This window comes from Equus quagga, chromosome 7, assembly GCF_021613505.1.
Source record: "Equus quagga isolate Etosha38 chromosome 7, UCLA_HA_Equagga_1.0, whole genome shotgun sequence".
Classification (NCBI taxonomy): domain Eukaryota; kingdom Metazoa; phylum Chordata; class Mammalia; order Perissodactyla; family Equidae; genus Equus; species Equus quagga.
The window spans coordinates 35,807,512-35,916,315 of NC_060273.1; the positions used below are offsets into that span (position 1 = coordinate 35,807,512).

The window sequence follows — 108,804 nt, forward strand, 5'->3', positions numbered from 1 at the left end:
TGTTAAAATTTAAATGAGTGAAAATAAGATAAAAAATTGATAAATGCTTTCATTTTCTCTTGTTTTTCACAAACTTGGGTTGCAGTTGCCTAAGATGTCACATAACGTGATCATCTGCGTGACTAGTATGCAGCTCACACCATCCAAATTTTGACAACACCTGTATGGGTCTGGACCTTGTTCAAGTTCATTCTCAGCTGTAGTTTTCATCAAGGTGGGTTCTCCATTTGTCAACATTTCTTAGCTAGTGGAAATGAACAAGAGGGGAAATTGGGTGCAAGCAGGTATAAAGCAAAAACACTACTTGAAGTTCTAAAGTGAATTTTAAAGTAGAAATGGATGACTTACTGGCAAAATTATGTTTCAGGTAAGTTCTTTGATTTTTTAAATTAAATTGGTGGCTAATTATCTGTGTCGCCGTGGTAAAGGGATGGTTTTCCCACTTGGATTTCAAAGTGCATACTGCTAATATATGTGAATCAGTACTGATGTCGTTATTCTGAAGTAATTTCCAATTTACAGCAAGTTACAAAAGTAATACAGGAAACTCTACACCGTCTACCCAGATGCACCACATTTAACATTTTGCCACCTCTCTGTCGGATTACTTTATAGCGGTTTGGATAAACTGGATCTATATGCATAAACATAAATCAATCTAAAAATGGGAAATCTGATTCCAAGATGACATTTGGAGTATAATATGCTCTGCATAAAATTTAAAACCTGCAACAGGACGTGTATTGTTTATGGATGCAAGACCTTGTCAGTAAAGTATAAAATGGAGAAAAGAAGGATACATAATTTCAGGGTTGTTATTCCTTCTGATGGGAGAGAGAAAGGAAGGTGATTAGAGAGCGCGCATGAGGGTCCTTAACAGCACGTAACGTTTTATTTCTTTAAAAAGGATCTGAAACAAACACGACATGTTAAGAATTGATAAATCTGTATGGTGCAAACATGAATGTTCTTTCAAATCTTTCTCTATTTTCTCTACTTGTCTGTATGTTAGCAATATTTCATAATAAACTTGTTCATGCTTATTGTGAAATAGTATAATTCAAATGTATATGAAGATATGTGACAGTGAATAATAATAATAAAAAGAACACCCATGCATCCTCATCCTGGTTCAGAATCACAAAAACCCCTAAATCCTCTCCAACCTCATCTCCTTAATTCTTCAGCAAAGGTTAACGAATACTGAGTTTTATGTTAATCATTCCATTGAATTATCTATACATACCACCTATCTGTTTATGTCTTGACAATATATTACTTAGTTTCGCTTTTTCTGGAATTTTACAAACATGGAGTCATACTCTTGTTCTTTCATTGCACCTGTGATTTGAGACTCATCCATATTTCTGTGTAGCTGTGGTTCAGTCATATTCACCGACACTGAGAATTCCATGGCAGAAGTGTGCCACACTTGATGAATCTGTTCTTTTGTTGATGGGCTTTTGGGATGTTTCCAGTTTGGGGCTATTATAAAACATGTCAACATGCCTCTTAGTTCCCCGTGGAAGGACCTAGAAATAAGATAGATACATTTTCAACTTTAAGAAGTAATGCCCAACTGCTTTCCCTAATAAATGTAACAATTTACACACCCAGCAGCAATAGATGAGAGTTCCCACTGCTCTATATCTTTGTCAATATTTGGTACTGACAGATTTTTAAAGATCTGATAATCTGTAAGGTGTGAAATAGTATCTAATTGTGGCTTAATTTGCATTTCTCTTATTACTAATGTAATTGAGCATCTTTTCATCTTCATGGGCTGTGTTTCCTGTTTCATTTGTCTTTTCCTAATCTTAATGTAGTTGAATTTATCAGTCTTTTATAGTTAGTACTTTCTAAGTCTTGTTGAAGATTGCTACCTGTTTATCAAAAGTTTGTTTTGTCTTCTTCCTGGACACACAGCTAGATTACATTTCACAGCTGCTATTATTAAATGTGGCCAGGTGACTGAGTTCCAACCAATGGAGTGAGTAGAGATGATGTGTCCCACTTCTTAGCTTGGCCTATCAAAGCCCTCTCACATCTCCAGGCTCTTTTGTCCCTTCCATTTGACGAGGTTAGAAAACCCCCAGGGGATCTTGGAAGCCATGTATCGAAGATGGTGGGGCTGCCATCACATTGATGGCTTGTAGGAGAACCACCCTGCCAGTCATGTATATCAGCCTTAAACTGTTCACAGGAGTGAAAAATAAACTTCTATTGTGTTTAAGCAACTATACCTTTTTGATTCTATTTGTTAGAGCTGTTATCATTAAGCTAACAGTACGTTTGAGATTTTTTCATTGATCTGAGATCAGAACAATACCTCCTACGTTTTTTCCCAAAACATGAAGCATTTTGGTAAAGAATTGAATAAATTATTGGACAAATAACTCAACTTCTGCAGCTCCCATCTGTTGTGGGCTGAGTTTTATCTCCTCCTCAAATTCATATGTTGAAATCCTAACACCCACTATCTCAGAATGTGGCTCTATTTGGAGACAGGGCCTTTACAGAGGGAATTAAGTTAAAATGAGGTCATTAAGGTGGGCCCCAGTCCAATGTGACTGGTGTCCCTATAAAACGAGGAAATTTGGACACAGCTCTGTATAGAAGGAAGACCATGTGGAGACAGAGGGAGAAGACAGCCATCTAGAAGCCAAGGAGAGAGGCCTCAGGAGGAGCCAACCCTGCCAACACCTTGATCTTGAATCTCTAGCCTACAGAACTGTGAGAAAATCAATTTCTGTTCTGACTGATTGGGTTTCTGGTGAGGACTCTACCTGGCTTACAGACAGCTGCTCTGTCCTCACATGGCCTTTCCTTGGTGAATGCAGATAGAGAGCGAGCAAGCTTTCTGATGTCTCTTCTTATAAAAACACTAATCCTATTGGATCAGGGCCCCACCCTCATGACCTCATTTAACTTTACTTCTTTAGAGGCCCCATCTCCAAATACAGCCACACAGGGTGTTAGGGTTCCAATGTATGAATTTTAGGGGGACACAAATCTTCAGGCCATAACAAATATCTACAATTACATGCAACAATATGGATAGGGGCTGACCTGGTGGTATAGTGGTTAAGTTCACATGCTCTGCTTTAGCAGCCTGGGGTTCGCTGGTTCGGATCCTGGGCATGGACCTACACACCACTCATCAAGCCATGCTGTGGGGGCATCCACATACAAAATAGAGGAAGATTGGCACAGATGTTAGCTCAGTGACAATCTTCCTCAAGCAAAAAGAAGAAGATTGGCAACACATGTTAGCTCAGGGCCATCTTCCTCACCAAAAAAAACCCCAAAACCCCACCAATATGGATAAATTTCAGAAGTATAAGTGAAATAAACCAGACACAGAAGAATACATACTGGATGATTCCAATTATGTAAAGTACAAAAATCAGTAAAACTAATCTATGTTGCTGGAAGACAAGTTAATGCTCTGGGTTGGGAAATAGTGATTGGAATGGAGCACAAGGTGGAGGGACTTATGAGGGCTGGTAATGTTTATTGATCTGCATGCTAGTTAAATCGGTATGTTTAATTCGTGAAAACTCATCTAATTTGTTTATATTGTAAATTGTACTTTATTAAAAGGTTTTTAAAAAATCTGAGGGGTCCAGTGATACAATGAAAGAGGCACTTTCAATTATCAAGGGCTTTAAAATGCCCATCCCCTTTAACTTTAGTTATGCTGCGGAATTAGGGAAACAGCTTTTGCTGGGTAAGGAAGGACTCACTGTCCTTACAGTTTAGCCTTTTTTGTTTCTAGATATCCATCTAAAATTTTAGGTAGACAGATATAGATACGTATAAATTTATATTTATAAATATACATATATAAATGTCCAGGGCCTATATATATGTGTATCTAAATGTCTACAATTCCTTTTTTTTCCCCAATTCTAAAGTCCAAAAACTTCTGAGGGTAAAAATGTTTTCTCATAATCCATTTGGTTACCAAAGCTGAGCTGACCTGAACTTATCTGGTGGTGAAATAAAGACTAATTTGTAATCTTTACCTGAATTGGCATGCATATTCATATATTTTGTTCCAGAAATATTAATGTGGTAGATTATGGAGTACTGGCCCCAGTCCCTACATGGTGTTATGTAAATACATTATCCTTCTAAAAGCTGAAAAACTCTGATTTTTGAAAACACATATGGCCCCAAGCCTTTAGAGCAAGGATTTTGGACCTACGTGTAGTGGAGATTTTAGAGCTCAGAGTAACATTAACCTTCTCACTCCCCTCCACAAGAAAGACCTTGAGGGGGCATGTGTCGCATCAATGAAGAACAGCAGCTGTACTGCTGGACTGACAATAAGCCCTCCCAAGGACTTTCTTTCCCCCATGGAAGTGGAAGCCATAAAACCCCTCGATAAAGCGAAAAATGGCAGCTTGGTTTCCTGATGGCAGCTCTGGGTTGTATGGATGAGAACTATCTGAAGATCAGCATTCTGGCCTGACAGAAGACTGAATTATGGGCAGTACACTTAGCTAGAAGAGAACTGGAGAGATGCCCTAAAGGCTGTTTTTGTGGCCAACAGGTAATCATACAATCCAGCAAGTGGGCCTTGGATAATTGCAAATAATCAAAATGAGGAGCCCAATTATGAGAAGCCCTTGGTTCACCAAAAGAATCCACAGTGGGTTCTGAAGGGGACAGGAATGCCAAGACAGATGCCCTGGTCTAATCATTTGAAGTGGCAGTGTGGCTATCTGGGCACCCAAGATGTATGGCTACGGAGGCCCCCAAGCCATGCTGTGATCTCCGATGACCCCACATTCCATTGGGACATCTGCTGGGGCAACAGCGGCTGCCAAAGACTGTTCAGAATCCTGCCAGAAGGTAAGCAGGGGCTCACCTGCTCAGCCTCGCCCGCCTCACTGCACTGCCTTGTAGACAGCCCCGCCCTACATCCATCCCCTCTAGGAGCTGCAGATGCTTTGCCACCCTCTGGTTCCTCACTGTTGTTGGGCTAGTGAGAGGGAACAGATCCCACCCTTGCGGTTCCCACCTTGGGCCCCGGGAGCTTCCCTTTTAACTTGTGCCACTGCCCTGGAGACCTCGAAGTCCCAAGCTGGGCACAGGACCTTCCAGAAGAATAGACCTTGGAAATGTTTGAAACAAAGACGTGTTAAGACAATAAGTTTAAATAACTTTGTAACTCCTCTCGCAGCTCCAATCAGGTCTTCTATCACTTTGTTAACAAAAACCTAGATTTACCATTTTTCAAGATGCTGTGCTAGGTGCTATGGGGGAATACGAGTAACAAGATTGTTCCTCACTGTTACGGATTGAATTGTGTCCTCTGCAAAATTCATGTGTTGAAGCCTTAACCCCAGTGTGACTATATTTGGAGACATGGCCTTTAAGGAGATAATTAGGGTTAAACGAGGTCATAATTGTGGCACCCTCACTGATAGGACTGATGTCCTTATAAGAGGAAGAGACACCAGAGATCTCCCTCTGTGCACTACACAGAGGAAAGGGCATGTGAGGACACAATAAGGCAGCTGTGTACAAGCCAAGAAGAGGCGTCAAAAGAAACCAACCCTGACGGCGCCTCAATCTTGGACTTCCAGCCTCCAAACTGGGAGAAAAGAAACATCTGGTGTTTAAGCCGCCCAGTCTGTGGTATTCTGTTCTAGCACCACAGCAGACCCATACGCTGACCCTCTGCAATCCTGCGATCAGAGATGGCATGTACACATTAACTTACTGTATATAGCAGTTTGCCTGGTAAGTGACAAAACCTACGGATGGTGTTAGTTCAGTAGAGGAAGTATTTTGGGGTAGGATAACTGAGATTTGACATTTTAAAATTGTTTTACAGGAGTGGAGTTTTTCTTGTGTTAATTTGGTGGTTTAGGGACTGGGGGAAGGGAGCTGGGAGTAAAAGCTAAGGAGGTATTTTGACCAAAGTCTTAAATGTGGGAAATTCAAGTAGTATGTAGACAACAGTAGATGTCTATAGAAGGGAGAAGAGAAAAGAATAGAGGAAAAACTAAAAGTGCAGAGAGGCCAGTACAGTCTAAGTTCACAGAGTTCCCACAGTAAAAAGAACACTAGGATCAGAACCTGTACCAGGTTGTGTACGTGACTACTGCTTACTAGTTCTATGAACTTGGGCAAATAACTTGGATAAGCTTGGGGGAAACACTAGTCTGATACAGCTCATGTTCTGCTTCAACGGATACCATGAGCCCAGAACTCTTGATACTAAAACTCATTTAAATAGGTTAAATTCTCTGCATGACACCCTAAAAACCGAAGGCACCTAGGCCAGCCCTCTCACAATCTCTCCTGTTGGTTATAAGGAAGGTCAAAGGAGAAAGCTTGCAGTACTATTCCACCATGTTCAAGGCCAAAGAGGTGAATCGTGAAAGACAATTAAGTTGGTTTTGACTTTTGTACATTTAGGGAAAAAAACACAAGGTAAGGTGGCAATGCTAAAGTAGACCTCTCGTAATAGATTGTAATTTGGCACTCTCTTTGGGGGAAAGAAATTGGAAGGTGTATTAAAAGCCATAAAATAGCTCACACACTCATCAAGGAATTCTGGGAACTTAGCCTTAGATTCTAAAGAACAGTCTAAATTATGCTAAAATTATATTGATATTCACTGCAGCATTGCTTGCAACAATAAAAAAATAAAAATGCCTGAAATGTCCAATAAAAGGAAAATGGCCCAATCGTTACATCTGCTTGATGGAAAATGATGCAGCCATTAAGCATAAAGGTTATAAAAACCATGTAAAATCATTAAGACATAAGATTAAAGATACCAAATATAAACACTGATTTTTTATTATATAAAAAATAAGCACAGCAAGAAGTCAGAAATACACCGAAATGCCAGACACAGGTGGATGATGGTGGTGGCTTTATGGGTAATTTTTTTCCCCTACTGTTTTCCCAAATATCCAAAAATGTGCTTATATTCCCTTAGTTAAAAAAAAAGGTTCAAAAATAATTTGGATGCAATGCACGTCATCAGTGTGTAGAACTAGAGAGTAAGACAGATCTAGGCTCTAACCCAAGTTCTTAGTTGTGTGCCTACAGTTTAACCCAACAGGGAAAGAGTAGGAAAGAACAGGGGTTCTGCAAGAGACCTTTTTAAAAAGGCCAAAAATACAGAGTGCCTCTTGTATGCACTGAACTTTACAAGGTGTTCTGGATTAGAAAGTATTGGAAATCCTCTCTACCATCTAAGTAGACGACAATTCTAGGTGACTAAAATTAATTCCTGGGGAAGTAACTGGAGTGGGGAAGATTGCAGAGGTCCAATGCAGAGGTAGGAAGAGTGAAGAGACAAGGACAGAACTCTGTCGCGTGTCAGGCTGCTCTCGTCAGAAGGCTCTTCCATGGAACCCTCTTAGGAGGGGCTCCTGACTTCTGCATTCCTCCCTCCCAGCCACGCTCTATCCAGGTTTGTATCGAGACGAGTCAGACTGAATCTGTCCTGGGTGTGATGCCCAAGGAACTATGATCCACAAGTGACTGAAATACTCCAAAAGCCAAAGAATGTAATTTGTGGGCAATGAAATAAAAACAAGAAAGAAACACCACGGCTCATGCAGAGGGACGTTAAAACGATGGGACTTTATTTCTATGGATTCTTTGGTGTCGGATAAGGTGTGGACTCTGTCTAAAGCTCTCCCCACATTCAAGACATTTGTAAGGCTTTTCCCCAGTGTGAGTCCTCTGGTGTGTAATGAGGGTCGCGCTCTGACTGAAGCGCTTCCCACACACAGAACAGCCATAAGGCTTCTCCCCAGTGTGGATTCTCTGATGCTTTGAGAGGTCAGAGCACCGTTTGAAGCTCTTCTCACATTCTTCACACGTGTAGGGTCTCTCCCCTCTATGGATTCTCTGATGTCTAAAACGGCTGGAAATAGGGCAGGTTTCCCCACACTCGTTACACTGATAGCGCCTCTCTGCTATGTGGATTCTCTGGTGCCGGTTGAGATGTGAGCTCTGCCTGAAGCTATCCCCACATTTGGGACACGTGTACGGCTTTTCCCCGGTATGTGTCCTCTGGTGTTTAATCAGGGCAGCACTCTGACGGAAGCTCTTCCCACAGTCCTGGCATTTGTAGGGTTTCTCCCCAGTGTGGATCCTCTGGTGTTTAAAGAGGTCCGAACGCTGTTTGAAACTCTTCCCGCAGTTATCACACTGATAAGGTCTTTCTTCCCGGAACCACCTCTGGGTCTTAAAAAGGCCCGAACTATGGAAATTTTTCTCACTGTCAGTAGACTTGTGAGGTCTCCCTACTCTATGTTTCACACTGTCTAAACTCTGTCTGCAGCTGTTCCCACGTTTGTCCCCATTAACAGGCCTCTCTGCTGCCTGGACACGCGGACAACGAACAAAGTCTGATCTTGCGGCACTCTTCCCAAATTCATTCAATCTGGAGTCTCCCTCTTCTGTGGGACCATTCTTGAGATCTGAGGTGCTGGTGAGTCCTTGCTCTTCGGGAGAGTTTTCGAGTTTCAGCGATGAGGGGTCTCCTGACTGCTTTCCTACCCTGTCCTCGGGGGTGTCACCACACTCGGAAAGCAGGGGAGCCTTCTCCTGGGAACCTCGTGGTTTCCCCTGTGGCTCTACTTCTTCTAGAATTTCTTGCTTTGGAATCAACTCTTTGTTCTCAGGTCTAGTTTCCAAACCTGAAACATTGAAAAAGAACTGCTGACATTTCATCCCTGTGCAAGAGTGAAATAAGCAAGTGCTAGCAGAAAAACAACCTACAAGAAACCTTTTTAATATTCTCCTTGAAACCAAGCCAAAAGTTAAATTATTTCCATTAACCTGTCAGATGTGCTCACATTTACCTGCACAAACTGTGTTTCTTTCCTTTTACGCTTGTGCCTACAGCCACCAGCCCCTCTCTTCTCCCCGGCCCGACTCCTCTGTTGTATGAGTCACCGTATCATAAGAGGCAGCTCTGGAGGGGGTGTTGAGAGGACATACAGCCTTTACCCCATGAACGAAGGGTGATTTAACAAGAGAAACGCTATCCACGTGATGAGTTAGAGTAACAAACATAGCAGGTGCCACCAATGTCTGAGGGCAGGGTCTGGGTTGGAGACCCATCTAAGACTGATGGGAAGTCTATAAAAGAACAGTCAAGCCACCAGATTCCAGCCCCCAATCCGGAACTTCTGCAGTTTACCCTCTGGAAAGGCTCAATCAGATAAATTCTATATCAGGGACATGAGGCATGGCTGAGAACATGGGATGGGTACCAGTTTCACATCAGGAGAGTCACTAATTCGTAAACCTCAGTGCACTGTCCTTTGCTCAGGCCCAAACTGTTGGTTTCCAAGTTTACATCCTCCAGGCAGAAGGGCTTCATTTCATAGGCTTCAGTCCCCATTGTACCCTCAGCACCTACAACAGCACCTAGCTTACTGCAGAAACTCAATAAAATATCTGTTGAATGCCTCTCTGTGGTACAACTTACCAGCCCTGGCCAAAAGACCTAGAGACACCGGCAAACAGGAAATCCCTAGTAAATCAGCACCTGGTGACCGACCCTACCGTGAAGATCACCAGTTTACAAGTCCTACCCCAACACACAGTTTCCAGGCAGAATTCTTGAGTTTGACTACTAAATACGCATGGAAAGTGAAAGGTTACCAACATTTCAGGAAAACTTCTGATATAAATGCCGATAAAACATGGAAGGCATGAAACAAGAAAATTTAATAACCCATAATTAATATTCTTAAATAGGATATTGCATCCAGGAAACAAGGAGGCCATAAGAAAAGGAATATTTAAAGAACAGGAAAAAGCTCTTGAAAATATTAATGAAAGCAGAAATATTTTAGCATTAAGAGTTGGAAAATAAAGCTAAGGAGAGCTCCTAGAAAGTGAAACAAAAGATAAAGAAAAAGGAAGGGGTTGGGAAGAACCTTACAGGATCAGTCCATGAGTTTCAACATCCAACTGAAAGAAATCCCAGAAATAAAACAGAAAAAATTAGATAAAAATAAATAACTCAAAGACATGGCTGTCTAAATTATAAGGGCCCACCAGCTACTGAGAACAATGAATAAAAATAAATAAAACCAAACCTCACACTAAAGCCAAGCCATTGTGAAATTTCATACAAGCAGGAATAAAGAAAAGATTCTAAAGGCTTCTATACAGAACAAATGGATCACACACAATGGATAAAATATCACAGTGGCCTCAGATTTCTCAACAGCAACATGGCAAGCTAGCTAGATTCACTATCTTCAAAATTCAAAGGTAAAATAATTTCTAACGTGGAATGCTGTATCTAGCTGTACTATAATCCAAATGTGAGAGAGGAAAAAAGATATTTTCAGACATGCAAATTTTCAAAAAATGTAGCTCCCAAGTATATGTTCTCTGGAAGACACTGGAGGATGTTCCCCATCAAATCAAGGAAGTAAACCAAGGAAGAAAATGGTATGGGATCCATGAAAGAGAAAAGGAATTCCAAGGTGATAGTGAGGGAAAGTTCTAGAACAACAGCTGTGTAACAGGCCTGGAGAAAAAGCCCGTTCACACTGCAGCAGAAGGTCCAGGAAGATCTCGCCAAGGGGGAGATGAAAGTGATGGCGTATCTGATACACCTGAACACGCTGAGAGGAATTTTACATTTTCAACAGAAAGCGTGTGCATGAACTAGTGTTCAGTAGTTAGAAAAGTAGGCACACGCAAAACAAAGCACTATTAATTCCAGGGAAAACTAAAACCTGTAAAATAAAAGAACATACAATCGTATATATGATGTGGGTGAATACAGATAACATCTACATAAGCAGAATATTGAAACATTATATTAATGAACAAAAAGACTGATTTAACTATGAGAGAATTACAGACTGCTAAATGTGTACACATTGTGGGGACAGAATTCTTGTCTTCCTCCATAGGCAGTCAGGAGATAGGAACTGAAATTGGGGGAAAAAAACAGCAGAATAAGCATCTTATTTAGAAATATGAAAATAAATACCACTGGAAAGAGTTAAAAGATTTTAAAGTTGTTCTCTCTGCAAAGATGAAAACAGGATTGAGAAGGCCTGATATTTTCCTAAGAAGATTTGAAAAACATAAACCATAAAGTAAAAGATTGAAAAAACCTGACTATATTAAATTTAAAAATTCTATATAACAAAAGATGCCATGGTGAAAAGACAAGCCACCTATATAACCAATAAATAACAAAGGATTAGCATCAAAAATATAAAGAGCAGCCACAAAGCAATTAAGAAAAAGATAACGGAGGAAAGGAGAGGAGATAAGGGTATTAACAGGCAATTCACAGCAGAGGAAACCAGGATGTCCCAAAGGTATCTGGGAAGATATTTAACCCAGTAGAGATCAGGGGAAGGCGACAGGATACCTACCCTTCACTCATCAATCCAAATATTATCTACTGAGCACCTACTCTGTGCCAGGCACTGCTCTAGGCACGTGGGAGACATTAATGAACAAAACACACAAAATCCTTCCCCTTGGGAAGTTTATATTCCAGAAGTGGCAGTCAGACAATAAACATACATAAAGTAAATTACACAGGATGTTAGAGGGTGACAAATGCCATGGATCAAGTGGAGCAAGTAAGAGATGGGTCAGCAGCGTGGGAGGAGGAGACAGGTAGGCAAAGTGCAGCATTAAACCGGATGCTCGGGTCAGGCCTCAGTGAAAGGTGAGATCTGAGCGAAGACTTGAAACAGGTCAGGGAGTGTGCTTCATGGAGATCCAGAGGAAGAATATTCCAGGCAAAGGGATCAATCAGAGGAAAGACCATGAGGCAGGATGCCCGCCATGTTCCAGGAGCTGCAAGGTCAGTGGGGCTGGAGCAGAGTGAGTGAGGGAGAGAGTAGGAGGTAGGTGGGTGAGGTAACGGGGCCATGTCACATTAGGGATCCTAGACTTTTACTCTGTGTGAAATGGGGAGCCACTGCAGGTTCTGAGGAGAGGTGTGACATAACCTAACATTTTAAAGGGAGCAGTTGGGCTACTGTATTAAGACATCATGCCATCAGCTGGACACCCACTGTTGACAAGGATGTGGAGAGAGAAGATTTCTCATATACTGCTGGTAGGCATACAAATTGGGTACAATCCTTTGGACAGCAAGATGGGCATATATCCCTAAGTATATTCTCTTCAGAAACCCGTACATATGAACACAGGGAGAAAAATACAAGAATGTTCGATATAATAGTGTTTGGAACGGTGAAAAATTGGAAGGCTTAATGTCCATTGACAGGACAATGGATAAATGAATTTTAGAATGTTCATATAATGAAATATACAAGTGATAAAATGAATAAACTAGAGTTATATGTATCAACATGGATAAATCTCAAAAATGTAATGTTGAGAAAGAAGGCAAGGTACAAAAGAATTATACAGTAATATCATTTATATACCATAAAAACGAATAATATGTTCACATGTTTATATATTTACAAGTTTATACACATGCTTATAGCGAGAGAGAGACAGTGTGTGTGTATGTTGCTACATGTACGCAAAGAAAGAATATAAAACACACACAGAAATGATCAATACCACAATCAGGATATTCGTTGCCTCTGGAGAAGGAGCAAGGGGAACGGCTTCAGGGAGGGCACACAGGGCTTCACTTATAGCTGTTACATATTGTTTCTTTGAAAAAAAATATAAAGCCAATATGGCCAAATATTAAAATTTGATAAACTAGGTGGTAAATACACAGATGCCCATTATACATTTTATATTTTTCTGTATGTATTTTATTAAAAATGAACCAAAATAAAAAGCTGACTCTATCACTTAACAGTACAGAACAGAAAGATCCTTCTTGGGTCACGAAAGAGACTCCAGCCGAGGCTCTCAACCTGTGTCTGTGAGTGGCAGGCTGGCTCAGGGATCTACTGAAGCAGGCCCTTCACAAATCACACACGGCTGGACAGTCACGGCACTTACTCGGCGAGACCGTGTCCCCATAATCCTTCGGTGCGCTCTCCCTGTGGAAGTCCCTCTGAGCTGGGTCTAGACGCTCCCATTCCTCCCAGGTTAGAGACACAGCCACATCCTCGACCGTCACCAACCCCTGAAACAACACGAGACCTGCCCTCAGCACCTGCTGTCCCAGGATAGTTACCATTAGTCTCAGGATGAGGCCAGACTCCAGAGAGGAGTCCGCAAGCACTGAGAATCAATTGGCAACCAGGGCTGTTGAGTCTCTCCCAGTGAGTCTTGCATTGATGGGGGACTTTCAAAGTGACCAGACAGAGGGTAACATTCTCCTGCAGTCCTGAGAAGGCTTCTGTGGACTGTCTACGCTAATTTGGGGTAAGAGCAAAATAGTCATTTGAGTTATATCACTGTGACTTATCAAAATGGAAAGCTGATATGGTTTGAGAACATACAGATAACCAGCAAGTCTGGAGCTCCAGTGCTGGCTCTGAGACAGTTTCCTAAAGTGTGAAAAGGTACGAAGATGAAGGTACCCCACGGACAGCAGGTGCTCCGTAAGATTTCCTTTCCCTTCCCTTGACCACTGTGTCATGAGATAATTATCCAACAAGATGCTCTTTTGAGATGGCTTATTTAAATGTAAGTTGACCATTCTCTGAAGGGAAAGCCACAGTTCTTGGGGAAAGTTCTCAAACTGGTGCAGGGAGACGGTTGTGTAGGTTCCAGTGATGGGTCACAAACTGACTCCAAGCCTCTCTCTCGCTCAATGATGGGAAGGGAATGTATTTTTTAAATTTTCTGTTAAGTTTTGTAATATTTTATGTTATCTTCTGACATCTTTAAACAAAAAGCTTTTTGGCCGGGGAGACTGCCCCTGGGAGGGGGAGCCAATTAGAGAGCAAAGGGCTCAGTGGAGACTGGTTAATCCAGAGCCAGACGTCTTCTATCTGAGCCATACACCCCAAGAGGCATCAATCCTCTGCCTTAATCGTCCCAGGGCCAGGTACCAGGCAACCCGGGACCACTGCTATAATTGAGAGCCCACTGAAATTATTCAAACGAGCCAACCCTAAACTGTTCACCCAGCCATCTTGCCCTTCCCTCCAATACTGCAAAATAGGCTCTGGCCTAAACTTCCCCCTAGCTCCTGTCATCCGCCTCCTGACCACACTGGTCTCTTTCCCATGAGGCTGTGTGGCATGCGATGCCTCTTAACTCTAACACCTGAGTGTAATAAATTTTGGTTTTTTCCTGAACCTCTCTTCTGTCTCCTTGTAAAGGAAAAACACACTCCTGTCTCTTCTACTCTCAACACTGAATACTCTACTTACAACACTACTTCACTTCTGACGCCAGATGTGTGTGTTTCCACATGTCAAGCAATTCTGTGACACCAGCTGAATGTCCTACAGTTTAACTCAATTCTGACATTACCTACCTGGAGACAGAGTCAGATCCCACAGGTTAAAGGCTCAGTCCTACGAGACTGCGCCCTCTCCAACTTCAAATGCCAATCACAAGTCCAGTTCTTACCTACCGACCTGCTTCTGACCAACCGGCTATAGAGCAGAGGTTCTTCCAACCCCCTTTGGGTTCAACTAATTTGCTAGAGCAGCTCCGGAACTCAGGAAAACAGTTTACTTACTAGATTACCAGTTTATTATAAAAATATATAACTCAGGAACAGCCAGATGGAAGAGATGCATAGGGCAAGTTCTGGGAGGGTGCCAAGCTCAGGAACTTCTGTCCCCCTGGAGTTGGGGTGCCTCAACCTCCCGCTAAGTGGATACCTTCACCAACCTGGAAGCTCTCCGAACCCCATACTATTGGGATTTCACGGAGCCTTAGTTATGTAGGCATGATCAATTATTATGTCCATTTCCAGGCCCTCTCCCTTCTTCAGAGTACTATTATCAATTGTGGGAGGAGGGGGTCCCCAAACCGTTAAAAACTAAAAACGGATCCTCACATTCAAAGTGGTGGGGAATTGCTGTTCTGGCATAAGCAGTTCAATGACATGAGTCCACTTTCCATCCTGACATCTTTCCTTCCCAAATAGTCTAGTCAGACAAGAGGGTCTCTTACAATGGGCAAACAATACTCCCCTGTTGTTTTGGGCTGAGAGGTCTATACGTGCTGGATGGATTGTCACTGTTTCCTACGGAAAGGGAAGAGTTTCATGCACATCCTGAAGTTCACAGAAAATGTAATAACGCAGAAAAGAACTTCGGAGACTCACAGCACCCCATCCACCTCCATTCCCCACACTCCAGCCCGAGAACGCGTTCACTCCTCACCTGGGGTGAGGTCCCATCAAGCGCTCCCTGCAGGGCCCGCACGGCGGCCGCCGCCTCCTCCCCGCTCTCCGGGCACTGCTTCCGCACCCACGCCTGGAGCTCCGGGGGCAGGATGGTCAGGAACTGCTCCAGCACCAGCAGCTCCAGGATCTGCTCCTTCGAGCGCATCTCAGGCCTCAGCCACCGACGACAAAGGTCCCTGAGCCGGTTCAGCGCCTCTTCGGGTCCGGCCGCCTCCTGGTAACGGAACTGCCTAAAACGCTGTCGAGAAGTTTCGGGATGCTGACAGTCCCTGGACGGGGCGGACTCCCCGAGCGAGTCTTCCTCCACTTTCACTACCAAAAGCCCATCACGCGGGGGCGGCGCGGCGCCCCCGGCCCTCGCGGCCACCGTCCGGGCCCCGGCCTCAGTGTCACAGCTCGAACTCATCCTCCCCTCTCACGTGCTGACTGTGCCGGAGTTTTGCCTCCAGGTGAGAAGACAGCGAACCCTGCGAGACGCCCCGGAGCTCACCGCCCCGCCCCAGAAGCAGGGGTGCACGGCTGTCCGGTCCCCAGCAGGGTTCCACCCCGCCCGGGGCCCCGAGAGACTCCTCCCACCCGCAGTTCTTGCACCCAGAACCCTCCCCGGCCGGTGACCGCAAATATGAACCCAGGCCGGAAGTGCGTCACCGACTCCCTGCGGTGCCCACCCATCTCGGGCTTTTCTGGGCCTCTCTAGGCGCCCCGGAGGACTGAGATGCATCTTGGTGGTTTGCCGTCCTCGCGGTTTCCGGAGGTACACTCCTTGTGTATCTTGCCTTGTGGAGCTTATAGGCCTTAAGGTGAGGGAACTGAAGGATAGTCTTCTTTTAAAGCTTAGGTATCATTCTTTAACACACTGTCCGTGAATAACGTTTTGTAAATTTTGTTTTAGGAAAAGTTAGAGGTCCAGCTGTACAATGAGGGCTAAGCAGTCATTCATCCACGTGGGTATTCACTGAGGCAAGACAGGTTGGTAGAGTATCTTCTACATGCCAAGACGCCGTGCTTGACACCATAGATACAACACTGGGGGAGACATGGTCCCTGTCCTCAGGTTGCTGACAGTCTCCTCAGAGAGACAGACACAAACAAATCCTTTCTGAGCGGTGTGGTAAATGCACACTTTAAGGTGTACACAGTGTTCATTTGTATAAACAGAGGTGGAAATAATCACTCATGGTTGATGGGGAGGATACAGTGAAAGACTTCACAGGGGAAATTAAAGCTTAAAGAGTCCATGTGGACTGAAGACTTCTTTTTTTTTTTGGTGGGGAAGATTGGCCCTGAGCTAACGTCTGTTGCCAGTCTTCCTCTTTTTGCTTGAGGAAGATTGTTGCTGAGCTGCCATCTGTGCGTCTCCTTCTATTTTGTATATGGGACGCCACCACAGCATGGCTTGATGAGTGGTGTGTAGGTCCTCGCCCAGGATCCCAAACTACAAACCCCAGGCCACCAAAGGAGAGCACACGAACTTAACCACTATGTCACCAAGTCCTCCCATGGGGTGCTGAACATGTGAACCTGGGGCTGCCCAAGCAGAGTGGGCCACTATGCCACGTGAAGACATATTTTAATTCAAAAATGGTTTAGATAAATTCATAGGTAATAAATCCACAAAAGATTGTGTCATCCTCTCTGACATTGTTTTCTATGCCCAGCTCTCGTAATGCCTCACACTCGGTATCAAAGTTGCCAAGGATTTTGTCCTATGCTAAGCCCAACTCTTCTGTTCTGTCATTTTCTCCCTCTCTCCCACTTTTAAATGTTGACATGGACCCTGCCATCTCTCCTCTTCTTTTCTCTGCTACTCTGGTTTCTATTACGTATATCTGTTTTCTGGTCTTACATTGAATATACAAATCAATCACTTCCTAAAGAACTAGGAGTTAAAAAGCAGATAGAAGGACATCCAGATTGTTTTGTGTTATAACATGTTGTTTCAACCAAAGGTTGTTTTTTAAAAAAATGCATCCTTCATGTACTAGAACTTTAAAAAACAAAGCCAAGAGGCCAAACTCTTTGCAATTCATAAGAAAAAGTATTTTTCACTGAGAAAGAAAAGGCGATGGGCACAGTCTATGCTTGTGTGCCTATTTCCTCCTCGTGGGTCCAGGATCTTTGTGTTGTTTTCTTTTAACTGCTAGTTTAAAAACTGATGAGTTTGACATCTTTAAGACGAGTATAACTGACGATAAATGAAGAAGGATAGATATTTTTTGAGGTCGGGGCAGAAGAGATATAAAGAGTGCAGCTTGCTGCCTACCTTGAGTTCAAGCAGCACACATTCAAATTAATTTACTCTTGTTATTGCTACAAGGACAAAGAACAAAGAAAACAGCTATTATAGATGGTTATTCATTGTAAACAGACTAATCAAGCACTGTTAATGTAGGCTGAGTTGTGGAATGCAAAAACAGTTTTGTTGAACAGAGCTTGTCCTTATGAATGGAATTCCCTGTAAGGAACTTCACTTGTGATCTGCATCATTAAAAATATCAATGTTCACTTCTAATGAAACTTCACCTTCTTTCTTAGTCATGAAGAAATTCCACAAAGCACTTTTGTATCAGGAATTGGGCAGCGGATGATTTAATCTTCATCTCATCCAGGGAAAGGTTTTTTTAAAAATCTTTGTCTTCTGCTGTGGCACTAGTCCAAGGTGTACACACAGCCACAGGTGACAGGGCTACATGAGGCCTTGGCTTCTCAAAAACAGACAGCATTGCCATTTCCTGAGAGCCTGTTAGAAATGCAGAACTTCCAGCCTTGCTCCAGACCTGCTGAATCAGAATCTGCATTTTAAAGAGATCCCCAGGTGATTCGTCTACACACTTAATCTTGAGAAGCAGTGATCAGAGGAAACTTTCTGAGCAGTACAAGACAGTTAACTATTGTGTACATAGAGATAAGCTGGAGCATACATAAGCCGCATCCACTATTCTTTGTTATCTGTAGTGCAGTTCTCTGCTACTCATACACATTAAGTATTTTGTGAGAGAAGATGATGTGAAGAAGAGCTGTCTCCCAGGGGAAATCCTGGAAGGACTGACGCTCCACTGGCAGGCGTCTTACCTCCAAGCATTTGAAACTAAGCTTTCATTCAGTTTGCAATAGGAGTAAATGACAAATTGTAATTTGGGTTATTTTTTAAAACTTCATTTTAAAATATTTTGTGCTGATTTGATTTTGACCCTAGGACTCTACACGACTGTAACTTTTAATCATAAGATGTTGGAAAATATAAGATACCAAAGACTTATTTAAGTATCATAGAAACCTTTGCACCCCATGTACTCAGAAAAGTCAAAAGCAGATAATAATCTAGTGTTTAATGGTGGAAGATTTTTTCCTAGTGTTTTTTTTCTTGCTTCAAGAAACAGAATATATAATAAAAATACAATAACCATCTTTTACATGTTTCATATCCATTCATATTTCAATGTTCAGAAAAGCAAATCATGCAATGAAATGAAGGATACTATATGGTAGTTTAACATTTAGATTAAATCATCTGCATTATTTAACAAGTGAGGAATTATCCAAGTTATGTTATAGGTAAATTCATTTTTAAAATTCATTTGTTTAAATGAGTACAATTAATGTCCTGGTTTATGAATACAGAGTCCCAGGCAGGGTCAGAATTCCATATGACATCTCTATGGACTAAAGTTTAAATTATAAACTAATACTTTATCTGAAAGTTGTGCAAAAGCAAAGGTAGTCCACCTCTACTTTAGGCTTCAGTAGCTAAGTGGTTGTAGCATTCTGTCATGATTTGTTTTGTTTAAACATTAATAGGACATGAAACATGCGAAGACAGATTTTTCAGGATTAGTTTTTATGACAAATCCACTTCTAGAGAAACAAATTCACTACTCTCAAGGCTCAGATTTGTCATTCTAGACATTTGGAGCAATATGTCATAATTTAATGACATTACTTGTCACATGTTTAGATCTGATCTCTCCAAACGGTTTGAAAGTCCCTGGAGGGCAGAAACTGCACAAGTCTACTTATTCATCTGTGTGGGAACACTATCATCATCTGGCAGGAAGGCAAAAGCTCTCTTCCCAGTATTGCAGGACAAGGTTCTACTAGGGTTGGGTAGCCAAGGATGGGGGAGAGAATTAAGAGCAGAATGCAAATTCATAAATAAGAGAACCCTTTATAGTACAGGCAAACCTAGCTCCAGAAAATACCCACCTATACTAAGTATGGAATCTCGAAGAGAATATCAAGTACTCTGAGGACAGTAAAAGTACATTTCATCTCCTCCCAGCAAGGAGAGATGTAAGTTTGGTCTGCTTACCAGTCTGCCTCCACCAGCTTCTGTCTCTTGGTTGTGTGACTATGGACTCTGATCATGATATACTAGTTTGCTTAGCTCTTTTCTCCCTTTCTTCTGTGATGTAACGTTTGCCTTCATCTGCAGAATGTCAAGTGCTTTCATTTGCTCTCAGTGATATCCCTGAATGGAATATTTCTGTGTTCCCAATGCCTTCTTTGGTGATTTGTACACAGAAGTTAACCGAAAAATGTGAGCTGCCTCGCCTTTAAAACAGAATTAAGTGAGGGAATAATTAAGTGAGAAAAGGAAAATAGGGCAGGGATAAGTAAGATAAAGCCAGGGATAAGATGGGATTACAAATTGCCTAGTGTAAACTCCGGTGTACTGGCAAAAGATAGCTCACAGTTTGGCTCTGAAAAGCCCCAGCAGCCAATTCAAGAAGAAAACAAGATCAGTTACACAATTTGCAGTGTATCTTGGGTAAAAGCAAACTAAAATTAGTGACTTAGGAGAAATCCAGCTATTCTTGGTACCAAGAGAGAAGAGAAATTTCCTATGAGTGCTCAGAAAAAAGATACTATGTGACACAGTGGACAGTGTCTTAACAAGATCTCTGTGGTAAATAAGATTAATGGATTTTAATGCCCCTTCAATGTTAGCTGATGGCAGGTGTCAAAGCACAGTTCAAAAAAGCTTATTCTGTGAAGCAAGAAACGAATGAAGTTTAAGGATTCAGCTCTCTTAAGGTCTAGTTTAATATAAGGACAAAATTCAAAGTGCCTAGACAGCACTTTCCAGAACTTTTACGATGAAATGAAGGCTGACAGTTATGTGCAAAATCCATTCCCAGCACTGGATCATCACCCATTTCTCTCCTCTTAAGATGGAACATCTTATTGTGGTAAAGGTAAAACAAAAAAGAGAAAATACTAGGTATTTCTCCCAAAGGTAAAACAAAAAAGAGAAAATACTAGGAATACACTTCATGGTTCCTCCTGTCAAGAAGTAGAGTCTACTTCCCCATCTTCTGAATTTGGCTGGCCTGGTAGCTTGCTTTGACCAACAGAATGTGGCAGAAGCCACACTGTGTGAGTTTCAAGCCTATGTATCAAGAACTCTCACAACCTCTGTTCTCTTGCTCCTGGAGCCTGCCACCAACAAGAGAACAAGTCCAAGCTAGCCTGCTGGATGATGGAGACATGTAGCCCAGTCGCCTCCTGCCACTCCAGCTGACAACCAACCAATCCCCAGAAGGAGAACTGCTTAGCTTACCAGCAGCTGACTGAAGACAGAAGGAGCCCAGCGGAAGAGCCACCTAGATAAGCCCAGACCAAATTGCCAGCCCACCGAGTCAGAAGCTAAACAAATGGTTACTTTTTCAGGTCACTAAGTGTGGGGGTGGTTTGTTATGCAACAAAAGGTAACAGACATACTTTCATGTCTTTTTAGTTTTAAAAAAACTAGACCAACCCAATTCACAATATTAACAAAAAAAGATAAAACACTTAGGAATCAACATAACAAGATATGTGCATAAACCTATATGAGAAAAACTTTTAAAACACTCCTGAAGTATCCAAAAGGAGGCCTTTTTCCACAAATGGAAGGACACATCATGTTCTTGGATAGGAAAACCAACTTTGTGGCAACGTCGATTCTCCCTAAGTTAACATAAATTAAAAATGATCTCAATACAGATTTCTTCCTGGAAATAGAAAAATTGAGTCTAAAGTTAATTTGGAGAAAATAAAGAATAATACTTTGAAAAAGAATACAATTGGGGTCAGTCACCTTAAGAGATATTAAAACCAGTTATTAATCCTCAGTAAATTAAAACAGCACGGTATTATCACATGCGTAGACAAATAGAACAATGCAACAACAGAAAATCTAGAAATAGACCACAGAACATATGCGAATTTATTACACGACAAAGGCAACGGGGGATAAAGACATACTTTTTCGTAAATGTTGGGACAACTGGGTAGCGATTTGGAACAAGATAATGTTGGATCCAGACTTAATATCATACATCGAGATTATTTTGAACGGATAAAGACCCAATGTTTAAAAGTGAAACTATGCAAAATTCTAAGTGTAAAAGGAGAAACCAAAAAATAGTACAATGCACCAAACATACCGCAGTGTCAGTTTAAGTGTGTCCAGCTAAAGCTCTCTTTGGAAACAGTAGGGGATTTTCTGAATTTCTTCATTTCCATAAGGTAGACCACAGAGCTAGCAAGACATTCTCAAAACGCCATCCCTGATTTGAGTGAAATTTATCCTGTACACTAAAACATAACCCGCGGAGTATCCAAGGATCTGCGCATTTTGATTCAGAGCGGAGTCGGCGAGCCTCATTTTCGCGATGTGTAAAAGAGTGGCGATAGTGACTTTTGTCCTGCCTGTCGAACAGCTTTGTAAACGGATACAAAAATGAGAGATTATTAAAGATGGGCTCTCTTGGCTAGAGAAGGCTTGCACAGACGACGCCCCTCTCTTCCCAGGAACACGAGGCCTCCGCCCCGACCCTCACCAGCCTGGAATACAACCGACCCGGACGTTCACAGCCTCCCAGGCGGAGGCACTAGAGGAAACGCCTTCCTGCCTTTCCGCATTCTGATAGGCCCGCGAGCCCGAGGCTGCGAAGAGAGCCGCGGCCCTATTGGCTAGCGGCCGTGTCCCGCGCGGGGCTTCCTGGGAGATATAGTTTCGGGAGTTGCAGGCTCCGGGGACTCGCGGGTGTGACGTCAAATGTGTTGGCCCTGTGAGCTGACCGCGGCGGTGGAGAGGCGGGTGTGTCCGGAGACGGGGTTCAGGGAGTGGGGAGGATTCAGGTGAAGAAACCGAAGGGTCCCAAATTAAAGAAAAGTGAGGGTTGCGGGTTCGCAGAAAGGTACGGACCCACTTCGAATTGGGGCGCAGAGCGTTGGGGGTGGGGAAGCGCAAGTTCCGCGGCCAATCAGAGGCTAGCGACTGTTGCCTTAACAACCGCTCCAGACACCTGAGGCCCCGCCCCTGCCCCCCCCCCCAAGGAAAGGGGCGGAGCTCGGGCTGTTTAAATGACTTTGGGGTGGGGCGGGGAAGAGCGGAGCTCCGTTTTCTCCTCGGCTCTAGTGACACTGACCCTGCGGCTCTGAGGGCTGGGAACGGCCCAGTTGCTGGAGGTGGATCCAGGGCCGGCTCCCCACCCCCCCGCCGATTGGCCCACAGCCTCGGGGGCGGGCCCGGGGGCGGGGCCTGGGGCGGGCCGCTCCCGCCCGCTGCGAGGCGAGGACCTCCGGGATTCCTAGAGAGGCCTCGGAAGTGCTCTCGGGGGTGGGATTTATGGCCCAATCGGGTTGGACGGGGAAAGCTTGGACTTGCTTACTTCCGGCGAGGAAGTGTTGCGAAGTGTGGGCTTTGGTTTTCTCTCGGTTGTAAGAAGAAACCCATCTTCGCAGCCTTGGCTGCAGGAGCTTGGTCTTCCAGGAGAGCTTCCCGGGACTGGGGCTTTGAGGAAAGGCAGTGGGCTTTGTGTCCGGACGAGGGTCCTGTCTCTAACCTTGACCGGGCCGGTCCCGTGTCTCGGGGTCAGGGGCGATTTCGAGGTATCCAGGTCCAAATCTGTAGTTATAACTCTGTTTCTCTTCTGGGCCAATGAAGTCTCCCGTTGGTCTGTCAGGGTCTTATGGCTTGAAGGACAGGACCAATTTTGACCATTGTACTGTTTTGACCCCTGTTTTGACTTGCGTTTGGCTTGTGGTAAAGAGAAGGAGCGGCTGCGTCTGGAGTAGTTAGTAAGTCTTGTCCTATTTTGTATATGACATTTAGTGTTCTTCATCACTAAAATTGTGTTTGGTTGGGCCTCATGTCAGATTTTTATGGCTCTCCTTTACATTTTTTAAATGTTGGAAATATTCTCTATTAGTAGTTGTTTTATGGGTGGAGTGATGGCTGTCTTGTAATCCATATTTTCAAGTAAATTACTCTGTTGAGTGGTCGTTTTTAATATAGATGACCCCTTTATCATATCTTTGCTAATAATGATTTTCAATATATCAGTAGGTTGCACACTAATGAAAGCGTCCTTCAGTAGATCTTAAAGAGCAGAAAACAGATTCGATAAGTGTAACACAGCTAACCTGGAGAGACATCTCTCTGAGTTGGAATGATAATGACAGAATCTGGGGAAGGTATAGACTTAGACCCTCCAGCTGAGACTTCACAAGAGCAAGACCTTCTGATAGTGAAGGTGGAGGAAGAAGACTGCACTTGGATGCAGGAGTACAATCCACCAATGTTTGAGACTTTTTACCAGCGCTTCAAGCACTTCCAGTACCATGAGGCATCGGGGCCCCGGGATGCGCTGAGCCAACTGCGGGTGCTCTGCTGTGAATGGCTGAGGCCCGAGCTGCACACCAAGGAGCAGATCCTGGAGCTGCTGGTGCTGGAGCAGTTCCTTACCATCCTGCCTGAAGAGTTCCAGACCTGGGTGAGAGAACATCACCCGGAAAGCGGAGAAGAGGCTGTGGCTGTGGTAGAAAACATCCAGAGAGAACTAGAGGAACGCAGACAACAGGTGAGTGGGTGAGGAGACATTAGAGCAAAGAGGAAGGAGAGGAAGAGAGTTAAGGAGCTGCTGAGCAGGGGCGAGATCCTTAGTGGTCTGGTGCTTCATTCATATTCTTTTGTTCCCCTGGGATTAGGTACACTGTGGAGATTTCCTGCCACTCCAGCAAAGAGAAGCAGTATCCAGTGTGTTAACCTGGAGAAGACAGTCTGCGATTTTATTTGTTTTAGAATTACTGTATTTATTTTTTGAATGACATGATACAAAATTCAAAAGGTACATAAGATTGTAATGAAAAGTAAGTTTCCCTCCCATCCTTAACTCCCCAGCTGCCTAGATCTCCTCACCAGAGGCAACCATTGTGACAGGATGCTTGTATATCCTTACTGAGGTATCCTGTATTCTGTATACGTAAGCCTATATGTGTAGGCCACGCTTTAAAAAAACAAATGTTTTTAAATCACTGTGCACTTCTGCCTCTTGCTCTTTTCTTATGTCTTGGTTTGTTCCCTGTTGGTGCAAATAGAGCTGCGTCACTCTTTGAAACTGCATTATATTCCGTTGTATGGCTGCCCATGATTTATTTAACTCCGCTTGAAGGCCATTTAAATTGTTCCTTTAGATTGTTTCTGAATTTTTACTGTAACAAACTTTGCTGCAATGAATATCCTTTACATACATTATTAATTGTAGGAGTCAAATTGTTGGTTCAGAGACCATATGCATTTGTACTTTTAACAACTGTTGAGGGCTGGGTTGGTGGCACAGCGGTTAAGTGCCCACGTTCAGCTTCTCAGAGGCCCAGGGTTTGCCACTTTGGATCCCGGGTGCAGACATGGCACCGCTTGGCAAGCCATGCTGTGATAGGTGTCCCACGTATAAAGTAGAGGAAGATGGGCACGGATGTTAGCTCAGGGCCCGTCTTCTCAGCAAAAAGAGGAGGACTGGCAGATGTTAGCACAGAGCTAATTTTCCTCAAAAAAGGAAAAAAAAACAACTTTTGACAGATTGCCCTCTGTAGAGGTTATAGCAATTTATGTTCCCAACAGCAATGTGTGAGAGAAATTTTTTACCTACAGCCTGTTAACATAATGTTATCAAACTTCTTGATTATTGCCAGTCCGAAAGATACAATATTTCATTTCTCTGCCATTTTAATATTCATTTCTCTTATTATGAGTGTTTGACCACAGCATATATTTTAAAGAGCTATGTGTATACCTTTTTTTGTGAATTACCTGTTTATACTGTTAACTATTAGAAAAAATAAGCACTATGTCTGTCATCTGAGTTGCAAGTGGTATTTTTCCAGTTTCTTGTCTGTCTTTGCTTATGGAGATTTTAGCTTTGCAGGTTTTAAAAAATTTTTATGCAATCTGTTTAAAATCTTTTATGGTTTCTGGGTTTTGTGCCATACTTAGAAAGGCCTTCTCTGCTACAATATTATGAGAAACTTTTCTCATAGTTTCTTCTCCATTGTGGGTATTTTTTTTTAACACTTTGAAATGATTGCTCCATCTAGAATTTATTTTGATGTAGGGTGTTTGGTATGGTTACAATTTTATTTTTTTCCAGTTATCTATCTAGTTGCCCCAGCAACTTCTGTAGTAATCCCTTTTTCTTAACTCTCTGATTAAAATACCATCTCTATTACATAGCAAATTTCTGCATGTATTTGGGTCCCTTTCTGGCCTTTTTATTCATCTTACTGTCTCTGTATCAGTATTTTAATTATTTGAGCTCTGTAAAATGTTTTGGTATTTGGTAGGACTACCCTTCTTCCTTCTAAATTTTTTTTTTGATGTTTTCTTTTTTCTTTATAAACTTTAGAATTACTTGTTTAGTTTCTACCACCTCAAAAATCCTATTTGGTATTTTTGTTGAGATTGCTTTAAATTGTGTATTAATTTAGGGAGGATTGGTACTTTTGTGTTGTTACGTCTTCTTGTCCTTTCTTACTCATTTATAACCTGACCTGCTACTTTCTGCTTGTTGTAGGCTCACAGTCTGTTAAACTTTAATTTTTTTTTTTATAGCAAAGAAACAAAAATGATGGTTTCTTAGGTCCACGAGAGTTTGAAGCTAGTAGAGAATTTCCTTCATTCTTTAGAGCCATTGCACTTCCGCGGAAGGCACCACAGCCTCCTTATTCTTCACCTCTGGGTAAGAGGTCCTTGAACATTGCAGAATACTCTCAGGCTCTTCAGCTGGTTTAGCTCACTCCGGGATGCAGGTGGGCAGCAGAGGGACCCTGCAGCTGTGCTGAATGCTTGTCCTGCAGACGGGAATGTTTGAACCTTTTTGTCACTTCTGTCAGGACAGGAAGTAAAGATTCATGGTGACATCGGGTTATTCCTTTTCTTAACCTAACTTGAGACACTAATGGACAAACTCGTCCGTACTGTTTTATAGTAATAAATATCCAAAAGCATAGCTGAAAACAACAGACGTATTTAAAATAGAGGATTTACAGCAGATATTACAAATTTACTTCTCTCATTGTAATGTGCAGCCCATTTTTGGAAGGGACACAGAGAAAAATATTTCTTAGTGGTAGTCAGGGATTTGAGGCCCATAGAGGGAATTTTCTCAGGGGCCTCCACAGCTTACCGTGTTTCCTTTCTCTCTGCCTGCCTTCTGTATCCCCAGCATTGTTCCTCAACTTATCTCCAGGCAGTTCTTGTCTCCGGCAAGGCCTGTTCCCAGGCTTTATCCTTTACCCCTCGTCCTTGGTTTCTCTGTCCCAAGGGCTGCTCTGCTTCTTTGGCGCCCAGGTGCCCTTTGACATACTTGGCCTCCTCTTAACTCTTGTTCTGAGCTGGTCCACAAGGACACACAAACTTCCATGCAGAGTGATATTTGCCACAACTGTTTTGCAGCTGCCTCCTAATGTGACTCCTGTACCATGTTTTGCCAGTACTAGGAGGGTTAAAATTTAAAGTGCTTTGAAACATGAGGGAGGGGGAGAGGGGGAATGGCAATTCTGTCTCAGTGCAGGATCTTATTACCTGCTAGGATGCCGCTGAGCTAGTGCCTTCCAGAACAGGCAGGTTGTAGAGTGGTTGTGGCAGAGTATTTGTGTGTACCCTAGGGTTGAGCAAGAGCCAGGAACAGAATGATGAAGGACTGTACATGCCGGACATGAACTGGCTCAGGTCTTGGTGTTGGTCTGTCCTGCTTGAACCTGGTTTGCCAGGGAACCGAGTGTGGCTTCCTGAGTCCTGTATTGACCTTTCCAGCCTGCTTTCTGGCCTCTCTCCCCTCTTTGCTAAACTTGACCTACATTAACCTTCTTATGGTTCCTTGACTGTGCCAAACACCCACTTTCTATCTGAGGATCTTTGCTTATGTCGTTCTCTCTGCCTGGGACACTCCTTACTTTTCTCCTGGCTGGCTTCTTTCATCCTCTAGTTTTACTTAAGTGAAACTTCCTCTGAGAAGCCTTCTTGGCCAGCCAATCTAAAGTAAGTCCCATCTGTTCTGTTTCTTGGCACCACTTTCTTCTCCTAACATATGACATGGTTTGTAGTTATGTATTTATTTTTGTGTTGATATATTTAATGGAAGTCTTCTCCAACTAGATGTAAACCATGTTTATCAAGCCACTGTTTAATAGTGCCTGGCTCATTGTAGACACACGTTAAATATTTGGCAAAGGAATGAATGAAGGTTTAACGTGAATTTACTGGATTCTTTCATAGCCTTCTAACTATGCTGATCCGTGTGGTTGTGCTTATTAGATTGTGGCATGTCCTGAAGTCCTTCCTCAGAAGATGGTGCCACCTGGAGCTGTGCAGGAGTCCTTCAGTCACCAGCTCCTGTCTGTGGACCCCCAGCCTGAACAAGAGCCACAGAAGCCTCATCTTCTGGAGGAAAATGGTGAGGACCTGTGATTCAGTGGAGCAGATATGGCTCAAGAGTGGGTACCCTGACCATGTGGGTAAGCAGTGTCTGTAAGGGAGAGACTTGGGCCCGGCAGTCTCTCTGCGGTCAGCAGCATCTGGAGGTTGGGAAGGGCTGGGGACTTGGAATTGAGTCCCTGTTGTTAAGAGAAGGGTCCACTTACAGGATGGCTTGGAACTGTACCACAGTTGTATTCAGAAGCCATAATGCAAATGATGGCAACTCTAAGTACAGGGACTGTTAAAAGATCTACAAAAATCTTTTACTGTTAAAAAATCCACAAAAATCACAATTGTTTTGCAACAGTTTTCCAACTCTACCTCATAGATTTTGGTATATTAATGCTTATGTAAGAAAAAGCTCTCCAGTTCCTAATTGCATTCGTTTCTGGCTACTCAGTCATTCACCTTGAAATCTTATTTGAAGCAGTGCTTCAATGACCTTGAGAACATTTGCTCTCTCTTTCCTTCCCTCCCTCCCTCTCGTAATTTTATTAACTTGTATTAGCTACATCAAGGAAAAAAGTGAACAGCTGAGTATCTTAGTTATGATATATGTCCACAAGTCTATAATCCCCAGTCAGAAGCTCTTGCTATCAGAGAATTGAGATTTTTTTCTGAAATTTGTCTATATTTTAGAATTTGGAATTTTTTAGGTTTAGTAAGATAAACATGATTTATAGTCCATACATTTCACGACCAGCAGGATTTGAGGTGGTACCCCATAATCACACATGATACTATGTCGGCAGAGAAATGTATGCATATTTTCAGTAAGTGGATTTCAATGGAAATTTTAAATACCTTCATATCAGGTCAGGTCAGGTTTTGCTGTCAGATTAGGTCAGTGTCTAACTTAATGACAAAACCCCTTTGGTGTTGAGACCTTTGGGATTTCAGAACTGTGGATAAGGAGTGGGGAACCTGCCTTTCCTGTTTGTCTGCAGGCTTTCTTTGAGGCTCCCCTCAGTGGTCAGGTCTTTCACCTGACATGCCCCACGGCTGTCACCTTTCCCAGCTTTCCCTTCACTGCGGTGATAACAAAAGCAGAGGCAGCAGCAGCAACTATTACTTATGTGATGCTTACTGTGTGTCAGGAGCTGTTCTCAGGCTTTACCTGTGTGAACTCATTTAACCCTCATCTTTTACCATCTGGGGCCAATGGGTCCTTGTAAAATTTTTTTTTTATATTGGGGCCGGCCCCATGGCCGAGTGGTTAAGTTCGCGCGCTCTGCTGTGGTGACCCAGGGTTTTGCTGGTTCGGATCCTGGGCGCGGACATGACACCGCTCGTCAGGCCACGTTGAGACGGCGTCCCATATGCCACAACTAGAAGGACCTGCAACTAAGATATACAACTATGTACCAGTGGGGATTTGGGGAGATAAAGCAGAAAAAAAAAAAAAATCAGCCACAGTTGTTAGCTCAGGTGCCAATCTTTAAGAAAAGAAAAAAAAATTTTTTTTAATATTTTTAAGTCAGTTTGTGAATAATTTGCAGAAGAATCAAAGGATAGTGAAAATTAATTAAGGCTCTATCAGTTACATTTTGATAATATAAACATAAAAGAGGACAGAATACTGTCACACAATACTGTCCCTTTAACAAAACCAATACTTTCCTTTTAGCAAAATGGGATGGTCCAGAATCTTGTTGCAAAATATTGCGTGATGAAGTCCTTCCTATTGAATGACTCACTGGATGAAAATGTCTTATTTCCTTTTGGAAATAAGAAATACAGTATTCACCATTGATTCTTGCGTTTGAGAGAATTCATCTAGGATATGGTCATTTGTAGATTCATCCCAAGGTTTCCCTTAGACTTTCAGTTTCATCATCATCATTAGAGAGTGTGTTACTCTCGTCTCTACATCATCTTCTCATTCATCTGATGATAGTGAAACATCTTCCACTGCAGATTTTCTTCTATTTGCTGATATGAAAATTCTGAATTTTCAACTAAGCTTCAACAAAGGTAACAGGAGATGTCAGCAGTCCTATACCATCTTGAAAATGAGGCAGTACGCTGGGTAGTTCATTTAATACTTTGAGAATAGTGAAGAATGGTGATTTATTTCACTAGTGTATGATCCTATTTCCTTTATTCTCCCATTTTCTTATTTTTTTAGTCTTTTGTAGTATCATTGGTAATAATCTTTGAATACTGATTAGTATAAATGAAATAATTCCTGGGATGATGAAAGAAAAAAATGATTCAAGATAGAGGGAAAAAATAAGATCACTCAGATCCCACAGTCTAACCTAGATTTGTAAAAGGGTCCAGTGGATCCATATAGAAATTGAAGATAGAATGAATTTTATTCTACTTTTTAGTAATACTAAAATGTTTTCTTTTTGTTCTTCAGAAGATTGCTAAAAGAATAAAAGTCATGTAATACCATTAAAACTAAAAAAGAAACCCCAAATCCAAAATTGTCTCTCATAGACCTGGCTGGCTTACCACGAGTTAATGCTCACACTAAGCCACTGGAATGGATACTATTGTTATCCTGTTGATATCAGGATAATTTCTAATATTACAAAATGTCAGAAATTAAAAAGCTTAGACCTAGGAAAGTTAAGTAATTTGTCCAGGATCACAGAGCTAGTAAGTGGCACAGCTGGGATTTTAACCCGAGGAGTCCAGCTCTAAATCTACACTTTTACCCCAATTTGAGCTGTCCTAGCTTTGCTTTCCCACCACGTTCTCCCAAGCACAGAATCCTGCCCTCCTTAAATCACTGTCGTCTTTCCTTCGCTCTCAGAGTCTCCTCAGATCAAGCTGCTCTTTTCTTCTCTTCCTACATACCGCTTCTCTTCTCTGCCATGTTAGCCAGACCCTAGCAAGTTTCTTTATTCCAACAAAATTACCATTTGCTCAGAGACTGCATCCATCCCTTTCTTCAAGTCCTATTTTGACTCTTAGGCACACTTCTGGTTTCAGATCCTGTCTCTGTGGCTTTCATCTCTAACCATTGTCTCCTCTTTTTTGTGTCCTTGCTCATTACTTCCTAGTCCTTGGAAACAAGCAGGCTACACAGGCGCATATGTCTCCAGGACTGGGGAAACCATAGCAAGGTCTAAACCATCAGGTTAAAGGTTAGTACCAGGTGGATCAATCCAAGTCAGGGCACACATAGACAGTGAGATCTGGATGCACCATGAATCATGGACAAAGAACAAGCAGAGGTGACAGAGGAAGGTCAGATGGTCACCAGCATCTGGAGATCAGACCCTCCAGGTGTTGCACACTCGGTGCACTCTGCCTGGAGAGCATCCTCATCCTGCCCCACCCCGCCCCTACTTCCCAGAGTCTCTGCCTGTGGAAAGGCTTTCATGATTCTCTTCCTGCCCTTCTTCCTTCTGTGGGTGCCCTGGCCTCTGTGTTCCCACAAGAACTTGGGTGAACTTCAATTATAGTACTCTTTACCCTGTTCTGGAAGTAGGAAAGGCTTACATGTCTGCCCTCCCTATTAGACAGTGAAGTTTTTGAAGGCAAGAATTGTTTTATCTGCCTATTCCTAGAACACACAGAATAGACATAATACATGCTAATTGGCTGACTATAAAGCAACCATCGTAGTTCCTTGAAGGGAGAGAATGTGGACTAAGGCCTTGCTAATCAAAGTGTGATCCCAGAAGCAGCAGTACCAGCAGCACCTGGGAGCTTGTTAGAAATGCAAAATATGGGAGCCACCCCAGAACTGCTGAGCCAGAATCTGCCCTGTACCAAGACCTCCAGGTGATTTGTTTGCACATTAAAGCTTGAGAAGCCCTGGGCTCTAGGCAGCACTTCAGCTTCCTGGAAGATGTGGGACTTTTGGTCATTCTTTGAGATAACTGGATTTGATCTTGGCAGAGCAGAGTGCATCCTTTATAGGGAACAGCACAATCTGAGGTCAGCGGCAGGGATGAGCCTGACCAAAGCAGGGAGTCTGGGTTTTTTGGGGGGAAGGATGAATATAGCGAGGTTTGGAGTGGCCAGATTGTAGAGGGTCTTGAGAGCCAAACAATTTGGCCTTGATGCGGCAGGGCACCATTGTGCATTCTTGAGCAAAAGCAGAGTGTGATGACAGGCGGAACTGGGCAAAGATATTCTCACTGACACCTCTTTTTCTCCCCCCTCAGCCCTTCCTGCTCTCCAACTTCCTTCCCTTCCCCTGAAGGACAGCCAGGAGCTGACAGCCTCACTTCTCTCAGCTGGGTCGCAGGTGAGCTGAGGTCCCTGTGCCCGCAGTGAGGAGCCATGTCTCTTCTTGGACAAGTAGTTGCCTTAATCCTGAATCTTTGTCAGGTGTTCTCTTTCACCGGAGACCAGGCCCATCCTGGGTTCTACTAGAATGTCTTTCTCCATTGTATGCAGTACCCCCCGCCCCATCCTCTTTGAAGCATAGTCTCTCCCGTTTCCTTTCTTAACGCTCCCAGTTCTTCCCCTGACTCTGAATGTAAACATAGGGAATGGGAATTTAGTGGAGATCTCATGTTTCAGAAGTTGGTGAAAATTGAAGATGTGGCTGATGTGGCTGTATCCTTCATCCTGGAGGAATGGGGACATTTGGACCAGACCCAGAAGTCCCTCTATAGGGACGACAGAAAGGAGAATTATGGGAGTATTACTTCTATGGGTAAGAATATTTCATCTGCATGGATTAGGATATCTTAATTTTGCTTTAAAGAGTATTTCTAGCACAGCCTATAAAAGCATGTGTGTTTTAATTGCTATGACTTTGCTTATTTTTTTCTGTGAAAGAGTAAGTTAGCCTTCTTTTTTTTTCTTATTCAGCTTATTCTGATTATTTCTATCATAATAAGGGTGTGATTGAAAACTGATCATGCTTGGGGGATAGTATTCAAAATCCAGCATATGTTCTCTGTATACCACTTTAAAAGCACTTAAAACTAACTGGTTTGGATTTTAATAAATTCATCATATTCATAGACTTCTATTCCTTGACAAATTGAGTAATTCTTAACGGAGTAATTCTCATTTGTGAAAGCATCTCAGACTTTGCTGAATAACTTTGTTATAGTAGTTATCACAATATCTCAATAGCATTAATTCTTTTCCTTTCTTCTAGTGCACGGATGGCTAGTTGTTCACTCCATTATCGTTCTTAGATTGTGATTTTATGATGTTTGTCTTGCCACCATATTTTGCATGTCACATCCCTTCTTAAATTTTGTGCCCCAAATGAGGTTTTGAACCTATTGGTAACTAAGTTATGATCCTGGAAACTAATATGTATTTGGTCCTGTTGCCTGGAACAATTATTAAAATCTCAGCACTGTGGCAAACATTTTGGAGCTTATGGCTTTCAGCTTCTTTTGAGTGAATTCTTTCAGAAGAAGCACTATCTGTCAAGCGCACTGGTAGACTTTAGATGAAATACATGTGTAATGCCACATTTCTTTTTAAAAGCATTATACCACTTTACATGTCTAAGGGTTTTGGTTCCCTCACAGGTTCTTATTTAAAAAGTAAAATTGACTGCTGCTCTTTTAGATTTTCCGTTTCTTTTATTAATGTTGGTATACGTTTGTATTTCCTTTTCTTTGATTTATTTGTACCTGCCCTGTGCTTGTTTATCTATTGGGATCTTAGTGGTGGCCTTTCATCTCAAGGAATTATTTATATAGTATAAATATCATATTTCATGCAAATTTTTTATCTTTTTAAATTAATTTCAAATACCTCACTTATCTATTTTGAGTCTATTAGTATTGTTTTATCTCGTTCAGTTATTTTACAGGTATTTAATGGGTTTCAGAGTTAGAGGTTATTGGCACAGTTTATTTTTTAATTGAGGTAACATTGGTTTATAACATTATATAGATTTCAGGTGTACATCATTATATTTCAACTTCTGTATACACTATATTGTGTTCACCACCAAAAGTCTAATTTCCGTCCGTCACTGTACAGATGTCCCCCTTTACCCCTTTTGCCCTCTCCCCACCCCCTGTTTCCCTCTGGTAACCACCAATCTGTTCTCTGTGTCTGTGTGTTTGTTTGCTGTTGTTGTTGTTTTTATCTTCCACTTATGAGTGAAATCATATAGTATTATCTTTCTCCATCTTGACTTATCACTTAGCAAAATACCCTCAAAATCTGTCCATGTTGTTGCAAATGGCAAAATTCCATCCTTTTTGTGGCTGAGTAGTATTCCATTGATGGCCACTTGGGTTGTTTCCATATCTTGGCTATTGTATATAATGGTGCAATGAACATAGGGGTGTGTATATCTTTTTGAATTAGTGCTTTTGTATTCTGTGGATAAATACCCAGAAGTGGAATAGCTAGATCTGGTGGATCTATTCTTAATTTTTAAGGAATCTCCATACTATTTTCCATAGTGGCTGCACCAATTTACTTTCCCACCAACAGTGTATGAGGTTTCCCTTTTCTCCATATCTTCTCCAACACTTGTTATTTCTTGTCTTTTTAATAATGGCCATTCTGATGGGTATGAGGTGATATCTCATTGTAGTTTTGATTTGCATTTCCCTAATAGTTAGTGATGATGAACATCTTTTCATGTGCCTGTTGGCCGTTGGCACAGTTCTTTTCTATACCATTCTCTAAGCAGTTTTAAATTCCTTCTTTCTGATTTTTTTTCTCATTACTCATCTCTTTACATCATCTTCAATATACTCTTCTATATATGTTCAGTGGTTACTGCCTTCTTAACTTCTCTGGGAAGGCCACATTAGATTATTTTCATGCCTTTGGGTTCCTCACAGCATCAGAAAAGGTCAAGATTTAAAAAATATCCTTCAAATTTAGAAATGAGAAATAAAAAAAGGAATCTTGGAGACAGCTGTTTGTTTGGCGTGACTGGGACGTTTGGATACAAGAGACAGTTTCATTGAAGGTTGCAAAGGAGAGCATCTTCTCTTTGAATTTGAGAAAGCTCTTATAGTAAACTTTCAAGAACCTTACCTGTGAAGGGTTAGAGAAAGAGGGCTGGTCACTGAAAGAGTGCATGGCTTAGAAGGATGGATTATTTCAGTATGTTCTTTTTTTTAGTGGGAGAAATTTTAAGCATACTTAAATGCTGCTGGAAATGAGCTAGTAGAGAGTGAGTTTGAAATGTTAGGGCAAGGAAGAGCGGATAATTTTTGTAAGGAGGTCCCTGGAAAACAGGATGGTGTGGTGACATCCAGGGTCCAGGAGGAAGGATTCACCTTGATTAGGGAGATTGCCCTCTTCCACTGTGAGACGAGGGGAGGATGAAAGAATAAGGCTGCCAGCAAGTTTATAGTTGTGGTTTTCAGATGTTCAAGTTCTTGTCTGAATAGCTTTGACTTTTCCTGAAATAGGAGACAAGTCGCCTGTTGAGAGTGAGCAGGTAATGGAGCAGGTGGTGGAGTAGAGGTTGGGTGCAGTGGAGAACTTTGGTTTTAAAAAGGTCACGTGTGCACATGGTAAAAAATACTCAAACAGTGTAAATGGGTATAAGGTGAAAAGTGAGTCACCTGTGCCTGGTCCTCAGTCTCCTAGTCCCTCCCAGAGGCAGTGACTGTTACCAGTTTCTTGATTGTATCACTAGACATATTTTGCGTATATAGAAGTTCGTGCAAAAATAGCATGCTATACACAGTATTGCATTTTTAAATACAGTGGTATGTCTTGGAGATCATGATGGACATGTTTTGATGTAGCCGCTGGGAAAAATGAGTGGGAAAACTCGCCAACCTTACAAACATAGAATGCTGCTGTGAGGTTGAAGAGCATGAATTTGTGAAACACCAAATCTGCCTGATTGGGTGTTTTTGTAACCCCCTCCCCCCACCCCACTGTATTACTAAGCAGCTGGGCACTGTATTGAGCAAGGAGCACAGTTCTCTGTCAAATATACAAATTAACCAGGAGAATCAACAGAAAGCTTGTTATGTACATGGTGAAGGGGCGGGGAAAGAGGGACAAAGCGAATCTGTATGCCAACTAGTGACAACCTGTGTCATCCCCTTCTCTGGAGAAGGTTAGTTGTCTGTAGTCCCAACAAGGTGCACTGGGCTAATCTGATTTTTTTCAAGTTCACCCCCAGAAAAAGAAAGCCATGAGCTTGTTTGACTTGTCAAATGGAGATTTCTAATAAGAATAAAATGTGTGAGTATAAGTAGATGTGAATAGCAGAGAAAGTACTGTGGTGGCTGGGATTACCTGCCTACTTAAATGGGGGAGGAAAAAACAGGTAACAAGTCTCATTTTATGAGGTGATTTTTTTGTTTCCACTGTTACAGTGTCTTTTTAGGAAGAGAATTAAGTAGAAATAGTTATAAATTAAAATTAGAGTAGTCTTCATGGTACACAAATTTTAACTTCTCAAAAAAGGATAGTAATAGTATCTGCCTCAAAGGGTCATTGTAAGGATTAAATGCCGTGAAATCGTAAAGCGCTTCCAGGCGTAGAGCCTGGTCCATAGTACACACTCAGCAAATGTTAGCTCTTATTATCAGTATTATGTAATATTTGAAAACAACTTTGCTTTTTACAAAAAGATCTTATTAGAAAGTTCTCAATAGGCCGTGATCTATCTGTCTAGCATTTAAAAAGTAATATTCCCTATTTTTTTTAACTTGAAGATTTGTCTCTACAAACCATATTAAGTGTCGGTGTTTTGAGTGAAATATATCTTGCTGATCCAGTTACAAGGGAACTGAATGCAGTCTCTTAAACCTCTGTATTCATCAGTGACTGTTGAGTGTTAGGCCAGCTCTTGACAGTAGTAGCCTCTTGTCTGGGTTTAGAGAGAATGCCTTTTTTTCCTTTAGACTAATTCGTACCAAAACGAGATTCTTTGAGGATTTAAAAAGCTAGAAAGATCCTCTTTCTTCTCCAGGCTCTGAATAAACAGGAAGAGGGGGCAAAAACTGGGTTAACTGCATAACCCATTAACAAATTTTATTAAGAATAGTGAATATTGCACAGGTATTCACAAAAAGGTACCATATGTAAGTACCATACCAAGAGGATATCATCTTCATTAAGCATAGTGACTGCTCTCCCAGTCTCATCCCTTTGAAGCATTCTTGCCAGCTCTTTCTTCCCTAACCTGTCTCAGTTCCCTGCTTAAATATTCTTTCTCCCGTCCTGTATTGTGAATTCTTTTTGCAAATGATTTTCCAGCGTCATGCATTGCTAGCACATGTTGGTTTGATTTAATCATCCTGTATCCCTCAGTCATTTTCTTTCTTCTAGTCCAGGGAGTAGCTAATTTTTCTCTTTCCCTTCTATTATTTCAGATTATGAGTCCAGGAGTGACAATATGGAACTCATAGTAAAGCAGATTTCTGATGAAGCCGAATCGCACTGGATGACATCAGGCGGCACTGAAAGAAATGTTCCCCAGAGTCAGGAGTTTGGAGAAGTTAGTGACCTTCACGACGTGGTAGAAAGGTGGCAGGTAAACCCCACTGTGGGGAAGTCAAGGCAGAACCCTTCCCAGAAAAGAGATCTTGGTGCCATCACAGACATTAATCGTAAGCAAAACACAAATGGCGAAAGAGGCCACAAATGTAATGATTGTGGTAAATTTTTCCTTCAAGCCTCAAACTTCATTCAACATCGGCGAATCCACACCGGAGAAAAACCATTTAAGTGTGGTGAATGCGGGAAAAGCTATAATCAGCGTGTGCACCTTACTCAGCATCAGCGGGTCCATACTGGTGAGAAACCCTATAAATGTCAGGTGTGTGGAAAAGCCTTCCGTGTGAGCTCCCACCTCGTCCAGCATCATAGTGTGCACAGCGGAGAGAGACCCTACGGATGTACCGAATGCGGGAAAAACTTCAGTCGGCACTCCCATCTGATTGAGCACCTGAAGCGCCACTTCCGAGAGAAATCCCAAAGATGTATGTGTCAGGAGTTTGTATTTGGAGAATCAGTGGAGGCAGACATTATTTTATTAGCTTAGAACAATAGGACAGATGGGTTGTGATATTGGAGCAGTAGGGAGGGGCAAAGATGACAGTCTATTTTATTATTATTTATACTTTAATTAATTTTCAAATTAGTAGGCAAAACCCTATGCTCTCTCCACCATCCCCACAGCTTCCCTTTCCCCAGAGGTACCTGCTTTCAGTTCTTACTTGTTTCTTCTGGTAATTCTATATTTTTAAATAATACTGCTATTGCTTGACTCATCAATTTTAGACATTACTGATTGACTTTCTGTTGTAATAAATGAGGATTTTGGTTCTCTTACATGGTTCTTTCCCTCTTCCCCCTTCTCCCAATTTAGTTATTTCACTTATTTTAAAATGATAAAATAGTAGTACAGGAAGTTTGGAGGAAAGAAAGTGGGAGAAAAAAATCACTCATACTCCTACCATCCCAACTAATAAATTATTATTTGGTGTATTTCTTTCTATCTTCATAAGCCTATTTTTATATAGGTATACTCATAGGGTACAATTAAATATTAGACGTATACATTTTCCGGTGTTGCTTGGACCTCCTATTTTTTGTTTTTGACCACCTGCCATTGTATGGAGACATCATAATTTACTCAGCTGTTTCCCAGTTGAACTTCTCATTTTTTCTCTTTTGTCCTGATAACTGCGCTTATGCCTTTTTCTGTATGTATTTAGGATTATTTCCTTATAATAGATGCCCAGAAGTGGGATTAGTGGATGATAAAGCCAAAAGCATTTTTATGGCTCTTGATACACGTTGTCAAATTGCTTTTTAAAACAATCATACCACATGTGAGAGTATCAGTTGTACTAAATTTCTTCCAGGGTCATCAAAAGTTTTTTATAACAAATTGAGTAAGCAAAAGAGAATTCTTTGCTATATCCATTTTCAGTAAGTTGGTTATGAATAAGGTTGAGTCATTTTCCTGTTTGTTTGCTTATTTTTTTATCCATCAAGTGACTTGTATAAGGATAAGATCACCATAAACTGCTGTGAACTTAGAGGCTGTCATTCATAGTCTTCAGAAAACTCTAAGCCTGGCCAAAGTTTTTATTTTTAAATTATGCCTTTGATGTCCCCAAACCCAGCTACTTGTCATTCACATTAACAGCCACTGTCACCTCTTACATCATAGCATAGAAGTTTATGAAGTGCATAGTGCCCTTAAATCTGGGTTGAGCTGAGCTATCTCCTCACCAGGTCTGCCCCATTCTACTTGGTGGCTGCCTCATTAGGGAAATCCATCTGCTAGCACTCTTGATTTGGAAAGCAACTGCTTTAAAATAGTACCTTTTCTTTTATATCTTCCCGGCAATTGTTCTTATGACTAGGTTATTGACTGATTGTTCTTATGACCTACCTCCCCCCATATTTCTGGGTCAAAGGAGGCGTACGTTGTGTGCTCATCCAGCTGTATTTATTGAGAGCCTCTAGTGCGAGGTGCTTGGGATAGAGCAGCAAACAGAACAGATACAGTTCATGCCCTCATGGAGCTGGGTCTGCTGGGAGTAGCAGATACTGAAGGTGATGTGCATTCCCAAAGGGGAAGTACCCAGTGCTGTGGGCGGGAAACGGAAGCTAGAGTGTCCACTAAGGGCGAAGAGAGTGGGGGTTGAGACATCACCCACCCTCTTGACATTATATTTTACTGGCTCATTTCTCTTTTTCCCACCTCCTAATCGGGTATTCTTCTGACTTCATAGCCCCTTCATAATCCTTTGCTTCCCATTCTTCCACTTTATGTCAGTTCTCACCACCCAGTTGTGTATTTCTGGTCGGTCTCATTCTGTCTGTCTAACTCATGTTGGGGTAACGCTCCCCGCCACATATCCTACATCCTCTCCCACATCAGAACTCCTTTCTCTCCTTCGTATATAATAAAAGTGTTTTGCTTCTCCCTGTGACTGCCTAGCCTCAGTCATTCTCACCACCCTTCTGATCAAGCCTCTTCTTTGTCTTGTTCTTTTCACTGGACACAAATACCTAAAGCTTCTTTTTGTTCATGCTGGCATCAAGTACATACATGCAGCCCCCTTTGTTACTCCTATTGCATCATAGTTTCCTCTGATTATCCTCTTTTTCCTGACAGTTTATTTTTCTTCTGTAAAAGAACTGATGATATTTGCATTTCCTCTTTATTTTTTCAGGCAGTGACAAAAGAAGTAAGAATACGAAATTGAATGTTAAGAAGAAAATTTTAGAATTTTCAGAAGCAGACATGGAACTCTCAGGAAAAATCCAAAGAAATGTGTCTCAAGGTCAAGATTTTGGAGAAGGCTGTGAACAGCAAGGCAAGTTGGATAGAAAGCAGGGAATGCCCATGAAAGAGATACTAGGACAACCTTCTTCAAAGAGGACAAATTTCGGTGATGTCACATATGTCCACAAAAAATCTTCTGCAGGAGAGAGACCGCATAAATGTAATGAATGTGGAAAAAGCTTTATTCAGAGTGCACATCTTATTCAACATCAACGAATACACACTGGAGAGAAACCCTTTAGGTGTGATGAATGTGGGAAAAGCTACAATCAACGTGTGCACCTAACTCAGCATCAGCGAGTCCACACTGGTGAAAAACCCTATACTTGTCATTTATGTGGGAAAGCATTTAGAGTGAGGTCCCATCTTGTTCAGCATCAGAGTGTGCACAGTGGGGAGAGACCCTTTAAGTGTAACGAGTGTGGGAAAGGCTTTGGGAGGCGTTCACACCTGGCCGGGCATCTGAGACTCCATTCTAGAGAGAAATCCCATCAGTGCCATGAATGTGGAGAAATCTTTTTTCAGTATGTTAGCCTAATTGAACATCAGGTGCTCCACATGGGTCAGAAAAATGAAAAAAATGGCATTTGTGAGGAAGCATATAGTTGGAACTTAACAGTGATTGAAGATAAGAAGATTGAGTTACAAGAGCAGCCTTATAAGTGTGATATATGTGGCAAAGCCTTTGGTTATAGTTCAGACCTTATTCAGCATTACAGAACTCATACTGCAGAGAAAACCTATAAATGCGATCTATGTAGAGAAAATGTTGGCCAGTGTTCCCACGTAAAACAATATCAAAAAACCTATTCCAACATGAAATCCCATCAATGTAATGAATGTGGCCGAGGCTTCACTCTGAAGTCACATCTTAATCAACATCAGAGAATCCATACCGGTGAGAAACCCTTTCAATGTAAAGAATGTGGGATGAGTTTCAGTTGGAGTTGTAGCCTCTTTAAACATCTGAGAAGTCATGAGAGGACAGATCCCATAAATACCTTAAGTGTATAGATGTTTATATTGTAGGATATCTCTTACGCAATTTTAGAGAAACCTTCCTGAAGAGAAACCCTACTCCTGTTATGAATGTAATACCAACTTCAGGCTTTTCTCCACCTTAACCATCAAACCTACAGATGTGTTGAAGTCCTTCCATTAGAACTTAGGAACACTGGAGAATCCACAATAGATAGATATCTGTTTGCTTTTCCCATCAAGAAATGCTTTCATTAGCATCTTCATGCTTGAGAATCTAGATAAAAAGACAACCTACGGATATGGAGGATGAAGGAAAGCCTTCAGATGGCACTTATTCTTCCTTTGAATCTCAGAACATTAATACTGGGAAAAGCCTCATAAATGCAGTAGAGATCAACTTGATTTGGGGTTTCTGCCTTGTTTGATGGCCTATCTATTCAGGGAAGAGCACAGAGAAAGAGAGAACTCTTTGGCATGATATCTGTTTTGGTACCTCAGCAATGAACATTTTCTAGAAATGATTACCCCAGCCACTAGAATGTTCCAGTCATTGTTCCCATCTTGAGTATTAAACCCTTTGAAAAGAAATGGACTTAAGGTATTTATGTTTTGGCAAAATTGGCATTCAGAGGCTGGATGGTATGCGTTCCTGCTGCCTTATTCAATCTACAACTTCTCCAGGAAACCGTCTCTGCCTTTTTGTTTCATTTTGTTTTGATTCTACTAGCACCAAGGTTAGCTGGTAGAAAGAGGAGTCAAGTTTGTAAATTCGGGAGAAGCGGTGTTGGTCAGTGGCATCTTGAGTTGAGGGGATAGGGGCCTTAGGGGAACAGAGAAGAGAAGACAGGCCAAACTACTGTGGACCCACAAGAATGAGCGCAGCTACGTCCAGAGAAGGAATTGGACTAATTGTGGTCCAAGCAGTGTGAGTTCCAGTTTGCAGTGCCTGGAGATAGAGCCCCCCCTAGGATAATGGCTCATAGAATGAATTTCAGTTTGAGTTGCAGCTGGATTTGAGGGTAAACAGTAATTCGGAGCAGGGAAGACATGGTCTGGTTCGGCCTGGCTTGTGCGAAGGTCTGGGTAGGATTTGTGGGGGAAAGAAGATGACATGGAAAAGAGGGTTAACTTGGTTTGCTAGAGAGAAGGAAAGAGTGCTTTTGGGCTCTGCTGAAGTCCTGCTTCTGTTGACTGCCTGACTTAAATAAACACCCAATAAATACTTGTTGATTGTGTGTGTTGTACACTGGTATGCTGTCCAGATCCTCGTTACTACGCTGGCACATCTGTCCCCCAGTTGCTCTGAGTTTTGTCTGCTAAGAGCTCAGAGCTCTCCCTCTTCTCCAGAGACTGGGGAATTGCCCACAGATGATGGGAAGTGCTTCACCTAGGAGTTACCTGTCCTCCTCACCCCCCAGCGAATGACTGATTGATATGAGGTACAAAAGGCTGATTCACTCGTCTCAAGGCCGGGGGGCGGGGGGCGGAACTGGTACACTTTATGCTCCAGAACCCTCCCTTTGTGCATCAGGCTGAGGCTAGACTTTACCAGACTACATGTCTTCTCGGCTATGACCTTCTCTATCTTGCTTCATTTCCTCCTGTAATGACGTTTCCTAAAGTGCATGCCTTCAGCAAGTCTCATGGCTTTGAATCCCTGTCTCAGGCTCTGCTTTAGGGAACCCAATCTAAGACATTTGGTGCCATCACTGATCCTAGCAGGCTGACTGTAAGAATGGATTGTGGAGTTGGCCACTCTCCACGAGGCAGTGAGGACCCTGTCACTGATGGTGGGTGGAGTATTGGTAGTCCCTGGCTTGTGGTGGCTGTTCAATTGTGACACATTCACTGTGGTGAACTGGGATGGGATACAGGTGGATATACTGACTTCGGTATGGTTTGGGGAAAAAATGGAAATAATATAAGGATTCGGAATTGGGTGGCTCTTGCTGAAAGCTATCGATTGCTTGAAGAGAGAAAAATGACACAGGACGGATAACCACCAACTTAATGCAAAATGTGTGTGTCAGAGGCCCTCCTTGTTGGCATTTATGGAGACTCTTGTCTCCTGCAAACAGAATCACAGAGCTAAAGGTCAGGTGTAAGACTTAGTTGAGAATGACAACTTCAATAAAGCCTGGTGGTAATGTTTATTGAGCATTTACCATGTTCTAAACATCATGCTAAGCACTTTATGTAGATCATCTCACTTAATCCTCACTGCATTATGAGCTGGTTTCAAGTATTAGCACCCTCATCTTACAGTTGGGAAAAACTGAGGTTCAGATTAGTTCATTCATTTGCTCAAAGTCACATAGCCCATATGTGGCAGAACCAGCATCTGAACTCAGATCACTGCCTCCAAAAGCTGAGCTCTTAAAACTATGTCTTATATTATTAAACATCAAACATTATAAAGCGGTGAAACTCTGTTCTTGTCATCTGTGTGAAAAACAGTTTTGATCCAAGATGTGATAAAATCATTCAATTAGAGAATCTTTGAATTGTAATGGGTCCTGTGGGATTATCAAACCCAACCTCCCACTCAATGGAGGAATCCCCTTTCAGTCTATAGGCCGGTGCATGTAACAAGTGCTTAATTGTGTTGAACTGGAGAAGACATTCTGGCAGCTGATTATCCAGTTTCTGCATGAACCTCTCCCAGTGATGAGGAGTTCATTGCCTCCCAACGCAGCCTCTTCCATGTTAAAAAGCTCTGCTTGCCAGAAACTTCTTTCTCTGCTGAAAACGACATTGATCTGTAGTTTTCCATCTTTCTCTCATTGCTCCTCGTTGCAGGAAAAAAGTTGACAGTTTTACGATTTGAACATTTGACTGAAAAGTTTTTTGCTGCCATTCAGTCACCACATCCATCGTTGCCTGCCCTTCCCAACCTCCAAAAGGAAAGGGAAACAAAACATTAGGGTTGTATTTTGTTTCCTCAAGTTTGGTTAAGTTAGAGCAAGATTTGTTCGCTCAAGACGCTTCTTCCTTATCCTTTTTAACATTAAAATGTTGGAAAGGAATAAAAGCAAAAAAGGAACAGAACAGTAGAATCTACTTTCCAATTACATCAATAAATGGGTGCACGGAGCATGTTGAATTCGATAGAAATGTTTGCTACGCTACTGGGGCAGGGAGGAAGCCTGTGGTTAAATCTATCAAAAGTTTTTGTTGTTTTTACAAAAGTACCGGAGCCATCTGTGTGCGACCCAGTCATTAGCTTGGGGTCCTCTCCCTGCAGAAGGAACAATTAGAAACACCATGTGCTGGTTCTCAAAACTTGTGCCCTGCACCTCCACCCAGAAGGCTAGATTTTCCATTAGTCCCTTATTTCTATCTTATTGGTAAGGAGCTGCTTCTAAACCTTTCTCTTTTCTCCTGACTGAAGGAGGAGGTTAAATTCCCCTTAGATTTAGGAAGGCCCAGGGAACCACCGAGACGGCGAGACCTCCTGGATTCCTAGAGAACACTGGGGGGGGGGGGGGGGGGGCTGTGACGCACTTCCGGTAGGTTTTCCAGGACTTGTGTTTGTCTTGAACGTCTGATTTTCGGCTCGTTGTCTCTCTGCCCGGGCGACCCAGGCCTTCTGAGTTCCCGTCTGCGGGTGGCGGTGGGGACACGAGATACATGGTCACTGTCCCTAGCATCTGGCCCCGGCAGGGTGTAGAGAGAAGCCCCGCACCCTTGGTTCCGTCTGCCCCTGCCCAAACCACCTTTGTGCTTTGACTTAACCTAAATGATGGGGTCGATTAGGAAAGACTGGAGACAAAACAAGACGCTAGCATCTTTCTGCCCTTGTACAGAATCATAGGAAAACCTTACCAGAAAGTGCAGCTCCGGTGGTTTGGATCCAGGAAGAAAGAACAACCTAGAGATGTTCCAGAAAAAAAGAAGCTACAAAAATTAGGGTGGTCGCAGATTTGAACCTGTCAAATCACTGATAGCAGAACTAAGAGAAGCTCGTTAAAATCAGCATGAGATAAGGTAAATTATTATCAGAAGTACACTTGCTCCATGGGTAGTAAACTAATGAAGTACCTACAGAGATACAGAAAACATAGCAGATAAAAAATTAGAGATATTCAAGCGTGAGCACCAAAGAGGAGGAACTAGTGTGTTTTGGAACTGACGTCAACGACAGTTTTACGTCTTCACAACACGTCTGTCCCTTGGTACCTCTGACAGAGGTAGAATGATGAGCATGATAAATCATGAGTTTGATGTAAAATGGTAACTGCAACTGCTGTGTTTTATGTTTGACTGAAAATATTACAAATATTTATCACTGATCATGAGGGCGACTAGGAGAGAATATGACTGAATTAGCACAAACCCATCACTAGGTCTAGATAAATAACCTTGACAAACTGTTGGGACTATAGTATAACCTTGATTCTAAGAGAAAAAAGTTACATTTGTTGTGCACCTGATTATGTGCTTATTTCTGTGCTAAGTACCTTATATGGTGTATTAGTCTGCTTCGCTGCCATATCAAAATGCCACAGACTGAGGGCTTAAACAACAGAAGTCTATTTTCTCACCATTCTGGAGGCTGGAAATCAGGGATCAAGGTGTCTGCAGGGTTGGGCTTCTCCTGAGCCCTCTCTCCTTGGCTTGAAGAGGACTGCCTTCTGGCTGTGTCCTCACATGGCCTTTCCTTTGAGCATGTGCACTCCTAATGTCACTTACTCTTCTTATAAGGACACTAGTCCCAACCATGTGGGGCCCCGCCCTTGTGACCTCATTTAACCTTAATTAATTCCTTAAAGGCCCTGTCTCCAAATACAATCACACTAGGGGTTAGGGTTTCAATGTATGAATTTTGAGAGGACACAATTCAGTCCATAACACATGGCTTACCATGTATTTACAGCAACGACTTGAGTGTATCTCAGTTTTACAGTTGGGCAATCTGAGCCTCAGAAAGTTAATAAATTGTCCATGGTCAGATAGGCAGTGAGAACTGGAGTCAAGGTTATGACCCTGATGTGCTCAGCTCCGAGCCTGAGTTCTTTTTCTGCAGTATGTGGAGTATCTTTTTTCTTATGTATTTCTATGGGTATTTATACTCTCCATTTATATAGTGGTTTTAAGTTTCCAAAGCATTGTCACTTGATCTTCAAAAGCTCTGCAGGGAAAGCAAGTACTATAGTCCCATTTTACAGATGAAGAAATGGAGGCACAGTGATGTTATGACTTGACCATAACTCTGAAATGGAGCCGGAGCCTCAGGTCTCCTGACTCCTAACCTAGATAGTGCTCTGTACTACAGTGAGAGATAAAAAGGTCAGGATCTGATGTTTTCATAGCTTCCTAATTCTCCTATTCTGTCAGCAAATTGCTTAAGCTCCCCTCCCCATTCCCACATCTTTCTCGATAAGGAGGGCTGACTGGGAGGTGGAGACTTGGGGCTCTTTCCTTGCATGTTCTCAGCCTCCCAGGGAGAGTTTCATTTGCCTTACATTTTCACCTCAAAAAGGAGTGTATTGCCATATTTCTCCCTTAAGAGAGCAAGATGTTGAGCAACTGCCTTCCATTCTGGGACCCTAGCCCATCCTAGTCCAGGAATGAGAAGCCTGAAGCATGTTCTTAGACTGCTTATGCCGGTTCCCCGGAATCACCTCTGTGGCACTCTGAGCAAGCCAGGGCAGGAACAGCTATGAAAAGTGGATTGTTAGTGCATAATTCCAAGCCTCAAGGGTCATGGAACAGCTTTTCCTTTCCTGTTCTTGCCTCTCACCTTCAACATTAATCTTCTTCTTAGGAAAGAGACAATCCTCTCTAACTGGGGGTCCTTATAGTTTTGGAAGACTATTTGCCTGACTTTTGTATTCCCCTAACCTGAGTAGCAAGGACAAGAAGTGAGCTTAGCATGTATATTAGAATATTAGTTATAGTCTTAGAATATTAGTTTGCTTCCATTTCTTTCCTGTGCACTTGTAACTCAGTAGGGAAGTCCTACTTTGTTATATATTAAGGGTGCTGGCAGTTTAAATGGTTATAAAGTGCATTCACATTCACTGTCTCACTTTCCGTTTGCAGTTTCCCTGTAAGCAAGATGGAGTAGTAGTAGAAAATAGACCCAGAAAAGTTCGGAAACTTATCTAAGAATAAGCAAACCAGTTCCAGCAGAGCTGGAACTAAAAAGCCGATCTTAACATCACACTGGTGATCTAAAACAGGAAAATTAGGCACCCCTAATAAAGAAGAGTAAAGAGACTCAGCCTGCCCCAGTATCTGCATTATTTGGCTTTGTGATTAGGAGGGATGTGCTTTGTTCTGTGAACCAAGGGGTTGGTTTCTAGCTCTGGCTCTCCCACTGTTAACTGTGACCCTGAGCAGGTCACTCCTTTCTCTTGGGCCTTGTTTTTTCTCATGTGAGAGGTGAGCTGGTTGGATTAAATAGCCCCTGATGGCCCTTCTGGCTCTAACACTATAATTCTGTGACCTGTCAGAGTCAGATAGGAATGGGAAAAAGAGACCCTGATCTACATTCACTCATTCATTCATTCATTCATTCAACATTGTATTCGACAAATATCTGTTGAGGACCTACTATGTGCAACATTAACTAAAAGCATAGAGTACAAATAATTAAAAATTTGGGGAAATATCACAAAGGAAAACAACAGGGTATGATGAGAATAAAAAACAAAGTGACCTACCTTAAATTGGTGGACAAGGAAGAACCCTAAGGAAGTCAAATATAAAACAGGCCAGAAAGAAGATACAGAGCTGAGAGACTGAATATAAAAACAGACAGTAGCCAGACTGTATATAAAAATAGAACCTGGCTCACAATATGCAGCAACCAACCCAAGAAACCAACCTGTTACCTACAGTGTACAGCCCAGGAAGCCAACCTACTATCTATAAGGCAGACTTGTAGGAAGTGAGACCACTGTCTCCAGCAACCAGTTCAGGAAGCCAAACAATAGCCCCTGTAACAATCATCCCAAAATAACCAGGACTTGGTTAAGAACTGACAGCTTCCCTAATCTTTGCCCTTGCTTCCAACTTAGGGCCAACTAGAGAAAGCCAGTCACATAGGATGCCCACTTCTAGTTAGCCCACCCAAAGCTTCCCCAGGCTAACAGCCTCCAATCAGGGCACACCTGAAACCTTCCCTTTTGTCCACTCCTTTGCTTGCCTTTGAGTCTCACAACACAGGTAATGGTGGCTGACTGCCTTGCTGTAGGAAGCTCTGAATAAATAGCCTTTACTTGTTCCCATTTAGGTGGTCTCACTTTATTTCCACAGAGCCAGTCAGGAGAATAAAGTGAAGTAGTCTGTTCTAGGCAGAGGAAACTGAAAAGGAGATCAGTGTGGCTGCAGCAGGATGAACTAGAAGGAGATGGTATGTGGTGAAGTGGGAGAGGCAGGTGAGGGCTGATCATCCAGGGTCTTGGAAAGAATTATAAAAGCAATGGGAAATTATTAAAGAATTTTAAGCAGGGGAGAGACATAATCCTGCTTATATTTTTAAAAGTCACTGCTGACTGAAGAATGGGGGTATTGAGAGCAGAAAGAAACAGAATCACTTAGTTACCCTCCTCAGTGGCTAAAGGTGCAAATGGTGGAGACTTGGACTCTAGTGGGAGTGGGTTGAAGAGATGTGGACTAAGTTCATTATTTAAAAGTAGAATGATAAAAATCATTGAATTGTACATTTATAATGGCTGGATTTTATGGTATGTAAATTATGCCTCAAGGATGCTGTTTTCAAAAAGTAGAATTGACAGAAGTTAATGATAGGTTGGAGGTGGGGTAGTGAGAGAGAGGTAGATGTCAATATTGATTACTGGGTTTCTGGCTTCAACATTAGGCAGCTGGTGGTGCCATTTACTGGGCTAGGAACGATTGGGGTAAGAGCAAGGATAGGATTGATATGGTATGTGCATGGTATAGGGAGATAAAGAGTTTGTTATGGGACACGTTATCTTTTGAAATACATGAAAGATATCCAAGTGGAGATATTTATTTAGTAGACAGTTTACATAGGGCTAAGCTCAGAGGATAGGTCTGGGCTGCTGATGTGAATTTGGCAATGGTAAGATAATAAATAGTGATAAATAGTGTTCAAAACCATGGGAATGAGTGAGATCACCTATGGAGAGAATAAAAAGATAGAGGAGGACCCTGGACTGAGTCTCGTAGCCCTCCAGCCCTCTACTCTCTAGAGGCTGGGTAGAGAAGGAGGAGCCAGTAAGGAGAGAAAAACCAATAGATTATAGCTCAGAGAAGGAAGCGTTTTGAGGAGGAGAGAATGGTCAACTTCTGAAAGCCTACCAAAAGATCAAGTAAAATGAGGATGGAAAGAAATCATTGTATCTGGTTACATGAAAGCCAGTGGCAGTTTTAGTGGAGTGGTGGGAGTGGAATCTGGATTGGAGTGGACAGAAGAATGACAAGGAAACAAAGAAAAACCACATCACTTGGATGGAGAAATTTTCACAGCATTAGGAGCAGTGAGGAGTGGCAGGTGAAAGGACGCATAAGGGACAAAGAGGAGGTTTTATAAAATGGGAGGTATCAGGACAGGTTTACATGCTCATAGGAATAAAGCAGGAGAGAGTGAGAGATTAGAAGCCAGAAGAGAGAGGGAGTAACAGAACTGACATTCTTGAGAAGAAAGGAGGGCATGAAACTAGGGGGCGCAAGTGGAGGTATTTGCCTCTAATAGAAGAAGGGCCACCATCTCCACTGTACAGGAGGGAAAAAGGAAAAATGGATGGAGACACAAAGATTATAGATTTGGTGGTAGGAAGATAAGGTTTACAATTATGTTCCTCAATTAAGTAAACGAAATCCAAGGTGAGATCATTTGCTGAAAGGTGCCTGAGGATGGAAATAGGGGAGGTTTGGGGGGTGTTGAGAACTTCTCTATGTGAAATGACTGTTACCACTGTACTGGTCTTCTTATATACCTAGACACCTGTCAAAAGAGCAACTGAAACACGCCATTGGATAATTTTTGTGCTGTCCCACATTCTCAGTCCAACTAAATCACTCAAGCAAATATTCACTACATACATTTTATGTGTCATCCCTGTAATAGATATTTTATGGAATAATTATTCTTAAAACCCTATAAAGAAGTTACCTTAAATAATGTGGTATTAGCTATAAGTTAGAATGTTCAGAGATGTCCATTCATGCAAGGTGGAGAGGTCAGAGTACTGAGCTGCCTGTCCCTGGAAATGGCGGGCTGATGACCATCTGTCAAGGATCTTTTAAGAATGGGCCTGTATTGGATGGGAGTGGAGCAAATGGCCTCTTGTGCCATGTGTCTGTCTACCAGCAAGCGCGTGAGGCTGAACTTGCTCCAGAAGGTGTTGTGGAGGAGGCGGCCTTGACGGACAGATATGACTTGGAATGCTAGGGATGTTTATGTGCACTTTTGCTTCCCATAAAAAATCTTCCAGAGATCTCTCTGTCCCTTCTTCCCTGGCCATCCCCAAAGAGTAAGGTAACAACTTGCTAATCAGAATCTGTCAGAGAAGGGTCCAACTTTGACTCTCTGCTCTATTTCCTGAATGACCTTACTGCCAGAAACTCAACAGACCTAAGGAGGCAATTGGGCAAAATCTAGACTGCTTAGGCTTTTCAAAGAAGACCCTTCTCACTACCATAGTGATGTGGGGGCAAATTATAGCTGGAAACACAGGAACAGTGGTGGTGGGTTTCTAAGAAGAAAAACCCACATGAACACTGAAGAGTTCCTGAAGCAATGGTTCTTAACATTTTGGGGGTCAGGTAACCCTCTTAGGATCTGTTGGAATCCACCAGCCTCTCCCCAGAAAAGTGTACGCTTATACAGAGTTTTATGTAGAGTTTAATGTTGGAGTGTCCGTGGACCCACTGCAATTCCAAAAGAAGGGGCACAGGGGAAAAGCTGACTGAGAGGAATTGCATCAGGGGCAGGTTGGGGTGGAGGCCCAAGAGTACTTAAAGGAAGAAAACCCCAGAAGTGCCAGGTGTAAGATGGAATGCTCCCCAGATATGCACTTAGAGGCTGGGGAAAAGGCTGGTTTATGTGGACTGCATCACAAGTGAGAAAGCTGGCAGAAAACTGTATTTTGGCAGCCCAGAAGAGTAAAGAAAAAGAAGGGAGGAAATTAGAGTTTGTCTTTGATGGTACATATTCTATACATAATAGTCTTTCAATAATATTACACAAAATATTTGTATTTCTCAAAAACCTCAGAGTGGTTGCTAACCTGGATAATATTTTCCTACAGCATCCAACATGCCTAGCCAGAGGCAGAAAATAGAGCCAAAACTGGACAGGTGGACTCTCAGAGTTCACCCTAACATCAGAGTTATGGCTGAGATAACCCTACTAATTTCAAAGGTCGTGAACCTTCATATCAAGGCAATCTTGTCTTGATCTCGACATCTCTGACCCTTGCTCAGTATTGTTTTCATTGGCTGCAATATAAAGATGGTAAGTGAGAAGACACACACTCTCTCCCCCTGTGCCTGGAATTTCTATTCAACACCACGCAGTTAATCCAAGGGTAAAGGAAAACAATAGATAGCTTTGCTCCTGTGGTATTTCATTCATAAGACAAGTCACCTTTTGGGTAGTGAATTCTCTCGTTGCCCAGTAAGTTGCCTATGACCAAGGAAATCGAATCTCATAGAACTCTCCCCTGTTGAACCATTCCTGAGCTGTGGGTTTTCTGGTATCTTCAAAGATGAGAGCTGCCACCACATCTCTTCTCCCATGCACAACACTGGTAAGTTTTCTCTCCAGGAGATTCTATAATGTAAAATTAAGCTGGTGCCATGACCAAAACTTTCCCACATCCAGGATTTGCAGGGCTTCTCTGCTGTGCATCATGAAGGTTATGCTGGGGCAGAAGCCACCTGACACCATTGCATTGTAGGGTCTCCCCCTAGCTGGATTCTCTGGGGCACCATGAGGCATGAGCTTTACCTCAAGCTTTTCCCACACATGACACAAGGACGAAGTTTTGGCTCAGTGTCGCCACCTAGTGCTCATGAGGGTGCTGAGCTCTACCTGAAGCTTTTGCCACTCTCACTACATTCTTTGCTTTCATTTCAATGTGGATTCTCTGATGCACCATCTGTGTGGGGCACGTAAGGTTTTCGTATAGTCAAGGCAACGATATGGCCTCTTCCTGGAGTGGGGCATGGTGAGGTGTGAGCCAGAAGCAAAGCTTTCCCCCTCCTCACTGCACACCCTGAGGATCTCCTGGGTGTGGACTCCCAGCTCTGCTCTGGCTGGAACGTGTGCCACATTCCTTACACTGGTAGGGCTTTTCTCCGGCACGTGTCTTCTGATATCACACCACGTTAGAGCTCTGTCCAGAGCTTTTTCCATTCTCCCCTGTGTGGTTCATGAAGACAGCAAGGATGGTACTTTCACCAAAAACTTGCTTCTGGGGTAATTTCCCCAGGCGTCTCTGTGAACATCTCCACATTTCCCCACTCTCCCGCCCAAACTTTCACGGCTTTGCCCACCATCACCACTAGTCTATTGTTTGGTTCCTCCAAAGGAGGTCCTGGAAGTTTCACTTTGTCCCACCACTTTCTGCCTTGAAGCCTCTTTGTTGCTTTTTTTCACTTTAGAATCTAAAGGAAAAAGTAAGAAGTGATGGTGTTAGTCTTGGAATAAACTTTGGAACCGAGGGAAAGGATAATTGGAACAATTACATTAGACTAAGCTAAAGCACAAGTTCTTCTGGATAAGGGAATTTATGAACTCAAAGGTAGAGACAGCGGGAGGGAGGTGCGGGGGGACTCTGTTCCCTGAGCAAAGTCTTTTCATAGGCCATATTCATACGAATGCTTCTGAATGTTCAGTTTACAGTCTGATTTCTAGTCACGGCCTCTACGAGGCCTTATTTGGTTAACTCCACCTCACTCTGCTCTATAATCCCTCATTTAATTGAAATTGCTCATTTGCAATCCTTTCTCCTCTTTCTTCCCCTCACCCCACTTTCTTTCTTTCTACAGACATTTGTAGCACTTACAATGAGTCAGGCACTCTCCTAGGTGCATTACTTATATTAATTCATTTAATTCTTATAACAACCTTATTAAGTAGGTTTGATTATTGTTCCCATTTTATAGCGGAGAAAACTGAGGCACACAGAGGTTAAGTATCTTGCCCAAGTACAGGCTAATATGTGTTAGAGACAGGATTCCATCCCAGGCAGAATGGCTTCAGAGTCTGCTCTTCAAGCTTCCTGTTTGGGGGTACTTGGTCTCTCAAGCTTAGAAAGCAGGCTTTGAAGACAAGTATCATGGCTCTGATTCTTTTGAGTGCTTCATAGAGCCCAAATCTGTCTTTGCGGAAACCCCAGAGAAAAGATATATTACGTGCTTAATAGGAAAGGCACAGAATCCTTGAAATTGGGTGAAGAGTAGATGTTCTCCTGTTGGCTGAATCTGAAAACTCGGAAGCAATGGAACAGATTTGGCTCTGGCAACCCAGCCCAGGACTCCTGCTCCCACTTTGTTCTCAGGAGAGAGATGCTCGTGGGCCCTCTCTTTGTTCTATTGAGAATTATCAAAAAGCTACACATCTATTTGAAGATCTGGCACTGTGAACTGGCCACATTGTCCTTTGTTCTGCTACCAACTTGAGGTCTCCATCACTTTTCTAACTGCTCTCCACCCCTCCTTCCCTGCCCTCAAAGACCCACACTTCCTTTTTACTTTCCTACCAATTTTTATGTGTCTACTTGTTTGTGCCAATTTGTCTGTACATCCTCATAGTACACATCCGTGTGTGGGAGATACTTGCATACCTGGGTGGCATCGACATAAAATATGACTGTAACTGTATTTACTTATTTATCAAGAGGCAATTTTTTTCTTCCATTTAGAAAAGAGTGGCTAGGAAAAGACTGGGCTTATGAATAAGTATAGTTGCATATGTCAGATCTTCAGCTATTTATTTTTATTTTAACGATAAAACTAAAAGTAGTAATAAGCCCATTTGATTTTTCACTTACATATTGAGCAATATGTTCTTCAATAAAACTGCAGTACATATGTCACTATGTATGCCCTGGTCCTTGTTATACAGTCATTTCTAGGTGCTTTCTCACCATACAGCATAGGCTTTTGTATCAGGTAGGCCTTGGTTCCAAATCCTATCTCTGCTATTTGGTAAATGTGACAGTGGGCCAGCTACTTAGTTTTCTGAGCATTTTCCTCATCTGTAAAAATAGAAAACAGCTTTCTATGGTGTTTTTGTGAGAACAAAAAATGAAAGCATCTAATGTAGCACCAGACACATAGTATGCGTTCTGTCAATGTAACTTGTCTTCCTTCCCTCCTACCTCTCTCCCATGGTCGTCCCCCTTCAGCTTCTGGTTTTGTTCTCCTATGGAAACAGAGGGGTGCCAGTTGCTGTCTTGTATCCATCGTCATCCCCAGCTGATTAGGGAATGAATCATGAGCACTGGGGCATCAGTACTGAGATTCTTAGTCTGGGAGCAGATCCCATATGTTCCAGAAGGAACTATGTTAGAGAAATGTTCTCTAGTTGATTCTTCCCTCAATACACAATGGTGACCCTGCTTTCCCTCTCAGACCCAGAGGATCATGACAAACCAAGGGGCACAGAAAGCCCCAGGGTATGGTCTAGGCAAGCCAGAAAACTTACCTGGTGAGAATAATTTTTTTGGTACTCATTCTGCGTGGTGGTCCCGATAACGTCCCTGTGAGCCAGAAAGCCAAAGCTTCCACCTTGAAAACCTAGAAAAACTGGAGACAGGTTGCATGGCTAATGGCCTATTGACTCATAAGAATCTATTTTCCCAAAAATAACAAGACAGCTAACAGGAATTGGGAGCCAGTGTGGTATAGGAAAAAGGATGTTGGCATTGTCATTAGATTTTACTCCCTTACTCCCTCTCTCCCACTGTTATAATCTACTGGCCCCTACATCATTTTATTTTCTTTATCCTTGATTTTAGGTCTTTGATCATTATCACTCTTTAAAAAGACTTCTGTCTTAATTCTTGGAAATTTTTATATAGACATCAATGGTTCTTCTAACACTGGAAAGGGGCAACCTAGCAAGACAGAAAACTTTTAGACAACAACCGCTCTACTCCAGTCAAACACTACAGAAAAAACTATGGCTCCATCCCCATCAGCAAAGGCTGAGTGGGGAGTCTGGCCTTCCACTTTCAGTGGGCTGGTATTAGTGGAGACCACATGGGTAACCTGCACTCCCACCCTCACCCAGTGGTAACAAGACACCCTTCATCTTCTCTACTACATGAGTATGTTTATAAAGAGAAGGAATCAATGGAAAGGAGGACATTTAACTAGAAGATAAATTGGTGGGATATCCCAGAGACAGAAAGGAATGGTATGGAGAATGCAGGCTGTGATGTTCATCTTCGATGACAGGAACACTGCTTCCTTAGATACAGGAGGAAGGAAAGGGCAGCAAGGGAAACTGTTGATGTGGAGGAGGTAGAAATTTTAAGGACATTCTCCTCTGGTGACCTCCTGCTGTGTTTGAAGAAGGGTGGGTGAGAGAGGCAGGTGGACATGGTATCCTTTCCATTGATTCCTTCTCTTTATAAACATACTTATGCTTTCCCTATACTTAAAAACAAACAGAAAATGCTTTCCTGTAGACTTCCCTCCCTCAAAGCTTCATCTCATTTCTCTCCTCTCATTTCCAGGCAAACTTCTAACCCTTCGCTATAAGTAGCCTTCCAGTTCCAGTCCCTGTTGTAAATGCTCTTGCTAGTTACAGTGACCTGAATGGAACACACCTTTGACTCCTAGCAGTCAAAGCCCCAATCTACTCCCATTGAGAACTCCATGTCATTTCCACAGCACTCCACAAGCCTTCCACCTTTGACCATGCTTTTCTCTTTGGCTGGAATGCCCTTCCGTCCACTCTCCTTCTAGGCGCAGTTAAATGTGACTTCTTCTAGGAAGTCTTTTTCATCATTCAACTCGAAATTCATGAGCCATCCTCTTTCAAGGGCCTACGGAACCTTGTTTCTTATCTGTATTTTAATACTTTATTCTTTCTGCTGACATATTAGTTAGTTGTCATCCCCATGTCTGTCTTCCTTAAAGAGTTTAGGGAAACCCAGTAGGGTAGTAGGACCATGTTTCGGTCCTCTTTGATTGGCCCTGCAGTATCTAACACAACTTGCCAGTAGTAGCTTTGAGGGTCTTAAATTGATACTTGGAGTATTTAGGACTTTGGGAGTTCTCTGCTCCTCACCAGCTGTCCCACCCCATCCCCACCTGCCCACTCACTCCTTGGTTAGGTAAAAAGCCAGGCAAGAGGCAGGAAGGAACGTTAGGAATGACAGTAGGTGGGAGGTGGGAGATGCAAGTGGCAGGTTGAGGGTGTCTGTGGCCTAGCATGTGGAAATGATGCCCTCTCAAATTAATTAGTGCCCATGGGTGATTTACAAAGGGCTGTTGTCTCTACCTGATGCCCTTTATTAGACAAAAGCCAGGCACCCTAAGGGCTCTGCCTGGATGTATGCCTGGAGAATAGAACATAGATTGTACCAACTGACAGGTGCAGCTGAGAAAAACTATTGGCACAATTATCCTAAAATAAGGGATAAGCCAAAAATTCATTTCCTTCTACTTTTGGAATGCATTTTTAACCACAGATTTTCTTTCTTAATTATATTGTATCGAGTCTAACATTAAAATGATACTACTAACATAGAGGAAAACATCAGAAGTATTTAAGACCAAGAGTTCTAATCCTGGTTGGTCAGTTTTCTCATCTGTAAAATGAAAAAATTCAACAAGATCATTTAAAAACTCCATAAAGTTTCCTAATTCCCTGGGCTCACACTGACTGGAGAGGGGACAGCCAAAGAAGGCCACACAGGCTAGAAACCAGTCTCCTAACTCCGGGATCCAGTGCCTGGGCTGCAGACCCACCTCTGCATCACCCCTTTGGCATCGACCATAACGGTAAGAATCCCCCAAAAAGTTTGCACACATGGTAGATCTTCCCCCAGGACCAATGTCCGACGTTGAGAACACTAATCCTTACATCTTACGATGTATAGAGACCCTTTGCAGAACAACCTTCCATGAAAAAGAAAGCCTTGCAGCATATCTGGGCCAGTTCAGTCAGGGAGGGACAGGTCCACGACTGCACTCAGTCTCCTGACTCCTGTCTGTGGGACCTTCTGCCATCACTCACCTTCTAAGTCCAATTCGTCTCTCTTAGGTCAAAAATCCTCAGTTTCAGCATCTCTAGGCCAGGGCCCAAGCGCCTCACCGCCACTTTCGCGGGAGTCCAGCACTCTTGACTTCACGCAGGCCCGCATGTGGGGCAGGCGAGATAGGTTCGGCTCCCTCTCCTCTCCTGCAGCCGACGGGCAGCGTTCCCTGGCTCGCGGCGCCAGAGGGAGGATGGGGCTGGGGGAGGAGGGAGGCGGACAGCGGGCAATGGGAGTGGGAGGAGGGGGTCCACACGTTTACTGGACGCACTGCCCGCATTTGCTTTGTTCACACTTGAATTGGAATTGGGTCGTAACATAAAACTCGCAGACCGACCGCTCCAGCGAGGTCCTCGGGGTGGGCGTGGGGGGACCTGCTCTCTTCCTCGGAATCACTCACTTTCTGGGCTCTCGCTTGTCTGCGATCGCGACAGTGGCCGACCCAGGGGACAACAATTCTCGCAGTTAGAGAAACGCAGGCTGGTCCTCGCGGGTCACTCGCCGGACCGGCTGACGGCGTCCGGGGACCGGGAGGAGAAGCGCCTGGGCCCCTGTGCGCCCACTCGCGCCCTAGGCGCGCCCTGCACGAGGTCTTTCTGGCCTACCTCACACCGGCGCCCGGGGTGCAAGGGTTAAGGAGCGTGAGCTGGGGTGGCTGGTGGGGCAGCTCGGCGGCCCAGGCTCTGTCCACCGGCTAAGGAGGAGCTGCCTATGCCAGGGAGTCTGTTCCCGAGTGCCCTGCAGGCATGGGTCCCTGGCCCTGGACAAAGGGTGTGAGGGGAGGCTTGGATCTGCCCGGGTACAATGCACGGTTAGCTGGCGAGCGTGGGAGACTGTGGTGATAGGGTGAAGGGCCAGGGCAGAAGAGAAAGGGAGGGCTACCTCTGTTCCTCTTGTCTGACTCAGGGTCACCAACTGCCTGAAGTGGACAGTTGATGACTAACACTTGAGCTGGAAAACGTCCAGCTGCACTTGTGCGCCAGCAAACGGCTAAGGCCATAAACTGACGGCCCGTTGTCTGATGTGTCCAACAGATGGGTGCTGTTCAGATCCCACCAGGTTTTAACATCTTTGAGGCAACACTTAAAAATTGGGAGATTTCACATAAAAAGCTAGTTTTCGAAAGCTTTTTGAAAAGTTCTGGTGGCATGGGCCTGAATTCCCATGTGGAAGTTGCTAGAGTTCAGTCGTTGCTGCCCCCGGGTCTTCTCTCCATCGCCTGCCTGACACCGTGGCTGAATCTCAGCCTTTTATCATTGGCTGTAGCTCTGGCTTTCCAACTGCCTCCACCCATATCCTACTCATGAGCTTTACCTGCCTGGCCCCTGTGGGCATTTTAGTCTGTAAATCCTGTGTTAAGATCCCAGAAGGCAGAGATGCCTTATTTATCTTTGCAACCCAGACTAGTGTCGCGCCTTACATACAGCAGGCTTTAGTAATTATGCATTGAACTGGTTTGAATTGAGGAGAGGTCTGTTTGCTCAGATGGGGGTGCTGCAACTGTTGCAACGCTGGCATCTCCCCAAGCCTTGGTGTCCCTCAGGTGACACAGCAAAGACCCAAGACATTTAAAGCTGCAACTCTGGATCACTTGACTTCTCAGCTGACATTGAGGATCAGGGCAGCCCGCACTTTGTGAACAGCAGATCTAATCTGCCTGCTAGAAAGCCTTCATTCCACCTGGGACGCTTAAGCCCACCCTAGATCTAATCACTAAAGTAGAATATGGGATAGCGAGTACTTGAGGGGAGGGGTGGTACTTGAGGGAGGGGGAAGGAAGATGTGTTCTTTTGATTACAAGTAACAACAGCAACAAAAAACCGTCAAACTTTCTTAAGCAAATGAGGGAAATGTCCCATAATTGTCAAGTCCAGGGGGATCTGGATCCTGGTGCTCAAAAGGTGTTATAATGAATTCTTCTCTTCATTTCTTAGCTCTCCTTGCCTGAGTTGGCTTCCATCTCAGGCACTGACTCTTCTAAAACAGTGATAAACCTGTCCTCTCTTTTTTTATTTAAAAAATTTTTTTTTATTGACTTTCTTCTTCTTTTTTTCTTTTGAGGAAGATTAGCCCTGAACTAACATCTGCCACCAATCCTCCTCTTTTTCCTGAGGAAGACTGGCCCTGAGCAAACATCCATGCCCATCTTCCTCCACCTTATATGAGGGACACCTGCCACAGCATGGCTTGACAAGTGGTGTGCATGTCCGCACCTGGGATCCAAACCGGCGAACCACAGGCCACCGAAGCAGAACATGCAAACTTAACTGCTGTGCAACCAGGCCAGCCCCCAACCTTTCCTCTGATAGCCCAAGGCTTACCTGCTAGGAACGCCAGTGAAAAGACAGCACCACTTTCCAGTGACTCAGCAAAAATTCTGGGCTGACATCCTTCGGAATAACATGAGTCACATGGTCACCATTGAACTCATTACTATGGCCAGCGCAATGGAATATTCTAGCCTGAGTAACTGACCCACCGCTAGAGTCTGGATGGGAGGATGGTGAGCCTCTGTGGACTCTATGGACTGAAAATTGGGTAGAGGTGTGTCTTTACACAGAAAATGTTAATACAGGAAACAGATGCTGGCAGGTAAAAACAACCCGTCTTCACTAGAGAACTAATATTAATAAGTTAAGGAAACTGAGATGTTTCAGACTGGACTTTGAGCTGAATGCAGTATCTGGATTGGACTTTGCATTCTTTCTCTTGGGGAAGAAGTAACTCTATTCCATGTGTGGGACAGAGGGAAGAACTGTGGTAGAGAATGCTAGATTTCTACAACCCATTCTCCCTTCTTTCATATATCCAGCTTTCCTACATCCCCGAGCCTCCCTTGCAATTAAATGTGGTCCTATAATTAAGTTCTCCTCAAAGGAATATAAGCAGAAAGTTTGTATGCAACTTGTGGCTCTAGCCTGTAAGCCTCCTGTGTACATCCTTCCACAGCCAGAGTGACCTTCAAAACCATATGTTAAAGATGACAGTGTCAGTCTGAGCCCCTGAATGACTGTATTTGAATAGAACCTACCTTCTTCTTTCAACCTGGAATGACTGTCCTGAACTATTTAGAGAACAAAACAAACTTCTATGTTATTTGGGCCATCACATGTTGGGCCTACTTATTTTGGCAGTTTGGCCTCCTCTAAGGCATTTGGTACAGGGAAGTTCTTCCTATTATGACACAAAACCTGGAAGTCATAAAGGACAAGACTGACAGATTTCACTACACTACAAAAATGTAAAACTTCTGTATGGGAACAATAAGATAAAGTTAAAGTAGACATGAAGAAAATGTCTGCACAATATATAGTAGGCAAGAGATTAATATCCATTCTAAAAAGAGAGCTTTTGCATAATAAGAAAAGGATTAAAAGGACAAAGGATATGAATAATTCATTAAAAATGTAAATAGTAACATACATACAAAAATGCTCAATCTCACTAGTAATCAGGAATATAAAAAAATTTTTCTTAAAGCAAAATAAGTATTTTAATACCTTTTCTTTTAATTATTTTTGACTACTAGAATAGTACTTTTAGAGTGCACATAAAGTGTCAATTTGGTTTTCCCTTATTAATTAATCTTTAAAGTTTCCGAAGAAAGGGAAAATTAGAGGGAACAAGGAAAAAAAAAAAGTAAGACAGAACCAGCTTTAGATAAATAGCCATACTATTAAGAAGTCAGTACCTATTAAACTCTAAAATATAGAAACAACATAGAAGGGGATATCTTTTACATTAAGCAAAATGGTCTCTTTCAGACAAGATGGATACTCTCATGAAGGTTTCTTCCTTTTGTTTAATGCACTTCTCAAATAAACAGTCTCATTCACGTCAAGTTCCCTCAAAGTGGCCATTGCAATTCCAAACTGTCCCTGGTGAAATTGTGCTAGTGAGATACATACACTAGTTATAGTGAGAAAACACAAAGGAAGCAAGCATTTGACCCAGAAGAGGCAGGACTTTAGATTGAAAAGACCCCACAAAAACTGCCATGGGGGCCGGCCCCATGGCCAAGTGGGTAAGCTCATTAACTCTGATTCAGTGGCCCAGGGGTTGCTGGTTCAGATCCTGGGCAGGACCTATGCACAGCTCATCAAGCCACGCTGAGGCGGCATCCCACACAGAAGAAGTAGAACGACGTACAACTAGAATACACAACTATGTACTGGCACTTTGGGGAGAAAAAAACAAAACAAAACTGCCATGGTCCATAAGGATGGTGCTTGTGCAAACTTGTATCCTGGAACTTGGCCAAAGACTAATTGTCACCAATCAGGAGCCAAACAGACCTTGATTCTGGGCAGAGGAAACCAAACAATCCTCAAGGAAACAAAGATAAGACTTGGTCTCTCTTGTCCCCATCTTGGTCAATTTGGATTCTATTTCACAGGGCCCACACTGCTCCCAGACTTTACCACCGACACCTAATGCTTACCCTCTACTGAAGTGTGCAAACGTCTCCTGGATTCAGCAGCTTTTCTCAATATAGCTTATGAGTACCCGCTGATTTTTGCATTAGGACCTGCTGATTATTTTGCACTTCTCAAGGCTGTCAGATGCTTATTCTTTCTCTCTGCTTCCTTTGACAATGTACAGAGTTCATTGACCTCCCCGCCTTCCAAGGACACTGGCCCTGGGCCCTAAGTGAAGGAATGTGTCTGGGCTTGGGGCCAAAGATGGCCACTTCAGCCCTGACTCTAGGGTACAAGTTACAAAGAATATGTCCTGCGTCATGTTCCCTGTCTGGGCTGGCCACCCCAGAGGGCACCTGACTGAACTTTAGAAACATCCCATCTGTGGGAACAAAAAAGACAGAAGCACCCCATCCGTAGGAAGAAGAAATAACTCAAAGTATCCAAATGTCTGAAACCCTGAATCACAACCTAGAGAAACCTTAGGATAGAAGGACGTCACAGGCATAGAACAATTAGGAGTCTCACTGAGGAAAGGACACTTTGCCTCATACCCGAACAACTGGCACTCCCACCAGCCATACAAACTATTGGGACTTCCTCGGCTGATTGTGGTGTGGATGTTCTAAGTACCGATTTGTTGTTTCCCTTTATCCCCACTCCACGTTCTGTTCCCCTTTATCAATAAACTTTGATTGCTTAAACAACCAAGTAGCCTTGGCGGTACCTGTCATTCCTTGCCCTTTGCAGCTGCGAACAGACACAATGGCTTGAGACTATGATAGTTTTGTAGGTAGTACCCTGTTACCTGGTTTTGTTGTAGATGCTGTCTATGGATTTCAGTTTTGCTATCCTGGTTGCTCTGTATGTTTTTAAGGAGGGTTTTGGGGAGATGCGTAAGTTATGCAACCATCATCACTATCTTTTCACTTGTGTCCCTTTTTTGAAAGCAAGGGAGACCTTCCAGCAATATCCCAGTAGACTGCCCTACACATCTCATTATCTAGCTAGAATTATAACCCATGGCCATGCTTAAATAAACCCAGGGACGAGGGTGGTGGTAAACCACGATCAGCATCAAGATCCACTTCCTGGAATTAGAACAAAAAGGGAAGAGCACATAGGCACACAGATGGTGAGTAACGAAACCGAACAGGAATGGGGCTACACCTGAAAGGAAGCAGCAAGGCGGCAGCAGGGACAAGGGAACAGATTTGAGTACAAAATGGTGAAGAGTATTATTTTTCAAAATTGACAGTAATTCACAGAAATGTATTTTACATCATTACCCTACACACACACACATTTATGGAACTAAACAAGTTTCAAAAACAATACTATATGGGGGAAAAAAGCTAGTAAATTCCAAATATTTTATTAGTATTTAAATACAATATACCAAAATACGTGTAAAAAAGCACAAAACCAAAATTTCATAAAGACTGTATTTAATGTGATGGGTGTGCTTGCTTGTTCATAAGTTCATTCCAGTCTGGGACACACGAAGATAAGGCCACACGCATGTCAGGTGCACTATTGAGCCTATTTCTTTTCTTTGTTTTCAATCGTGTCAAGATTGAAAATCCTAGTTCACACAAATAGGTAGTTGTGAATGGTAATAATAGCAATATACTCTTTCTACTTAGCAATGGAAAGTCATCTTTGATCTTAATCCAAAATGTTGATAAACTTAACATCTTGTAATAATTCTTCAGTGTGAATGATGAACTGAGGTGCAATAATTCACTCTCTTCTTCGGGCACCAAGTTTAACTCAATTATTGATTCTGGGGTCTGAAAAGCAAATGGATCTTTCACCCAAATATTTTCCTTCAATGACTGAAATTTTTCTTCTGGAAAATAACGATTAAAGGTTTGAGACAAAGTAGTGAGATGCAATAATATCTCTAATTTTATTTCTTTTAAGCAGTCTTCATTAATGATGTTCTCTTCAATGTGTTGCAACAATGTTGGGAACATATAGTAGCTGGGGCGATTACCTTTAAGTCTCGCTTGCCACAACAATAATGTCTTTTGGAAACCTAGAATATGTTCAAGATATTGAAATATATCATTGTTTTTCCCCTGTAGTTTCAAATTTAATTCATTAAGAACGCCAAAAATATCACTTAAATATGCCAATTTTGTTACCCAAATGTCATCTTCAAAAATAGTTGCCAAATGAGATTGCTTTTCAATGAGAAAAACGTAAATCTCCTTCCTGAGTTCATATACTCTGCTCAGGATTTTTCCTTGAGACAACCAACGGACTTCGGTATGAAACAATAAATGGGTATGGTTAACTCCAATTTCCGAACAAAGTATTTCAAGGAGCCGGCTGTTCAATGAGCTTCCTTTAATAAAATTCACAATTTTCACTGCATTTCTCAATACATCCATTAGACTTGGTGGAATTTCTTTAGATACCAAAGCTTCTCGATGAATAAAACAGTGATTCCAAAGAGCATTGTTATGGGTTGCTTCCAACAATTTTTCAATAACTTTGCTATGTCTTCCAGTCATATTTGCTGCTCCATCACTTGAAATCCCTTTACAATGTTTCCAGTTTAATTTATATTGACCAACAATGCACTTCTCTAATTCAGTAAATAAGTCTAATCCGGTTACATGTGAATTTAAATTTAAACAACACAACAGATCCTCTATAAAATCATCTTGCCACACATATCTGACATAAACCAAGAGTGCTGGGCAACTTGCAATATCAGTGCTCTCATCCAGTTGGATTGCAAAATCTATACCAGACTGTAGCCGTGAAATCAGCATTGCTTCTAAATGTTTTGCAATCGTACAGATTCGGCGAGATATTGTATTATCGCTAAGAGGTATAGTTCTTAATTTATCAGCTGATTTATCATCAAAAATTGTACGTACCATATCCATACATGCTGGGAGAATAATCTTTTCAGCAGCCGTGTGAGCCATTTTCTCTTTTGCCACTCGATATGCAACTAAATATGACGATAATAAGGCTCTCTCATTCATAGTTGTGGAACGACTAAGAAATTGTGATAACTTTATGTTATGTCTTTCCTTTTGAAAATGCTCTTCCTCATCTTCCTCCTCCACTTTCACTATCACTATGCCTTCCATCTCCTGTGTAGTCTGGGGACACAAATCTGTAGTATCCTCTGGTTCAGTAGTCATTGTTCAGGTTCAAAGAACCGGCTCACTTGATCCAAAGAGGCTGTGTTTGCAGGGCTGTCCTTTCTGTCCTGGATGTTTTATGAGATCTGTTTTTGCTATCCTGCAGGGTAGAAAAAATTTATGGCAGTATTAAAAAGTAACATTGTATGGCTACGCTGCTAACACCTCATACAAGTGTTCATGAAGACAATTTACTAAATCCAGTGGTGTGACATTGTAAATGATGAACTACTGCCATTTATGTACCTGTGTGCCAGGCACATTTGGTACATGACATACACAGGTCATTTAATACCCATGGAAACCTAATGAAGTACACATTATTATTCCTATCATACAAAAAGTAGAAGCTAAAAAAGATTAAACAATGTGTCTAAAAACATATAGTTCTTGTGGTAGAGCCAGTATTCAAACCTAAGTCTGAAGCCCAGGGTCCTAACCATGCTGCTACACTGCCATCTAGTCACTCTAAAAAGTGATCTGGTCACTGTTAAAAAGTGGTCACCAAAGTAGGGTTTACAAGATGATCCACTAGGACACAGGGGAAAAAATTAGACCTTTATATTTTAAAATTATTGAAATTCATTTAACCTTTCCTGATAGCCGTAACTTCTTTTTGTCCCCATCTTTTAGCATTTATAGTGTCATCATTTGTGTTGCTGCTGTTATCTTTATCTTCCAACTCTTATATTTTTTTGCTCATTTCCTTCAATCTTAGTGATATATCTTCTGAAAATTCCATTCTGTCTCAGGTATTTTGAGGAGATTGAGGAAAATGAATCTTGGTTTTTGACATGTGTCAAAACTTTAAAGGTGGGAGGGAGGAATAAAACATTCCTAGAGGTCTTCACTCACAGTGGCAGAATGAATCAAAACGAAGGGACTCCAAGGAGGTGAAACTCAAAGGTGCAGGGCTGAGGTCAGGAGGCTGACCTGGACAGGCCTGTCTGGAGTGTATTCTTGCTCATATTCTGGGCAAGGAGCAGTAGAAAGACTGGGTTTTACTTTACATTTCTTGAATGATCCCAGCACTCAGTCATCTCCTGCCTTTAGAGTCACTGTCTCCATCACCAGTTTGGTACATAATATTTTGATAGCTTTTACCCTGAAATTTAATTTTTAATGCTTTCATGCCTTATCTTGACTAGATGACTCCTCAGGAATAAAGATTTGCTTTTTGCTTTCATTGTCACCCTTAAGTCACTTAACATAGTTCCTTGCAACCAGTAAACATTTAAAAAATATTTGTTTGCATGAATATAATGTCAACATTTTCTGCCCATTTGTGGAAAGCTCAACAAATTCATTATAGGTCTGGTATTTCAAAACTTGGAATGGAATTTATAAATTAAGAGATTTCACTGTATTGCAACTGTCAGCTTAATTATGAAACATCTGAATAAGAATGGGAAGAATATTAGAGCAGCACTGGTCAAAATACAGAAGTAAATTATGTCCATGGGGAAGTTACTTACGTCTCCCATTACACTGTGTAACCAACCTATTTCTCCAGCAAATAGTAAGGTTTCATTGATCTGCTTCTCCAAAATTTATTTGATTGCATATTATCTGTTTAGCACTGGCCTGTATAAGTGTTTCCTTTGGTCCCCTGCCACTTATCAGCCTCTCAATAATGAAGGTAACTTTCTGTATACTGGTGGCACTGCAGGAAATGCAGATAGGGCATTAGCTTTGACCTAGATGGATTTTTCACTTAAATCAATTCTATCAAAGAATTTCCTAGTTGGAAGGGCCCTTTCACATAACCCAGTTTATTTTACTCAGGACAAATTTGAGACTTGGTGGTGTTTTGTCCAAGCTCATCCTGTTAATCGGTGGCAGACAGAGTGCTTGTAACTGGTTTCCTAATGGCCCAAAGCACTTTCCATTGTGCGGCCACAAAGTCCCTTCCCTACTCACTGCTCCAAGTCAAGCACAGTTGTCTCCCACAACTGAAAAATCTGCCTAGTGTACTAAACCACTCCTTTAAAAGGCCTTCAGAAAGCTCAGAGACTGACAGGAAAAGGGTGAAGTGTATGTAATCTTCTCCCACTGCAACCAAATCACTTCATTCACTAGGCTTCAAACATTCTTTAATCACAACCATTAATGGTGGTGGTTTTGGGGCTGAGCAGATGACATCCAAAAATTTATGAGGCTTAACAAACTTGTCCACTCAAAAAAACAAAAACAAAAACAAAAACAAAACCCCGTGGAGCTTGCTAACCTCCACAGTCTTCGTCTTAACACCTGGGGGGCCTAGGAAGCCAGAATAAAAGCCCTTACTGGAAGGACAGAAAATGAGGACAAATGGGAAGCAGAGAAATTAGTCTAGGGTCATTCTGTCCGCGACCTCTTGGGGTGAAAACCGAGGACGAGGGGGCCCAGGCGGGGCACGCAAGCGCCTCTTCCCGGTCCCAGAGACATCTCATCTCAGTCCGGAAAACAAAACGTCATTCCCTTCCCGCGTGGATCTAGGACTGTCTCTGCAGGGAGACGCGCATCCTACGGCCTAGGCTGGGACGAAGGACAGGGTCACGGGCGCTCCTCCACCCCGTCCGGGGGCGGTGGTGGCGAGGGGGATCGCGGAACACAGCCGTCACATCCACCTCCATCCCCGCCCATCCTCCCTGGCCGGACCCACGTCTCACCGTGAACCCCGGAGAAGTCTGGGAGTGCCGGGATAGAAAGGGGAGGTGACTCTAAGGATCAAAGGCCAGTGGACTTGGACGCAGACCCTGCGATCGCCAGAACCCACAGCCTCACAGAAGCCGGAAGTGCGTCACACCTGTCTTCCGGGCCTGTGCTGTGCTTCGGGGTCCTCTCTAGCAACGCAGGAGGACTTTACGTTCTTGTTCCCCAATCACTGAGTCGGGCTTTGGGGACCTCTTTCCTCGGCTCAGGTTTTCGCCTCCGGGAAAGGGGGGTTAAGCTTCCCTGATACCGTCCCCCTCAGATTCTTCTATTTCTCCTGTTTTTCTTATTGATGGCAGTAATCACAATAATTCTTATTTTCAAACAATAATAATACTTATTGATTGTGTCTGTGACAGAGGAACTGAAACCAAGATGTAGGCAGAGAAAGATCAAAGTGAAGTCAAGGATGAAAGGTTTCACAAAACCCAAGTGGCTGCTTCTCTAGGGACCCTGATTATGTATTGGCACTTGAATGGGCAGTATTTTCAAATACTTGATCTATGGGCAAGAGATATTCTTTCCAATACTAAACAGTTATAAGATTCTGAGCTAGGTGAATGTTTCCAGGGAGTTTTCAGAGTAACAATAGTGGAATTACCATAAGTTGAATTTGAGGCATTTTTGCTCTCAAAGTGCTATCACAATAATTACGACTTTTGCCATTACTTTGTGAGTAGTCCAGAAACCTCACCTTCTATAAAACAGTAACTGAGACCTTGAATGACTATGACATGACTCTAAGCTTTGAGACAAGTTTGAGCACAATGCAAGAGCCTACAAAAGGAACAGCCACCTGCTACAGAAGCTACCAATGATAAGGTGATGTTCTGAATAAGCTCACAAGCCCTGAATGTTCCATTCCCTATGAGGGTTGACTGTACTGTGGTTGCCATTGTTTTTCTACTTCCCATACTTCAGTTTGCTCCTTTATCAGTGGCTGGCTTGCTAACCTATGATTCTTGAAGACATCATATTCCCAGAACTTCTTCCTCCAGATACTTCCTCCCATTGTTCCAAGTCATCTCTAAGAGCCATTACATTGTTGTCCATTGTATTTTTCTTTTTTGTCTAAACCAGATTTCTGCTCTCTACCTTACACCATTCCTACATTAAAGTGCCTAAAGGGTCCAGGAAAGTAGGTTATTGCATATAGCTGGCTCGGTATAAGTTTTATATTTATGTAGTGTGTGTGGCAGGGACTGTGGAGGCCCTTATAATAACTCCATTCTTTGCCTACTGATCTCCTGGCACAAGGAACTCAAAATGGCCTGGTGTCATTATCAATTTACACTTTAGTGGGACACTTAATGTACATCCCAGAAGAAATGTTCTTCCTAAGAATCAAGACCATAACCCACCGGACTCTAGGTTTGGAGATAGGAAGCACAAATTCCACAGGTGGGTTCTTGGGGATGATAGCAATAGAGGCCACTCCTGTTTCGACCCCTTGGTTCCTGTGCCTGTGTAGTTTTTCTATTGGAGACACAATACCATACATATGTACATTATTGGTTCAATGCATATATTGCATCCTGGAGGACAGCTCCTCAACTTCACAAGGTGCCGTATCTTATATCAGCAATTTAGCGGAGTCTTCAACATGCCATTCCACAGTTCTTTCAGGCTAGCTGCTTCTGGGTGACGAGTACGCACCATGAATTCTGTGGTTTCAAGCTCAATGCCACACATCCTTGATTATAGAATGGGTTTCTTGGTTTAAGGTATGTCCAGTGGATAAGGCATCCCGTAAGCCCTCAGATGACAGTGCTGGTGGAGGCAAAGCAGTCAGGCAAGACAAATCCACATTGAGAACGTGTATCAATTTTGGGGTGATATTTTACTTCTGTATCTATCCACGCCTAGTGCAAACATGAGCATATGGATGAATGAAGTACTCAGTTCCTTGGGAATAATTGCTCATTTTTTTTTCCTGAGGAAGATTAGCCCTGAGCTAACCTCTGTTGCCAATCTTCCTCTTTTTTACGCTTGAGGAAGATCAGCCCTGAGCTAACATCTGTGCCACTCTTGCTCCACTTTATATGTGGGTTGCCACCATAGTGTGGCTGATGAGTGGCGTAGGTCCACACTTGGGATCTGAACCTGCAAACCTGGGGCCACTGAAGTGGAGCATGCCAAACTTAACCACTATGCTATGGGGTGGTTCCCAGACATTTTCTTTAAAGCAATACAGTTTAAGCTAAAAATCACAAATTTTATGAGTTGGTTAATTGTTTCCACCTGTGTCATCTGAAGAACTGTTGAGAGAAATCTTGCTCAAAAGCAAAATAGTAGCTACTGTTTCTCACCACTTTGGTAGGGATTGATGCCTATTGGTGGGACGTGGAGTCTTAAAGGGGTGCCTCCTATGGTCTTCTCACTGAAGCAACCTGCCTGAGTTGGCTAAAACTTAGACACAGATGCACCACTGCAATAGTTTACACTCCTCTGCTGCAGAAATGTTTTCCCACCACTTTGCAAATTGGTACAAACTGTGGGGAAATGGCAACTCAAGAAAGAACTACAAACCTATAGCTATCCTAGAATATTAGAAGAGCTGTTGCGAAAGGAGGAAGTAATGGATCATTTTTTGTCCCAGGGACCTCAAAAGGAACAAGAGATAGACATCACCAGGGGGTATATTTCTGTTCAACACAAGAAGTTTCTAACTGGAGCTGTCCAGCAAGCAATGGACTAAGCAGCGCATTTTCTCTCTCTGATGCTGACTCCATTGGGCCCTGGATACTGTGGACTAGAGAGATTGTACCACTGTAGGAAGTTGCATTACATTTATGATACTGAAGGAGCAAAGGAAGAGAAGGCATATCAGAATCTCCGACAGACTGATATAGTTTGAAAAAGCATACAGAAAGCTACACTTTGATTTTTCCTATATTTAACTTGAAATGTCAAATATCACTAAAGGCTAACACTTGATTTGTGAGCTTAAACAAAGGCATAGTATCTAAAGTCCCTTCGAAATCACTCTTTTGATTCTTTAAGAGACTTGCCTGTCCCTAGCAGATCTAGTTGCACCACAAGACATCACATTCTGTAAGGATCCCGAGGTCATAATACCCTAGGGGCTTCTGTTCTAGCACTCGGCCTGTCTCCGTGCTCCGTGCTTTACCTATCCCGGTTTCTGCGGAGTCTTCCCACCAGGAACACAGCTTTCTTCCAGGCTGTTTCTCTCTTCCACTCCAACTTGCTTCATGTCCCTTCCTTGCCCCAAGAGCCTTAGTAGACTCCGATCCAACGACTTTCTGCGGTCCTCATACCACCGAAGCGCCGTAATGACTGTATTCTGTAACCCTGTGCTAACTCCCGATCAGCGGACTCATGGAAGTCGGACCCCTAGGTCTGCCATTGCCCCTCACCTCCGACACACACCCACCTGCCTGGCATCACCCCGAGGGCAGTCTCGAGGGTCGGCTGGCGTCAGGGAAGGGCCAGCGGAGGCGCTTTCCCAAGTCCGGAGCTGTCGCGGTCATGATCGGCATACTGGCTACGGAAGCGCCCAGTGGGGTTAGCACGGAGGGAGGGGAAACCGGGAGAAACACACGGAGCAGCCACATAAGCGAAGTTCCGCGACTCCGAGCCCTCATCCGGGGCCCGCGCCCCGCCCCTTCCCGCCCCCGACTCCGCCCCTTCCCGCTCCCTGGCCGTCAGACTCCGCCTCCGGAAGTGCCACCGAGAATCATCGGCCTCCAAGCGGTCTAGAGCGGCCCTCGGAAGGCTGGGGCTGCCCGGAGACGGAGGGTGTCCGCGGCGGGACGGCCGCCTGGCCCGCCCCTCCGCTCGGGTGAGTCCCCGGAAGCCCTTCTGGGGTCGAGGTGCGGACAGACGCTTGTTTCGCCTCCGAGGGAACGGGAGGAGGCGCCCGGCCCCTGGCGACGGCGGCTTCCGTCCCCAGGAGCGCGCGGGGCCGGGGTGCGAGGGCCTGTTTCTCCTCAGCTCGGGTTCGCCCCGCCGTGAGGACGCGGTGACCGGGCCCTGGGGTGAGCTGTGTCTGTGCGGCCCGCCTCACTCTTGTGGGGCCGTGTGGTCACCTCACAGGGAAGTGGGAGGAGGGCCGCGCCGGGCGAGGCCTCCGAGGAGCGGGCGCGGGGCCCTGTGTGAGGGTGGCGGAAGGGGACGGAACCCTGTCGCGTCCTTGGCTTTGAAGGACGCCGGTCCAACCTGTTGGAGTCGCGGCTCTTGCCCGGGTTCGTGTCGGGAGTGTGGGAAACGGCCTGCCCCCTGGTCTGTGGCGGCGGAGGGTCTCGGCCCCCAGGTGGGGTTGTGTCAGTCGGGCCCCTTCCGTGCTTCAGAGGGGGCTGACGGAGCGTGCCCAGAGCTCGTATGTTTCTCTGGGTGCGAATTTGAGCCTGGAAAGAAGTTTATAAATTTCAAATATTTTAAACTTTCCACAGAAATCCTTAAACCATTAAATTGTAGTCTTGGGAGGGTTTTTTTGTTTTTGTTTTAAATACCACAAATTCTGAATTAGCAGAGTTCAAACAAATCTGCATACTCGGACCATGCGACTTGGTTCTTCAATATTTGAGACCGGATAGTATCCGCGTTTCCTTCTGTTGTTTGATTTGCGTGGTCCATCGTGGTCAGCTCTCTTTCTTGAGCGTCCACCGTGTGGAAGACGCTTTGTTGAGTCCTGAGGGCATCGGGTGGCGGGGTGCTGGAACTCAGCGCAGTATTTCCCCTCGTCTCACCCCGCAGTGATGGTCACTGTCCTCCAGGACAGGCATGGAGGAGCTTTCGGCCCAGGAAGCAGCGGCATCGCCAGGGGTCCAGTTTCAGTGTTTGGAGATGCCGTCGGAGGGTCTGTCCCCAGAGCCTCAGTTCGTGCAGGACACCGACATGGAACAGGGACTCGCTGGGGGTAAGGCAGAGAGAGCACTTACATCCGGGAGCCTGGGGAACAGAGAGGGGCTCCTGGGCCTGGTCTGAGAGGGGCCAGGAACTTCGGTAAGAAGACGGCCCCCAGAGGGAGGTCCCGAAGGGAGGGGCAGATGTGACTCAGTTCAGGCTTGGTCTGGGCCCCTCTGTTAAGGACAGCCCGTCTTTCTTACGTGTTCAGCGTGGTAGTCACTCTGCTTTGGCTCTTTTTCGTTCATACATCCTTCACTTCACCCCACTTACCCCATCCAGAATAATTTTAAGATGTGCTGCTTTTGCTGCATCTTACGATCTTCCCCTCGTTTTCACTTCCTCTTAGACTTAGGGCCTCCCCTGCTCCCCTCACCCTCCCAGTTCCCTTCACTTAGTCTCTTTCCTCCATGATGACCTTGCATGCTTTGCCACCTGCCATTCTGTTGCAATTGCAGTGTTTCGTGAGTAATCTAATTTCGGTCAAGAAAACAACTCTTTAATTCGTTGGTTGAGCACAACGCCTGTATGAATGTGTACGTGTCACATCATAACTATACAGTATCATTTTCACATGTTGTGTAGATAGGTTGATCTGTCTTGTACTTCCTCCATTTTGTCTCAGATTACTTGCGGCCAACTGCAGTGCCTGAAATAACTTGTGTGTCGGCAACACTGACTGAGTGCTACAGTGTGTAGAGTGCCGTGGGGCATTGTGGGAGTGTGGAAAGGATTTTGAGGAAACTGATGACCATTCTTATTCGTGGAGGCCTACACACTGGTTGCAGAGACAGTGTCCATTCTCAAGAGAAAGGCTTCATGAAGTTTACAGAACAGTGCTTGGGGAGGGTCAGAAGTTTGCTCAATAGCCCCAGCCCCAGACAAGTCACTGCAAGTCTTTATGCTTTGCTTTGCTCATCTGCAAAACAGGTATAGCACTTACCCTTCTGTTAGAGGAATGTCACGTCATGAGGATGAAGTGAAATGTGAGATTATGAGATTGCGTAATAAAATCCTGTATCACGAGTGAGATTGCATAATAAAATCCTGTATCACGAGTCTAAACCTGTAAGGAGGGTGTGCAAGTGCTGTGAAGGAGCAGAGTAAACACATACCTGAAAAACGTTCGTTGGTTTTACTAGATGTGCAGAAGGGTCCCACTGACTTCCTCTTCTGTACGGGAGCCCTGGGGAAGGGCTGCTCTCACTCTTGGCTCCTTTCTCCTCCCTCAGCTTCACCTGTTTCCCAGGTGCCTGATCTTCCCCACGAGGGAAGCCCAGGAGACCAGGCAGCTGCGCTCCTGACAGCCAGGTACCAGGTGAGCTGAGGAACCTCTGCTTTTCAGGGACTATTCCTGCTGATTGAGTATGGCTCTTCCCTCATCCCATCCATAAACCTTGCCTGGAATATTTTCAAAAAAGTTCCCAGTTTGGGAACTGATCCTCTTCAGAATCCTGGACTTTACATGAACCACCTTCCCATCTGTCCAACACCACCGGCAAACACTGTTCCTTTTTTATTCCTGGTGCTGTGATGGGTGCTTATTAGATGTAAAGACTTATGGAACTTACTCCCTAGATCCTCATCTGTTCTCCCTCCTCCCAGCATAAATACACACTGGAAACCCGCTCTGTATCATCTCCTTCATTCTCTGGCCATGATGTCATAGTGGCCTCATTCCCCAGAGCAGCCAGGCTGTGTTATTTCAGGAGTTTGTGACATTCGAGGATGTGGCTGTCCACCTTACTCGAGAGGAATGGGGATGCCTGGACCCTGTTCAGAGGGATCTCTACAGAGAAGTGATGTTAGAGAATTATGGGAACGTGGTCTCACTGGGTAAGGACTGTCTTTCTTGTTGTTCCGTTTACCTGTTAGGATTTCTTTACTTCCTTGTTTCTGGGTAGGTGTAAGGTCTCTGAGAAAGTAGTGCGTGGCTCAGATTGCAGGTCTTAGAACCTCCAAATCCTGCATCTTTAAGGTTGTCTCCTCTGGGAGTGGGTTTCCTTTGGGGGTTTCAAGATGATACATTCTACTCCTTATCCTCAGTTAATATTTCCTACTTTAGTGGGGCATCTGTGCCCTGTTAGAAAAGAGAAACTTGCTTGTGCTTTGCGTAAATTCTCCCTTTCCCTCCCTTTCCCTTTTTTATGAGAGAGGCTCTGGGACCTCCCAACCCACAACCAGATGCTTTCCTTTCTGGTAGTTCAGTACCCCCTTATCTGAGAGTTTCCCGTTTTCTTCAGAAGAAGAAATGCCTTTTTTTAAGGTAGGCTGAAATCCTTGTTGAATAATCCCTCACCTCTTGAGATCCCTAAATTCATCTTCAAGCAGGCAGAATTTGAGAGATTTCACTTAAAGGCATGGCTCACTGCAGAGTACGTGTCAGTACATGTCAGTGAGTCACCCAGATGGTAATCCTAAGTAACCTCACCCTGAGCAGCAGAAGTCAGACTTGAACCCCGGTCTCTCCTTTGTTATTTGGATGGGACAGTAGGCTGTGCAATTAGGCAACCTGTAGTGCTGTAGAGAAGCACTGGTGCAGGTTGTTGGCAGCCCCCTTGATGTGAGCATTGCTCCTTTTCCTCTTTCTTTTTTTGCCTGTCTCTGCCTCTGCTCTTTTCTTTTTACATATGTATGGATTTAATCATACTTTTTTCTTTTCTCTCTTTTTTTTTGCTTTGCCTATGCTGGTGGCATCCAGGGTGTTGCTTTGTCTCCTTGATTACACTCAGGATTAAAGAGATCTTCTTATCTGTGGGGAGGCAGCCTACCCACTGGGAAGGTTTTTAGTGTGTTTTCCATTCCTGGTTCTTTGATCTTTGTAGGCATACTTCTCCGCCTTCCCACCTCCCGGATTCATAGTGTGAATTCCTGCCCGGCCCTGAGTCATACCCAAGCAAGTGCTTTCTCTGGAGAAACACTTGCAGTCCTTTCAGCAGGAATCTTCAAGAGATGGCCCAAGTATCGGCTTCCCATCGATATTGCTCGTCCCCGCTCGGAGACTCCTTTTCCACGATTGTGAGATATTACACTTGATTGATGGAATAGATACTCAGGATGCCACCACTATGTAAAATTGCAGCTCCTCAAATGACCTTTGTTACATTTCTAAAGGGGGAGGGAAGCCCTCCATTGCAACCAGATGCACTTTGAACCCTGATTTCTGAGTTCATTCAGAAGCCATGGTTGGTGGTCACCTACCTGTGTTCTAAGAAACCACGAAGTTCAACTCCAGCTCTTCAGTTATGATCTTTTCAGGTTGTTTTAGAATGTGAAACATGCTCTGTGTCCCTCCTTTTCTGTAGTGAACACGACCTGCCCCTTGTGTTGCCTAACTCTCCCATGACCCTTGGGCTTTCCTCATATTTAACATTCTAGTCTTCTCCTTCTTTTAAGTCCCTGTGGCCCCCTCCAAGATCCTACCTTCGTCCCCTTTATTCCTTGTGGTGCTATACAGATTGATGCATTTATATGACCTTTCCTGATAGAGTGTTCCTTAGCTTTGTCCTTGATGGAGGGGAAATGGGAGGGCAAAAGAGTTTAATTTCTTTATTTCAGGGTATCAAATTGAATGTGTATTTAACAACTTTGTAAACTGTAAAGTGATATGTAATTGTAAACTACTGTTAATTTTATCTAATAATTACATAATTTCCAACAGTTAACCTGTGTACTTTTTGGAGTAAAGAAACTTCTTAGCAGTTCAATCAGCCTAATTGCGCAGCATGCTATTAGACTGAATTTTATCCCATTTCCTCTGTCATCTCGGTACACACACAGGGCACACATGCACACTCACACGTACAGGGCACAAGTATGTACAAGGGACCCTCCTACTCAACTTGCTTTTGGAATCAAGTCAGCAGCATCTTCTTAGTAATTATTTTTATAGTCCTTAGGAAGTCATTTTCACATTTGTGTGTTCAGCAAACTCCACCTGAGATTTAAGTTTATACACTTAATTAACTTAACGTTTGGTATTGTAAAATAAGGACTTTATAGTTCAATCCCTGACTTAGCAGCCCCACTTTACAGTCACATTGTTTTCCCGTGGCAGTAGCTCTGAGTTGTATTTGCCACAGACCGCAGAACTTTGGTCCTTTGGTTAAGGGCTTCCATTATATGGTAGTAAATACACAGAGAATGAACAGCTGAGTAAAAAAAGTAGATAAAAAGTCATAATTTTCATGACCAAATCTAAAAGAAGCATATTCTTTTCACAATGAATGAATTACTGGCTTGACGGTATACCCAAAGGGAAGTTATCTGTGACTTAGTGCTGGAGATTAAGACCAGGAAAGAGGCCGGATTGCATTTCACATGGAACAGTGTGGCAGGTGCCCTGTTAGGTGACAGCATTAGAAACATGTTTATCAAAATTCTAATTGGTGATAAGTGAGTTGATAAATCAGGAATATTTGGCACATAGCTCTTGCTCTTTGGAGTTGATGTCCTGAAGACAAAAATGACTTTATCTAGAATGTCTTTTACTGCCATAGCTATTTACTGTTTATTGAGCAGCCAGTATGTTACTAGGTGCTATAGATATCTCATGTAATCCTTACCATTACCCTGTGAGCAGGTATTATTCTATTTTATACCTGAGGAAACTGAGGCTCAGAGAAGTTAAGTGATCCACTCAGCGTTGGAGTTAGGCTTGGGACTCAGATCTGACTCTGAAGCACATGCTCTTTTTCACTGCTTTGTGCCTTAGGACAATTAGTCTAACCATCTGTGGTGTTTTTTACATTTTTATGGCTCTGTACTCTGATGACAATTAAAAATAGCCATGATAAATCGGACAGACAGGCATAAGCTTATACAGTTTAGGAGCAGAAAAAGTATGCATTCAAGAAGCAGTAAAATTGTCTAGGGATGCATTCCACCATAATAGGTATCTACAGAAGAATGATATTGCTAAGGAGAGATTTTGTTTGTGTATTCATTAAGGACCAGGAAGAAAGGCATGATGCTTCCAGATGGCTAAAATCTTAGTACAACTTTGGTACAGGCCAGAAACCAAATGATGACGTAAATTTTAAATGTTATTTTTAAAGACTAGATGAAGTTAAAAAATAAAATATAATTAGAAAACTGTCAAGGTTTAAATTAAAAAATCAAAAGGTTTTAATATGTAATTTTAGATAGGAAAAATTTAAAGCACATGCATATTTTGAAAGCATGGAGTTTTGGCTTAAATTTAGGAAAAAGGCATTTAGGCCAAAGGCAAGAAAACCTGCCTTAATGCTTTGTGTGATAGATTGGAAAGAATATAAACTGTGGAGTCAGACTTGGGTTCCACTTACTGGTGGTGATACATTGAGCAAATTATTTAAAGTGACACTCATTTTCTTCATCTATAAAACAAGAAAAATAATGTTGACCTTTCTGGGTAGTGCCAAGGATTAAATTAGATTATGTATATAACTACCTGGCTCATAATAGTTACTTAAATGTTTCTTTGGAAAGGCAGCAAGTGATAGGAGGTATAGATCAGATTTTTTTTTTCTTTTTTGGAGTTAATATTGTACCACTTTATTTGAAATGTATAAAGAATGCAATTGTTTGGGTCCATTTATCCTATCTCCCTTTTTTCCCCTCTTTTTAAATTGAGTTTATCATCGTTTACAACATTGTGAAATTTCAGTTGTACATTATTACTTGTCTGTCACCATATAAGTGCTCCCTTTCATCCCCTCTGCTCACCCCCCAGCCACCTCCCCCCAGTAATCCCTGAACTGTTCTCTTTTAGACCAGATTTTTAAATAGAAACAAATTTCAGGAGAATGTTCAAATTATTTCTTTATAGTGGAATTTCCTCAAATTGAATATTGCTCAGACTGTTGCCTAGGGATTTGGATCTTTATTATAGAGAGATTTCCGTTTCTTTGACACAAAGTGATCTTTAGATCCCTTCGAATTAAAACATCCATGATTCCAAATCTGTTGGATCCTGGCTCTCCATGTTCTAATCACTATTTCTCCGTTCTTTTTATTATTTTTACCTTTTACTCCATTGTTTTCTGTTTTCTTTCTGTACATATTTTGGAGGGAGGGATGGATTTTATTCACAATCATTTTTTACTAATAGATTATTTAAAAGCCAGGTAAGCCAGGTTCTGAAATGAGTGTCTGGGTTTGAGCCCTAGTTTCACCAGTTATTATGACTTTGGGCAAGTTACTTAAACTCTCTGAATCTTAGTTTTCCCATTTGTAAAATGGGTAGAATAATAGTTCCTACCTCATAAAGTTATGCTGAGTATTAAGTGAATGAAAGCTTGTAAAGCGCTTGGCATGGTACTTTGCACCTACCAAACGTTTAGTAAACCTTAGCTTAATAGTTTGATACTGATGCTACAAATGATTTTAAGTCTCTATCTCGAACTTTATTCTCTTTTCTAAACTGCTGTCTTGTATCTCTAACTGCCTGCTAGGCATTTTCTTTCTCTTTTTTTTTTTTTGAGGAAGATTAGCCCTGAGCTAACATCCACCACTGATCCTCCTCTTTTTGCTGAGGAAGACTGGTCCTGAGCTAACATCCGTGCCCATCCTCTTCTACTTTATATGTGGGATGCCTGCCACAGCATGGCTTGACCAGGGGTGTGTAGGTCCACACTCGGGATCTGAACCAGTGAACCCTGGGCCGCTGAAGCGGAACATGCGAACTTTGCTGCGCCGCTGGGCCAGCCCCAGCATTTTCTCTTATACCTTCCTACATTACCTTAAACACAAGTCTAAAATCAAACCCTTCATCCCACATGAAGGCGATCTTTTCTGTTGTGCATACATGATTTAAGTGTAGATATAGAGTAAATAACCAAAATTTGTCTCAGTTATCAAATACTTAGAAACACCTTAATAAATATTTCAAGGTTGAAAGTTGCAAATTATGTTAACAGAATTCTGAGCAGAGTAGTTGCTGCCTCGTACCACATTAATTTTTTTTTTTAAACTTGCAGAACTATTTCATTTGAGATGGAGAATCTTAACTAAGTGTCCAAAAGGAGAATTGACTCTGTTATTGCCCAGCAGGAATTCGGAAACACAGTAAATGCCTTTCTTATGTCTGTTCTGATCTCCCTGCTCATAGGCTCTCAGATGGAATCCCAAGAGGGGAGCTGTTGGTTTATCATATTCTCCAGGCCCAATGCCCTTTTAAAAACATTGGTTATCTGTTATATGTTGACCCTTGGGCACAAAATTGGCACTCAATGCGTAGTTCTTAAGTAAATGAATCAAAAGAAGTGCATGATGCTAGATACACAGTCCATACTAGCAAAGAGTTTATACATCAAGTTGGGATGATAATACCTGAAACCAATTAAAAAAAAATCTATAAACTTCATTATATTGTGACATGTCAGGATAAGAGGAACAAACAATAAATTTTGTAGACATTTAGTAAGTAGAAGGAGAAGCTTCTGGAGATGAGGGGCTTGAGCTAGACCTTGTATGTGTGCTACTAGGAACTTTCTGAACATGTAAAACTGCCCCTTTGATGCTGTGTTTCTGCCCCCTCAGAAGCAGACTGTCTCTTGCTTTTGTTTTGAAAGAGATTAGATTCTACCAGTCCATTATGCAAGCCAGGGAAAGACCATTTTGTGTGAAGATGCACTTTCCTCACTATGTCATGTTATAGTTAGTTGTTTATATCTGTCTCTGCAGTTAGAATGTAAGGTCCTTGAGGGGGTGGATCTTATCTGCTTGGGCTCTTTGTTCCCAACATACTTTGCATATATGAGACACCCCATAACTGTTTGTTGAATAAACAAGAGTGTAAACTCCTAATGGGTAAGAATGTGTCATGTTATTCTTTGTTTCCTCATGTGCGCTGAAACAAATTGTTTCTTGAGATTGGTCCTTGGAAAATTTTTTCAGTTTTCACTGATTGTTTTGCTGCAGTTTAGCTCACCTTACAACAGGTGCTTTGACTATTCACCTTTCTCCAGTCCAGCGGTTATATTTTGATGACCTCCATTTTGACCAGGTCTAATAGTTGTAGACCAGGTATAATATAAGGATTGATCTATAGGCAACAGATGAAAAGTAATAATGATAATTTCCATGAAGACAGGTACACACTCATGCACGAATTCCCTTGTGTGAGTAGTGTTTAAATGAATAGTTCTGCTCCCCAAAATCGTCAGCTTGCACCTTAATACACCTCTTTCTAGAGCACAAGTATGAGCTCCTTGTAGAGAGTCTTTGCCCTTCTCACTCTCCAGTCCTTCCTGATGTCTTCTAAGGAATTACATTCTCTCTCCATTAACTATTAGTTAAGAGAAAAAGTGACTAGTGTGGTATCTCGGGATAAATTGCCACATCCCATTTCCTTCTCTGTGAGCAGGATTTCCGATTTTCAAGCCTGATGGGATCTCCCAGCTGGAACAAGATCTACAGGTCTTTGATCTGGAAACTAAGAATAGAGAAGTCTTAAGAGATGGCTGCTCAGGTGAGTAAGGCAGAATCAATTCAGATGGAAATTTTAGGGAAGAACAGTCCAGTTCTCCAGCCAAGTTGTAGCTGCTTTGGCAGTCAGAATGAGGCGCTCTATCTGTATCCCAGAATGGAGAGCTCTTTCCTTTTCCCTTCAGTTTTTTGTTGTTTTTGTGAGAAAGATTCACCTTTAGGTAACATCCAGTGCCGATCCTCCTCGTTTTTTTTGCTTGAGGAGGATTAGCCCTGAGTTAACATCTGGGCTGATCTTCCTCCACTTTGTGTGTGGGATGCCACCACAGCATGGCTGGTGAGTGGAGTAGGTCCGCACCTGGGAACCGCACCTGCGAACCCAGGCCTTGTAAGTGGAGTGCGTGGAACTTTAACCACTCGGCCATGGGGCTGGCTCCTCCCTTCAGTTTTGATGAACTCTTTGCATTTATTTGGTCCCTTATTACCCACAAATTGTACTAGGTCCCTGTTCATGTAGCTTGTCCATAATTCTTTTGAACTGTTTGCCTATTATCTCCTTTGAAACACCTTAATTGGTTATCTTCTTACTCTGCTGAACGTGCCCTCTGTTTCTACCACACTGTGAATCACTTGGATCCTACCTCACTGCTCCTATTTATGCCGTTACATCTGCTGTTGAGATTTTGTGCCTGTGTTTCGGAGTAAATAAACTTCTGTTACCCTGGGAGATACTAGATTATTTAGTTTTCTTCTCTCTGAGTTTTATTTTTCTAAGCATAGGTACAGATTACATGTGCATTTTCTATTTATGTATTGAATCAGATGGAGAGACCAGAGAAGAGAACAAGCTGTTGATTCCTAAGCAGAAAATTTTGGAAGAAGTACCTTCATACAAAGTGAGAGTAGGAAGACTCAAAAAGGATATTGCCCAAGTTCCTGAGACTAGAGAAGTGTATAAACCTGAGGACAGATTAGAAAGGCTTCAGGAAATCCTAAGGAAGTTTCTTTTCCTGGAGAGAGAGTTTAGGCAAATAACAATCAGCAAGAAAACCTTCACCAGTGAGAAGAACAATGAATGTGATGAACCTGAAAAAAGCTTCAGTCTGGACTCAACCCTTGATACAGATCAGAGAGTTCTTAGAATACAGAATATTGATGACATTGATAAGTATGACATGAACCTCACCCAGAATTCAGCTTCTGGTAAACATGAACAAATAAATCTAACACAGGATTTTCAGAGTAGTGAATATAAGGAAAGCTTAATGGATCTCTCCCACTTTAGTAAATGTGAGAGCAGTCCTACCACTGAGAAATCCTATAAATGTGATGCATGTGAGAAAATCTTCCATCAGAGCTCAGCCCTTTCTCGACATCAGAGAATTCATACTAGAGAGAAACCCTACAAATGTAAAGAATGTGAAAAATCTTTCAGTCAGAGCTCCAGTCTTAGTCGACATAAAAGAATACACACTAGAGAAAAACCCTATAAATGTGAAGCATCTGATAAATCCTGTGAAGCATCTGATAAATCCTGTAGTCAGAGCTCAGACATAATTCAGCATAGGAGGATTCACACTAGAGCAAAATCTTACAAATGTAGCAATTGTGAAAGAGTCTTCAGTCGTAGTGTACATCTTACTCAACATCAGAGAATTCACAGAGAGATGCCCTGTAAGTGTACTATATGTGGTAGTGATTTCTATAATACCTCATACCTAGTCGAACATCAGAAGGTCCACTGTGAAGAGAAACCCTATGAATACAATGAATGTGGACTGACCTTTGTTAAACATCAAGGAGTTCGTCTCAGAGAAAAGCCCTATACGTGTAATGAATGTGGAAAAGACTTCAGATTGAATTCCCATCTTATTCAACATCAAAGAATTCACACAGGAGAGAAGCCACATGAATGTAATGAATGTGGAAAAGCTTTCGGTCAAACCTCATGCCTTATTCAGCATCACAAAATTCATAGGAAAGAGAAATCCTATGAGTGTGATGATTACGAGGAAAGTTTCAGTCATACCTCAGATCTTGTCCTGCAACAAGAAGTCCTCGCCACAGAAAAAGCCTTTGATTGTGACGCATGGGAAAAGAACCTCAGTCAGAGAGCACACCTTGTTCAACATCAAAGAATTCATACCAAAGAGAATCCTTATGAATGTAATGAACATGGGAAGACATTTAGTCAAGTTCAGGCCTCATTCAACATCTAAGAGTTCACAGCAGGGAGAAATTATGCATGTTCTGAATGTGGTACGTCTTTCAGTCATAGCTCAACCTTTATTCAACATCAGAGAATTCACACCAGCGAGAAACCTTCTGAATGTGACAAATGTAGGAAAGCTATTAGTTGGTGTTAAACTCTTAATCAGCACCTGCAAACCCATACCAATGAGAAAACCTGCAAATATATCGAATGCGGTAAATGCTTCATGCTATTTTCGTACCTTAGTCACCATTGCAGAATTCGTACTGGAATAAAATTCCATCACTGTAATGAACGTGAAAAAGCCTTCAGTCAAAGAAACTACCTTGTTCAGCATCAAATTCATTCCATGCAGAAAGCCTATGAATGTAATGAATGTGTATGTGTGTGGGAAGATTCAGTCATATTCCAACCATCATTCAACATCAAAGAATCCATACCCGACAGAAGTCATTTGAGTATAGTAAATATGATCAGTCTTTCAGTTGGAGTTCACGTCTTTCTCATCATCAGAATATCCACACCAAACAAGAACCTTATGTAATGCAAATGGAAAAATTTACTGCCATATTTCAGGCTTTACTCAACATCAAAATATTGGAGAGAAAATTGTTGATTATTTGTGTATGAAATCGTTAATATATAGTCTCAATCTTTGTCATTGCAGAAGAATCTAGTCTGAGGAGTGATGTGGTGAACGCAGTTTTGTTTCTCATGGCATTCTTTTATTTAACACAATAGGTGTAAGTAGGTATGTGTACTTTATTTATGAAACTCATCTAAGCTCTTTTTAATATGGCCTATAAACATTTTTATTTTTCCTGAAATTTGTTCTTATTGTTCACAGCTTCCCTAAGATATCATTAATACACCAATGTTAAAACATAGCAACTTCTGGAAAGTAGCTGATTTAGGTTTTTCTTGCTATTTTCAGCCTAAGTTCTCTCCAAAACAGACTCTTAAGCCTGCTCATTTCTCAGGACGTTACTTCCTATTCCTTTCTAGCCACAACACTTGAGTTCCTGTTGATTTCTACATTCCTTTAAGCACCTTCAAATGATGGTTTCCTAGTTTTAAGCTTTTCACCAGCAGGTATGCCACCCTTACTTGAGGTTGCTGTTCTGGTGTCTTCTTTCCTAAAGTGAAGCATCTTCCTTTAAAAGAATTGGATTTCCACATCCTGTCCATTCATGAATATGAGGGATTCTGTCTCCCCTGAGTTTGTGGCAGGCAGCTAAACATTTCTTGTGATGCCCAAGTTCTTAGCTGCTTTGTCTGCATCCACAGCCCTCTAAAAGAGATGAGAAAGACATCAGGGAGTCAAGAAGACTCCTGGTGGCCTAGCTACATTCATTCAGCGCCTATTCTGCACATCTAAATTTAGAATTTTATATACAGGCATACCTCAGACATATTGCAGGTTTGGTTCCAGACCACTGCAATAAAGCAAATATTGCAATGAAGGGAGTCATGAATTTTTTGGTTTCCCAGTGCATATTAAAAGTTATGTTTACACTACACAGTAGTCTATTAAGTGTGCCATAATAGCATTTTGTCTGAAAAAACAATGTATATGCCATAATTAAAAAATAATTTATTGCTAAAAAATGCTAACCGTCTGAATCTTCAGCGAGTCATAATCTTTTTGCTGCTGGAGGGTCCTGTAAAAAAACACAGTATCTGTGAAGCGCAATAAAATGAGGTATGCCTTTACTTCCATTGAAAGCCAGCAAAATGCTCAGGTATGCTTTTGATAGGGCAAAACATAAGAACATACAGTGAAAAATCAAAGAGCTTCATAAGGGATTGCAGCCTTCCAACAAAGGTATTGCTGTTGTGTAAAATTTCTACAGAGAATGTTTCAAGAGAGTGACAGGTCAGTTTCTGGTAAAGTTTTAACCACTACAATTACTTCTTTACCTGTTTGGATTTCCACCCCCAGTGTCCCCTCATCAATCCAAGACAGTATGTGAGGTTTGGGGGCTTTGTGTACAATTGCTTATTCATCATCGCCTATTTTTTTCTATGTGTTTTACTAGAGTCTACAGGCCATGTAAAAGAACATGGGTTTTTTTGATTGATAAAAGTGATCACAAATGTTGGCTTCAGAGATCAGGGTCACTGTCACAACACCCAGCAAGAGTTCATGATTCTGTAGATGATGTCAAAGCATTTTACTATATTTTTCCATCCTAAACTTCATAACATTTTGTGAATAAGACAATTGTTATTTAAAATTCTAGTTGTCATTCCAGCAATTGAGGCCTTCATAGTTCAGATGTTATAATATTTACTAGGGATCTTAAACAAATATATAAAAATTTATTGCTCACTCTATAAGCCTCTTATGGCTAACCTCTAGCATAGTTCTGCCACTATATTTTACCTCTTAGCTGTCAGCAAGCATAGGATCTCATCAGGGCAATGTAGGGAACTAAATGAATTGATTTAAATGTAAAAGCAAATGAAAAGTGCATGTTTATTTTTCCTGTCTATGAACGTGTATACCCTTACGTATGGAGACCAATAGTCACCTTCAGTGATTATGAAACAGATTAATCCCTAAATAACAGAAAATGTAAAAATCAAATATATGCATTTGGTTTAGGAATGTGCTTTTGTACTTCCACTTGAATAAAGGTGTGTTTGATACTCTGAGAATCTGTTTCAAATAAAATCTGAAGGCCTCAGTCAGAAGCATTTTGGAATCTTGGAATCGCCTTCCTGGCTGCAACTCAGTTCCTTCCAGAAACCTGCTTCACAACAAAAGTGGATCACTCTGTTTCATACTGATATAAAGCTTACTCTTCTACAGACCTCTGGAACAAAGTCTGAATGTTTAAGATTTAAAGGGTTATTCAGTTGGGATGCTGTTGGCACATGAAATAAGAGGAAATACTTTAAGGTTTCTGTAGAACTAGGCAGAATGTGTTTTCTTAATAAATGAAATAAAACTCATTTTTAAAAATGGGAGACCAAAAGTCTTTGAAGGTAAGTAACTTTAGCTTGCTGGTATTTGATCCAATATAATAGGAGTTTGTGTTCTTGGTTTTTTTAGTCTTGAAGATTGGGTGAGGGAAGAGAAGAAATCTGATAGTTGCAGGACACCTAATTTTATCCATCTTTTTTCTGTCCACCTACCTACACATGTGTGTACATGTTCAAACTTAACCCTCACAACACCTCTGCAAGGGAACCAGCTCCATTTTACAGAGGAGGTTAAAGAACCTGTTAGAGTCACGCAGCAAGTCAGTAGCTCAAACTCAGGTCTGTTTGACTCCAAAGCTTTCCATCATCATGATGTTGGTATTAGACACATCCCAGAACCCAGAGACGTTTTCCTGGAGCTCTTCCCTGTTACAGTCCCTGTGATTTACTATTATCAGTTTGCAACTGATCCTAGAGCTCTCTGGGATAATAGGAAAAAACCCAATATCTTTTGAGAGCTAGTCAGAGACTCTCTGCCTTGAAGCACGCTTAGACAGTTTTGACAATGGCAGGCCACAGGTCAAAGCTCCCAAATTTCTGTCTCCTGACAAGATACCCCGACTCCCGCCACTAGATTGACATTTCCATTTTTCAATGCCCAAATGAGCACTTGATTTTTTCTGCCAACTAGAACTTGCTGATGGACATGTGCCCTTACTAAGATTTACTGTCACCTTTAGCTATGTTATAGCAGTGGAGCAAAGCGGGTAATGGGAAAATGAAGTTTGATTGCTAGGTTTTTGGCTTGAGCCAAAGAGTGGATAGAGGTACACTGGAGAGATGGGGAACACTGGAAAAGTAGCAGGGACAGTATTTCAGGCAAAAGAGAGAGCATGTTAGGAGGCCTACAGATGAGAGGGTATGGTATTTTCAAGGTTGTCAATCAATGAGCTCTGTGGAGAAATGCCTCACTCTGGGAAATAGTATGTGAATAACTGAGGAGTTTAAGAATGAAGTTGGACAGAGGCCCCTGGGGTTTCAGCAAGGCACCATGGAATTCCCACATCTAAAAATGTAACCTCATCTGTTCTTTCTTTCGTTCAGTAATACAAGTGCCAGGCACTACGATATTCAGCCCTAGCCAGTGGATACAGTTAACCTAATCAAATGGATTAAACCACCAATTGAGTAAAGAAGACTAAAACAGATTAGAGTAGTCAAAGCAATGACATCCAAGACTATAATTCCTGAAAGGCACTCCATTGCAGGAGTCATCTCTGACATCTGACATCTCTCTTGTTTTTCTTCTAACATTTGTATCATATGGCATCACATCTTACACTCCCTGCAAAACACAAGTGCATGAGGGGAACCAATGTTTCATCCAAGACTGTAAGAATGATTTCAAACAGATGGTGCCCTGTACAAATCAACAAGAAAATACGTATTGCAATTTTTTATTTTGCTGACACGTCCTGTCCACTCTCTCCACTCTTAGAAATGGCTAGACTCTTATATTTGTATTTCATTCATGTTTATAAGTTTACAGCTTGGGCATAAATACAAGCATCTGTCTGCCTTTCTTTCTTTTCCACAGTTGCTTATATTGCAAATCTCCACCCAGTCTTCCTCCATTATCCTTTCTGGGTGAGATTAGATGCCAGGCTCTGGTTTGAATGGACCAGGGTTCAAATGCCACCTCCAGTTGCTTACTAACTGCAGTGGCTGGCATGTAAAATCGTAACAAAGTAGCAACTTCGTGAGATTGTTGTGAGGATTAATGAGATAATGTCATTTTAGGTGCTCCATAATTGGTAGCTGTTATTTCTGAGTTTAGCAGGAAACTCCCCTTATCATGAACAAATCATTTCTTTAACTTTTTTCCTGCTTAAATCAAATATGCCCCTGGCAAACCTGTACTCCAGGCGCAGTAGGGTGTTTGGATCTTGACCCTATCTGTAAGGCTTTTCTTCCTTTCAGTCAATTGGTACCAATATGTTCCACCTGCTTGTTTATATACTCCAGGCAAACCTGGGAGGGGCTGAGTTGAAGCGACACAGGGAGAGGGGGACTGGCTGGAATCAGGGCATAGATAAGGAGTTCTGCCCCAGTAGGGGTCAGCCTGGCCTGCTATCGTGAAGAAGGGAGGTGGGGATGGGTAATAAAGGCAGGAGTCGAGCAGAGGAGTCCGGGGGGCAGTGGGATGAGGAAGGAAACAAACTAGCTCCCAGGTCCACTTAGGCGGTGAAGGACAGATAGAGAATTCTGTTCCATCCTCCCTCAATCCCTCCTTGGGGAAGGACAAACTCCGAAGGAAGCCCCCTATCCGCACGCTGCTCTGGACCCTAGAGAACCTGCGATCAAAATTAGACCTCCGAGCTGCCTAGATGGGACCCGGAAGTGCACGCCGAGAACCCGAGGTTCCAGCCATCCTCCTGGAGGCCCGGGTCGTTGACCTTGGCGGAGCGGGCGGAGCGGGCTGAACAAGTGAGTGTCCGGGCGCGGCGACCCCGGGCGCGGGAGGAGGGTGCAGGGGTTGCGTTGTCGCTGTGGGAAGCCCAGACTGCAGCGGACGACTGTGGCCGACGGGACTCCTGTGGGGTTGGGGTGGGGCTGCAGGAACCTGCTTGGTGTGCGGGTCGGGGACCCGGGCCAAAGGCCGCCCCCAGGTGCTGCCCGCCCCCAGGGCCCCGCCTGCTTGGAGAATGAAGCTCATACTGATGCGGGATCGGTGAGCCGAGGAGTCGAAAGAAAGATTTCTTAGACTCTCAAGATCTGGCAGTAGTGCTCTTTTATTTAGAGAATAGTGTGGAATAGCATGGGGACAGGACCCATGGGCAGTCAGAGCTTCTGCTGCCGCCGCTTCTGCTGCCCCCGCTGGCATGGGGACAGAGCCCATGGGCAGGCAGAGCTGCTGCTGCTGCCCCCGCTGGCATGGGGACAGGACCCATGGGCAGGCAGGGCTGGTGCGTGGGGACAGGACCCACGGGCAGTCAGAGCTCCTGCTGCTGCCCCCGCTGGCATGGGGACAGGACCCATGGGCAGGCAGAGCTGGTGCGTGGGGACAGGACCCACGGGCAGTCAGAGCTCCTGCTGCTGCCCTGAGTTGAGGGTTAGGGCTAATTTTATAAGGCATGGGTACGTGACTTATTTTTACTGGAAAAAAAGAAAAGATGATGTAAAAAGTCATTAAATGATTTCAGTGCAGATGGGGTCTGGTTATTGTGCGGTCATATAACTTTAGATACGAATCTGGCCATATAGATCGGCATGTAGGTGAGGATGCCCTGGGCTTCTCTCCCTGGGGCGGTCCTAATTCATACCATAAAAAAAGTCCACTGGGTCATATAGTTTGGCATGTAGGCCAGGTCACCTTGGGCTTCTCTAGCTGGGGCAGCCTTAATCCACATCAATACCTTCTCCTGGGTTGGGAGCCTTTCTTGGGAAAACTTTACCTACCGTTGCCCTATACCTGTCCCCTTCTCCCATCCTTTCCTGAAGTGACTGCTCTGACCCTTGGGGCGTGTTCTGAAGAATTTTTAGAGAAGATCTTGGCTTTGGAGTGGCAGCAGGGATTGGACCCATCCCATGGAGAAGCTGCTTGAGCAGATGTCCCCGGAGTCCCTGTATCCATCCCCTGAGCAGGAGCTTCGAAATAGCAAGGGTGAGGAGCTGCCCTAGCTGGCTTATCTTTGTCTAAACTTTGTCCTTCCAACCGCGGCCTCAGAACAGATGGACACGATTAACCTTATGCTTAGAATTGTCCTGGTGTAAGAATACTGATTATTTTTTATCATCTGAAGCTCTATTACGTGTAATTAAAGCCTGTAACGAATGTTTCCTCTCTGACTGTGGAGCAAACCTGCAGCAGCACTATCAGGGCACATAGTCTTGAGGATCTGTCATTCCAGCACCTGCCAGCTTGCTGGCCTGTGGGGAAGCTCTGTAAGTGTTGTGTGAATCAATAAATGAATGAACCAGGCCAAGTATGTCCCATACCCCAAATAACAGGAAGAGTGGGCTCCTCCCCTTACTCTACCTAAACTGTCTTTCATCATTAGCGAAGGTACCACCCAAGGTATAAACTCCAAGAGGGTGCCTCGCCTATGGAGTATGACGGACAAGCCAGCCACCTGCTGATGGAAAATGAGGTTAAACTATAAATATCAACATTCTTATTTCAATCTGCCATCCCACTATTATCTAGTATATGTCTGGCCATTAAAAAAATGAACTTTGGATTATTTAATTGGGGACAAAGGTTTAGATAATCCACATCATGTATATTGAGGTGGCTTATGTTTGGGGAGATTTTCTTTTACACAGTTAGCCTTATAATTCTGTTTTCAGGCTAATTTTTAACTCAACAAGTATTTATTGAGTTATTATTATGAGGTGCTGAGATTAAGTTGAAGGAAAACCTAACCTTTACACATCCACAAGCTTAGAGTTGAGTTAGAATAGTTAACTATGAGCGGCTTCAGGACGATAAACAATGTAGAAGTTCGCAAGAGGAGATCCTTGTGGATTGGGTATTGGCCCAGGAAGCTTTAGAAAGTCATGAGTTTGGCCTGCAAAGAATTTCAAGTAAGAAAGGAATCAGGTTTTAGATAAGAGGAGATAGATCCTTACCAAGGCTTTCTGCTGCTAGTCTTTCTAAGAGGCCAACTGCCCGTATTCACTTTCCTAAAACACTCATTTATTCATGTTAGTTCACAGTGCCCACTGCATTCAGTCCATACTCTATACCTGGCACTTAGGGTCTTCTGCAGTGTGGCCTCAACCCAACTTTAAAGTCTTAACTTCAGTGTTCCCCAGGACAAACACAGTGAGATGAGTGTGTCTGCACAAGGTAATGCTGAAGACACTGCACTACCCACCGTTGTGCCTGTGTGTCCTTTTTCTCACATGCATTGCTGTCTCCTCCATTCCCTGCCTCTCCAAACACCACACATCCCAGCATCCCATGCTTGAATATTCACTGCAGGACACCATCCTCCATGAAGCTTCTGAAACAGACTTGGGGCTGTGAGGAAGGAAACTAACAGATGCAAGAGACATTTACATGTAAACCTACAGGACCTGGTGGCTGATGGAGCATCAGGGCGAAGTTGGGTACAATCACCTTTGTTCCCTTCACTGTCATACCTCTTTAGAAAAAAATCTTCACCGGTTGCTGTTATCTTTGGAATTGGCATTCACTTCTCAGTGCAGGGCACTATTTTTGGTCCATCAAAACTGATTATATCCAAGTTGGCAGTGGCTTAACTAAGGAATCCACTGGACACATTTTTTCAGCCCTAATTTTTTTGACCCCTTAGTGTTTTTTTGTTGATGTGATCACTCTTCGTTGCAACTCTTGTTCTTTGGTTTTGGAAGCACCATTTTCTCCTGGTCTGCCTCTTGCTTCCTCAGGGCCTTTCCCACTCCTGTTCCTCCATCTGTTTCTTAAACAATGATTTTCCCCAAGGCTGTTCTCAGCCCTCTTCTCTTCTCACTTCTGTGGGTGATCCTATCCCCTTCCATGCCTTTAGTTACTACTATATGCTTCTCTTGCTTCCAGCTGACTCCTGAATACCAGGTATTCATAGGTATACATCTTTTTTTTTCTTTTTTTTGCTGAGGAAGATTTGCCCTGAGCTAATGTCTGTTGTCAATCTTCCTCTTTTTGTATGTGAGCCACAGCCACAGCATGGCTGCTGATGAGTGGTGTAGGTCCATGCCCAGGAACCAAACCCGGGCTGCCTAAATGTAGTGTACCAAACTTAACACTAGGCCACTGGGGCTGGCCCCATAGGTGCACTTCTGCACTCATCCTTTTCTGCCATCCCCCACCTCCCTACCTTCTAATGACCACCTTGGTTAATTTTAGTAACTGGTTTTCCCAAGCTGGAAAACCTGGAGTTATCCTCTACTATTCTCCTCTCTCTATTCGGTCAGCCACCAAATCCTGTCAGTTTTTCTTCAGAAAGGACTGATTCTGTTGCCTGTCACTGCCGCATCCTCAGGTTATGCCCATATTTTTCTTGGATTGTTGACACATCACATTGTTGACACTCTACATTGTCCTCCCTACTACTGCCAGATGAACTTCCTGGGAAACAGATTTGGTGATATTATTCTCCACCTGTAGAATAAAGCCCAATTCCTGAGTGTGGCTTATATGTCTCTTCATTATCTGGCTCTCCTCTATTTTTCTGCCACATCTCCTGCTTCCTGCCCACGCATAGCATACATTTCAGTCAGACTGAAGTTTTTTCACTACTCCTTAAACTTAGTATTCCCTTTTATGATTCTGAGCCTTAGCATATGCTATTATTTTTGTCTGGAATACTCTACCTTGTTGATCTTGATCAAAGTTCAAGACCCAGCTCAACGTCATTCCTTGAGGGTGCCATCCCCAAGTCACCGAGGTAGGGGTTGTCATTCCTAATTGTGCTTTGAAGCACTGTTTTAATCTCTTTGCCAGTATCTTGCACATAGTAGGTAGTATATGTGTTTGTTGATTGGTTAGATCAAATAGGAAGTCTGTTAGTTTCCTAGGGCTGCTGTGACAAATCACCACGACTGCATGTCTCAAAACAACAGCTGTATTCTCTCACAGTCCAAGAGGGCCACGCTTCCTCTGAAGGCTCTGGGGAAGAATCCTTGCTTGACTCTTCCTAGCTCCTGGTGGCTCCCAGCAATCCTTGGTGGTCCTTGGCTTGTAGCTGCATCACTGCAGTCTCTGCGTCTATTATTACGTGGCCTTCTTCCCCGTGTGTTTCTGTGTCTGAATCTTCCTTTCTTTTCCCTCATAAAGATACCAGTCATTGAACTTAAGGCCCACCCTAATCCACTATGACCTCACCTTAACTAATTACCTCTGCAAAGACCTTATTTCCAAATAAGGTCACATTCTGAGGTTCCAGGTGGATATGAATTTTGGGGGCACTATTTGACCCAGTACAGGAAGCATTGCTCATTTCTTCTGCTATTAGAAGTAAATGCACTTGGGATCACACAGCTTTGTAGTTAAACTACTTGAAGAACTGCATAAATTTCCCCCTCCTTTTAAATTAGAAGCAGATCAATGAAGAAACTTTTTTTTTTAAACCTTCGTCCACAGGGACACATTTCATTTGCCTGTTACTTTAGAAGGCAGCTGCTCTCTTCTTCTGCTTCTCCAGCTGTGTCTCAGACTGGCCCCTGTCTGCTGAGGCATTGCAGGGGGTCCTGCCATTTGCCAGAGTTTGGATCCAAGTTTTTGATATTTCTTTTATAAGTGGCTCAGACCCATGAGGAGATATACCTCTCTAAATTCTATTTGAGTCTCAGTCCTAAAGACTCTTTATAAATGGTCTATTTGGGACCCCCAGTGATTTATAGATTCTTCTCTCAATGGAGTAGAACCTCCTTTTAATGGATTGCTGGGAAATAATCAGGAGCATTTTAAAGCACCTAATGTGTGCAGAGTTCTTTGCATAGTACTGGGGTTGGAGAAAAATGGAAGACATTTTTTACTCTAGAGATGCTTTCAATATAAATCGAAGAGAATACACACACGAAACTAAAAATATTTATAAGGAGAGGACCGAAGACAATGTGATTAAGTGCCAGGAGGGAGGCAGGAACTGTATCCTTTAGAGATTCAAAGGAAAGAGATCACTTCTGGCTTGGGATTGGAGCAGGGTTAGGTTTCAGGGAGGAGGCTGCCTTTGAGCTGGACCTTGAAGGGTGAATAGGGTTTCGATAGGTGAAGTTGGAAGGGAGGTTGTTCCGAGGTGGAGGGAGAAGGAAATGCCTGGGGATATAATGGTCAGGAAACAGTTCAAATTAACTGGAGCATGGAGAAAATGTGATAGAGGATGAGACTGAAAAGGTAGAGTGGAGTAAGATTGTGGCAAATGAGTGCAGGCCGAAGAGTCCAGATTTTATTTGGCAGATATTGAGGTATATTAGCTTTCTTTAACAGGAGGCTAGCAGCTGAGCATTGTATATTAAGGAAGAGAATCTGATTTGTTTAGTGTGATGCAGGAAGTGAAAGGAGATTAGGATCTGACTTTAGGACATTAACAGTGATAACAGGAAGGCAGGGACAAAAGCAAGAAGTCTGTTGTACTAGAAGCAATAGTACTTGTTTACTGAGTGCATATGTGTGGGGGCAGAGAAGGGACTCACTGCTTGTTGTCGCCTCCCCGCCCTTTATTTTGAAAAATGTTAAAGTTACAGGAGAGTTGCAAGAATATTATACCAAATACTCATACAACAAAAGGAGGAGCAGGTTTGGACATGTTGATCTCAAGAGACTGGTATGAGAGCCATGTGGAAATGTCTTTTAGATTATTGGAGATGCTGCAGCTGGTTTACAAATATCCCCCATCTCAGTAGATGGGAACATAATCCCTCCAGCTACTCAAGCCAGAGAGAAACCTTTGTCTCTCTCATATTCATATCCATATCCATCAGTAGATGCGACCATCAACATTTTTTTCCGAATCCAAGTACTTCTTACTACCTCCGCTGCCACCATCTTGGTCCAGGTCACGATCAACTCTCACCTGGATTGTTGCACTTGCTTCCTGGCTAGTCGTCCTGCTTCTCCCGTTGCTCCCTACAGGCTCTACCCACTAGCAGCCAGCGTGATCCTGTTAAAATGTCAGATCTTGTCTTCTGGTCAAAACCCTCCAGTGGCTTCCCATCTCACTTGGTAAAAGCAGACCTCTTATAGCAGCCTACAAGGTCGTGTGTTCTCTGATCCCCTTCTTATGTCTCTGATCTCATTTCTTACTACTCTCCCCTTTGCTCGTTCTGCTCCAATTACACTTGCCTCCTTGAACGCCCAGGGCCTTAGCACTTGCTAGTTCTGTGTGTAATGCTCTTTCCCAGATACCCTTATCTCCTTCAAGTCTGCTTAAATGTCATTTTCTTCATCCTTCTTTGACCATGGTGTTTAAAATTGCACCCCTTCTGCCCGCTCCCTGCCCTGGGCACTCTAATCCTTGTTTGCTCTATAGCATGTTTGTCACCTTCTGATAGTATGTAATTAACACAGTCTATTATCCATCTGCCCTACTAAAATGAAAGGCCTTAGAGGGCAGGATTTTTGTTTTGCTCACTGATGTATCTCAGAGCCTGGAACTGTACCTGGCATGTTGGCGTTCAGTGAAATGTACTGAATGAGTGAAGTGTCATAGGACTCTTAAAGATGAGAAGTCTTACAGGAGCTATAGAAGGGTCACCTTCAGCTTCATGGAGAAGGTGATGCTGAACAGGCCTGAGAGCAGTAGGATTTACATTCTTGAATTTGTCAGGCGGCCTGTTAAATCTCTGGCAGTGGGCCAGATAAAAGGCACATCTTCTAGAACATCTAAGCCTTCACATGTTGTGGGAGAGAATGAATAGAGTGGTTCAACAGACAGTAGAAAAGGCTTTGTAGGGGAGAAGATCAGAAGGAGGCTGGAAAGACAGGTAGGGGCCAGGCCAGGGAGATAGAAGAAACGCTCATTTTAATATTTGCCTAAGCCGAGTACAGAAGGCACACCTACTGCTTTATGAAGAATTCCAAATCCAAGTCCTGTGGAGGCATGCCAGGGTACCGCTCTCACTTGTACATGAGCCGATGGAGACTCTGTCTGTTATCTGCTCTTTCTGGTGTTTCATCTTATTTAATGAATCTGGTTTTGAAGGGCTTCTCACTTTAGCTGCTCCAAGCCCTGTGGGACAGATCTGGCAAATTAGAAAGCTCTAGAGTTGTGCTGTCCAATAAGATAGCCATTAGCCACAAGCAGCTAATAAATTGAATTGGATTAAATTAAATGCAATTAAAAGTTCAGCTCCTCAGTTGCGCTAGCCACATATCAAGTGCTCAGTAGCCACATGTGGCTGTTTGCTACTGTGTTGGGTAGGGCAGATGTGGAACATTTCCATAACCACAGAAAGTTCTATTGGATTGTGCTGTTCTAGGTATCAGTGGGTGACCTGAGTTCATTATGGTATCTTGCTAAAAAGATTTGGCCTGCCTAGCTAGCATTTAGACCTGATTAATGTCTTTATCAGTCTTTGAGTACCTAGCTTGTTAGACCTAGTCCCTGCTCTCCAGGAGCTTGCAGTCTGTCTAACACATCAGGTAAACACATGTGCATGGGGATGTAAAAACACGAAACCAGTAATCCTCTCACATCTGTTAGAATGGCTGTCATCAAAAAGACAAGAAATACGTGTGTTGGCGAGGATATGGAGAAAAGGGAATGCTTGTGCACTGGTGGTGAGAATGTAAATTGGTGCAGCCACTATGGAAAACAGTAGGGAGGTTCCTCAAAAAATTAGAAATAGAACTACCATATGATCCAGCAATCCTGCTTCTGGGTATTTATCCAGAGGAAATGAAATTACTATCTTGTAAAGATATCTGCACCTCCATGTTCACAGCAGCATTATTCACAATAGCCAAGACATGGAAGCAATCTAATGGATGAATAGATAAAGAAGATGTGGTATCTATACACAATGGAATATTATTCAGCCATAAAAAAGAAGGAAGTTTTGCCATTTGCAACAACATGGATGGACCTTGAGGGCATTATGCTAAATGAAATAACTCAAACAGAAAGACAGGTACTGTATGATCTCACTTATATCTGGAATCTAAAAAAAACAAAAACAAAAACAAAACTGAATTTATGGATACAGAGAACAGATTGGTAGTTGCCAGAGGTGAGGCGTAGAGGGTGGGTGAATTGGGTGAAGGTGGTCAAAAGGTACAAATTTCTAGTTATAAAATAATTAAGCCCTGGGGATGTAATATATAGCATGGTAACTATATTTAGCAATAATATATTGTATATTTGATAGTTGCTAAGAGAGTAGATATTAAAAGTTTTCATCACAGGAAAAAAAACCCCAATATCCAAATTCAACCTACAGAAGATGAAGGCATATCTGGAGGTGGAGAACAAGTATAAATATGGTTCTGTGATGATATCACAAATAATTACTAAATCCCTTAAAAGCAATAACATTTCCTAGTAAAATCAGGGCTGTGCGTGTTTCAGGCTTTCACTGCTGATGGAAATGCTGCATTGGGTATTCCTCACCACCCCTTTCTTCCAGAAAGATCCCTCTAAGCAGAGGACCTACTTTCTCTAATATCACTGCAAAACAATCTTTCTAGCTTCAGTAAGCCATATCTAGTAAGTATAAATGAGAGGAGAAATGTGTCAAAGTAAACAGGAGATGTTTTTCTATCATGTCTCCCTTAGATGCAGCTAGGATGCAGAATTTTATTTTTTTTTTTTTTGCAGAGGAAGATTCACCCTGAGCTAACATCTGTGCCTATCTTCCTCTATTTTTCAGTATGTGGGCCACCAGCACAGCATGACCACTAACAGAGTGTTGTAGTTCTGTGCTTTGGAGCTGAACCTGGGCCACTGAGGCACAGCACGCTGAACTTAACCACTAGGCCACTGCGGCTGGCCCCAGAATTTGTATTTTCTTTGAAGAAGAAGAAGATTAGCCCTGAGCTAACATCTGCCACCAAACCTCCTCTTTTTGCTGAGGAAGATTGGCCCTGAGCGAACATCTGTGCCCATCTTCCTCTGCTTTATATGTGGGACACCTGCCACAGCATGGCTTGATAAATGGTACGTAGGTCTGCACCTGGGATCTAAACTGGCGAACCCCAGGCCACTGAAACAGAGTACATGAACTTAACTGCTACACCACTGGGCTGGTGCCTAGAATTTGTTTTAATATTCTCTGAGAGTTGAAATCGATTTGGAAATATTTCTCTCTACCCCGTGCTTTATATATATATATATATTTTTTTTTGGAGGAAGATTAGCCCTCAGCTAACTACTGCCAGTCCTCCTCTTTTTGCTGAGGAAGCCTGGCTCTGAGCTAACATCCGTGCCCATCTTCCTCTAGTTTATACGTGGGACACCTACCACAGCATGGCTGCCAAGCAGTGCCATGTCTGCACCCGGGATCCGAACCAGCGAACCCTGGACCGCCGAGAAGCGGAACGTGCGAACTTAACCGCTGCGCCACCGGGCCGGCCCCCCCGTGCTTTATATTTTAAACAACTTTTCCTTTTATTCTTCCCTCCCCTCTGCTTTATCAGATCCTCTCGATTTGCACTATTATAAAGGTGCATGTGACGTCTGAGTGTGTCTCTGTTTGTGAGTGAGCATGTGAGCATCTATGTGTAGAGAGAGATTCTCCACAGGAGTGAGGAATGTCTTGGTGTCCGATTATGTGAAGGAGTCTTCCATTACAGCAGAGACAATCCATGTGGCCAGGGTACCGTGTAGACAGAACCTCTGGGGTGAGGTTCTCTTCTGCTTATCCTCTTCAGTCCCTGCCACTCCCCACACCTAGTCCCCATCACCCTTCCTATGTTCTGAAATGATCCCACTTCCCTCAAACTCTGCTTTCCTTTTCTGCTGATCCCAGTGTATCTGTCTGGTTAGCTCCTTCATATATAAATCCTAACTTCAGCTTCCCCACCACTTTCCCCCAATTTGCTCAACTTGTATCCATCTTTTCCCTATATGGCAGGGCCATTTTTCATACTTTTTTGAATCAGTTACTTGTGGAATTCTTTGATGATCCAGTTTTCCACCAGGAGTTTTTCTTGTTACATTTATCTTTTTTTATACTTTCTGTCAGATGGTGAGAACTGGATTGAGGATCAGTTAATTATAAAGCAGAAAACTCTTGAAGTGGGGATACGACTGCATGAAGGATATGAATGTGAACAAAAATGAGAGGGAGCCTGTGAATATGGACAAAACTTTGGTAATATCGCAAACCTTATCCAACAGCCACAAACTCTTACTGAAATCTCCAGTGTGTAACATATGTGGAAAATTATTCAGGCGGAACTCTTACCTTGCTCAGCATGAAAAAATCCACAGACAAGAGAAACCTTATGAGTGTCATGAATGTGGAAAAGCCTTTGGCCACAGTTCAAACCTTTTTCAGCATCAAAGAATACATACTGAAGAGAAACCCTATGAATGTAGTGAGTGTGGGAAGACCTTCCGGCGCACCTCACACCTCACCCAGCATCAGATAATTCATACAGGAGAGATGCCTTACATGTGTAACGAATGTGGAAAAGCTTTTGGTCGGAGCTCAAGTCTTCTTTGACATCAGAGAATCCACACTCGGGAGAAACCCTAGAAATGTACTGCATGTGAGAACGCCTTTAGTCAGAGCTCAAATCTAATAGAACATCAGCGAGTTCACACCAAAGAGAGACCATATGAATGTAATGACTGTGGGGAAACTTACAGTCGTAACTCGCACCTTCTTGAGCATCAGAGAGTCCGCACAGGGGAGGCTCCTTATGATTGTAATGAGTGTGGGAAATCTTTTAGTAGGAGTTCACTCCTTATTAAACATCATAGAATTCACACTGGAGAGAGACCCTACGAATGTGGGAAGGCCTTTAGTCGGAACTCCCACCTTGTTCAGCATCAGAAAACTTACAGTGGAGTCAAACCCTTTGAATGCAAAGAATGTGGAAAAACCTTCAAGTGTAGTTCCTACCTTATTGATCATCTGGAAATCCATACAAGGGAGAAACCATGAATGAAATGAAGGGGGTCAAGCCTTTGATCAGAGTTCACCTCTTATTGAACATCAGAGAACTTGCGCTGGCGAGACACCCTTTGGGTGCAGTGAGTGTGGACGGCCTTCAGTCCTAGTTCAACTCTTATTCAGGCCCAAAAGTCTGCATAGTGGACAAATCTCATGTGTGTGTTCAGTGTATGAAAACCGTTAGGAGTTCTCGCTTTGTTCAGCATCAGCAGCTTCACTTTGGAGGAATGATGGATAAGGGAAGAGCCTCTTTTGTGTTGAGAGTCTACACGAAAGGGGCATTAATGCAGCACCACAGAGGTGATGACTAAAGTGGAACCTTTCTCACTTCTTTTATTTGATATGGATGATCTACATCAGAGGGAGATTCTATGCTTTGCATTTCAAATCTCCATAGACATCCTTCGAAAATGGGATGAGTTAGGTCCATTCCAGGGGAGAAAGAATCAGAGAATTCTGGATTCAGACTCATAGATCAGGGAAGCAGTAGGGTGACCTTTGAACCCAATAGCTTTCCTTCTGTCTCATCTGTCCTGTTTGTTGTAACTGTAGGTGGAAATGTCTCTTGGGTCTTCTCGGGCCAATATTTCGCTCCTCAGTGTCCTGCAGACTACCGAATCTCTTTTTGTTTTATATGACATAAATGCAGTTAATAAATGAGCAGATTTTCTAAGCCAAATAATTTCTCAGTTTGACAAGTCATGATTTTGTCATGGGTCAGCTTGGGTGGGCTGAATTGCCTTTGCCAGGATTCCCCTTCTTGTGTGTTTCAGAATTCCCTTTCTTGTATGAGTAGGCTCCAAGGAGATTCTTGGGAGATTTGGAGGCAGAAGAAAAGCAGGAGTTACTTTATAGCTCACACACATTGTTGCTGATCTGCCGGCTCACCTGTGAGGCAGCCCCGGGGCCTGCAACTGTTCCACCTTCCTCTGGATTCTCCTGTGCCCTCACTGGGCCAGGTGTGTGTGTGTGTGTGTGTGTGTGTGTGTATCTCCTCCAGGTTCTGATTCTCCTGGTTCTGCTTCTCTGATTGAATCCTAGTGACACACATACTTACTATCCTTCTGACAAATACACGTTTATTTCAAGTTTAGGTAGAAAGAAATTGTAAACTTCTGGCCGTTTTTTAAAAAAAGAACCTCAATAATAATTTTCAAGATTTCCTATCAGAAAAAGCTACCGTTCAAACTCCACTATGACAAAAACTCCATCATAACCTGAGGCAGAGCTTCACTACCATGTCATTGTTGAGGAAGAAGTTTGCAAAGCAGTTGAATAGTGTGATACCTAATTGATTGATAAAATTTAAAAAAAAAGCTTTTGAGCACCCATTTACCATGAATATTTTAATCATTAAAAGAAGTTCCAAAAGTACCTCTACTAGGAATAGTAGTACATTGTTAGATTTATTCTAGGTATCTGAGAGAACTCCTTACTTTGCTGTAAATGCTTATTTTTGATCTGAAAAAATCAGATTACTTTTCCTCTAGTTAGTCTGGATTAGTGATTATCTAAAAAAATGAGACTTATATCATGGACTCTTGAAAGTTGCCTCTCTCCTGTGGCCTCTGTGCCTGGTCTGGTGCTGTGCACGCAGTAGGTGTTCAGTGGATGGCTGTGGGATGAATCTGTTTACTGGAAACCAAAGTTGTCTTGTTTGTGTCAACTCTCCTCTGCACTCCTTCACCATCCCTATAGGTGATTATTGACAGTAAGGGTCACCTTGCTGTCTGGATGTCCTGAGTACGAACTTACACTCTGTTAGGTCAGGTCTGAGGTCTGAGCTACTGTGCCCACTTACTCCACTTGGCATGTGACCCTCCACAAATCCTTCTCCCCTCCTTACACCACAGAAAGGGCCCTTTCCTTCTTGGGGGGGTCTGAGAAGATTCAGGAATGAGACAGGGCTTGATGACCTGGGTGTGAAGGCGGGGCAGGATGCTTACCGTCAGAGAAGTATTGCACGGAAGGGCACCCCAGGACAAGGTAAGTGTGCAGGGTCACATGCCAGGCCCCAAGGGCAGAGGCCAGGAAAGGGGAGAAAGAGTTTGCCTAGCAGTATCAAAAGCACTAAAGAGGGGCTCTGGTTCTTTGGGCACAAGTATTACTAGTGGACAGACTAGTTCACTGAGCTCTTAGAGCTCACTCAGGTGACCAACTCAACCCAATTTGCCAGGACTTTCTCAGTCCTAGCATTGAAAGTCCCACATCCCAGAAGATGCTCAGTCCTGCGCATATCACGATGGTTGGTCACCCGAACCCATAGTGACCCCATCTCCCTGCCCCCCTCATGGCTCTTGGCGGCAAGAAGACACAGTGAAGCAGGAATTGTCAACTTAGGTTGCATACTGGAATCACCTGGGGAATTTTCAAAGTACTGATGCCTCGATCCTAATCTTTGAGATCCTATCTATTTGCTGTTGTGTATGGCCTAGATATTGGGATTTTGTAAGTTCTCAGGTAATTCTAATGTGCAACCAAGGTTGAGAAGCTATACAATAGAGGATATCAGCTGTTCACAGGTGCTGAGAGAAGGACACAAAGAGACCACATAGGATCGGGTGGGTTAGTCATTGAGGGCTAGCAAGAGGGCTGGGCTGGGAGTATGGAGAGCATCAAGGGCCTGTGTGAAAGGAGAGAGAGGGTGTCCCTGGCTAGGTGGCAGGAGCGGTGGGAGGGGACCCTTGCATTGGGGTTGGAGCCAGCTGTTGGGTAGAGTCCCTGAGTAGCTGGGAGCAGGGGCCTGCTCATTTCCCGGTTCTGTTATACAGTAAATCTATGGTTTGGGCCTTTTGGGTTTTCCCTTTGGAGCTCTGGACCAAGGATGCACAGAGCATGGGGGAAGTCAGAACTGTAGACTTCAGCCCTAGCTCAGGGGCACTCCACCCCCTTTTCCAGCAGGCATTTCCCTCTTTCCTTGCCTGTCCCTCTACTCTAGATCTGGAAAAATATGAAAATGCTTACGGAGGAGGATATAACCTAAACTATGCACACATTCCAAAATTTCCAGTCATAGGAGGGGCTGGCCTGGCAGTCCCTAGCCCTACCTGTACACAGCCTTCAGCCCCACCGGGTGAGAGGCACTTCTTGGGCTCTGGTTGAAGAGGTAGGAGTCTTTGGTCAAAGTGGGAGACAGGAGGAGGAAGGTGAGTTTTGGCACTGGCGCTCAAATGTGACTGCTTTAATCTCACCAAAGGCCCTCACAGCCCTCAGGATTAAATCCTACAAGACCCTCACATCCCAGCTCTGCCCACTGACTTCTCCAGTCCTCTTGTGGCCACTTTTCTCCCAGTCATTTTGAATTTCGTTGGATCCTTGAAGGCAGTATTTTTCAAATGTAGATAAAAAGCCATTAGTGGGTCATAAAATTTATTTATCATAGTATGTTGCTACCAGCACTAAGGGTAAAAGAGAAAAGTAGGAAGGACTGGAATAGAATAGAAAACATCCGTGCGCACTGCACATAATGAAGGCGAGTGAGACTGCTGTTCCATGTGTGCACATGCGTGCGCATGTGTGTGTGCTTGATGTACAGTGTTTGTTGCTGCAAAGCAGGTGAAAACCTCTGCATGATGCAATTCCCTTTCAGGAATGAGATTCTGTCTAAATGGTGCCTCCTTGGCAGGTCTTCCCTTGGACTGCATTGTTCTTGCTGTGTGATTCCCATGGCATGCTATAATTCCTTTGTGCTCTGATCACATTAAAAAAAAAAAGATTTATTCAGTTTCCTGTCTTCTGTGATAGACTGCAAGCTCCATGAGGCAGGGCCTGTGTGCCCCTAGCATCCTATCTGTCAGATACTGAGTGGCTGAATGATAGACCTGAGTTTAGGGTCCAGCTGTGTGTGTTCTTAGGCAAGTTCTCTTTTTATTTTTTCCAACTTTTTATCTGAAAGATTTCAATATACAGAAAAGTTGAAAGAACAGTATAATGAACACCCTATATATCCTCCACTTAGATGAACAATTAGTAACGGTTTTTCCATATATGCTTTCTATCTATCTATCTATGGACATTTTTTCTGACATCATTTGAAAGTAAGCTCATATATAACCTTCACCCCTAAGTACTATGGCATGCTTCTCCTAAGAGTAAGATTATTCTCCTACATAATCACAATACTATTAAGATCCCTAAGAAAAAGAATTTAATTCCATAATACTATCTAAAATGAAGTCCATATTCAAATTTTTCCAAGTTTCTCCAAGAATGTGTTTTATAGCTATTCTAGTTCAAATCAGAAAAAAACAAAGGTCACATTGCATTTGGCTTTGTGTCTCTTTAGTTTCTTTTAATCTAGAACAGTTCCTCCACCTTTTTTTTCTTTTTTTGGTAGGGCCTTGACTTTTGGAGGAGTCAAGAACAGTTATCCTTTAGAATTCTCCACATAATTTATTTCCCTGTTTTCTTGTGGTGGTATTTAACTTTCTTCTCAACCCCCTGTATTCCCTCTAAATTGGAATGAGGTTTAGAGGCTTGATTAAACATTTTGGCAAGAATACCTCACAGGTGATGTCTCCTTCAAGCTGTGTCACCTCAGGAGGCACATGTCAGATCATTCCACTCTAAGTAGCGCCATTTGTTCACCTGTTTAAGGTAGTGACTGCCAGATCTCTCCTGTGTGAAGACACGTTTCCCTTTTGCAATTAGTAAGTAATTTGCAAGGATGATCAACTCCAGCACCACGTGAAGAATCTTTTCCTCTACCCTGAGGTTTTTAGCAACCATCCATGATCGTTTGGGCAGGTTGTTCACCTGAGTCTCAGTCTCTTCATCTGCAATGTGGAGATAATAATGCCTGTCATTTGGATTTGCTGTGCAATGACATTTAAAAGTATTATATGAACACATATGAAAATGCTGTCACGGTCAGCCATAATTTCTCCCTTCTGAGAACACTATCCCCCTTCGTTTAAGAAAGTCCTCCCTACCTTCCTCCAAATATGTGGTCCAGATGCTGGCTTCTTAGATGACCCTACCTGTCTGGCTTCTATGGGGCACAGCCAGCTCATCTTCTTTGGCCAGGTAGAATGAGCACGTGACTCAAGCTGAGCCAATCAGAATGCTTCCCCGGGAAATTCTGAACCAACTGTGGTAGGAATAGGGTGAGGAAAACATTCTTTTTCCCTAGTGTGAGGATGTGAGTCTGGAAGTTGACTACTTCCCCTACCACCTGGAGAATGAAAGCCTATTGGGTGGAGGAGATCAAAATTATGTCTTTGAGATCAGGCCAGAGAGGAGTTGTCCAGGGGTCTTCCTGGCCTGGCTCCAGTCCCTGCCAGCTATACCTCTGCTCTGCCCCAGCTATGCCAATCAAGGCCCTCTCTTGCCTGAGCACCTTACAAACTGGGTTCTGAACCTTATGACAGAATCTGAATAGCACAAGGCCTGTCACGTGCCTCTCAGGATAGGTGAGTAGATAAATTAGTGGTCCATGCACTCTCATCCCATCCTGTTGTCTTTGAATATGTACGGGCTAGTGGGGAGGTGTGAGGAGGTGCCAGCCATGGTTCTGGCTTTTTAAAATCTTAGGAGTTATAAATGCATTTCCTTGGTGAGCATAGACTCAAAGCAAGGGGGCTGGTGACTTACCCAGCCCCAAGTGTGGCCGCTCTTGCCACTAGAACCAACCCCCCAACCCAGATGCCCACAGCGGGAAGCCAGTTCTGTCTCCATGGAGTGCCCCGCCTCCTTTGAAGAGTTTAAAACACGCCCGAGTGGTGAGAGGGGCAGACAGCCTTGTTACAGGAGGGCAGAGAAGGGAAGACGAACGAAAGGGAGGCCTGAAGGAGATTGGAGCGCGTGCTCAGGACAAGCGATGGGAGAGCCTGGGAGTGAGGGTCTTGGGGAGGCAGGGAGACTCAGGGCTTCTTCCAGGCCCCGTTTGTGTAGCGCTATCTCCATGCAGGATCAATGGAGAAGTCTTGTCCAGGCGCTTCTCGTTGGACCCTTTCAGCCATCCAACAGGAGGAAAGACTACTATCATTCCCGTTTCACAGATGAGAAAACTGACACCCAAGTAAATTACCCAAAGTCACCTCGCTGGTAATAGCAGAGCTGGAATTCGAATTCAGATCCGGCCAACTCCAGATTGCTCCACCCCCACCCCGTTCCGCGCCCGGCTGAGCGGGGCCTGGACCGTCAAAGACCCTGAGGCTGAAGCCGGGTTCCCGCATCGGGTGAGCAACGGGGCGGCTGTGCCGAAGGGTGAGTCCTCGCCCTCCTCCGCGGCCCCAAAGGCTCGGTGGGCTGTGCCAGGAAACGGAGCATCCCCGGGCCGGTCCCCGGGGGCAACGGAAGCTCTGGACAGGACCGCCGGCCAAAGGTGCGGACTAGGGGCCCGGGGCTCGCCCCGCCGCAGGGGGCCGGCGGGGAGCGAAGCTCTGCCCGGGAGACTGGGAGACCCCCGGCGGAGGGAGGGGTGACCAGTGAGGGAATGAGCCGAGGTGGCTGCACGGTCCGGAGGGAGAAGGCGTGGAGAAGCCCCCACCTCCCAAGGCCCGAAGTAACCGAGGAGCCCTTGGGACTAGCAGGGCGGGGTCTGGGGGCAGATGGCCAGGGGCGTGCCTGTCTCTGGGTCTGGAAAATGTCACTGTGGCTTTGGGGCCAAGGAAGGGCGGAGGGTGGGCGGCAGTCAGCGGGAAGGAACCTCTGACCAAACCTCCTAGGTCAGTTTGCAGCCCAAGGAGCCACAAATTCCTGGTGGGAAAGGGGAGTGAGGCTCCCCGCGGCCCAGACGGTGCCTTCCAGTCTCTTCCCCATTCCAACCCAGGATGCGCTTTATGTCGCCGGCTCTTCCATTGCCCAGTATGGTTCCCAGCTGTCCCAGGGGTGCGCAGGGCCTGGACAGGTGACAGGGCTGCATTCAGGCTGCCGCAGGGGGCTCAGGTCTGAGGGGCCCCCGGATAGAGGAAGCTCCACCCGAGCCTGTGGTTCTCAGATGCAGGTCCAGGCTCCACGGAGTCTGCAGCTCTTCTACTTTCCAGGGTCATAGGTCCTTTCTAAAATAATTAAAAACAAGTAAATAATAATAATTAAAACAATCGGTGATAGTAGATGACAGTTGTTTTGTCTTGGATGCCTTTGACAAAATAAAAAGTTGGCAGTCCTGTGTTCCCCCATTCTCTCTCCCTTTCTCACACATCCACATGAACACACCTGTTAGAAAAAATTCACTGGTTCCACTAAGTCCAGATTTGGGAATCAGCGACTGAACCGCTAGCTGTGGGCAGCCGGTGAGGTGGGAGGGGCATCCATGCAGAATGCTGGTCCCTATCCCCGCTCTGATGGACTGTGGGATCCAGACAGGTGATCCTTCTCTCCAGCTAGGTTTCCTTATCAGTACAAAGGGATCTACAAATCCCCTTTGATATTGACATGTCTGTGGTCCTTTGAATCTGGCCTATATGAATGTGTCCCCAAAATTGCATATCTCTGGGGCACAGTCATCCAGTACCAGCACTGAGGGCTGTGCCATGCAGGGCCCCGGCCTATCCCCAGAGGAGACGCAGTCCTCCTCACTGGAGAGCAGCCAGGCCCCGGGGACAGACAGGCCGTGGTGCACTGGGGCATGCCTGGCCCCACAGTAACACCAGTCAGGGGAGAGGAAAGCACTGTACCATGTGACATGTTTATGTGTCTCTCTCCCCAGTAGTTGCCAAGAACCTGGAGTTCCTGTCCTTTTTTTTTTTTTTTTTTTTTTTTAAAGATTTTATTTTTTCCCTTTTTCTCCCCAAAGCCCCCCGGTACATAGTTGTGTATTCTTCGTTGTGGGTTCTTCTAGTTTTGGCATGTGGGATGCTGCCTCAGCGTGGTCTGATGAGCAGTGCCATGTCCACGCCCAGGATTCGAACCAACGAAACACTGGGCCGCCTGCAGCGGAGCGCGCGAACTTAACCACTCGGCCACGGGGCCAGCCCCAGTTCCTGTCCTTTTTTCATCCCTGAATCCCCTCCATTGGCCTGACCTGGGCACGGGGCGTCCAGGAAGTGCACAATTAATTTTTGTGGAGGGAATGGATAATGGTTGGTGGCTGGGAGGGCTGCATGGAGTGGACAGGACCAAGCTGAACTTTGCAGGAGAGGTGGGATTTAAAAGGCTTGGAGGAGCAGAGAGGGCACCCCCTGGGATGGAACCCAGGCAAGGAGGCTGGAGGTGTTTGGGGATGACTGCTGTGTTCCAGGAGCTGAGGGAGTCATGGCCAGGGCAGAGTCAGGAAGGGTGGGTGCTTGGGGAACTTTATAAAGGGAAAACTGAGAGGATGAGGAAGGCTGATGAGATGCAAATGGGGGACAAAGGAGAAACCAGCATGGGCTCCAGGCTAGAGTTTGGGTGGTAGAGAGAATGATTGAGGTCCGGAAGACATTAAGGTTGGTTTTGGACAAGTTGAGGTTCAGTGGGGGAACAGGAAAGGGTTCAGACCAAAATGTCCAGGGTACTCCATCCCATCCAGAGGACGAGGGTCAAGAAGTAGCCATGACTCCTACTCGGAGAGTCTTAGCGCTAGGTTTAAGCTCAATGCTCTGGTCCAACGGACTTCATCATTTTAGAGTAAAGGAAAGCGAAGCAGTAAAGTTCAGGTGGCTTGTCCATACAGCCTGGAAAGTGGATAGAAGATCGAAAGGGGTGCTTTGGAGAAAGGGAAGGATAAAAATTTTCAGGTGGGAAGGAGAGAAACTAGTGAATGACAGAAAGGAGGAGAAAGCACCTTAGAACATTTCCAAAGCACTCTGACAGCATGCAAAGAGGCAAGTTGTTTGTCCATTTATAAACAGCATATTTGGGTGGGAGATGCGGGAGGGCACCCACACCTCTGCCCTCTGCCATTAGCTTGTTCTGCTATAGTGGTCAATAGCTGAAGTGAAGGGATCTACATCGGGGCCATAGAGAGGGCTGGGTGCCCGGGCACTGAGCACAGGTGTTTGCATAGGGTGTGGAGAGCAGAAAGAAGTGCCCTTACACTGAGGGCCTTGTCTTCCACACTCACCATGCACAGCTTGAAACCTTGGTACTGCCAGGCATGGCCCTGCTTAGGCGGCAGTCTCCAGGCCTGCCTTTGGGCATGACTTGAAAAGGACTGCTGTCTTAGGGTGCCCCTCACCTCCCTTGTCACATCTCTCACCTCCTGATGT

The 108,804-nt window shown here is 43.3% G+C and overlaps 4 protein-coding genes, 1 long non-coding RNA gene and 1 pseudogene across 16 annotated transcripts; 4 read left to right on the top strand and 2 right to left on the bottom strand.

The window, feature by feature from the left end:
• Window positions 1-7,598: 7,598 nt before the first annotated feature.
• Window positions 7,599-15,870, bottom strand: ZNF394 (zinc finger protein 394). Its single transcript, XM_046667012.1, has 3 exons — window positions 15,261-15,870; window positions 12,970-13,096; window positions 7,599-8,681 (listed from the first exon to the last, which is right to left on the bottom strand). Exons 1-3 carry the CDS (start codon window positions 15,687-15,689, stop codon window positions 7,603-7,605), a joined length of 1,635 nt encoding a protein of 544 aa, XP_046522968.1. The 5' UTR covers window positions 15,690-15,870; the 3' UTR covers window positions 7,599-7,602.
• Window positions 15,871-22,431: 6,561 nt separating this feature from the next.
• ZKSCAN5 (zinc finger with KRAB and SCAN domains 5) lies at window positions 22,432-42,419 on the top strand. 8 transcript variants are annotated; one of them, XM_046666998.1, is made up of 8 exons: window positions 23,994-24,132; window positions 24,260-24,399; window positions 26,160-26,286; window positions 27,864-28,002; window positions 32,153-32,235; window positions 32,514-32,649; window positions 37,271-37,879; window positions 40,091-42,419. In XM_046666998.1, the coding sequence occupies exons 4-8, from the start codon at window positions 27,897-27,899 to the stop codon at window positions 41,215-41,217; spliced, it is 2,061 nt and encodes a 686-aa protein (XP_046522954.1). In that variant the 5' UTR covers window positions 23,994-24,132; window positions 24,260-24,399; window positions 26,160-26,286; window positions 27,864-27,896; the 3' UTR covers window positions 41,218-42,419. The 8 variants fall into 8 exon arrangements, with proteins under 8 accessions (XP_046522951.1, XP_046522949.1, XP_046522948.1 ...); XM_046666995.1 differs by lacking the exons at window positions 24,260-24,399; window positions 26,160-26,286 and adding an exon at window positions 22,432-22,467 and having other exon boundaries at window positions 23,616-24,132; XM_046666993.1 differs by lacking the exons at window positions 24,260-24,399; window positions 26,160-26,286 and adding an exon at window positions 22,953-23,350 and having other exon boundaries at window positions 23,616-24,132.
• Window positions 42,420-63,172: 20,753 nt separating this feature from the next.
• Window positions 63,173-71,265, bottom strand: FAM200A (family with sequence similarity 200 member A). 2 transcript variants are annotated; one of them, XM_046667002.1, is made up of 2 exons: window positions 71,069-71,265; window positions 63,173-65,080 (listed from the first exon to the last, which is right to left on the bottom strand). In XM_046667002.1, the coding sequence occupies exon 2, from the start codon at window positions 64,978-64,980 to the stop codon at window positions 63,262-63,264; it is 1,719 nt and encodes a 572-aa protein (XP_046522958.1). In that variant the 5' UTR covers window positions 64,981-65,080; window positions 71,069-71,265; the 3' UTR covers window positions 63,173-63,261. The 2 variants fall into 2 exon arrangements, with proteins under 2 accessions (XP_046522958.1, XP_046522957.1); XM_046667001.1 differs by lacking the exon at window positions 71,069-71,265 and adding an exon at window positions 67,632-68,142.
• Window positions 71,266-71,362: 97 nt separating this feature from the next.
• On the top strand, window positions 71,363-85,858 carry ZNF655 (zinc finger protein 655). Of its 4 annotated transcripts, XM_046667010.1 has the most exons (5): window positions 71,494-71,672; window positions 72,391-72,553; window positions 73,773-73,858; window positions 74,250-74,376; window positions 75,366-76,205. In XM_046667010.1, the coding sequence occupies exons 2-5, from the start codon at window positions 72,418-72,420 to the stop codon at window positions 75,560-75,562; spliced, it is 546 nt and encodes a 181-aa protein (XP_046522966.1). In that variant the 5' UTR covers window positions 71,494-71,672; window positions 72,391-72,417; the 3' UTR covers window positions 75,563-76,205. The 4 variants fall into 4 exon arrangements, with proteins under 4 accessions (XP_046522964.1, XP_046522963.1, XP_046522962.1 ...); XM_046667008.1 differs by lacking the exons at window positions 71,494-71,672; window positions 73,773-73,858; window positions 74,250-74,376; window positions 75,366-76,205 and adding exons at window positions 71,363-71,476; window positions 80,888-80,992; window positions 81,772-85,858; XM_046667007.1 differs by lacking the exons at window positions 73,773-73,858; window positions 74,250-74,376; window positions 75,366-76,205 and adding exons at window positions 80,888-80,992; window positions 81,772-85,858 and having other exon boundaries at window positions 71,491-71,879.
• A 714-nt stretch (window positions 85,859-86,572) lies between these two features.
• On the top strand, window positions 86,573-97,596 carry LOC124242240 (uncharacterized). Its single transcript, XR_006889405.1, has 3 exons — window positions 86,573-88,576; window positions 89,591-89,753; window positions 97,424-97,596. It is a non-coding gene; the product is annotated as an uncharacterized LOC124242240 (long non-coding RNA).
• A 67-nt stretch (window positions 97,597-97,663) lies between these two features.
• Window positions 97,664-106,543, top strand: LOC124242236 (zinc finger protein 883-like; annotated as a pseudogene).
• Window positions 106,544-108,804: the final 2,261 nt, after the last annotated feature.

Coding starts and splice junctions, on each gene's coding strand:
- ZNF394 (XM_046667012.1), bottom strand. CDS start 15,689: ATGAGTTCGAGCTGTGACACTGAGGCCGGGGCCCGGACGGTGGCCGCG. Junction 13,097..15,260: donor TTGATGGGACCTCACCCCAG/GTGAGGAGTGAA, acceptor GTGTTGTTTCAG/GGGTTGGTGACGGTCGAGGA. Junction 8,682..12,969: donor TGGGGACACGGTCTCGCCGA/GTAAGTGCCGTG, acceptor TCAATGTTTCAG/GTTTGGAAACTAGACCTGAG.
- ZKSCAN5 (XM_046666995.1), top strand. CDS start 23,722: ATGATAATGACAGAATCTGGGGAAGGTATAGACTTAGACCCTCCAGCT. Junction 28,003..32,152: donor TCATCTTCTGGAGGAAAATG/GTGAGGACCTGT, acceptor CTCCCCCCTCAG/CCCTTCCTGCTCTCCAACTT. Junction 32,236..32,513: donor TTCTCTCAGCTGGGTCGCAG/GTGAGCTGAGGT, acceptor CTCATGTTTCAG/AAGTTGGTGAAAATTGAAGA.
- FAM200A (XM_046667002.1), bottom strand. CDS start 64,980: ATGACTACTGAACCAGAGGATACTACAGATTTGTGTCCCCAGACTACA.
- ZNF655 (XM_046667008.1), top strand. CDS start 72,418: ATGGAGGAGCTTTCGGCCCAGGAAGCAGCGGCATCGCCAGGGGTCCAG. Junction 72,554..80,887: donor GGAACAGGGACTCGCTGGGG/GTAAGGCAGAGA, acceptor CTCTGTGAGCAG/GATTTCCGATTTTCAAGCCT. Junction 80,993..81,771: donor CTTAAGAGATGGCTGCTCAG/GTGAGTAAGGCA, acceptor GTATTGAATCAG/ATGGAGAGACCAGAGAAGAG.